The sequence below is a fragment of the Cricetulus griseus genome, chromosome 2, assembly GCF_003668045.3.
Source record: "Cricetulus griseus strain 17A/GY chromosome 2, alternate assembly CriGri-PICRH-1.0, whole genome shotgun sequence".
NCBI classification, from domain to species: domain Eukaryota; kingdom Metazoa; phylum Chordata; class Mammalia; order Rodentia; family Cricetidae; genus Cricetulus; species Cricetulus griseus.
In genome coordinates, this window is record NC_048595.1 from 166,039,889 (window position 1) to 166,176,517 (window position 136,629).

At 40.9% G+C, this 136,629-nt stretch overlaps 3 protein-coding genes and 1 pseudogene across 7 annotated transcripts in view; 2 read left to right on the forward strand and 2 right to left on the reverse strand.

Moving 5' to 3' along the window:
- The window catches only part of Elac1 (elaC ribonuclease Z 1), a 19,463-nt gene extending 11,640 nt beyond the window's left edge, over positions 1 to 7,823 (forward strand). For both annotated transcript variants that reach the window (XM_027397873.2, XM_027397874.2), the window contains exons 3-4: positions 73 to 537; positions 3,288 to 7,823. In XM_027397873.2, coding sequence (XP_027253674.1) covers positions 73 to 537; positions 3,288 to 3,754 — 932 coding nt within the window. In that variant the 3' untranslated portion in view covers positions 3,755 to 7,823. The remainder of the gene's footprint in view (positions 1 to 72; positions 538 to 3,287) is intronic.
- A 4,097-nt stretch (positions 7,824 to 11,920) lies between these two features.
- Positions 11,921 to 25,999, reverse strand: LOC100773628 (annotated as a pseudogene).
- Positions 26,000 to 43,137: 17,138 nt separating this feature from the next.
- Positions 43,138 to 45,335, reverse strand: LOC113833670 (translation initiation factor IF-2-like). The gene is made up of 2 exons (XM_027397974.1): positions 44,704 to 45,335; positions 43,138 to 43,655 (listed from the first exon to the last, which is right to left on the reverse strand). Exons 1-2 carry the CDS (start codon positions 45,333 to 45,335, stop codon positions 43,466 to 43,468), a joined length of 822 nt encoding a protein of 273 aa, XP_027253775.1. The 3' UTR covers positions 43,138 to 43,465.
- Positions 44,989 to 95,570, forward strand: Smad4 (SMAD family member 4). 4 transcript variants are annotated; one of them, XR_003481780.2, is made up of 13 exons: positions 44,989 to 45,075; positions 59,006 to 59,381; positions 61,082 to 61,256; positions 61,833 to 61,862; positions 72,134 to 72,346; positions 76,183 to 76,302; positions 76,409 to 76,525; positions 77,859 to 77,909; positions 81,371 to 81,554; positions 82,323 to 82,491; positions 92,358 to 92,496; positions 92,949 to 93,061; positions 93,817 to 93,946. XR_003481780.2 is itself a non-coding variant. In XM_027397870.2 (12 exons), exons 2-12 carry the CDS (start codon positions 59,133 to 59,135, stop codon positions 94,026 to 94,028), a joined length of 1,659 nt encoding a protein of 552 aa, XP_027253671.1. In that variant the 5' UTR covers positions 44,989 to 45,075; positions 59,006 to 59,132; the 3' UTR covers positions 94,029 to 95,561. The 4 variants fall into 4 exon arrangements, 3 of the variants coding, with proteins under 3 accessions (XP_027253671.1, XP_027253673.1, XP_035295957.1); XM_027397870.2 differs by lacking the exon at positions 92,949 to 93,061 and having other exon boundaries at positions 93,817 to 95,561; XM_027397872.2 differs by lacking the exons at positions 44,989 to 45,075; positions 92,949 to 93,061 and adding an exon at positions 47,763 to 47,782 and having other exon boundaries at positions 93,817 to 95,570.
- Positions 95,571 to 136,629: the final 41,059 nt, after the last annotated feature.

Consider the following 136,629-nt stretch of genomic DNA (forward strand, 5'->3'; position numbering starts at 1 on the left):
GAGTCAAATAGTTTTGCCTTGGCTTTTATTTCTGAAATTTTCCCTAATATATTTCTCTGTCTCAATCAAAAGGGAGAATCACCAAGATCTTCATCACACATCTTCATGGAGACCACTTCTTCGGCCTTCCGGGCCTCCTCTGTACAATCAGTCTACAGAGTGGCTCTGTGGTCACAAGGCAGCCTATTGAAATCTATGGCCCTGTAGGGCTTCGGGACTTTATCTGGAGAACCATGGAGCTCTCCCATACAGAGCTGGTTTTTCCTTATGTGGTCCATGAGATAGTGCCTACAGCTGATCAGTGTCCTGTGGAAGAACTAAAAGAATGTTCACATGTGAATGACGCAGACAGCTCTTCCAAAGGACAGGGCCGAACTATCTTGTTAGACACGGAAGAAAACTCATACTGTCTGGTTGACGATGAGCAGTTTGTTGTAAAAGCATTTCGCCTCTTTCACAGAATCCCATCCTTTGGCTTTTCAGTTGTGGAAAAGAAACGTGCAGGTAAACTAAATGCACAGAAGCTGAAAGACCTCGGTGAGTATGCCTTTCCTTCTTGGTAGCTGAGCTGTTTTAAGGAAGCCACTGGGAGTGTCAGGGAAGGCTGTTTCCTGTGTGGTCACAGTAAGCACTCACTTCCTTGGCCCAAAATTTGCTTATTAAGGAAAATCTTTGGGGTCCAAAGATGCTATTCAGAACAAAACTCAAATATTTAATATATTTGAATCTTTTCTTGTTAGCTTCCTGGATTCACATTCTTTTTTCCTTCCTTTTTGGCTGCACTGGGAATTGAATCTAAGACACATGCTATACAAGCACTCTCTACCACTGAGCTATTCTCCAACTCTTTTGCTATTTTTTCCCTAAGTTGCTCAAGGTGGCTTTGAGTGTGAGGTCCTTCTGAGAAGCTGGAACACAGCCTGTATGACCAGGCCCAGCTCTGACTTGGTTGGAAAGGTGGCTTGAATTGGGCTAGTGAGTCCATGATTTAACTTTTATTTCCTTGTGCTTCCCTTTTCGTTCTATTTTGGCCATGCTAGGGTTCAAGCCCATGTGTTCTGCTACTAAGCTATACTCCTAATCTTCATGTCTTATTTTTGAAGTTGTTGTATTTTTGTTTTTAAAAACTGTTTCTATTTTTTTTTGTTTGATACAGGGTTTCACTCTGTAGCCCAGGCTGGCCTACAACTTACTATGTAGCTCAAATTCAAACTCATGATCCTCCAGCCTCTGTCTCAAGATTGGTTGGAATTGGAAATGTGTGCAGTCCTGAGGTATGTTTTCAATGACATCTTTGTGTGATTTGTGTGTGTGTGTGTGTGTGTGTCCTCTATCCATGCATGTGCATGCACAGGTTGACATCAGGAGTTCTCAATTACTCTCTACCTTTTTGATATAGGGTCTCTCACTGAACCTAGAGCTCATTATTTTGGCTAGATTGACTGCCCAGCAAGACCCTAGGACCACCTCTTTCTGTTCACCCAATGCTAAGGTTATAGATGCACACCACCACACCTGGCTTTTACATGGGTGCTGGGATCTGAACTCAGGTCCTCATGCTTGTTCAACAAGCACTTTACCCACTGAGGCATCTCTTTGACTCTTCAGTGACATCTTCTGTGTCAGGATTTTTGCCATGGGTCTTGACCTTACAACAGCAGCCAATTACCTCAAGAGTTTCCTTTCTATATCCCTTGCCTACTCATTCAATCTTGGTTGAATTAATTTGGCATTCAGAACACTGCACCTTAACTGGTTCTACATACCATGGTTCATCACAGTCAGAAGGAAACACACAAAGATGGACAAAGGTCCTTGAAGAATTTGTAATTTTTTCATGTGAGGCAATGATGTGTAAGTGAGGAGACCTTAAGAAATGCAGGTCAGGGGCTGGAGAGATGGCTCAGAAGTTAAGAGCACTGGCTGCTCTTCCAGAGGTCCTGAGTTCAATTCCCAGCAACCACATGATGGTTCACAACCATCTGTAATGAGATCTGGTGCTCCCTTCTGGTCTGCAGGGACACATGCAGACAGAACACTGTATACATAATAAATAAATAAATCTTGAAAAAAAAAAAAGAAATGCAGGTCAGGTCCATCCTACTTCCAGCCTCACCACTACACCAGGCCTGCATGGATATTCCTGTTTAAAGAATGGTAGTGATTCATCTGATTTTTAGTTTCCTTCCCCAACTAAAACTATATACTAGATAATGAGGAAAGTGATGTAAGTCAAAGGTATTTTTTGTCATGTAAATACTGTGTAAATAGTTGTATTTGGAAACTCTAAACATGATCTCTGTTGGAAATGCTGACCATACATTTGTTCGTAAGTATTATCCACAGTGTTAGTATATATTAAATAACACTGAAGCTTGAAAATCTGGAACTGCTACAATCTACCAAGAAGATTAATCATGTATGATTGCCTGAAATTCCCCTTGACCTTATTTTTGGTTGTTTTGCTTGGTGTGTGTTCATGTATGTTTGCCGTGATGTGCAGGTAGAGGTCAGAGGACAACTTTAGGGAGTTGATTCTCTCCTTCCACCAAGTGGGTCTCAGGAATTAAACTGAGGTTGTTAGGCATGGCTGCAAGGGTCTTCCCTGCTGTACAATCTCCCTAGCTCAAACTTAGGATCCCAGTAGTCCTCTCTAACAAGTTCTTGTTTAGTGAGTCAGTTCATAGACACTTGTTCTGACTAGGAGTATCGACTATATGATTATTTAGGTATACTCTTTGATGTTGTAGTAAATAAAGGATCCCCAAAACTGTTATTCTCATGCAAAGCAGAAAATCAAAGCTGAAATCTTGAGTATAGTAAGGCCTAAGTGATAATGAGAGTTTAAACGTCAGCTCACACGTGTGCTAGGAAAAGGTATCAAGTATAAAGCTGTTGTTAATAACAGCAGTTGATACTGAACTTCTAAAATGTTTAAATATCCCAGTTGTCTACAAGTAGGAAAGCATCTCTTGCAGTTTTTAAAATAATTGGATGCCTCTAATTTTTGAGTTTTATTTGTACGGGTATTTTGTATGCATTATGTCTGTGCATCATATACATGTCTGTCACCCTCAGAGGCCCTGAAACTGGAGTTACAGACATGTCTGAGCTGCCATGTGGGTGCTGGGAATTGACTCCAGGTCCTCTGCAAGAGTAGCAAATGCATTTAACTCTCTCCAGACCCCTGGTGCTTCTGCTATTTGCTGTTGCTATGCTGTTAAAGTTGTCTCTTTACAAATCATTATTCCGTATTCTTGATGTAGTATTATCTGTTTCCTTGTCAGGTGTGCCACCAGGTCCTGCCTATGGGAAGCTGAAAAATGGAATTTCTGTTGTTTTGGATAATGGAGTCACAATTTCTCCCCAAGATGTCTTAAAAAAGCCTATGGTTGGGAGAAAAATCTGCATATTGGGTGACTGTTCTGGGGTTGTGGGTGACAGCGGAGTGAAGCTGTGCTTTGAAGCAGACCTGTTGATCCACGAGGCGACTCTGGATGATTCCCAGATGGACAAAGCAAAAGAGCATGGCCACAGCACGCCACAGATGGCAGCAGCATTTGCGAAGCTGTGCCGTGCCAAGAGGCTGGTTCTGACTCACTTCAGTCAGAGGTACAAACCGACGGCCTTGGCTAGAGAAGGGGAGACAGATGGCATCGCAGAACTGAAAAAGCAAGCTGAGGCAGTGTTAGGCCTCCAAGAAGTAACTCTAGCAGAGGATTTTATGGTGATCGGCATTCCAATCAAGAAATGAAACCAGTGCTCCTGAATGCATAAACATGGACTTGGCTGTGGATGTGTTACCAGACCTGCACTACAGACTTTTGTTGTTGGTTGTGAGTGACTTTTTTTTTCCTTCAAGTTTTGGAATTTTTTTCCCTTAAAATTATTTTGGCCCTAGTAGTCCTAAAGATGGAGCTGGATTGCTGAGCTGACTCAGTAGTGAGAGAGAACAAGATTTTTAATAATAAATCATTTTTAAATGTTAAAAAATAAATACCCAGCATCCTTCTTAAAGTGCAGATGTGACAAAATAATAGATTTTTTTCAGGGTTACTCCTCTTGTGTCTCTTGCCGCAGATAGAAGCCAATACTTCACACAGTGTTGGACTTAGCTCTGCCCAACTTAATTGCCATTATTGGCAAAGTATCTAGGACTGGGTCCTCTCAGCTAAAAAAATAATGGTATTTGGCAGTTTGTATTGAAGTTGTATCCTAATACAGAGGTAAATGTATGGAGGCAGTGTATGTGCAGTATTGATGATAACATGTTGGTGGTTTCACTGGAATAGTCAGTGCAGGTTTGGACTAAGTTTTATCTTAGCATTTTATTAAACATTCTGGTTCCCTTCAACACATCGTCCTGGCAGTCTACTAGGAATTGAATAACATGGAATTCTTTTTCTTGTTGCAGTAACTGAGAGGAAGTAGTAGCTCCACAGTTGTTCAGTCAGGGATGAGTCAGGGATGCCCTGTACTCTGCACAGTTTGAGTTAGTCCTGCATAATCATTACTTTGAAATTCTAGGCCTGTTCAGAGACACAAAACTTTTATTCCCAATGTGAATACACTTTGCCAAAATTAGTGATGTAATGGATTGAATTAATAGATAAGCTGAATCTTCCAATAGATGGTTAGAATGAAATGCCACATCAAGTATTATTTGGAAAAAATGAGTCATTAAGTGAAGCTTGTAACTGTGGGTAGAAATAGTCACTATTCCACCACATGGGGAGAGTGTCTGCTCCAGGTCTAGCGGCCCAGGAGCTGTGCTGAATTGAGTGTGGAGGTGGACACAGAGCTCCTGGCTCTGCTTCCATAGACTAAGTGAGGAGTCAGAATGGCCCCTGCCTCTGCATGCGAAGCTGCCTGAGTGATTCTGAAGACATGACTGCTGGACTAGCCTAGGAGAAAAAAAGAAGTTTTTTTTTCTATGTACTTAAATTGAGGGTATATATACAGATATTTTATAGATTCTTATACATATGTTTGTGTATGTGCATAGTTTATTCATGCCTATTTTTACATGAAGGTTGGCCTCCCTCCACTATTTTCTTAAAATAAAGATATTTTATTGGACAAACAAAAACTAGGAGTTTATTATAAAAAATCCTCTGTAAGAAATTCTAAGGCATTATTTTTGGCACAATAAAAATAATGAAAACCATAAAGGGGCAAGCAGATGAGTGACGTAGAGAAACACTGACTATAGGGCTTCAAAACAAAACACTTGCTAACAGACAAGTCCTTAACTACTTTCTCCATTAGCACTTTCTATAGCATAAATGGTCTCTGAAAGAATGAATTTCATGATTTTATTTTATTTTAGAACTGTCTCTTGGAGCACTGAAGTTGTTTTCCATTAGTAGAAGTAACACTGACATGGGGTTCTTATGTACAAATCTCTGTATCTCCAAGTTGTTCCTTCACTGTAGTTGATCTTTCTGAATGTTGATATCTTGGTCAGGCACGGTGGCGCAGACCTGTTTCCTTTGCATTTGTGAGGCTAAGGCAGGGGAATTTGAGATCCAGGAGAGCCTGGGCTACATAGTAAGACTTTATCTCAAACAAAAACAAAAACCAAGGACAGAAAGAAAGGCACCTGACTTACATATTTCATGTTCATTCACATTCCTAACCACCACACAGCAGTGACCTGTTTTATTACTCTATTGAAGATATGACTTCATCAATTTCTCTCTCTGTGTGTGCTTTTTTTTGGGGGGGTGGTTTTTTGGTTTTTCCAGACAGGGTTTCTTTGTGGCTTTTGAGGCTGTCCTGGAACTAGCTCTTGTAGACCAGGCTGGTCTCGAACTCACAGAGATCCACCTGCCTCTGCCTCCCGAGTGCTGAGATTAAAGGCGTGTGCCACCACTACCCAGCCTCTCTCTCTCCTTTTTTTAACAAGTTTCACTGTGTGGCCCAACCTGGCCTCAAGCTTATAGTCCTCCTGCTTGAGAGTTGGGCTCTAAGCATGTACTTTTAATCTGACCATAATGTTTTTAATATTTATTTCCCAAGAAAGGGTTATAATTTTTAGGCTGAGAGTGTAGCTTGATGATTAGAACACTTGTTTAGAATGTCTGAGGCACTGGGTTTGATCTGTAATATAAAAAGGAAAAATGACTTTTGCCTCCTAGTGCAAATATCTTTATTATGCCTTTAATACATAGAATTCAACTCTTATTTCTTTGAATATTCTGATGCCAGCTTGAAATTTTTCTTTCTCCTGTACTAATGAAATAAAATTCCTTCTTCAATGTGTCCATCAAAAATGGACAGTGATGACACTTTATCTCACAGAGGTGTATGTATGTGGTGAGGTGTACTAGACCTGTCCTTACTGGCAGATTTGAGGGCCAATGAACTAATAAAGGCAGTCAATGGGGATATTGCCCCCACCCTGTCCTTCTCTTTTCTCTTTTTTCCCTTTGAGATGGGTCTCATATAGCCCAGACTAACCTTCAACTTGCTATGTAGCCAAGGATGACCTTGAATGTCTGATGCTTCTGACTCCGCCTCCAGAATGCTGGGGTAACAGTCATATGTCACCATACCAGGTTTATGTGTCGCTGGGGACCAAACCCAGGACTTTGTGCCTGCTAAGCAAATACTACCAACTGAGCTACATCCCAAAGCTCAAATATGTGGAGTTTTTGTTTATTTTTTATAGGGGAATATTAAAAAGGAAGCACTGGTTGTGAGTTTGAATATTCTCTCTTGACACAGAAGTGCCAAGGAGATACTCTGTAAGGAGATACTCTGGGATAGTGGTGTGTAATTTTTCTTCTCTTTGGTGTACAAAATGAAAAACAACCATTTAAGCATATCATGTTTTAAAAAGCAAGGAACGTGTCTGGGAACATAGCTTGGGTAGAAAAGTGCTTAGGTTTTGGGTTTGATCCCCAGTGTCCCCACTTGAACCTCCCCATGAAATACAAGGAACTATAAATGGTTAAAGGTGGATTCAGATTGTAAGAATGTATGAAAATGTGATAATGAAATTCACTGTTTTGTACACTTAATATGTACTAATAACTTTTCTAAGTGGAGAAAGCAATTTTGGCAGAGGGGGGCAGGAAGTTTGGAGAGGAAAGACTACCACTTTTGTTGGTGGCTTTTGAATCACTAGTATGAAGGGTGTTCTGACTATTTGTATGTATATATCCATTTAGTATAGCAGTTGCATCATAGCACACCCATAGAGATAAGCCACTTCTCTGAATAGTAGATCGTCTCCATATTGGCACTCCAGGAAGCTGACAGTTCAGCTCAAGTCCTTGTAATATTCCTGTTTATCATCTGTACTGTAGCCAGAGTGGTGTTTACCCCCCAAAATGTAAATTTTTGCCATCTCTCCCTGACTTGAAATGTTGTAGTGGTCTGTCTTCACTCATCTCTCTAACTTAATCTTACTACCCAGTGTTACTCAAGTTTGCAGCCCCAGCCGTATGGGCCTTCTTTCTGTCCTTCACCAAGGTTTTCTGATGTTCCAGAGCCTTCCAGTGGCCTGCTTCCTTCACCTGAAATGCTATTTGCCATTCCCCAAATCAACCTAGTGAACCTCCGGGCCACAGCTCTGCCCTCGTGGACTTTGCCTGCCCAGCTCCTGCTAGGTGGTGTGTTTTTCTCAGCACCCACAACCCATCTTCCTGGCGCTTGTCACTCGAAGCTTCGCTCTGCCTCTGTCTGTGATGTTTCTCTTTCACACCAGCTCTATACTGTACACCACACAAGGGCAGAGCTGTGTCTGCTTTTGTTCCCCTTTATGACTACTCAGTGCCTAGAACATCAAAGGCATTCAATAAATAGTGTTGACTGGATCAAATGTTCTTGTCCTGTTATTCATACTTAGTTCTTTGTTGTCCAATGGATTTTTCCCTCTGGTTTATGTTAAAAACACAAAATGCACAGACCAAATCAATGACACTGAGAAGGTGAGGAATGCTTGCCTATGATGTTAATGGACAAATCCTTACAAATAACATTTTGAAACTTTGGTTTGGTGTTCTAAGACAAAACCTGAGAGTTAGGGGAAAGACAAGAGAAAGATTTGCTCTACCTAAGAGTTGGATGCCAGCTTAGGCTATGGAAGGGTATTAGAGCAAAGAGAGAAAGAGGGATTGAGGGCTGAGGCTTGGGAAATAGTCTGGAGACTTACACAGGGTAGAGGAATGGTATAAGAGACTCATTCAACTTTTTGTTTGTTTTGTGGGTTTGTTTTGTTTTGTTTTGTTTTGTTCTGTTTTTTGTTTTGGGAGACAGTGTTTCTCTATAGCTTTGGAGACTGTCCAGGAACTCACTTTGTAGACCAGGCTGGCCTCAAACTCACAAGATCCATCTGTCTCTGCCTCCCAAGTGCTGGGATTAAAGGTGTGCCACCAGTGCCCAGCTTCATTTAACTTTTTTTAAGGAAATAAGAAAATAATTCATTCTGACCCAATTAAGAGTAACTGTGATCTGGCAATACGGTACAAGTTAACTTGAATGGTGTGTTTTATTACTAGCCTTGTTGCTCAGAAATGAATTCCTGCCTAACTCTAAACTTTGAGGTCTGCTAGGTCCATGTTTAGAGGATTCCTTGCCAGCTCTGCATGGCACTAATTGAGAACAATTTCTGAATTCTATGACAGTCTTATGTGGGGAAGGTGGACAGCGGCAGGAGATGCGGACAATCCCTAATGGAGAACAGTTTCAGAAGTTGTAGTCAGGTAATCACGGAACTCTCCAAGAAATAACCAGAAGGTTAGAAGGAGGCACAGACCTTTACATAACCCACATGACGAGCCAGCTTCAGTCACATCTAAAGGACAAGATGACTCTAATTGACACCTAGACTCAGATATTTCTGTGTTCTTGATGAAGTCTGAGGGTTGGATAAGGCTGTCCTTATTTTTCTGGTTAATAAGGAAGTTGGGGTGCCTAAGTATACCCAAAGCAAAAAAAAATCCACCCCTAAATAAAGCTAGCTGAGAAGTCCTGCTACTCAGATGTCAGCCTGCTAATTATATACTCAGCAGACATGGCAGGTACAAAGATTAAATTCACCCCCAAGAAAAAAAAAGTGCAAGGGAAAAGCAAGGGATCAGGTTTTTCAGCAATATAAATCTCCTTAGCCGCTAGGCTGTTCAGACAGCACCAGCAGAACTAAGCAGCACTTAGTTCAGTGTCACCCAGTGAAACAAGGTCATCTTGTCCAGGTTTTCTACATTGTTGTGACTTCCAGAGGTGATGGGTTAGTCTGACTGTGTCTCTTTCATACATCTGGACTGGAACTGACCTTCTTGAAGTATCCAGGTCTGGGTCAGCAACCCAAGGACCTTGCCACCACAGGACACATTGACATACAGCTAGCAGAGTCTAGAACACAGTCCCTTTCTCCTGCACAGGCCTAGGTTCGAGGCAGTGTCATCTAGGACAATAAATAGTCTTGGAACTGACTGCCTTTCCTGAATGCAGGCCATACTTTTAAATGAAACACTTCCAGTGTTTAATCTTCCTGAAAATGAGGTGCGCCAGTGTCATGCTAGTCCTGTAGTGTGATGTCAGGATGAAGAGCCTTCAAGTTACCAAAGACAAGAAAAATGGACATATTGGTACCAAGGCTCAAACGTTAAATGATTAGGTAACAAATTCTTTTACAAGTCAAGTTTCCAATTTGTTGTTTAGGAAAAAATGAGGGAGGATGTAGTTTGTCCAACAGTGTTAGGTTTGGGTTTTTTTGTTTTGGTTGGTTAGTTGGTTTTGTTTTTGCTGGGTATTAAACTCCCAGTGATATTTTAAAAACAAACAACTTTCTTGAGCTCGAATTCACATAGCTTACAATTCAATGTGTAACTATCATTACTACCAGTTTTAGAATGTTTTTATTATCCCCCAGAGAAACCCCATAATTTTGGCAATTAGTCATTCCCACTTCTTACCTTTCCTCTCTTCCTAATCCCCTAGCTAAGCAAAATCTCGAGTCTGTTTTCTGGCTTTATAGATTTTCCAATTCTGAATATTTTGTATGAATAAACTTGTATAACATGAGCTCCTTAGTAAAGGGCTTCTTCCACTCAGCATATTTTAAATATATATCCCATCAGTAATTTGTCCTTTTATGGCATAGATTGTTCTAAAATATTTTCTATAAAATACCTATATTAAGAGTGTGAGGGGCTGGAGAGATGGCTCAGTGGTTATGAGCACTCACTACTCTTCCAAAGGTCCTGAGTTCAATTCCCAGCACCCACATGACAACTCACAACTGCCTGATGCCCTCTTTTGGTGTGCGGATACACATACTGACAAAGTACCAATATATATAAAATACATAAATAAATCTTTTTTAAAAAAGAATGTGAGAGGAGATATTGGTACAGATGATATTAACATTAATATGATAAAAAATAACCCCATAAATAGTGTTAATATTAGGTGATGTTACTAAAGCAAAGTTTTAAAAAAGCAAAAGTTGGGAGCCAAGCATGGTGGTGCATCTCTGCATTCCTGGCATTTAAGATGTTGAAGCAGGCCAGCTTGGGCTGCCCAGTCAAACTCCGACTCAAAACAAAAACAACAATAACAAAAAACCAAAAAGATGAACCAAAACAAACTCTCCTCCCCTTCCCTCTCTCTCCCTTCTCTCCCCTCCCTTCCTGTCTCCTCCCCTCCCCAACAGTTAGACAGATTGGTTTTATTTGCCTGTAGTCCCAGCTACTTGGGGAAGGTCTAGAATGTAGGAGTTTGAGGCTAGCTATGCTGACATAGTGAGACCCTGTCTCAAAAGTTAAAAAAGAAAAGAAAGGAAGGAAGAGAATAACCCAAAGCACAGTTTGCCAGAACTTACACATCACTTTTTCTTTAAAAAGTTGAAAATACATGTATGAACTTTTCAAAGAATTCTTGAGAATATTTTTAAAAAGTCTAATTTATGGCTAAAAATCTTGCAGTTTTTGCTGGTCTCCATTAGTGAATTATTCTAAAGAAAAACACCTTTCGTCCACAGACACTTCTAGAAGGAAAAAAGAGAGAGAGAACTTGTCCCAGCTCATTTTATGAGGTCAGTGTAATCTAGATGGAAGGACATTAAAAGAAATGACAATTACATGTTAATTTCCCCATAAAACCCTGAAGAAAACAATTAGCTAATTGAATCCAGTGACATATATTAAAAAGCCATCTTTATAAGGGAAGTTCATTCCGGGAATGCGAAGTTTGTTAGCATTGGAAAATCACCGGTATTCACGTCAATAAAAGTGGGAGAGTGGTAAGATGATCTCTCAGACAGAGAAATTTTTGTATAAAACTTAACATTCATTTACAATAGTAATAATTCTGATCAATTTAAGACTAGGGAATGCCTTTATTCTAATCAGTAATATCTGAAAAATACAGTAAATGTTGTATCTAGTAATAAAAGTTTTGTCTCTAAGCATTTAAGGTTATCTACTTGGTACCATATCCATAGTATAGATTTTGGGCTTTTGTTTATTTTTGTCCCAGCTTTGTTATGACAAACATGGTGACAATCCCCTCCTCAATTCTGGGCAGGGAGCTCTCCTACCTTTCCTTGAAAGTTCCACTTCGAGAGTCACACACAACCCTACTTCCTCGTGCCCAAGCCCTAGGAAACTCCTGAGAAAGAGGGACAGACAAGCAGGGTCTTCTGCTCACAGATACTGCCAGAAAGCGCCAGAACTCCTGCTGGAAGAGGTGTAGGGCAACAGCTTAGTCCAAAATGGTGGGTGAGATGCTCTCACAGATCATTTTTGCAAGAGCAGGACCCCGGCTGCTCCTCCAATGAGACCAGCTCACTCGTTGAACCAGCAGCTGGAAGGAGTTGTTTGGGTCTGTTTTTGTTGCTGGTTTTCTTTGCTGTGCAGTTTCTGCTCCAGCACATCAACCTGGGACTGCAGCCTGTGCACCAACTCCCATGCTATCCACTACTATTGTGAGGTTTGGGGCCACCAGGGAGCCGGCCCCCTTTGGGCAGGTGGAGCATCCCATCTGCACATGGGCTTTGCCCCCGCCCAACACTGGTACCAGTAACTGTCCACAGTATTGACACAGCCCTGGAAACAGCTGGCCTCTTCAGTATTGCATTAATCCACATCTGGTTGGCAAGTGTCTCCCTGCCATCACACAGGCAGCAGCAGTGTCCTGAGAAGATGTAAATCCCTCCATTCCCACATGGAGGCTGGCATATTGCTGCTCTACAAGAGGATCCTGAGGTGCCCTCTGGTCCTCTTCTAACCAGAGCAGCAAGCATAATAAGGCCTGGAGGGAGTCGCCCAGGGCTGTGAAGATAGATAGTCTGGTAGATGGTTCTGTAGGTGCTGCAGGCACACTGTCCATTCCAAGTGAGGAGGAAAGGCTGGTATACACGCTGCACAAAAAACTCTGAGACAGGGTCTCTGGAAATCCCCATGGCACACACTCTGCAGCTGGGCCTGCAGACATGCTTAGTACCACCTACTGCCAATACTAGAAACCATGCCACAAGCAGCTCTTAGGGAGTCCCACCTGGTTCACGTCTCTAAGTAGGGCAGCTTTCTTCTTTTGGTGGCTGCCGAGTCCTGGATGTGCACCATAGCATAGTTGCTAAAATGTCATAGCTAGTACAATAAAGCATGACATATAAATAATTAAATATGTAAGAACTAAAAAGAAAGGGATAAAATGGTCATTGTTGGCAGGTGACATAATCACATGGGTAGGAAGTCCAAAAGAGCTAAACAGATAACCCAATAAATGAGCTTATCCGGGTTGTGGAACATAGTTAACATGTAGGAAATAGCGTTTATTTATAACGTACAGGGAAAAGCCCCATTTGCAAGAGCTATGACTTAGAGTGAAAAGTGAAGCCTACATTTTCAAAAGCTTTCAGAGGGCATATGAACAAAAGAATTTTAAGGGTCACTGGTGTAACAGATGAAATCATAGGCACTGACACAAGTCTGTGGTGTGGCTTTGGAGAAATTACTTCATCTCTCCTGCAGCTAAGTTCCTCCTTCCATCAATGTGGGGTAGCAGCAGGATTCTAATGAGTATGTTGTCATGGTGACTGAATGACAAGTGCTTAGGACAGAAAGTTCTGTATACAGATCCACCATTGTCAACTTGGAGCCTGAGGTATTACCTGATCATTCTCAGGGAGTGCTGGAAGCTGCCTCCCGGAGTTCTACCAGCCTGGAGTATGGGGGAGATAGCACCTACAACCCCCTATCTGGGGAGTCAGGTGTACTGTGTCCCCAGCCACACATATGGCTACTCAGTACTTGAGCTATTGCTGGTCCCCATCAAGATATTCTGGAAGTAGGAAATAGTCGCTGGATTTCCAAGACATTATGAAAAGTAGCATAATTCAATTTTTATATTGACTGTATGTTAAAATGGTCTCTCAGCCATATTAGGTTATGTTAAGTATTAATTAACATATGTTAAGTATTAATATTGACCTCGGGTTTAGGAATATGGCCCAGTGGGGAAGGATGATGGCTGTTCTCCAGCATCCATGTAAAAGCCAGGCATGCCTCCCTATTGTTGGGAGCAAGTAGATCCTGGAAGCTCTCTGATCAGTGGAATGGTGAGCTTCCCTGTCTCAAGGGACTAAGGTGTAAAGTGAGAGAGGAAGGAAGACACCTCCTTGAATGCATATGGGTGCATGCATTCAAACACACACACACACACAACACACACACACACACACACACACACACACACACACACACAACTATTGAGTTCACCTGTCTTTGTAAAGTTTTGTTGTATTTGAGACAGGGACTTACTATGGAAACCAGGCTTGTCTTAACTTGTGATTATACTGCCTCAGCCTCCCAACTGTTTAGATTATTGTATAATTCACCCAGCTTTTTTAGTACTAGTGCATCTACAAAAAAATTCCCAATTACCATGTGAATCTCAAAAGGACAGTATTGCTTTACACAATAAAGATGAGATGGAGTCCTTGAAAGATATGGTTCAGGTCATGTCACTACTCTGTCCAAATCTTCTGCTGACACATGCTGAACTCACCAGAAAGAAACAATCCTGACTAGATGGTATGCATGTGACCAAACTCATCTACAACCAACACAGAGTCTGATGAATTTGAGCATTAATGAAAGGAGAAAACAAGTCACGATCATTTTCTGGACTCTTCAAAATTTAGGTTCTAGCCTTCTGATATGTCTTGAGGCAATCAACCAGATGTGATGATATATTATTTATGATCTAATAAAGCCACTGAAGATCATAATGCAAAGCTAGCCACAGATATAAAAGCTGGGCAGTGGTGGCACATACCTTGAATCCCATGGCTCAGGAGACAGAGGCAGATGCATCTCTGTGAGTTCAAGGCCACCCATGTTCCATCCAATAAATAATTTCCCATCAATGCTCATGCAAACAGCCCTAATTAAACTTGGTTAGTCATGCACACACAAAATACATTAAAGTGAGAGAATTTCTGAGGAAGAAAAGTTCTGGTATCAGGGAGGCAGGGGATGAGAGAGGATAATGGGGACAGTTGTGCTTCACAACTGCCTATAATTCCAGCTTAGGAGATCCAATGACCTCTTCTGGCCTTCATAGACACATCTGCACTAACATGTACACACACATACACATAATTAAGAATAAAATTAATCTTTTAATATCCACAACACATAGTAAGTATGACTGAAGTCAAAAGGTATTCTATTCTTTCCTGTGTCTTTCTAGAAGACTGATTTAGCATCATGTTTAGGCACATGGACATCGAAATCTCCATTCAGCTACTTAGCCATGTGCCCTTGGACCAAGTCACTGAACCTCTCTGAAAATGGATAATTTCTATTTCCCATGGCCATTAAAAAGATTAGATGAGTTGATAAGACTAAAACATTCACAATAGTGCCAAGCACACAGTACCTAGGAAGTGTTACTAAATGGCGTCATGTCTAAATTATATAAATGATGAATTCCTCAAAAGCAGGAACACTTGCATGCATCATTCACAGCTCTGCTAACATGTTGAAGCTTTCTCCTTGCTGAATTCAGCAGTATTAATTTATTAGCAGATGCAGGCATTGTCTTATTTGCTGCTTTCTCCATCTGCTCTAAGTTTAGTACTAAGTAAAGACAGTTGTGGGGGTGGAGGAAGTTAGAGATCTCTGATAGAAATCCATTGGGCTTTTTGTCTTGTTCAAAAGCTGTAATTCGGAAGCATCTGCTGAAGACCATTTTAGGCATGCTTGGCAGAGACTTGTAGCATGTTTAGATTATTGTGTGCATTCATTCGTTGAATCTTTAACCATTTGCACACAGTAGCATCCTCACTTATGTTCCAGGTTTGATACTACTCTATATGTGGGCTTGAATAACTCTCAGTTCATGACATATATAAAATAAATTGGTTTATCCAGTGCAATTATCTTTCTGGATCATGGTAAGTAGAATAGCTGTGATCCCACAGTCTCAGGTTTGAATAAAGACCTCCAGTCCTAACCTCACCTGACGATCTGTACAGTGCATAATAAATAAAACCTTTCAGGTATTCCATTTTGCTGAATTCTTCCAAGCACTCAGCCAACAAGACAAGAAGGTGTGCATCATGGGTTCCATTGTACAGATGAAGACATTAAAATGAAGAGGTGTTAACTGAATCACCTGAGTTTATCAAATGGTAATAAATGGTACAGTTAACACCAAACTAGGTCTCCTGCTGCTCATCAACAGCTTACTCTGCTTTATAGAGGTTAATGGTAAGAATTCCCCCTTTTTCCTATCATTTTTTGCATTTTAATATTAATTAATTTAAAAGTATATCTTTAATTATATGTGTATGTATGAATGTATGTATGCATGGATGTGTGTACCTGTGTGTGTGTGTGTGTGTGTGTGTGTGTGTGTGTGTGTGTGTGTGCATGTGTGTGTCTGTGTGTCTATGTGTCTGTGGAACTCTGAGAACAACTTTTATGAGTCAGCTCTCACCTTCCATTAAGTGGGTCCTGGGGATTGAGCTCAGGTCATTAGATTGAGCACTGTCACCTACAGAGCCACCTTGACTTTTTAATTTGGCAAGAGCTGGAAATTGAACCCAAGGCAACATGTATGTCAGACAAGCTCTATACTGCTAAGCAACACCCACAGCCTTCTCACCTTGTTTAACAGCCCAGTTCTAGGAAAGAGTGGGAAATATTTGTCAATGGTAGTCTGTTGGCATCCTTTAGCAAAGTGTGTGGTTGGTCTCACCTTGTAAATACGATAGCCCCATCCCCCACAGCAATAAGGATTTACAGTGCGTGCATGGTTTTAGGCAGTAGCTTTTACCTGCATGTTCTGTAACTAAGAAACTTTAGAATGAAAGGCAAGTAGGAATCATAGCTGGGGGTGGATGAGATGGCTTATCCGGTAAACTACCTATTGTGGAGCCTGAGTTTGATTCCCAGACCTGAATGGTGGAAAGAGAGGACAAGTTCTCACAAATCGTCCTCTGATTGCCACACGAAAACTGACATACATACACATATACCCCTAACAAAGAAAATACATAAAATGTAAAAAATAAAAATGGAGAATCATTGCTGAAGTAACTAGGATAGTGGCACACAACCTTCTTGTTAATACTCAACCACTTTGTGCCTTACTTCAAGTTAAAGGTGACTATAAAACCAGACGTGGTATACATACCTTGGATCCCAGCACTCTGAAGGCAGAGGCAGGTAGATCTCTGTGAATTACAGACCAGCTGGGGCTACATAGTGAGGCCCTGTCTCAGAAAAAAAAAATCTCACATGAGGTAGAGCAGAAGTAATTCTTTGAGTGGAACTTTGAAGAAAAGCAGTCTTACAGGTTTTTTTTTTTTTTTTTTTTTTTTTTTGCATTGGTTGCAATTTTCATCAGAATTCTTTGTCGTTAAATAGAGGGGAGGGACAGGGGCCAGAAAAGGGAGAGTCTCATAGGTTCATACTCATGCAAGAAGCACTAACTGGAGTCCATGGGTTATTTTTAAAAAATGAGCAGGTCATTAAAGTGTCAGGGGACGGGGACATGTCTGAGGGAGCAAAGGAATGGGTAGGGGGATCAGAGGGTGGATATGTCAGTATACAATGTATACATGTATGAACTTGTCAAAGTAAGAATAAATTTTTGAAATAAATAAATAAATAAACAAATAGAAGATTTAGCTAGAACAGAGTTTTGGGAACTGACTCCATATGTTTGACGTAGGAACTGGTTGTTTTTTTAAAGGAGTTAGTGTAAGGTAAAGACACAGAATGACTAAAATATCTCCATAATTTGTATATGTTATCATATGACTTAGATAAACTCATGTAGACAAGGCAGAAACAGTCAAGGGTTGGACATAGAAATGAAGAGAAAGCCAGATGAACAAAAGGACCCATTCCCCAATCATTGCAGGTGACAGCTCAAAAAGATAATTATAAAAGTCTCTGTCTATATTACAATGGGATCCAGAGGCTCAAAGGAGCATGATTCCCTCTCTCCTGGTAGTCAACTTTTTCTGTTCTATTTTCTTTCTCCATCTACTGAGAGATATCTGCTAGCCATGCAGGCTGATGCTTATCCCTCTTAGTTTTCAACTTTGAATCTTCAACCAAACCCCAGCATAAAGGACCAACGCTCTTCTGGCTTCCTTGTATAAATTCCCAGAGAAGAGCCAGGCATTGGTGGTGCATGCCTTTAATCCCAGCACTCAGGAGGCAGAGGCAGGTGGATCTCTGTGAGTTCGAGGCCAGCCTGGTCTACAGAGTGAGTACCAGGACAACCTCCAAAGCAATACAGAGAAACCCTGTCTCAAAAAAACAAAAACCAAAACAAACAAACAAAACAAAAAAGTTCCCAGAGAAGGATTTGTGACTGGCCAGCACCAGCCTAAGTGGAAGCACTGGGGCAATGGATTGCTAGATTTGGCCAACTTTCTGTTAAGTCTCTACTCTTGAAGTAGATGGGGGAATAGTAGTGTCTTATCAGAAAATTAGTGGTGAAGAATTTGGATGGAGTTAAAAATAAAGGCTCCCAGCTCAGGCCTGTGGAAGCAATAACAGCTATCCCATAGCCACTGCCACTAATTACCACAAATTCAAGGACTGAAAACAATAGGGATTTATTTAATTCATGATCTTATTGTTCTAGAGACCAAAGCCCAAAGAAGTTTCACCGGGCTAAAGTCAGGGTGTTGCTAAAGCTGACTTCCTCCCTAGGAGAACCCATTTCTTTGAAAGGCTGACTCTATTCCTCCTCTCTGGGCTCCTCCCTGAGCTGGTGCTCAGCTCACTTCCTTCCTTAAATTCAGTGTGGGACCTTAATGTTCAGCCTAAAATGATGCTGCCAACACTCACAGTGGGTCTTTTGTCTTCAGTTAAAACTTTCTAAAACTGAACTCAAACAAGCCCAAAGGTGTGTCTCCTAAGTGATGCCAAAACCAGTCAAGTTGACAATCAAGATTGACAGGGGGAGATGGCTTAGTAGGTAAAATGCCTGCCACACAAGCATGAGGACCTAAGTTTGGCTCTGTGCTGCCCCCCTTAAAAAAAACAAACAAACAAAAAAAAAACAAACAAAAAAAACTGTGTGTGGTATCTTCCTGGGGAGGCAGAGACAGGTAAATTCCTGGAACTCATTGGCCAGCCAACCTATCAAATGTATAAGAGACCCAACAATAAGGTAGGGAGCAATTGAGAAAGACATCTGATATTAAACTTGGGCCTCACATGCAAACGTGCACACATGTGGACATGCACACACAAACACACACATTTAGCACATGAACACACTTACACTGTGGCAAGAAATAGCTCACTTCAAGAAGCAAACCACTTGATCCCCACTGAATGGTTTTCTCTCTGGACTTAAGGTTTGTGGTATGCACAACAGCAAAGCTCTCTGTTCATGTGTCAATACTGGCAGGATGGCACCTGGGTGAACACCTGGGGCATTGATGATTTAAGGCAAGGGCTGTAGTCCCAGGCACTCCTAAGAGGCAGTCTGTCTTTGTGTTTAAATTCATTGGTGTTTCTCTAAGGTCTGCAACCCAGCCAGGCAAGGTGGGTTGCCTCTTAAGATCTGATTCTGTTCCTTTAATAAATGATTGTTTCTCTCTCCCAACCCTGCTGCCTGAGGTTGTGATGTGCTGTGTATTTGGTCTCAATCCTGTGATATGGGTGACCTAGTCACTGTTAAGGACACTTAACCTCTCAAAACTTCTGATGCAGACTTGCTTGCTAGGAAAGACATTTATAAGGCCAGAGACAGGTCAACAGAGGTCAGAATGCATGTATGAGTTTTATTGCTTAGGAAAAGAGACAATATAATCAATCTGTCAACCTGGGCAGAGCTGTCATTGGGTTGCAGCTGCCACCAAGTCACTATATTTGAAAGACAGTCTCACCCCCTTAGCAATGCTCTGCCCTTTAGAACTTTCATATAGAGTTTTACTAACCCACAGGGTCAGATGTGATGCCTGGAGTTAGGGACCACATTTCAGAATAACTGCTTCCCTATTGCCAAGGGTGGAGGTATTTTTTCAATTAATTTATTTATGTGTATGTGTTTCTGTTTAAGTGCTCTCTCTCTCTCTCTCTCTCTCTCTCTCTCTCTCTCTCTCTCTCTGTGTGTGTGTGTTGCAATTCATTTGAGTCATTTGAGTTGTTCTTGAGTATGTCCTAGGGATGTAGAATAAAATTACTAATTTTAATTCTAGTTTTCAGCATTACAGATCAAACTCAGGTCCTCTCCTGTGACAAATTTACACTCTAACACTCCATCTCTCTCTCTCTCTCTCTCTCTCTCTCTCTCTCTCTCTCTCTCTGTCTCTCTCTGTCTCTCTCTGTCTCTCTCTCTCTCTCTCTCTCTCTCTCTCACACACACACACACACACACACACACACACACACACACATCATTCAAACTTTTATTTAAAGTTCTTTGGAATACTCCCTTCTGGGTCCAACAACTTGATGCAGTTAGGTTACATTTATCTTGTTCTGTTTTCCCTCTAGAGGGCTTGCTGTTTGGTTTAAGTGTAATTCTGATCTGTAATTATGTAACACATGTATATAGTTCTATGGTAAGCTCTATTGAACAAGAGCACATAACTTATCCCTTCCTCTTCACAGTAATCTATTAAACATTTTAATGATTCAATCTCCTGTTGTTATCATTACCTTGTTTTGAAACAGCATCTCACTTGGCACCCTAGTAAGTTATGTCCTGAAGTATTATTTAAATGGACTTGGGGCATAAACCATGGCTGTCTGACTTGGCCTGGCCTAAAACTCACTCTGTAGTCCATGCTGGCTTCAAACTCGAAATCCTCCTGCCTTTGCCTTCTGAGTAAACGCTGACACCAGTGGTTTGCTCTGCTACACCTGGCTCCTTCCACTATTATTTGTGTGTCATGTCTGTGGTATGCCTATTTGTGCATATGCATGTGCATACATGTTCACATGAGTGCATTTGTGTGGGCAGGTGCATGTGGGGGAGGGGTAAAAGGACACCTTGGGTGTTATTCCTCAGGTGCTATTCATCTTATTTTTCTAAGACAATATCTCCCATTGGTTAGTAACTCACCAATTTGGCTAGTAACTCACCAATTAGGCTAGTAACTCTCCCATTGGCTAGTAACTCCAGGGATCTGCCTGGCTCTGCCTCCCCAGTGATGAGATTGCAAGTGTGTCAGCTATTATATAGCCAGCTTTTTTTTCCCATTTGTGGGTTCTGGGGATAGATCTCATCCATATTGTGCCATATTTGCTTATTTATTTGTGACATATTTATTGATTTATTGTGTGTGTGTGTGTGTGCGTGCGTGCGTGTGTGTGTGTGTGTGTGTGTGTGTGTGTGTGTGTGTGTGTGTGTGTGTGTGCATTGCAACATGACACACATGTAGAGAACAGAGTTCAACGTGTGGGAGTTGGTTCTCTTCTTACACCAAGTGGATTCTGGGAATCAAACACAGGTTGTCAGGTTTGGCAGCAAACTGCCTTTACAGCTGAGCCCTTTTGATGACTTCTATATCATATTTTAAAATTTTCTAGCTGTGTAGTTCTTTCCTTTGTATTCTATAAAATTGTTTTATAAGTGTATATGTATTTTGCCTGCATGTAAGTTTGTATACCTCCTGTGTGCCCAGTGTGGAGGTTCATTAGATGGTTTTGGATCCCTTGGAAATTAAGTTACAGACCATTGTGAGCTACCATGTGAATGCTGGGAATTGAACCTGGATCCTCTGGAAGAACAGCCAGTGCTCTTAATTACTAGGCCATCTCTCCAGCCCCCTCTTCAAATAATAAGAATCCAGCTTCTAATATATTAAAAATGGAAATTTTGTCTATAGATTTTTTTCTTTCTTTTACTTTGTGCTCTGTTTGTACAGCTTCCTACCTCTCGTTATCTTCTGGACACTACAAATATTTTAATAGTTTGTTCATTAAATCTTTGATTCTGTTCTGATTTGTTGATTTTTCTCTACTCTCATCTTTATTATTTACTTTCTAATTTTTTTCTTCCTGGTTTTTGTACTGAATACTTTCTTATTTGATTTTTCTTGTTACGTACAAAAAGAATATGACATGATAAATCTTACAGTACTACTTCAAACAATGGAGTTTTCATAGTAAGATTTTTTTAATTGTAATTTATTGATTACAATCACCACCCTTCCTGGTCATGTTAAGTTCAGACAGACTTAAACCTTTTGATGTTCCTGTCTCAGATTTTTCTAAGAGTTGGGATTACAGTTGTGTACCACCATGCCCAAGCACACTTTATTTATTTCCTTCCCTCCCTCCCTCCCTTCCTTTCTCTTTGCCCCAGTGCTGGGGATTGGATCTATGGTCTCACACACATGCTAAGCAAGTACTATACTACTGAGCTATGTCCTCAGCTCAACTTATTTCAAAGCTAAGTAGTAGGACTCAGGACAGTTAGGGAATTTACTCCTTTTGTGGGGATCTTGGTTCCCAGCTTCCAGTGGGGCTACTCACAGCCACCTGTAACTCCAGGTCTAGGGGATCTGATAGTCTCTTCTAGCCTCCACTAGCACCCACAGTCATACATACACACACACACACACACACACACACACACACACACACACAGAGAGAGAGAGAGAGAGAGAGAGAGAGAGAGAGAGAGAGAACCTAAAAGAATAGTATTCCTTACATTCTTAAACTTCAAGGAAATTTAAACTATTCGTTTTTAATTGGTTTTTAAATTTATTGCATTGTGGCCAGTGAATATAGGCTATATGATATAAATACTTTGACATTTATTTCAATAAATAACCAGATGTGACTGACTGAACATTGTGGTTGGTCCTTTTTTCCCCCTGATTTTTCCTGAGAGGGTTTCTCTGTGTAGCCTTAGCTATCCTGGAACTCACTCTTGGCTGGTCTCAAACTCACAGAGATCTGCCTGCCTCTGCCTCACGAGTGCTGGGATTAAAGGTGTGTGTGCCACCACTGCTTGGAGGTCCATGTGTTCTTTCTTGTGTGCTTGCTTGCTTGTTTTTGAGCCTCTTGTATTCCAGGCTCACCTCCCTCGAATTCCTCATCTTCCTACCTCCACCTCCCAAGTTCTAGGCTTATAACATACCTAGTTTCTGTGGTGCTGGAGATCCAACCCAGGGTCTCCTGCCTGACAAAACCAGTACTCTACCAAGTGAGTCACATTCTGAAGTCCCAATCCATGTGATCTCGAAAAGAGGGAATATATTCATTGGGGGGGGCATAAAGCTCACTATTAGACTGAAATTAGTTATTACTATCTACATTTTAAAAGACTATTGGGTAACACATATCTGTAATCCTAGCACTTGGGGGACTGAGGCAGAATGGTTGAGTCTAAAGCCAGCCTCTGCTGTTTAATGAGACTATATCTTGAAAAAATGTACACACAGACCCACACCAAAGTGTTTGCCCATCAGATTCTGTGTAACTGTCACACTCAGCTGTGCCAAGAGAGCTACTGATCTACCATTTTCCCAAGAGACTTCATTAAACTAATGACAATCCACTCTTCTACCCACTGTTGGTTTATATTTTAGAGCTATAGTATTAAGTGATAGCTTGTATTCCCTAAGCCTTTTGGATCAATGTTGTATAATAAAGTTTTCTCTATCAGGCGTTTTCTGTGTTAAGGTCCATGCTAAATCATGTTGGGCTTCCTTAGGTCTGCATCTACCCGGTGTATCACTTACTTTTCTCAGTGCTGTGACAAAGTATCTGACAAAAGCCATTGAAGGAAGGTTTATCTGGCTCATACTTTGAGGGTACTGTTCCTAACAACCAGGGAGAAGTGGCAGTGAGAGTGGCTCCCTGTGGCAGGAGGTATGCCAGTGGACTGCTTGCATTGTGTCTGCAATCAGGAAGCACAGAGACAAACACAGGTGTTCCGACACTTCCCCTTACTCCTTCCGTTTTATTCAGATTTCGGACCCAGCCCATAGGATTGTGCCACCCATATTCAGGGTGGGTTTTCCTCCGACTCAGTTAACCTCTCTGGAGACACCCTCACAAACAAGTTCTGAGGTGTGTCTCTTAGCAGATTCCAAATCCAGTCACCTTAATGCCCTGCTTGTCAATTTTCCATCTCCTGATGTTCAAGCAATGACTCATGGGGCACTTTTGGAGGTAGTGTTATGCTATAGAATGGCAAGGGGGCCACAAGATCCAGCTTATATAGATGCAACAGATGGCCTTAGCCGTTTCCTATCATGTCACCTCACCCTGTTCACACCCATATTAGTCACCACTACATATTTATCTTGTAGCACAGTGCCCAGCACCTGGTGGCACTCGGTACATATTTGTTCAATAAATGAATGTACTCAGAGACCATTCGGTCAGTCTCAGTGGCATGTATCTGTAATCCCAGATACTTGGGAGGGTGTGGCAGGAGGGTCACTTGAGTCCAGAAGTTCACAGCCTGTGTAGGCAAAAAGGGAGACATTTTCTCAAAACAAACAAATAAACAAACAAACAAATCAAAGCAAGAGCATGAAGCTTCAGTAGGAAAACGGAAACCCTTTCAGAGTTGTCATTTCTGGTACGTTTACACTTTCCAAGTCTCTTCAGACACCATCTCTCTCTAGTTTCATTTGGAGATTCGGTTTTCTTGCCTTGCCTTGGGTTGACCTTTGGACTGTTCTATGCATACACTGAACTTCCTTCCGCTTCGGGGTCTTCATATCTACTCTTCTCATATTTGTGCACCGCTCACTTCTTGCTTTAGTATTACTATTATTTGCTGGGTTTTTGTCTTGCCTTGTTTTGAGACAGGGTTTCACTATGTAGCTTTGCCTAGCCTGGAGCTTGGTGTACGGGCCAGAGTAGCCTTGAACTCCCACAGATCTGCCTCCCTACATCCACCAAGTGCCGGGAATAAAGGCACGCGCCACCATGCCCAGTTCATAGCTTACTTCTTTACATCATTCAGGTTCCTGCCCAAATACCAGCACTTCAGAGAACCTCCTGATTGTCCAGTGTAAAACTGTACCTGACTTCTCCCAACCTCATTATACGCTGTGATCTTTTGAAGAAAAATAGGAGCAGCTTAATTAAACACCCCATGTTGATCACGTGTATCAACCACTAGAATGTAAGCTCCTTAAGGGCAAGGAATTTGTCTTGTATATCAGTATATTGCCATCCAGGGCAGTGCCTGACAAATGGTGGACTCTGGGTAGATTGTTATTGGATGTAAGCTTATGTAGATGATTTAACTGAGGTTCGGGATATGTCTAGTAACTTGCCCAGGAGCAAAGAGCTACACAGAGCCAGGATTGTTAATTCCTCGTCCATTTGAAAGATTGTTTATATTCCAAAGATGTTGTGCTACTGTTTCCTAATTAAATGGAATGTAAACACACACGACAGTAAATGTCACAGGCTCGTGGCTGCTTGGATGAGATCAGTGAGATGGAGTCACTGGGAGGAGGCAGACCCTGTTCTGTGAACAAATGATATTTGGAAAGATGGGGAGGGGAGGGAGGCACACTGCCTCATCCCAGACCCTAGTAGGCTAGTGACTGCCCACTGGTTCTTAGCCTTGGCTGAAGAATCCTGTTTGAAGTTTCCCTTCCCAGGACAGCAATGAGGAGAGAATATCTTCCAAAGAGCTTTAGTGGACTGTGGTTAACTGTAGTCTTGACCACATTCTAACTAACTGGTATAGCTTTGGGCAAGTTCAAGCAAGTTCCAATGAACTTCACAATTCTCAGGCAATGCTACTTGCCTGACTGCTGAGCAAGGAGGGCCAGGCCTCAGAGAAGAATTTGCCTACAGCATCTTTCTTTCTAAAACAAAAAAGGGGGGGTAATAATGTGTTTTCATGTATATGAGTCAGGACACACGTGTCATGGTGATTGCAGAGACAGTACAACCACAGGTGCCTCACCTACCCTATTTGAGACAGGGTCTCTTGTTTATCACTTTATAGTTAGGCTAAATGGCCCATGAAAGGGTGGGGATTCTTCCACCCCCCTTCCATCTCACTGGAGGGGTGCTGGGATTACGGAGGTGTATCGTTGTATCGGGTATTACATGGGCCTCATGCTCAAGTGCTTTGCCCACTGAACCATCTCCCCAGACCCCAAGGGCATCTTTTTAAAAGAGGACCAGTGATACTGTTGAATCAGGTAGGAGATGACTTGGGAACCAGCTTTTAGGCTGCTGTAGGAGGGTGCCTAGAGTTGTTCTTTTACTTCATTATTGAAGATGTGTACCCTGCCCAGGAAGTTTCCTGGATGGTGAAGGCAGTAGCAACCAGAGGCAAGGAAGAAAAGGGGAGTTCCCAGGCAGCCTCTAGATGCAACTGGTTCGAAGTACCCGGGAAACCAAAATCAATCATTTAAAAGGAGAAGAGGTAAAGGTCGACAGGTGACAGTCAGCACTTACAAAGATAAAGGGACAGGAAAATCTCGGGGTGGTGGTGGTTGTGTCCGGGAAGCCTCAGGGACGTGAGGGTTCTGCAGGTCACCACTTTGAAGGAGACTGAGTCGTAGACCCATTCCTCATCCCTCCAAATCTTTCACGAGGAGATGAAGGCACCATCTACTCAAATGCCTGTACATCCTCCTCATCAGCACCCATCTGGTGAGCCCAACTCCCAGCTCTGAAAGTGACATTACATTATCCTGGGGCTTCTAAATACTGATTTGGATCCTATGTAAAACTGATTATTTTCCTCAAGTATCTATTCAAGAATAATGTTTGAAAAATATGAAGCAGATAGGGCTGATAACATGGTTGAGCAGATAAGAAGGTGGACTGACTGCTTTTGGAGAGGACCCAAGTGTAAACCTCAGCACCCGTGTCAGGGTTCACAACCACCTGCAACTCCAACTCCAGAGGTATTCAGTGCCATACACCCATACAGTTAATTAAAACTGAAAATGTTAAATATGAAAAGAATTTGGCATTGTTCAGTTATACTCACAAGACTGAAAGCTAAAAATGTACAAGGCAAATAATAATTAGAAGAAACTTTTATCATTCAAATGATGCCACAGTACGACTGCCAACTCTTGTTTTATTTTTTTTCCTGCTTTTGATGAACTTGTCATTTCTGGCACTCCTTTCCTGTAATATCCTCTCACGTGCCTGTGGCATCGAGAGTTAGATGGCAAGTTCACCTGTTAGGAAACTCTTCCTCCAGCTTGCCCACACAGTCAACTGAATCAAATCCTTCCTCAAAATTCTCAAATTGTGTGTGTGTAGTTTAAAGATGCAGAAATGTTTCTTAAGACCCCTTCCAGGTTCTCTAAGATCTGGCTTCAGGCTACAGCTATTTGTAGTGAAGGGCAGCACCTAATACACACACACACACACACACACACACACACACACACACACACACTATGTAGAAGGAAGGCTGGGACTATAGAGGGTTCAGATTCTAGGTCTGGGGCTGAGGGTATATGTAGAACAGCGGTACTGCATGTGTTCAATGTATATTGAAGTCCTGAGCCCAATCCTCAGCAACACACACACATACGCAAAACCAAAAAATCCACAAAATAAATTCTGTTCGATATCACTATTTAATCTCTATTCCATAATATCCTTTGTAGAAAAGAAAAGGGGTGGGGCATGTCTGTTAGCCTCCTTGATCTGGACATTCAGGACCCTTTTCTTTGGTCTTTGTATCTTTTGAAAAAAAAAGTCAGAATGTCCCTCAATAAGTAGTCAAGTTATTTTAACTTTTTTGCAGTTCAGAAGATTGAACCAAGGAGGTCCAAGTTAGGTTTGTCTTTGAGGTGGGACTACGTAGCCCTGGCTGGCCTAGAACTCACTAGATAGACCAAGTTGAGTTCAAACTCAATACGTAGACCAGGCTAGCCTCAAATTCATACTAATCCTCCTGTCTCGGTCTCCTAAAAGCTGTGATTACAACTGAGCACCACTGTACCAGGCCCTAGCCTTTACTTTTCATTTTGATACGTCTTGATATGTTGCTCAATATATCTATGATAGTCTTTCATTAGACTTATTCTGTAGCCAATGTTGGCCTCAAATGGTCTTCCTGCCTCAGCTTCTCAAGTAACTGGGATTATAAGTCTATACATCTAGGCTTGGTATACTTCTTAACTTTTGTTGAGTTTCATCACTTACTGATGGACTACAGTGTTTGCTTTCTGTTGGACCAAGTAACAGCATAGCATATGGCAGGTGTGGGTAGTTGAACAAGTAGCCAACACTGATTAGACCTTTGTTAGTCAATCCTCAAGTGAAGTGGCTTACCCCAGTTCTATCTCTCAGGTTTTACTGCACAGCTCTGTGAGATGGATTTCAGAAGGAATTGCGACAGACTCCCTTATCCGAGTTCTGGAGGCTGAAATTCCAGCTTGAATCCAGGCCAGCTGGCCTCCAAAGATGATTTGTTTAGTAAGTACTCTTACAGTGCTTTGCTTAAAATGTAATTTTCAGATAAAATTTATATAACACAGAATTCACCATTTTAACCCTTTGAGTATTTAGTCTGGTGTCTTATTATATCTGCAATGTTGTATAATCATCAGCATTATCTAATTCTAGAACATTTCTACCATCCCCACAAGAGACCCAACGCATCTTGGCTCCCTCTCTCCCCTGACTACTCTACCCTATTAACTGACTTCAGCATCTCTGGATTTTACAGCCATACAATGGAGTATATTGAACAGTGTAAAGGACAGGATTCTTCATTCACACACATAGTAATTCTTGGATCTCAAAACATGTTGAGTGAAAGAATCCATGTATAAAAGGCTGCATGCCTGAGATTCTACTTATGGGAACTTCTAGAAAAACCCATACCATCAAGAGGGCCTGAGGATACGCATGGCATGATGGACCTTTTAGAGGGATTTGGTGTTTTAAGACTTGGTTGTGGTGGTATCAGCTCCACGACACATACATCTACAGAAATGCATTAATTGTCTACTGGAAAAAAATATTTCAATATCTAAATTCTATCTCAATAAAAACTATAAAAAGTCAAACATATGTGGTCCCAAGTTCATGAACATGTCTTTTTTTATGTTCTGCTTCAAATTTATTTTCCTAGGTGCATCTCTTGTCCCCTCCTTGTGCTCGAACAAACACTGTGGAGCACTTGCTGTATTCAAGCTGGTACAATGACATGAGAAAGGGGAGCCTCATGGAATTTGCATTATGTTCTGTCTGTAGCAGGGGGAATATCAGTGTGGTCCTAGAGAACTCCCCAAAGGATAGGATTGAGGCAATGAGTCCCAAAGAGTCTAGGTTCCAGGCATGTTGAATTTCAAGTCTGAATCAAGTTTAAATCTAAGTTTTCAAACAGGTAACACATTTACATGGTTTCAAAAGAAATTCAACAGTGAAAAAATGTCCTCCCACCCAACTTACATCAGCTCTGTTCTTACCCCATGTGGTAGCACCACACTGTGGTAAACAGATTACTCCTCTTTTAAAGCATAAACGACAGCATAATTTTCTCATTATCATCCCTGCTTCAGTGGGCATCACATCTCTGGGATATATAGTCTGACATCTTCTGTTGTATGGATGTACCATAATTTATTCAAATCGTTTCTTTTTGATAAACATTAGTTTTATCTATTTACCATAACATGTAATCCATTGTGTAATCTTTTATAAATAGTTTGCTGGCTGTTTACATGGGCAAGTATATCTGTCGCTGCATATTGATTTTTAAAAACCATTTTACACAGACATACCAGCAAATTTCTAAGTCTGTTCCCTTTGCTTTGAAAATCCCCACCGTTTCCTGTCAGCCAGTAACTATTTCATAAAACTCAGCTGAAGAATTGCTTTTTCTAAAGCCTTCTAGATTTCTCTCCCCCCCTCCTCTCGGCATTACACTCCTACACCTTTAGAATCATCCCAACATTCCACAGTAACCCACAAGACCAGGAGCTGTTCCAGAATGCTGGTTGGTAGATTCATCTCTGACTCTCTCAATATTTGGCACATAGTAGGCACCAAGTATGACATTCAATGCACTAGTGAAGGGACTGGGACCCCTAACTAGATATTGTGCTGCCATCTCTCCCTGTCAGCACTGTCAGTGGCCTCTTGGGAATTCTGAGGGTTGCTGCCAGACAAAGATGGACTGTGGGGTTTTCCCCTCCCCTCCTAATTCCTTCCTTCCTGCTCCACCTCTTTCCCCCCATGGGATTCTGTCCGCAGCTGCCTATGAAGGTCCTGCTGGATCCAGTTTGGACAGCTGCTATTACAGACTTTTAAAAAGAAATAGTAAAGATGGAACCTTCGCTCCACCCATTTCTCAGTTTCTTTTCTCCTCTCAAACAGAAAACGAATGAATGGCTTGGTGGTCAAATGCAGATCCAAGTCACCCTCGGAAATCACTTCCTGGACATGAAAAAAAGATTACTAATACACTTGTCATTAGGCTAATCACTGTTAAGTAACTGAAGGGCACACTGGGGTTATTTTTTAAAAAGACAACAGGTTAAAGGGCTAGGTGTGGTAGTGCAGGCTCACCATCCCAGCATGTGTGATGGTGAGACAGGAAGATCTTAAGTTCAATGGCAGCCTGGGCTATATACATAACTCTGTCTCAAAAAAAAAAAAAAAACCCAATTGGGATAACATTAAAATATGTGCTTGAAGTTAGTTAGGTTGTCTTCCATGGCATAGTTCACTTTTGCTCCTTCCCGGGCTGGGTGGCACTACGTGGGCTCTGTCTCTATCCTCATGAAGGGCCTAGAGGTCCATAGTCATCTCTCCTGGGAAAGCTGCTGCTCCTAGGAGAGGGAAGACCCCATTAAGTGACAGCAGTGTAACACGAATTCTAATTGTTCTTAATAATAAAAACCCAGAGACAGATAAAGCTGAAGATCAGAGAAGCAAAGTGGCCAGCCACTAGAGAGTTCTCACGTCTACCAATGCTCAGTCGGAAGGGGTGATCCTGTTCTCAGACTGCATCTTCAGACTGCACTGCTCTCCACCAAACCGCAGACTACACTGAGCTCCTGTCTCCTCCCGCCTTATATTACTCTCTAGTGCTAGGATTAAAGGTGTGGGATCCCAAGTGCTGAGATCACCTTTATGCGAGCTCTGTTTCTCTTTTAGAATGGATCAGTTTCATGTAGCTTAGTGTGGCTTTGAATTAACAGAGATCTGTCTGCCTCTGTCTCCTGAGTGCTGGGACTAAAGGTGTGCAGCACCATTGCCTGACCTCTATTGCTAACTAGTGTGGCTGCTGGGATTAAAGGTATGTGCCATCACTGCCTGCCTCTATGGTTAACTAGTGTGGCTAGCTTTGCACTCTGATCATCAGGCATGCTTTATTCATTAGCTCATAAACAAAATATCACCGAACAGCAGGAACACAACACTTTGAAGCCTCTGTCTTTACAGGTCAGAGATGGGGGCAGGAATAGAGATGGATCATGAAGGAGAGTCCTGCAAAGTGGTGGCTTGGCTCCCTGTGAGTGTTTGGGGGCATTGGTCTTCAAAATGACTTCCTTGCTTGACTCATAAACGAAATTTGAGAAACTGTGTTTCTTGTACTTTTAAAGGTCATATCTAAAGTGTTTCATCATAACTTTAAATGATGGTAAGCTTTATTATTTCTGTCATATTATAAGTATTGGCATTTTAAAATAAGAATGTTACATCATTTCTTAAGTATATCCAGGAGAATCTACATATCATAATGTATCTCCCATCCATCAAAAAAATACACGAACAAGCTTTTCTTTAAAAGAAATTTTATCACTGTTTGGTCTCTGATCTTTTATTTCCATTACACTTGTTTCTGAGAATTTTACTGCAATATTTTAGGCTGGAAAGTCTTTTATTGATCCACCTATAATATTTCTCTATGATTTAAGAAAATCTTTATAAAATGGAGTCTCAGAGTCTCTTAAGGTTAAGAAAACCCATCGTTCTGTTGTTGTTTCTTTCTTGAGACAGGGTCTCTCTAGGTAGCCCCAAGCTGGCCTGGAGCTTATGTAGGTTAGCTTGGCCTTGAACTCACAAAGACCCACCTGTCTCTGCCTTCCAAGTGCTGGGATCAAAGGCATGTGCCACCATGCCCAGGAAGAAAACCTATCCTGTTGTATAATGAGTACACTGTGTATTACTTACTTTTCTGTCGCTGCGATAAAACACCATGAAAAACAACTTATGGAAGAAAGTTCTTTAGGGGTGGGTTCATTTCCAGAGGGAGTGTTCATAATGGTGGGGTAGGTATGGCAGCAAGCACCAGAGCAGGATGCAGAGATATCACATCTTTAACCACACAGGAAGCAGAGTGAACTGGAACTGGGAGGAGGCTACAAACTCTCCAAGCTTGCCCACTGTGATGTACTTCCTCCAGCAAGGGTGTACCAGATAAGCACCACTGCTAAACAGCATCACCAATCATAGACCAAGTGTTCAAATACATAAGTCTGTGGGGGACATTTATCATTCAAATCACTGCTAATACTTAATTGATACAAACAAAGTAAGATACTACTTAAAAACAAAACTACAGGGTCTCTTTGTATAATCAGGAGCTAGCTATGTAGCTCAAAATGGCCTTGAATTTACAATACTCCTGAGTCAGCCTCCCAAATTCTAGGATTACAGGCATTTGTTTTCTTTTCTTCTTCTTCTTCTTTTTTTTTTTTTTTTTTTTTTTTTTTTTTTTTGGTTTTTCGAGACAGGGTTTCTCTGTGGCTTTGGAGGCTGTCCTGGAACTAGTTCTTGTAGACCAGGCTGGTCTCGAACTCACAGAGATCCACCTGACTCTGCCTCCCGAGTGCTGGAATTAAAGGCGTGCACCACCACCACCTGGCGATTACAGGCATTTGTTACCAGGCATAGTGAACAAAATTTGACATATACCCTTAAAATTAAAGTATAGAGTTGTTGGAGATATTGCTCAGTGAGTCAGGACACTTGCCACCAAGCCCAATAGTTTGAGCTGTCTTTGACCTCTATACTCATGCAATGGTATGAGCATGCATGACCCTGAAACAAACATAACACTTGAAAACATTAGCAAGTACTACAGCTAAGTCTCCAACCTTATGGAGCTCATACACTAGTGTGGAGGGATGACAGACAACCAAATAAACAAGGTAAATGCTATGGTAAAAGAGAGAGCAGGGTGACAGTGGAGTTAAAATTGGGGATATAGGCCAGTGCTAAATTGCTCACCTAGCATTTGCAAAGCGCAGGGTCTGACCCCCAGCTTGCCAGAAAAAAAAAAAGAAAAAAAAGAAGGAAAAGAATGGGTTGTGATTTTAGAAAAGTTATGATGGACTCCATTTAAAAGGTGATTTTTGACCAACCAAAAGAGGCAAGGAGTTAGAAATGTAGGTCTCTGGGGGAAATGTGTACCAGGCAGAGGATACAGCCTGTTCAGAGGGATTAAGTGTGGTGTCTTCTACCAGGAAGGTTGGGTTAGACTGATAGATGGTGAGAGTAGAGAGACTTTGATCACCAGTGGCCATCCCAATCTTACGGATCACTTAGAAGGATGCAGATTTTTACTCTGAACAAATTGAAGAATATTAATGAAGAAATGAATGGAGGTTTTGCTATTCATTTTGGTGCTGAGGATCAAACTTGTGGCCTTGTGTATGGTAGACAGGTGCTTTACCACAGAGCTGCACACATAGAAGCAGCCTCTACTATCTCACTATTTAGCTCAGGTTGGACTTCAGCTCTCCAGCCTTCTAATTGTCGGGGCTGGGGGGGGGGTGCCACTATGTTTGGCTGGCAGTGTTGTTTCTAGCTATTTTGTTGAGAAGGGGAAAGAACAGAATAGAGACTGAAACAGGTATGAGGTTATGGTGTGAGAGAGAATAATGTCCAGTTTGTGACATGTGAAGTTTGAGATGTGGCAGATAACAACAATCTGGAATCACATAACAGGGTGAGCTGGTGATATAAAATTGACAGATGTCATCATGTGATGACACCATATAGCTGCAAAGGTACTGAAAGTCAAGAGACTGGATGAGATCACTGAGAAAATACATAAAGATTTTTAAAAAGATGAAATTTAAGGAATGAGCCTGGGGCCACTCAATGCAAGGTCAAATGGTTTGAGAAAAGAGGTGGAGCAAGTAAAATGACAGGAAAAGACACACCATGGAAACCAATAGGTTGGAAAAACAAAAACAAACAAACAAACCCAAAACAGGTCTTCCAACCCGGTGATTAGCTGTGTCATCTGTCATAAAAAATATGTCAAGATGAGATTTAACCATTGGATTTAAGCAAAATGAAACTCATTATTAACCTTGCCAAAAGTTGCTTTGTTAAAGTAGTAAAGAGTGAAGCATGATGGGACTAACTGAAGGGGGAGGGTGGAAGACCTATCACTCCAGCTGACAAACAAAAATAAGGTTCATCAATGACTTCATGTCTGCGGTCTTGTGTATGTGCTTGTGTTTGCAGATGCTCATGTATAGAGCTATATGTGCACATCTGTGAACATGCATGTGGAAGCCAGAGGTCAATCTTGGTGACTTTCCTCAGGAACTGCCCACCTCATTTTTGGAGAAAGAATCTCTCATTGGGACTGTAGCTCACCAATTAGGCTAATTTGGCAGGTCAGTGAGCCCTGGGGATACTTTTTGTTTCCGCCTTCCCAGTGAAGGATTACAAGAGGATACAACCATAGCTGGCTTTTTATGTAGGTGCTAGCTTCTCAGGTGTCTCCCTAGCTCATTTATATTACTAGTTTTGGGACTTTATAGGAACATTATTATATTCTGTGTATGTCACTGAAGAATGGAAGAACTAGGACCAAAGTATTATTATGTGAAACACTCTTGTAGGAGTTTTGTTGCAAATGAGGCAGAGAAATGGTAACTGACAGTACAAATGGGGCAAAGAGAAACCCTTGTAGGAGTGGAAAAATAATGGCTGTTTGTAGACTTTTGGAGTAACCAGCAGAGAAGGAAACACTAATAATACAGAAAAGAGGAAATGGTCTAAGTGAAGGTGGTGGAGGACTTGGATTAGGTAAGAAGGGATTGGGACCCACCATCTTTAGTGGAGAGCTAGCTTCAGCCAGTAAGTGTAGCAGCTTCCTCTGAATTCAAACATTGCCTTCAAGAGGAGGGAGGAGGCTCATGTGACTCAGATGGTAAAATAAAGTTCACATGTCTAGGAAAGTATAAACTTGGAAGGTTCTTTTTACTTACTTTTTTAAAAAATTAAAATTACATCATTTCCCCCTTCTCTTTTCTAACTGTTCTCACATGCCCTTTCTTGCTCCCTCTTGAATTCATGGCATCTTTTTCTTTGATATATGTATGTATGTACTTATATACATATATATGCGTAAATAAATACAACTTAGTCAGTTCATTTAGTCTTTCTTGAATGTTATGATTTCAGGACTGACCACTTAGTATTGGATAACCAATTAAGAGATTCATCCCTAAAGAAGATTATTTCCCTGCTCTCAACATTCATTGTCTATAGTTCTTTTTTAGGGGTGGGGCCATTGATGTTCCCCTTCTATGTGAGCATGACTATTGGTGTTATACATGTTAGGATCTTGTTTAGGCAGCTATATTGTTGAACTATCATTGGTGAAGCTTCCCTGCCATTTGTAGGAGACATAATCTCACAGCAGCCTTCCTGGTCCTCTGGCTCTTGCAATCTTTCTACCCCCTCTTCCTCAACGGTCCCAGAGCTGTAGGTGCAGAACTTGTGTCATAAATATGTCAAATGGGGGTAGTATTCTATGATCACTCATTTTCTGCATTTTGACTGGTTGTGGTTTTCTGTAATGGTCTTTGTCTATTACAGAGAGATGGTTTTTGTTTGTGATGAGGGGTGGGAGCTACACTTATCATTGGATATAAGAATAAATATTTAGATTCAGTGGTGGGATCCGAAACACTGAGGCCTTGGTGACAGTTCTGTCTCCATCCACCGGCCCAGCAAGACCCAACACACCCGAACACTGCTGAGGCCCCAGTAACAGTGCCACCTCCATCCACGAGAAGAGGACAGACATCAGAGTATTGGATCTGTTTGCATCTACCAGAAGAGAAACTTGGCCCCATACCCACCAGGAGAGCAAGAAACTCCTGCTACACCCACCAGAAGAAAGGATGAGACGAGGACAAGGTAAAAACACATTCAACAACAGAAAACCCAATATGACACCACCGGAGACTGGGAACAATACACCAGCAAGACCTGAACATCACAATGCAGATGAACCAGAAGAGAATGACCTTAAAAACATTTTCAGGAAAATGAGAGAGGACCTCAAAGAGGACATGAGGAAATCCGTTAAAGAAATGGAAGAAGAAACAAACCAAAAAATGCAAGATATCAAGAAATCTCTCAAGGAAACAGTTCAAGACCTAAAAACTGAAATACAGAAAATACAGAAAGCACAATCTGAGGGAATGCTGGAAATAGAAAAGCTGGGTAAACGATCAGGAACTACAGATGTAAGCATAACCAACAGAATACAAAAGATGGAAGAGAGAATCTCAGGAGCTGAAGACACACTAGCAGAAATAGATTCATCAACCAAAGAAAATCTTAAGTCCAACAAATCCCTAACACAAAATATCCAGGAAATATGGGATAGCATGAAAAGACCAAACCTAAGAATAATAGGTATAGAAGAAGGTGAAGAAATCCAAGTCAAAGGCACAGAAAACATATTCAACAAAATCATAGAAGAAAACTTTCCCAACCTAAAGAAACACATGCCAATGAAAATACAAGAAGCCTACAGAACACCAAATAGACTGAACCAAAAAAAAGGGTCTCATCGCCACATAATAATCAAAACATCAAACATATAGAACAGAGAGAAAATATTAAGAGCAGCAAAGGAAAAAGGTCAAGTAACCTATAGAGGCAAACCTATCAGAATCACACCTGACTTTTCCATGGAAACTCTGAAAGTCAGAAGGTCCTGGATACATATATATTCTACCTACACTAAGAGACCATGGATGCCAGACTAGACTACTATACCCAGCAAAGCTTCCAATCAACATAGACGGAGAAAACAAGATATTCCATGACAAAACCAGATTCAAACAATACATATCCACCAATCCAGCCCTACAGAAAGTTCTAGAAGGAAAACTGCAACCCAAGGAAGTTAACTACAACCAGAAAAATATAGGCAATAGATAACCCCACTTTACCAACAACCAAAAGGAAAAAGGGATAGAATCCCACACATATTTTTGCCACCATCACCAAATCAAAAACAAACAAGAATGAACAATCAATGGTCATTAATATCCACCAACATTAATGGTCTTAACTCCTCTATAAAAAGACACAGATTAGCAGAACGGATAAGAAGACAGAAGAATCCTTCCTTCTGCTGCATACCAGAAACACACCTCAACTTCAAAGACAGATGGTACCTAAGAATTAAAGGTTGGGGAAAGATTTTCCAATCAAATGGACCCAAGAAACAAGCTGGGGTAACAATCCTAATATGCAACAAATTGGACTTTAAACTAAAATCAATCAAAAGAGATAAAGAAGGTCATTTCCTACTCATCACAGGAGAAATCCACCAGGATGAAGTCTCAATTCTGAACATTTATGCCCCAAATACAAAGGCATCCACGTTTGTAAAAGAAACATTACTAAAACTCAAATCACACATAAAACTGCACACACTTATAGTGAAGACTTCAACACCCCACTCTCAGCACTGGACAGGAACACCAGACAGAAACTTAACAAAGAAACAAAAGAACTAATGAAGCTATGGCGCAATTGGACTTAACAAATATCTACAGAACATTCCATCCAAATACAAAACAATTTACCTTCTTCTCAGCGCCACATGGAACCTTCTTTAAAATCGACCACATACTTGGCAACATAGCAAACCTCAACAGGTACAAAAAAAATTGAAATAACCCCCTGTATCTTATCAGATCACCATGCTTTAAAGTTAGAATTCAACAACAACATGAATTACAGAAAACCTACAAACTCATGGAAATTAAGTAACACCCAATTGCACAATTCATGTGTCCAGGAAGAAATAAAAGAAATTAAAGATTTCCTAGAATTCAGTGAGAATGCGGACACAACATAACCAAACCTATGGGATACTTTGAAAGCAGTGCTAAGAGGAAAGTTCATAGCGCCAAATGCCCACATAAAGAAAGAGGAGAATAATCACAGTAGAGAATTAACAGCACAACTGAAAGCTTTAGAAAACAAAGAAGCCAATACAACCCTGAGGAGCAGATGCCAGGAAATAATCAAATTGAGGGCTGAAATCAATAAAATGGAAACTAGGAGAACAATACAAAGAATCAATATAACAAAGAGTTGGTTCTTCGAGAAAATCAACAAGATAGACAAACCTTTATCCAAACTTACCAAACAACAAAGAGTGAACATGCAAATTAATAAAATCAGGAATGAAAAGGGGGACATAACAACAGACACAGAGGAAATCCAGAGAATCATCAGGTCATACTTCAAAAACCTATATTCCTCAAAATTTGAAAATCTAAAGGAAATGGACAATTTTCTGGACAGATTTCACTTACCAAAATTAAATCAAGAACAGATAAGCAACTTAAATAGACCTATAACCCCTAATGAAATTGAAGCAGTCACCAGAAGTCTCCCAACCAAAAAAAGCCCAGGGCCAGATGGCTTCAGTGCAGAATTCTTCCAGAAATTCAAGTACAGCTAATACCAATTCTCCTCAAAGTATTCCACACAATATAAGCAGAAGGGTCATTACCAAACTCTTTTTATGAGGCTTCAATAACCTTGATACCCAAGCCACACAAAGACACAACTAAGAAAGAGAACTACAGACCAATATCCCTCATGAACATTGATGCAAAAATTCTCAATAAAATACTGGCAAATCAAATCCAAGAACACATCAGAGAAATCATCCACCATGATCAAATAGGCTTCATCTCAGGGATACAAGGATGGCTCAACGTACAACAATCCATCAATGTAATCCACCATATAAATAGATTGAGGAAAAAAAGAAAACACACATAATCATCTCACTAGATGCCGAAAAACCTTTGACAAAATCCAACACCCCTTCATGATAAAGGTTTTGGAGAAATCAGGGATAACAGGAACATAACTCAACATAATAAAAGCAATATACAGCAAGCCAACAGCCAACATCAAATTAAATGGAGAGAAACTCAATGCAATTCCTTTAAAATCAGGGACAAGACAAGGCTGTCCACTCTGTCCATACCTCTTCAGTATTGTCCTTGAAGTTCTAGCTAGAGCAATAAGACAACAAAAGGAGATCAAGGGAATACAAATCGGAAAGGAAGAAGTCAAACTCTCACTATTTGCAGATGATATGATAGTTTACATAAGTGACCCGAAAAACTCTACCAGGGAACTCCTACAGCTGATAAACACCTTCAGCAAAGTGGCAGGATAGAAGATGAACTCAAAAAAAATCACTAGCCCTACTATATACCGATGACACATTGGTGGAGAAAGAAATCAGAGAAACATCACCCTTTACAATTGCCACAAACAACATATAATACCTTGAGGTAACACTAACTAAAAAAGTGAAAGACCTGTACGGTAAGAATTTTGAGTCTCTAAAGAAAGAAGTTAAAGAAGATACCCAAAAATGGAAAGATCTCCCATGCTCTTGGATAGGCAGGATCAACATAGTAAAAATGGCAATCTTGCCAAAAGCAATCTACAGATTCAATTCAATCCCCATCAAAATCCCAATACAATTCTTCACTGACCTTGAAAGAACAATTCTCAACTTTATATGGAGAAACAAAAGACCTAGGATAGCCAAAACAACCCTGTACAACAGAAGAACTTCTGGAGGCATCACCATCCCTGACTTCAAGCTTTATTACAGAGCTATAGTCCTGAAAACAGCTTGGTATTGGCACAAAAATAGTCAGGCAGACCAATGGAATAGAGTTGAAAACCCTGATATTACCCCACATACCCACAAACACTTGATTTTTGACAAACAATCCAAATATATATGCTGGAACAAAGAGAACATCTTCAACAAATGGTGCTGGCATAACTGGATGCAAACATGTAGAAGACTACAGATAGACCCAAGCCTTTCACCCTGCACAAAACTTAAGTCAAAATGGATCAAAGACCTCAACATAAACCCAGCCACACTGAACCTATTAGAAGATAAAGTGGGAAATACCCTTGAATTAATTGGTACAGGAGACAGCTTCCTGAACATAACACCAGTAGCACAGACACTGAGATCAACAATTAATAAATGGGACCTCCTGAAACTGAGAAGCTTCTGTAAGGCAAAGGACACAGTCAGCAAGACAAAACGGCAGTCCACAGACTGGGAAAAGATATTCACCGACCCCACATCTGACAGAGGGCTGATCTCCAAAATATACAAAGAACTCAAGAAGGTAGTCTCCAAAACACCAAACAATCCAATTAAAAAGTGGGGTACAGAACTAAATAGACAATTCTCAATAGAGGAATCTAAAATGGCTGAAAGACACATAAGAAAGTGTTCAACATCCTTAGCCATCAGGGAAATGCAAATCAAAACAACTCTGAGATACCATCTTACTCCTGTCAGAATGGCTAAAATCAAAAACACCAATGACAGTTTATGCTGGAGAGGATGTGGAGAAAGGGGAACACTCCTCCACTGCTGGTGGGAGTGCCAACTTGTACAGCCACTTTGGAAATCAGTATGGCGACTCCTCAGGAAAATGGGAATCAGTTTACCACAAGATCCAGCAATTCCACTCCTAGGCATATGCCCAAAAGAAGCACATTCATACAACAAGGACATCTGTTCAACCATGTTCATAGCAGTACTATTTGTAATAGCCAGAAACTGGAAGCAACCTAGATGCTCCTCAACTGAAGAATGGATAGGGAAAGTATGGTACATTTACACAATGGAGTACTACTCAGCAGAAAAAAACAATGGAGTCTTGAAATTTGCAGGAAAATGGATGGAACTCGAAGAAACCATTTTGAGCGAGGTAACCCAATCACAAAAAGACAAACATGATATGTACTCACTCATATGTGGATTTTAGACATAGAGTAAGGGATTACCAGCCTACAATCCTCACTGCCAGAGAAACTAGTAAACAAGGAGGACCCTAAAAGAGACAAACTTTGCCCCCTGGAGAAGGGAAAAGGGTCACCATCCCCTGAGCAAATTGGGAGCATGGGAAGATGGTGGAGGGAGCTAGGAGAATGAGAAGGGAAGAAGAGGAAGGATGCAGAGGTCATGAGGGAGCAGAAAGGTTGAGTCATGTGTAGATTAGAAGAAAGGATATGTGTGGTTTTAGTTGGGGGTGGTGGTAGGGGAGGAAGGGAGGGAGGAGGGAACTGGGATTGTCATGTAATTCAATCTTGTTTGTAATTCGAATAAAAATAATTAAAAAATAATAAATATTTAGATGTAGGTATGGATTGTGCTGTTTTGGTAAAGTATTGGTATGAGGTTCTCCTCTAAGTTCCATGAGCTCACTGCCCTGGGTAATTGGCTGAGTTTCCAGTACTAGGCATAATTTCCCTCTTGTTGATCAGACACAATTAGACAGTTGTTACTCAACTCCAAGACATGAGTGCCACTATTGCACTCTTATAGTTACCGTGCTATGCTGGTTGATGTTGTGGCTCATAGAAGTCACAGCTGGGTAGAACCCCTGGCTGCTTCCCACCTTTGGAAGCTTGCACGGCACCTTCTGGGACAATGAAAGCTAGACCTCGGGGAAGAGGCTTTCAGATCAGATCCAGCTCAGAGCCTCTGGGTTTGTGCCTGAAGTGTGTGATGTCTTCTGCAATAGCAACTAACCTTTAACCTCTGGGAGACAACCAAGGGCAACAGCAACAGCCTGTATTGTTTTGGGAGTCTCTTGGACCAACAACTTCAAAGAAGGTTTCACATGCCTGGCATTAAGAGTTTTTGTTAGTTTAAGGTTGTTGTGGTGTGTGAGCACTGTCAACTCAAATGGGAAAACTTCATTAAATTATATATACAGATACATTAACTTATATGGGTATTTATGCTTAGATAAATAAATAGTGATTCCTTGTGGCTTTTGCAGACACCCTTAGTGCTATTTTACCCTCTTCCCTCCCTCTCTTTCTGTATTGGCCTTCTTTCCTCCTCAATTAATGCCCTGCCCTCTTCAAATCACATGTATCCTGCTAGTCCCTCTCCTAGTGCTTCCCACAATCCCAATTAACTCTCCTGCTTGGAATATTCTTGAAGGCTCCTTTCCAGCTTTACAGAAGAAAATACAAGTACTGGAGGAGGATGCTCTGACCAGCTGAGCTGCAGAGAGGAAATTTGGGGGAGTTGTTGAGCCGCTTGCAAGCTGTGCAGACAGTTCTGGGGTTGCAGCTTTTGTGAGTCATCACCAGTGTTGGGGGGTGGACTTTTCCAGAAGCAGCTGCTTTTTGAGTCATCCCTGCTCCTGAGAGTAACCTCTCATCCATATTCCAGTTAGTAACCCCAACACAAACTCATTGGTTCACCATGTTTGGTTGTGTGCAATAGTTACTTTCATCATTCCTGGGATCCCTTTCTGGAGTGAGTAGATATGTATGTCATTCTCTCCAGGAAAAGTCTCTCACACAATAGCGGGGCACATGGAAATCTAATTGTGTAATGAGGGGCAAGACAGAGAGACAGGGCTGGTATGTAGATGAGGGTAGATATAATTTGTGTCTCACTGCTTCAGTGTCCTCAATGAAATAGAAAGCAAGGTTATTCTTTGAAGAGGAAGACGTTTAGGTTGGAAGACAGAGAGAGTATGAAATCTAGAAAAATGGAGGGGGAGGTAGGAACCTGAGATTCATAGTGGTAAAATGAAAATAGAGATAAGAATTGTGTTTTTCTACAGCTATACTCAGATGCTTCGGTCCTGATGGACAGCCAGCTTCAATTACCGTTGTGTTTTCGCTGAATTCAACAAAAGAGGAAGAAAAACAAGGGGCTGAGGCTACATGCAAGAGTGACTACAATGGCTGGCCAGAAGTTAGAACCAGGCAAGGATTTGAGAAAGCAGAGGCAAGAGTTGAGAATTCTTGAGAGCTTGAAGTAGTCCAGAGAGTGATCTGAAACACTAGTGATCTGAGTATCAGCTGTTTGGAACTATGTTTATGAAAGTGGAGAGTTTGATAAGACTCCCATAAATAACACCACAGGAGTGCATGGCTGAGTTAGGGCAAAGGCCAAGGAACCAAGAGGCTGGGGAGTAGGGAGCCTTGCTTTGCAGAGGCCCTAGCTGAGCTGTGGCTAGACTTCGGAGCAGACAGTAAGTGTGCACTGATTTAATCCTCTAAACTCGTGGTAACATATTATGGAGACATAGATACCTGACACAAAAGTTTGAAGGTAGCCATGATATTCCATTTTAACATTCTTTCAGAAATGCTTTCCCAAGGATTCATGGATTAATCTACAACCGATCATTGTTCACAATCTGCCAACTGACAGATCTTCCTTCTGGCTTTCAACTGTACTCGTGGGGCATTTCACTGTATATAGATCTTATCCATCCAGCCTTCCCTACAGTAGCCCCGGGACTCCCCCAGCCCTCGTATCCCTCTCCCAACTTCATCTCCTCCTCTTCTTTTTTTAACCTACGGAGTCCAATTTGTGCTGCACCCCTTCCATTTTGATGACAACAAAGTATTGGATTTGCAAAGGAATTTACTATCGATTCATTTAAGTAATACATTTTCTCATTGCACACCAATTTTTGAATCCCTTTGGATTCAAATCTCCAGTCCCTTTGGCTCTCCCAGGGGTTTTACAAATTGGGCCACCTTAAGAGTGGGAGAGAAGTTTTGACTTTTGTAAGGTGTGAGGACAGTCTTGAAAGGAAATGCTGCCCTCAACTGCTTTGTCAAGACCAGGAACTTTAGAAAACAGTACACATGGTCATGTAGGATCTGGAAATTAATCCTCTGAATAGTCTTGAAAAGTTTTCATACACCTCAGGGGTAAGAGAAGACCAGTTTCAGATGACAGCCTCAGGGGCTTTCTGGTTGAAGAGGTTTAAACCAGGCTGGGATGATACAGACCGTGGAAGGAAGGGACAGAGTGTGAACCGCAGGGTGTGTGTGTGGTTTCTCCCACAGGACTTGAGAAATGACTTAGAATGGTCCAATAGCTTGTCTTGAAGGAATTCTGATGGAAGCATCACCAGGCTGGTGAAAAGTGAAACAAAAAGACAACATATAATTTGTTTATAATTTAGACGTCTAAATTATTTATTTTTGAGAGAGGGTCTTACTTTTTAGTTCCTGGCCTGAAATTTGCTTTGTAGAACTACCAGGCTGGCGATACCTCTGCCTCTGCTTCCTAAGTACTAGGATTGCATGCATGTGCTATGAACCAAAGTCAGGGAGCATATGGTAGGCCTGTGTTCTAATCAGCACAAAATTCATAAAATTAGAAAATAATTAGAAAGTCAAAATCAAGAGAACAGCCTTTTGCCCCTGAATGACCAACCTTTGTTTTGACTTTTTGTGGTGTGGTGCTGGGATGGAAACAAGGCTTTGTACGTAGACACCAAATTTTGAATTGTCCCTTTAGGTTGCCCTGGAGGTTTTAGATATCCGGCCACCTAACTAACGGGAGAGGATTTTGACTTTTGTTTTGTAATGTTGATAAGTTCTGAAACTGAGCCATGCTTGCACAACCTACTCGGCAGGCGTAAGTAGGAGGTCTTGAAGGTCGCCTCTAACTAGAAATTCCGTCTCTTTTCTAACTGCTCACATTTGGTGACATCGGCCAAGGCCCCTGAATGTGTGACTCCTTGGCGGTCCTGCGCGCCTCCAAGTTCAACCTTCGAAGCTCGATTCCGGGTGGGTGGGATGAAAGGGACAGACACACCTCCCCTACCCTCCCCGCCCCCCAAAAGTGAACTGCTACAAACACCTGCAGTTAGTGCGGCTGAGTCCACCAAGGTCTTCAAAATCTCAACCCAACCTGGCAGCCCTGCCCATCGCTTCTCCCAAGCTGTCCCACGCTGCTTAGGTTATCTTTAAACTGTACCCGCGAAACTGCAACTCTCCACCGCCGCCGCTCCGCGAACACAGCCTGGGCCGGCCCTGCTGGGACTCGGGCAGCGCGCAGACCGCTGCTGCCTGCGGGCGCCTGCGCACTGGGACCCTCCCTGATCTGGGCGGGAGGCGGGGGCAGCCGGGAGAAAGGAGCGCTGCGGGGGGGAAAAGGGCCAAACCCTGAAATTACCCGGATGTGGTCTCCGCGCGCGCATGCTCAGTGTCCTTCCGACAAGTTGGCAGCAACAACACGGCCCTGGTCGTCGTCGCCGCTGCGGTAACGGAGCGGCTCGGGTGGCGGAGCCCGTGTTTGCGCCCGCCCGCCGTCCTCTGGAGGCCCTTCCCGCGTCGCGCTTGGCTCCGCGGTCGTCCCCGGGGCGGGAGCGCGTGACGGGAGCCGGCCGCCCGCGAGTGAGGCCCCCCGCGGCGGGGCGGCTCCGGAGCTCCAGCGGCCCGCCCGCGCGGTCCTCGCGCGGGCGCGGCGGCGGGAGAGGGGCCGCCTGGGGCCGGACGCCGCGGGCCGGACCCGGAAAGCGACGGCACGGAGCGGCGCGGAGCCCAGGTAACGCGCGGTCCTCCCCTACCCGGGCCTCGGCGCCGGCGCTTCCCCGCCCCGGGGCGGGCTCCCGCGGCAGCCGGCGCGAGCGCGGGCCCGGCGAGGCTCGGGTGGGTCGCCCCCGCGCGCCCCAGCTCCGCGTGCTCGCCCGTGGGTCCCGGGCCCCAACTCCACTCGCAGTTAGGCGAGCCGTCCCGGGAACTCGAGCGCCGTCCGTGCCGCCGCTCTTTGTTGTTCGGGAGGAGTTTGGCCGCGGCCCGGGCCATCGCGTCGGGCCGCCGGGAGTGCGGTTGTGTCCGGGATGCCCCGGGTCGGGCCGTCCGTCCTTGTGCCTTTTCCCCAGCAGCAAGTGTTTGTTTTCTCTTTGTCCCCACTTTCTCTTCCTGGCTGTGCCCCTTCAGTTTAGGTTTGTAGCTTTTATTTGTTTACTTTTTGGGTATTGTGGGTGATGGCGGCTTGCGGGAAACATTCTTAGCGCCTAACTGAACCACCTCCCTCCTCTAATAAAACGTGTCTCCTAATAAAAGGCGTAGTTTATTTTATTGTTAGGGCTACATGCACAGAGCGTGAAATTGGTGTAGGGTGGAGGGCGTTGGCTTCAGCACCCCAAACTGCTCTTATGATTTCTCAAGCCAGATTTTCAAAGACATGGGCGTGTTTAGTTAACTTGAAAGGTCCCTTGGCGAGTTACGGAGGCTTTAAAAAGTCCCGTTGATTGATAGCGCCTCCCCACTGCCCCCACGAAAGCCAGAGTAAACTTTTAAAATTTTTAAAATTGATTTTTTCATGTAATTCATTTTAAAATTACTTTTTTTTCCAGTGCCATCAAATTTTGATAATTTAAGGTGGGATTGTCACTTACTTAGAAATAAAAGTAACAGGATGAGAGAGGGAGTTATTTAAAGTACCCTGAGTTCATGTTCTGCAGGCTTGTAATCTCGGTTAATTTTTTAACAATCTTTGGCTTTTGCCATAATTAGCATCCTTCTCCTCAAAGTAGCAACTTTTTTGATCGTTTTAGGAATTAGGTTCAGGACTTTGTGCTGAAAGGCAAAAACTGTGTGGAATCTTAATCGAAAGTACAGAAATGTATACATTCCACAAAGTAATTAGATTTTAAGCACCGCATTTGGATAATTTTTATTATAGATGTCATGAATTTAACAGTATTTAGGACCAGAAGTACTTGCAGTTGAAATGTAACATAGGATATTCTAAAGTAACTTTTCCCTATTGTTGTAGACTCTTGTTTCCATTGGGAAGATCTGATAGGATTAATGCATGCTATTTCGAAGTGTAAATGATTAATACAACATTTTAAAAAATACAATTTCTCCCTAATGCTTCATCCATAATACTGTCAATATACTGAGTGTATATGGCTTCCTACTCCTTCCTATCTCAGCCTCTTAAGTGCTGGAATACAAGATTGGGACAAGTTGCCCACATGCTCACGATTTTGTTTTCTTCAGTGAACTTGTTACAGATATGCACAGAGGTAGACTAATACCCATGACTTGACGTAGCTTCACATCTTGATGTGATGAATTATGTAGGCTTAAATTGCTGGAATTAAAACCTTTCTGAAGAGAATTGACATAATGTTGACTGTAGTAATACAAATTACTTTTTTTTTTTGCTTTCTAGACTTTTAAGAGTTTGCCTTAAAAAGGTATTGTGTGTGTGTGTGTGTGTGTGTGTGTGTCTGTGTGTATTGAAGTAGTTCATAGTTTTGATTAAATGCTTCCATTGTAAATCTTAAGTTTGAGGGAAGAATTAAAATTGTGTCTACAGAATTAATGAAAATTCTGCTAAGCAAGTCAGTGAAAATAATTTGGAGTTATGTTTTATAGGGACCTGAGCTTTCCTGATGGCTTTGCTCTTGAAGCAGTTATACTGGGTTACAGATCTTGTGTTTTCTAAAGTCACTTCAGTTAGTTGAAGTATTTCTGTTTATGAATTTTGTTTTTGGATTCCCCTTCATTTACACACTCTCTCTCTCTCTCTCTCTCTCTCTCTCTCTCTCTCTCTCTCTCTCTCTCTCTCGGAGGGAGGGAGGGAGGGAAAGGAATTAAGTTAAACTAATTTATGCAGACCGGTCACACCCCAGCTCAATTAGAACCTATTTTTTTTCTGATTGAGCCAGATTTATAGTAACATTGGCACACACTTTTCTAATTGAGCTGTTTGTGGCTCAAGCCTCTACTAGGGCAATTAACTATAGAGTCTGCAGAGTTGGTTAAATTTAAAATGTATATTTGGGCTTGCTTAAAATTTTGCCTCTTTTGGTGAGAACATATATTCTTTTTCTGGTGTTTAAATATTACACATTTTAATTCTGTTTTGTCCCCATCTAGTTGATGCCTAGGTTTTTTTCTTTTCATTTTTCATTCATCCAGAGTGGATGTCTCTTTAAACATCTTGTAAATAGCTTTTTCAGTGCTTCATTGTATGGGTGGATACCCCCACCCTCCACTGTATTTTGTTAAAGCCATGAGCAAGAGTGACTGGGTGAACCATAATCTTGTGTGAAACTAACCTGACGAAATGGTTTCATTGTTTTCTGTGCTAAATGAAAGTTAAGGAGTTAGACTAGAATGTCACCTTCAGTATAGCTTTGTCAAATTATTTAGAAGTTTGTTTTATGTTGTTTTGTTTTTGCCTATCAGTTGATGAAGAATCATTTGCTTAAGATGAGACATTCAGATAACTGGTAAGTATGTGTAGATAGCATGCATATGAGCCACTTTTGTTACACTGTGGGCATCTTAGTATCTGTCATCAGCTTATGCTAATGGGTCACAGTTAGAATTGTTGAATTTTTTTCCCTTTTATTTTAAAATGTGTAATTTTGGTAATGGAAATTTTGGCTGAATACCAGTTTCTCAGAAACAAGATATTTTAGATTGTGTCACCTTGACACTGTTATGTGGTGTAATTGGCATCCAGGAAGATTTATTTTGAATATCAAAGTGAATGAGGACTGGGGTGGTTAAAGACTAGGTAGTGCTTACTTATGTAAAAGAAAAATGGTAGGAGATCAGATGCTTGACCCTTATAATTGATAAAGTTCATAGGTCAGAAATTACTAAAGATGATTGTATTGTGTTAATCAATTTGAAGATGATTCTAAATCTCTTTCAATACAAGAACTGTCTTTTATTATTGATTCTTTAAATAGTATTTTTTTTTCCCCCAGTTTGGAAAACTTGTCCCCACCCCACCCACCACCCCTTTTTTTTAATTGCTCTAGGCCTCCACTGTTGCTAGGGATAGAATTTAGGCCTCATAAATGTTAGGCAAGTGTCCTGCCACTTAGCTATGTCCTGCCACCGGCTCTTTTCACTGATTTTTAATTCCAAGGTTTTGATGCAGTGATTTTCAGACTTACTTGAACATTGAGGTTTCTTGGAGGACTTTACGAAACACTGATGCCTGACTAATACCCATACAAATTTTGGTTGGGTTTCCATGGGCCAGCTTAGAAAAGCGCTGTAGCTGAGCCTTAGGGTGTTTTTAATCTGTTTCATTGTTGCTCTTACATTCCTTTCTTTCTCTTTTTTCTTTTGTTTGGGGTGGATGGGGTCTCAAATATGTAGATGAGGCTGGCCTTGAACTTTGGGTGATCCTGCTGCCTCTGCCTACTGAGTAATATTACAGGCCAGTGGTCCTAAACTTTCTTTTGAGTGCAACAGTACATATTTAGTGGGTCTTTTGAAGGTCCTGCCATGTTGCTTTTGCTTTTAAATCTCTGCCTTCCTCTCCTTCCCAACCCTCTTCCTGCTTCTCCCCCTTTCCTTATTTTTTAATTTATTTGTATTGTTTAGTAACAATTCTTAGGAAGCTGCATTCTTATGATTATGAAATTGGTCTCTAAACTAGTATCTAAATTCCTAATGAAATTTAATTTCTTTTTTAAAAGATTTATTTTTATTAAAAATATATTTTATGTTTATGGTTGTTTTGCCTACTTGCAACTGCATCACTTCCATACCTGGTGTCTGTGGAGGCCAAGAAGAGGGCATTGGATCTCTGAAATTGGAGTTACAGATAGTTGTGAGCTGCCATGTGGGTGCTGGGAATTGAATCCAGGTCCTCTGGAAGAACAACTAGTGCTCTTAACTGCTGAGCCATCTCTCCAGCCCCCTATTAATTTTTAACTACACGTATTTGTGTGCTTCTCTGCTGGTGACTAAGGAAGCCACATGCCCAAAGTGGGTGCTGAGAAAGAGCCAAAATCCAGTATCTCTAGAAGAAATAGTGTGTGCTCTTAACTGTTTTTAGCCATTTCTTCAGCCCTGGAATTTAGTCATCCTTAGGGGTTAGTCTGCTTGGAAGTGACACGGTTTTCTAACCATGACTTTACTGGGCCTTAGAGGAAAGTTGCGTTGATTAAACCTGGACAGTTGGGGGTTTAATTTATGCATTGTGCGAAAGTTGCTCAACTAGCCCAGCTAGTTGGCAGTTCTGTAGAGAGATCATTTAGGCACATGTTCTCTTTTTATGTTTTCCTTCCTGCTGCTGGTGATTGAATTTAGGGACTCACACTTGGTTGGACTAGTGCTGTGCCATCGAGCTACATCCTCAGCTCTTCTACTTTACTTAATCTACCTGAAGTCGCTCCAGAGTGCTGGTCTATAAAGGTAGCTGCATCTCTTGTCTTTGGAAGAACTATTTATAAAAATATATCTTTTTTTGCTTCCTAACTCCAACACACACACACACACACACACACACTTATTCAGAATGGAAATAGAATGGAGGAGGCATGGCAATAGCTATTAGGGAAAAAGCCCCCCCCCCATTGTGAAGGTTTTGGTTATTCATATTGCTTATTCTTATTTCTGTATTTATTTATACCTTTTGATCATCAGTTTGGAACCTGTCAAATTCTATTGTTTTGAATGGAGCTCTTATGATTAAACAGAAAGGACTACTGATAAGTAATTGCTGTCTTAGTAATGTATGATTTCTATAAATAAAGATGAATGTATACAGCTTGGGCTTTCTCAGGGTAAATGTGTGTGTATATATGTGTACTTGTTCTTATGTGTTTGTGTGAGTGTGTAGGTTTTCAGACAAGGTCTTGCCACATTGCCTTGGATTTCAGGTCATCCTCTCTCAACCCATTGAGTAAAGGAATTACATATTTGTGCCCCATACCTGGCTTCAAAATATATTCATACATTCAGAACTGAACTAAGGGTATTTATTATTGGTAACTGGCTGACTAGTTAATTCTAGTGAAGTTAATATGGTGGACAGTCATTGTATCAGTTGATAGAACTAGTGCTCAATGAGCCAGCTGAAGCCAGGAATTGTTAGACACTAAATGCATCTACTGTTATAGACTCTGTTAAGATCAGCTGAAGACTGGGATGGTGTTTCAGTCTTTAATCTCAGCATTTGAGAGGCAGAGGCAGGAAGGAGGCTATCTCTGAGTTCCAGGCCAGCCAAAGCTGCATAGTGGAATCCTTTTTCAAAACAAACAAAAACAAAACAAAAAGATAAACTTTGTTGAAAGAATAATTGAATGTGTGTAGGTATTGAAGTGATACCTTTAATCCCAGCACTCGGGAGACAGAGGCAGGCGGATCTCTATGAGTTTGAGGCCAGCCTGGTCTAAAGAGTGAGTTCCAGGACAGGATCCAAAGCTGCACAGAGAAACCTTGTCTCAAAAAACAAAACAAACAAACAAGACCGACTTTGTTATTAGACTTCTCAATTTAGGTGTATTTATTCGTGGTGTAATTTGTTTTGCTATATTTTTGGTAGTCTGCAAATTAGACCAATGCTCTGTAGAATTAACAGCATTTGAGACTTGTGCTTTAGGTAGGCCTTCACCTGCTAGAGCCATTTTGGGCTTCTGTGGAATTTCAATACATTCCTATTCCCAGTTGCCAGGTATTAAAATTCAGCTTCCTTTCCAATCTTTTGAAATAGTGGTTCCCAAAATATGCTCTGTTGATTTCTGGGAAGCCCCACGATCCTTTTATTAAAGAGGTCATGAGCTCAAAATAATTTTCATAATAAGGCAGAAACATTATTTGGTGTTTCTCTATGTTCCAGTTGTACTATAGAAACAGTATAGAAACAGTAGTGGATAGACTGGTGGCTCCTTTGCATGAATTAAGACAGATTCTTTGTGTTTTTCACAGCCAGATATATGTTTAGCATTTGAAAAAAAATTTCACTTTCACTTAAGAATGCCCTTGGTGAAGAAGTAAACAGTTTTAGCTTTTAAGTAGTCTATTTTGCGTGATTAAAAAGGAAGTGTGTATTAAGCATTTTTTTGCATGTCCAAGGAAAACCACTTATGTGACTGAGCTGCAGGCTTGATGCTGCTTTTGAAATGTAGTATCATTTTTATTTTTATTTCACAGAATGCCTGTAGATATGCTGTCATCATTTAGACCTAGCTATTTGGTGAAAATGAATGAAATGAGCCCACCACTTTAAGGATTAGTTGTCAGTGATGAAGTCTAATCTTTCAAATGAAAATTAAAGTTTTGGAAAACCTGGGTCTGTTAGCATGAGTTTGCTAATTTCCTAATACTTTTTTTCTAGTGATATTGTTGGTGATTTTTAAGGAATGAATGTGATTTAAAAAAAAAAAAATACGTGTATTCTACCTGAACATGTTTGTGCCTGTAATTCTAGCATGTAGGAGACCAAGGCAAGATTATGTTGGTTTTGAGGCCAGTCTGGTCTACATAGTGAGTTCTATGACAGCCTGGGCTGTTTGGCCCTGTGTCAAAACAATAAACAAACAAATATATTCTATAAGGAAATGGTTCAGCATTTGGAAAATCTGAATAACTTACTGTACCAGTGTTTTCCTAAATGAACAATTCTTAATGTTCTAAAGTCTTTGCAGAGTTAGATGTAGATAGAATCGTGCAAGCACAGGCGGGCACTACGCAGGCAGGTGCTCCTGTGTATTGTAAGCAGGTTCCTGTGTGTGTGTGTGGGGGGGGGGACTTCTGTGTGTTGTATGTATGCTCATGGGGAAGCAGATGATTGTCTTGGCTGCAGTTTATTGGGAGTGGTCCACTCTGCATTTTTGTTTTTTTTGTTTTCCTGAGTTTGTTTTAATACTCAGTTCCAGAGGTCTGTCTGTTTTTACTTCCCAACATTGGTATTAGAAGAGTGCCCAGCTTTTTTTTTTTTTTTTTTTTTGTATGAGTTGGGGTACAAACACAGGTTCCCATGTTCATGCGCTGAGCCACCTCCCTAGCCCCAACCCAGTAGGTTTTTATCCAACAAACCCAGAATCTCAGAATTCAGATTTTACTCAAGTAATCTTCATTTGTTTCGTTTTGGCATTGAATAAAAGATGAATATCCTTTATTATCTGAGAAGAGTATTAAAATATTCTTTCCAATTATACATATCTCTGTGTCACATTTTCTTCCTGCACTTTAAAATTCACAGCAGATTGAGTGCTAAAGAAGGTAGGAGAATGCAGCTGTCTTTAGTTAATCTAGACAGTAATTTGCACAGATGTAAAATAGTGTCATTCTTAACTTTTGTGTTCTAGAAAAAATATTTTTCATAAAAATTATTTAGGTTAACATTAGTGGGCCTGTTGAAAATGAATTAAAATTTACTTATTTTAATTTGTAATATGATAAATATTGATATAGCCTATATTAAAAATTAATAATGCCAGAAAATGAGTCACTATATAAAGGGAATCAGAAAACAGTTTGACAGGTGCAGTTTTAAAGTAACTAATTCTTCATTTTTACTAGATTGCCAATGGGATATATTATTCATATGTTTTGGCTTGATACTTCTGAGATGGCTGTTAATATAAATTTTGTTAAGTTCTTGTGTATTTAGGAACAAGTAACAGTCAAGTATAGGTAAGGGACCTCATAGATTTGACCTCAGATTGCTGGATTCAGGATCTCAACCACTATTGTCAACATTGCCTTTTAGATTTGACTCCCTGTTCTTTTCTGTTAAACTCTAAGGTTAACTATTCTCAGCATTAGGTCCAGCATATAAGGGACTCCCTCCCCTCCTTCCTTTTTAGACCATCAAAAAACTCTCACCTAACACCAACCAGGCCTGACCCTGTTTGACTTGTGATGTCAGGTGTCAGGCACGTTCTGGGTGTTATGACCAGAGACCAAACATTTCTCTAGACGTTGCCAAACATCCCTTATGGGACTAATTCCCTGCTGGGAATCATTGGTATGTCCATGTGACTTTGGCCAATTAAAAGCAAGAAGTAATAACCTTTAAAAGATAATGTGTGAGCTGTCCTTTCCCTTCTCCTGCTTCTTAGACCTGGAAAGATAGTGCTTCTGTCAGTCTCTAAATAGGGCAGTAGGTAGGGCCACCAGATGATTTGTGATAAATGAAGAGCCTAAGCAAAATAAATCTGTAAACTGTGGGTATTTGGGGAGTCTGTTATAACTTGACTTACACATTATATCAAGATAGGAACTTTCCCTATGTTGTTCCCATTCACTTTCATGCCTCTTTTTAGTTATTACTAGTTTGGTAATATGCTTGGCTTTTCTAGGTTTGTTGTGCACACACATACTGTAGGGATTGAACCCAGTACTTCATACAACATAGGTGTACTTTTCACCAATATCTGAAACCCTAGATCCCAGCACTCAGGAGGCAGAGGCAGTCTCTCAGTTCAAGGTCAGCCTGGTCTACAGTTTGAGTTTCGGAACAACTAAGAGAAATTTGTCTCGAAAAATGGAAAGAAAAAAAAAAAGCCTTTTTTTTTTTTTTTTTTTTTTTTTTTTTTTTTTTTTATAAATTTTCTGAGTTGGAATCTTGCTATGTTGCCCAGGTCAGCCTTTTTAAACTTTTTGTATTCACGACATTTTTATTTGATTTGAATTTATAATCATATAAAATAGGTATATAAGACAAACATTTACTGATAAAACCTTTAAAAGTTCTTTGATATACATAGAATTTGCCATTTATTGAAGATCAAAGTAAATACCTACTATTAGGATGAATGCATTTCTTGATTTTATTACATAAAGAATTAAATCTTTGCTGAATATTTGATGCTGCCAGACATAGAACATCTTCAGTATTTTCCAGAATTGGTCAGTGTTTTGATCCTGTGATCAACAATGCCGAGAGTACTGCTTCTCATGCATACACAGTACAAGTTGCAAGAAGTATGTTTAGGGCCATCTCAAAATTGTTGGAAGTTTAATCCTTACCCCAAACCCAAATTCATTAAGCAAGTAAAAGAAAATGAAACTCAAGTCGGCCACTCAAATGACATTTTTTAAAATCAAACATTCTAATATAACATAATCTGAAGTTACACTAACTTGATACATGCTGAAGAATGCTGGTAGGAAAGTCTTAAGTCTTTGTGCTCTGTAATTAAACCATTTAGTAAAAGCTGGAGACTGCAATAAGAACACTGCAGTTTATAACAGTCATCTGCAATCTGTCTGGCTGCAGTGAAGTCACAAGTGGAGTGTGGGGAAGCACTACCAGAAACACCTTAGGTTTATTGTTTTTTTGGGGGGGGCTAGAAACCTCTTACTACTGTTGTTTTTTTTTCCCCTTTGGTGACCTCCACATTTAATTACAGCCCCCCCCCCCCCCCCCCCCGCCCCCACCCCCCACCCCTGCCTCGATGGATCATAACTTACAGTTTGAGAAACTGTGGCCAGGTGGTTTCCTGTCTTAGCTGGGGCCACTGGTTTGCTCCACTGCATCCAACCAGAGTTAGTAGTTCTTACCAGGTTAGCAATGCTCTTTAAAGGGTGTTGTAGAGATTTTTGTGAGAGGTCCTTGTAGCTGGGGGTCTAAGAGATAGCATTCCACAAGAGGCAGTGAAGAGTTAGTTATCTTTACATCTTATAAGACTTGAAAATGTCCTAATAATTCCCATAGGAAAGCATAATTAGTGTCTAGCTCAATTCTAGCAATTCAACTTTTTTTAATTGAAGCTTTTTCTTTGGAGCTTTATTTTCACCATTTGAGAAAAATCAGTGTTGCCAACTTAATGTTTGTCTTTAAGAGGTCTGGATATGTAACTGTCATATTTATGAGGCTACTTAAAGTTCAAGCATCTTAAACTCCTTTAAAAAAGAATTGGGTTCCAGATTTTAACCCATGTTAAAAATATATTGTGCTGAGCTACATTCTGGCCCTTAGCTTCTTAATTTACAGTTTCTGACTGATGTGCAATACATTGAAATGTAGATTTTACTATGTGAGTCTTTTCTTCCTTTATCTAAAGTTAGGACATAGTTGCATTTCTTAAAATATATAGATTGCATTTTAATTTCAGTCTATCAAAGGAGGTTCCCTAGGTTGTTACAGAAATGGGACTTTGGTCTGAGAGAATACTTTTTGATACATACCTTCTAGTCTCTATTTAGAGCAAGTGTAGATAGGCTGTTTTGGCCAATTATGGCTTCTACTTTGCTTTTATGTACATTGTTGCATTTTATTACTCAGGAGTCTGTTGTGTGGGCAGAACAGATATTGTGCCCATTTTATAAATGGGACCATTGAGAGATTTTAAGTGATCATTTATGTTGCTAGAACTTTAATTGGAACATATAGTTTTATTTTTATCATGTCAGTATTTGTCCATGCCTATCATATTTCCATAATACAAAGACATATAATATAGCAATACAATTATATATCCATGCTGATATTATTTTCTTGTAAGAAACTTCTAAATTATATTTAAGATCCTTATGATCCAAGGAATACAACAAATTCCAAGATATTAAAAGACTTTTTAAGAAAGCTGCTAATTTTGTATTCAAAGAAACTTATAATTAAAACAGCCTTTGCAATACTGTCAGGCCCCAAACAGCTTAAGTTTAACAAAGAATGACCGTTAATATTGACACTGTGGAGAAATAGATACAAATACTTAAATTATACATTGGCACAAATTTACACTAATTGTGGAATATAAATAAGTTTATTTGCAAGCTTAAATTTGTTCCAGGACAGTTCCACAGAGTAAAAATCTTATAGTCAGTCTGAAAACACTTGCTTGGTATGTTTTGGTCCTAATTACTTTTCTGCTGCTGTAACAAAGCACCATGACCAAGGAAGGCAGCTTACAAAAGAAAGCATTTAATTGGGGGCTTGCTTACAGTTTCAGATGGTGAGCCCATGACCATGGTGAGGAGTATGCAGGCAGGCAAACAAAACTCTTAAGTAATAGCTGAGAACTTACATGTTGAGACAACAACCACAAGACGGGGGGGGGGGGGGGGTGTCGGAGCAAGACTGGTTGTGGGAAGAACAAGAGAACACTCATGGCCCATCCCAGTGACACACCTCCTCCAACAAGATCTTACCTCCTGGTCCTTACTGAGCTGGGGACCAAGTATATAAACATAAGAATCTTATCAGGCCATTCTTATTCAGACCACCACAGTCAGGAACTGCAAGGTGTTGGGAATTTCTAAGATGAGACTGGCTTTTTTTCTTGACCTTCTAAATTTATATTGGTTTTTGAACTCATGACTGAGAGAAAATACAGCAAAATTACTGTAATTTGATGTGTAAAGTGTAATAAAGGTGTGCCTTAAATTTGAGGGAGGGGAATCAAGTAACATAATAAGAAACACAAACATTAGGGAAATAATTCTCTGGAATTGAGAAGCAAGGTGACAATATAGTAGGGGGAAACTCCGGGAGCAATTAAAATATTTAAGCTGTAATTTGGAAGGAAGCCTAAGACTTAAACATTGAGTGGTTAAAATAGTGGTGAATTTTTCAGGCCAAAGAAATAGCTATGAGTTAAGCATGTGAAACACAAAATTGCACTTGTTGGGCAGTATGTGGTACTTAACCTGTCTTAGGAATGGGTATATAATGGTGAGGATGACTAGTTCAGTCTCAGTCCACAGGTGTCTCAGTCAGGGTTTCTATTGCTGTGAAGAGACACCATGACCATGGCAGCTCTTATAAAGGAAAACATTTAATTGGGCTGGCTTATTGGTTCAGAAGGTTAGTCCATTATCATCATGGTGGGTGCACGGTGGCACTCATAGAGCTGGAGCAGTAGCTAAGAGCTCCATTCCGTTCTGCAGGTAGAAAGAGACTCTATATATGGTGTGTGCTTTGGAAACCTCAATGCCTACCCCTAGTGACACACTTCCTCCATCAAGGTTTTACCTCCTAATCCACTCCCTGGTGGTGAAGCATTCAAATATTTGAGCCTATGGAGGCATATTTATCAAGCCACAACAGGTGCTTGTAATATAGGAATTAAGCAGTGACAGTGAGAGATACCAAGTCAGTAGGAGCGTTTTCCCTTCCTCCAGTCTGAAGATTGACTCTTGGGACTTGAGCATGCTGAGCAGACACTTTATTACTCAGATATATCCTAGCCGTAAGAAAGAGGGATGTGTGAGCACACACACATGCACACACGTGTGTGCAGGTAGGTAGCTCTTCCTGAATTGTTCAGTCTGGCATTGAATTTATGATCTTCCTGTCTCAGTCTCCCACGTAGCTAGGATTGCAGGTGTTCACTACTTTGCCTAGCCAAGATTTATGCTTACCTTTTTGTTTTCCTTTTCTTTTTTGACCATACAGTGGATTTTTTTCTCCCTTCTTCCTTTTCTCCATGAATAAATTATCATTGCTTAAAAGTAAGGCTTTGCACACTGAGTCCATGACTGTTTTTCATTTTTTTAAGTTCACAATCGAATAGCAAGTACCACTTCTGGAAGAGAATGATAGCTTTCCAGTTTAGATGGGATTAGTTGTTCTTACCTAACCTTCTGTATGCCTTTGGGGGTGTGAGTGCCTTTCCTCTGTCAATGCCCTCTTATGTTTTCTGTAGTATATTTTATTGGGAGAAAATGCAAATAAATATATAATGCGTTTAGGATAATATACCTTAAAAACAAATGTCTTTGAGTTCAGACAGTAAGTACTCCTTACTGAATACTGAGTACTGTATGCAGCATACTTCATACCGTTTTTTTCTCTTTTGAGTTCTTTTACTTCCAGATTCAGAATTTAAATACAACTTCTTAGTATAATTGGAGTCCTACTCGGATCTTTGATTCCATCCACCCATGAGCAGATGCTCTTTATCTGGAAAGTGTCTATTCAGTGACTATTTATTAGCTGGGTATAACCTCAGCACTTGGGAGGCTGCTGTACGGCTATTCCTGTGGGTGGCAGGCCAACCTGGGTTACAGAGTAAGACCTTGTTTCAAAACCAAACCTTCCTCCATCTTTTTATTTGTATTTATACATATGAATAAGTGATGACTATTGACAGACATGAAAATTCGCTGCTTTATATGGAGATATAATAAATTGAGAGAGACATTTAAGAAATAACTCCAGAGGGGTTCTCAACCTGTGGGTGACTATGCACATTGGGTTGAATGACCCTTTCACAGGGGTCATGTAGCAGACATCCTGCGTATCAGATGTTTATATTACAATTCATAATAGTAGCATATGAAGTAGCAACAAAATAATTTTACGATTGGGGGGTCACCACAGCATGAGGAACTAACTGTATTAAAGGATCGCAGCATTAGGAAAGTTAAGAACCACTGCTCTAGAGGAAGTAAATGTTCAATACCAATGATTCACATGAATTTCAAGGCTGCTCAAAATTGCAGCAGTGGCATAGAAAATAGAAAGGGCACAGAAATAACTAAGGAAAGGTTTGGGGTAATGTTATGTTTGGTAAGACTTGATTTAGTATGTCTTTGCAATAATGAGAAGGGTTGATACTTTAAAAAATGATTTTGGGATATTAAAACTAGCTACATTTTATAGTTAAGCTGTTTCAAACTTTAAACATTTTTAAAACTATGAGCGCTGAGTCCTTTGACTTAAGTGGAACAGTTTTTCTTTCCCCAGATATTTGCATCTACCTTGTGAAATGCATTGTCTTCTTTCTCTCTTTCTCTCTCTTCCCCCTTCTCAGATTACTCTGCTCACCAGATGTCTGGCAGCTCTTCTTGCAGCATTGGCCATTGGTTTTCACTGCCTTCACAAGATCAGAATTACTCCAGAAATTGGAGAGTTTGATTTAAAAGAACAAACTTGAACAAATGGACAATATGTCTATAACAAATACACCGACAAGCAATGACGCCTGTCTGAGCATTGTACATAGTTTGATGTGTCATAGACAAGGTGGAGAAAGTGAAACGTTTGCAAAAAGAGCAATTGAAAGTTTGGTAAAGAAGCTGAAAGAGAAAAAAGATGAATTGGATTCTTTAATAACAGCTATAACTACAAATGGAGCTCATCCTAGCAAATGTGTCACCATACAGAGAACACTGGATGGACGGCTTCAGGTTAGTTTTAGAGTTTTGTGTGTCTTCTGTGATGGAAGAGTAATATTTTTAAATTTCCCCTTAAGTTACTGCCAATTTAATGTGAGTTCCATCTCTTTATGTATTTATTTCAAATATTTAAAGATTTCTTTTTATTACTTAATTCTGGAAGAGGCCAGAAGAGCATTCCCAGATGCTGGAATCCAGCTCTGCTCCTCATAGAGCATCAGGTATTCTTAATGCTGGGCCATCGGTTAAGCTCCATAGCTCTGCCTCTTGACATACTGTGCATCTATTGCCAGTGTGTATGATGAGAGTATGTGGAAGAATACTCCAAAGATGGATCTTAAGGGTTTTTTTTTTTATATGTTCTTATTAAAAACAGTTCAATGAAGAAAATCTGAAAAATAAATGAGAAGCCCTATATCTTGAGAACTACCTGTAGCACTTTGGTATTCATCACTTAGGTCACACTCCCCATATCTGCCAACCTTTTTGGGTATTGTAAATGCCCAAACTGATACATTGGACTCCTGTAATTTCAGTATGTTGTATTTTCCATTGGTATGAAACATTCACTGGTCACTTTTTCATGTAAATCAATATCATTTGTGTGAAGAAGTGTAGAAATGTGATGTTATATTTTTAAAAGTTTATCTCTAGATTTTCGGCATAGTTTTTAGATTTTAAAAACCTGAGTGCAGGCCCTGAAATTGAACTCTGGTTCAAATTCTTGCTCTGGTGTGTGATCCTGGATAGTTTATTTATTCTTTTTAGCTCGGCCTGACCTGGAACTTGAGGGTTTTTTCTACCTCAGCCTCCTGAGTGCTGAGATTACGGGTGCGTACTCCTTTGCTCCAGTTATTTTGAGCTTTGGATTTCTCATCTATGAAAGGATGGTTATAATCTGACATTGGCAGTGGAGGTGGGTGGGAAGTGAGACTCTCAAACCAGTTTTTCCTACTGTACACTCGACATATCTTTGGTGACCTTAAAAGGCTTGAAGGTCTCGTTTATCTCGGTAAATAAATAAGCACGTCTGCAGGTAATGCTCCTGAGCATCCTCTACTTCAGTTCATTTCTGACTCAGTCTGCTCAGAGATGCCAATCATAATCATCTGGTTATTTTACCTGTGCTTTCTGTCGCCTATAAAGGGTTCCCACAGTCCCACCCACGGTGCACTTAATTAACTCAAGCATCTCCCATAACTGAGGAAACCTTGTTTGGCATTATGAAGGGTATTGCAAAGGCCACAAATTGAAAGCTGCATAGGCAAGGTAAACCTCCATGCCCTCTCCAGGTAGACCAACTTCAAGGGACCACCTCCACATGCTTAGCCACCCCAAAGTTCCCAAGCCCTGTTCTTTGTTTTTTCCAGTCCAGGTTTCATTACCTAGATACAATTTTAAGTCATTGCTTGAAATGGCCCCTTTCCCTTCCGTAGAGGTTGGGCTAAAGTTCCAGCCTCTTCATTCTGCCTTAGTCTTTTCTGTGATCAGCCCCCATCCCGAAGATGCTTGGGAGCTGTAGCCTTCAGTCAGCTGGAAGCTAAGATTTCAGTTATGTGAAAGGATATATGAGCCAAACCATGTGTGTGTTTTGCAGTATCACAGATGCTGACTTTGTAGAATCTGAAGATTAATTGAGAACATAGATTAAGTCCTTTGTGTAATGTATAATATAAAGTTGATACTTAATCATTGATTGCTTCTTTTCCCAGGTGGCTGGTCGGAAAGGCTTTCCTCATGTCATCTATGCCCGTCTATGGAGGTGGCCTGATCTACACAAGAATGAACTAAAACATGTTAAATATTGTCAGTATGCATTTGATTTAAAATGTGATAGTGTCTGTGTGAATCCATATCACTATGAACGAGTTGTTTCACCTGGAATTGGTAAGTTGACTGTCGTTGCAGAACCTTTGTAGATGTATAAAGGGAAAAGACCCTAGTAATACTTTAATTTTCCTAATTTAAAACTTGTATTTGAAAATTACTCAAGACTTCAAATAAAGTTAAAGAATCAGAATTAAAATTTTGTTTTAGACAAGGTCTCATGTCCCAGGCTGGCCAAGAGCTGGCTATGTAGTCAAGGATGAATCTTGACCCTACTACTTCAGCCTCTTGAGCAGTGGAATTAGAGGTATGCACTACTATGTTTTGCTCAAGATTCAGATAATTTAAATGAAATGTAAATACTTACATCTGAACAAATTTGGGAGCAAATTTTTTTTTTACTACTAGAAATAAATATATAAAATTAATACTGTGCCTACGTTGTACATTGTTGAAAATAAGGTGGGAAGTATTATAAATTTAAACAATATATATAGCTAGGATTTACCCTACTTTTAAATTGAAATGGCTCATGAAGTTTTGCAATTTCTAGCTTAAATTGATGTTCTATATGTAATAGAAGATATGTTCATGATAATGATTTATGTTTCATTTTCTTTCCCTTAAAAAAAAAAGATCTCTCAGGATTAACACTGCAGAGTAATGGTAAGTAGCTTGTTTCTTGTAACTTTTCCTATTTCTTTTTTCATGTCTTATTTATTTTTTGTTCTCAAACAAGTGGTTTGTATAGGAGCTAGTAATACTAACAAGAAAATAATTTGTACTCTAAACATGTGAATTAACATTTAAAATTGAGCTTATTCAATTTATTTGTTTTATGTATTTGAGTGTTTTGCCTGCATGTATTTCTGTCCCCCATGTGTGTGTCTGGTGCCTGTGGATGCCAGAAGAGGCATCAAATCCCCTGAAAGTAAAGTTACAGATAGCTGTGAGCTACTCTCCTGTAGGTGCTGGGAATTGAGTCTGGGTAATCTAAGAGAGCAGCAAATTCTCTTAATTGCTGAACTATTCCTGGAGCTCCCTAATCATAGATTAAATTGACCTGGGCTCTCTGGGTTTGAACTGCCACTCATGAAGACACAAGGACACAAGTCTAATTAATGTTCAGTTTTAACAGGGTTTTTGTTTGTTTTTTGGGACAGGGTTTCTCTGTGTAGTCCTGGCTGTCCCAGAACTCACTCTGTAGACCAGGCTTTCCTCAGACTCACAGAGATCAGTCTGCCTTTGCCTCTCCAGTGCTGGGATTAAAGACCTGCACCACCACCACCACCACCACCACCCATTGACAAAGTAACAACTCTTTGTAAGAAAATCAGCTGGTGTAAATGGGTATCAGTAACCATAGTGTGTGATAATTTGGGATCATGTGTACCATATCTTACAAAAATATCTATTCCAGTTTTCTTCATTTCACCTTGATGTACTTTTATGAATGATAATACTGATGCTTTAAAATTATACATATTAATATTTTAAGAAGCATTTCAGGAAACAAAAGGCTAAAATAAAATGTTTTGAGGTTTGAAAATCCACTTGGTTTTCAATTTTGGGATTTTGGTATATAGGAAAATGGAATTCTTTAAATCTTTAGTTCTGATAACTTAGAACCTATTAACAAACTAAAATCTGAAAAAAACAGTTTGTGGAGATTCTCTGACACAGAGCCACCATCATCTTAAAATAGTGAGCTCTTCTGCAAGCAGGTAGTAGTAGTATGACGTTTCATTCTTTAGAATCTTAGAGGTGGGTCGGAAGATACCACATGACTTTAAAATTTTGGAAAAGGCTGTTTGGCTTTAGTTTCAACTTTTCTTCCATGTGCCTGGTAATAGAATCGTGCTGTTATTCTGGCTTACAGGTTTCTGAGAACTGCGGTTGGTGGTAGTGGAGCTGTGGTGGTCTGGAAATAGTAGCTTTAGGGTTGCTAAAAGCTCTGCCTCTGTCAACACAGGGTATCTTGTAAACATCCTTTGCGTTGTCACCATTCTCCATTAATAGTTTTTGGGAACTAACACATTTACTCAGTGGAAATTAGGGTTTAGGAAACTGTAGTGATGATTTCAGAATTCCCATATAGGTAGTTGTGAGGTTCCCCACAGGGATTGTGTGGGTTAGTATTCTTCCTTCAGGGAACACTAAGGCCATAGTCAGCCTTGTGGATCCCCCTAGTGGTAGTTTTGTAGACAGTTTTGCCTTGCTTATTTGCTTGGAAAACAGATTTTTCACATTTCATTTTTGAATTGGACAAAAAAAAAAAAAAGGTAGACCAGGTAATGAAAAGTTGAGAACAATGAAGCACTTCTCTTTACTTGTCAGTTAGGATCTTGTGGTTGTCATTTCTAGCATAGCTCATCTGTTTCATGAAACTCTGTGGCCACGGTGTTCCATGTATTCATTTTACAAATATTTAGTGCGTTTGTTACTGCCTGGTACTGTGCTAAGGTTTAGGGATGTTAAGAAAAATGTGGCATGTTTCTTCCTTCCATTCAGAGTTTTCAGTCTTTTGGAGGGAAGAAAAAGTTAGCAAGATAGCATGCTATCTATCGGGTGAGTGGCTTGCCTGTGGCAATGACAGAATGCCCAGTGTCTTAAGCTTATTCTTTGTCACCTATGGAGAATTTATTCTTTACCTCTCATACAAAGCTTCATCTTATAACTGGGCATATTCTTTAAAATATCTAGCAATTACTGAATGCTCATTTTGTGTAAGGTACTGAGCTAAGTGATTTGAGTGTCTTAGTGTTCTATTGCTTTGAGGAGAAGCCACAACCATGGTAACTTTTATAATTAGGGATAGCTTATGGTTTCAGAGGTTTAGTCCATTATCCTCATGACAATGACCACTGGCACCATGCAGGCATTCATGATGGCTTAGGATCCAAAAGCAGCAGGAAGAGAGAACGATACTTGGCTTGGCTTGAGCTTTTGAAACACTAGAAAAACCACTCCCAGTGAAACACTTTCTCTAACAAAGCCACACTTACTCCAACAAGACCATACCTGTCCCTCTCAAGTAGTACCACTCTCTCATGACCAATTCCCTAATGACCAAGCATTCAAATATGTGAGCCTATGGGGAGCCATTCCTATTCTGACTACCACAATAAATATTGTGTTAATTGTCCACTTAATGCTTTTCTCTGGTAGGTGAGGTCATCTTTACTTCTCCAGATTAGGAGACATGATCAAGGATCATGCTCAGCTAGGAGTTAAAGTAATGCTGGTATGCTATGAAATATTAAACAACAGAAAAGTGTTATAAAAAACTCAGGCTCCAGGAAGTTAGTCATATTTGTTTTTATCGATCTCATTTGTTAAAACAATATGTAGAACATGGATACTCAGTATGTATTTTTTTTTTCAGTAAATGCATTTGTTGAATATAGTTGAAACCCAGAAAGAGAAATGTTTTACAATTTGGTATCTGTGATGGCTATTTTTCAGACAGATACTGAATATTTGACAATGGGCCACAGTGTTACCATGTGACCTGAACTGCCCATCATAAGCTGGGTGTTATCTGATCCACCAATCCCTAAAGTAGGATATGCACAATAGCAATCCATTATCAAATGGAAGTGAACAGGTCTGAGGATATAAGCAAGTTACAGAAGCAAGTTGTCCAGATGCTTATGGTTTCGACTCTTGTTCAAATGTCTTCAGTTTCCAGGTATCTTCCTCTGGGCTCATGGGGTATTCCTTATGAATGGTTGACTAAGAAAGAGAAGACTAGTGCATGGTTTCCTGATGGTTTGGTATGTTATGCAGACACCACCCAGGACAACCCTGAAAGAGGCCAGAGAAAGAACATCCTCACAGTGGGCAGAACTCCAGACAGTATACACGGTTGTAGTTTTGCTTTGAAGGAGAAATGGTCAGAAACACAATTGTTTACTGATTCATTAGTTGTACCCAATGCTTTGATGGGATAGTCGGGGAGTTGCAAAGAACATGGTTAGAAAATTGGTGAGAAAGACATTTGAGGAAGATGTGAATCAATCTGTTTGAATGGGTAGCAAATATGAAGATACTTGGACACTTGTGTTCCATGTAAATGCTCATCAAAAGGTGACATCAGCAGAGTAGTTCAGGAATCAAGTAGATGGGATGAACTGTTCTGTGGACAGTCAGCCTCTTTCCCCAGCCATCCCTGCCATTGCCCAATGGGCTCATGAGCAAAGTGGCCATGTGGCACAGATGGAGGTTATGTGTAGATGAGATAACATAGACTTCCACTCATCAAGGCTGACCTGGCTATAGCTGCTGTTGGGTGCCAGATCTGCCAGCAGCAGAAACCAACACTGACCTCAGATATGGCACCATTCCCTGGGGTGGCCAGCGAGTAGCATGGTGGCAGGTTGACTACATTGGACCATTCGCTTCATGGAAAGGGCAACACTTTGTCCTTACTGGAATGGATACTTATTCTGATTATGGATTTCTGTTTCCAGCATGTAATGCTTCTGCAAACACTACTATCTGTAGACTTACAGAATGCCTTATCTAATATCATGTTATCTACACAGCTTCCTTCTGTCCAAGGAACTCACTTTGCAGCCAGAGAAGTGTGACAGTGGGCCCATGGTCATGGAATCCACTTGTCTTACTTTGTTACTCACCATCCTGGATCAGCTGGCCTGATAGTAGGATGGATCAGCCTTTGGAAGACAAAGTTTCAGTGCCGAATAGGTGGCAGTAGCCTGGAAGGCTGGGGCAGGGTTCTCCGGAAGTTAGCTTATGCTTTGAATCAGGATCAAATTATGGTATAGTGTTTCCCATAGCCAGGGTTCATGGGTCCAGGACTTTAGGGGTAGGAAAGGGAATAGTTACACTCACTGTCACCCCTAGTGATCTACTGGATTCTAAGGCCATGTAACCAGTTGCAGAAATGGGGTTTATAACTGACAGGAATGTTTCTGTCATACTTTGTTAAGATTGTGTTTGTTCAGATATTTGTGTTTTCTTTACTTTTATCTTGTAGTGTATCCTGTAGTAGAGGATAATTGTATTCTCCTCAATTGAGATAATATCATTGCTTAATTGTTTTTGATACTACAAAAATGTTCTTCAATAAACATTGTCACCTTTTCTAAAGTATGTAATGCATTTGGTTTTAAGTGGGATAGTATATCATGTTAAGTGTAATTATGACCTGGTTATTGCTTTTATTTGGAAATTGAGCATACATAAGGAGCTGTGGTTGTGTGTCAGGTTGACAAGGGATAGAGTTATGTTGGCTATTCTTGATTGTCAACTTTATTATATCTGAAATTAACTAAAAACCCAAGCAGTTGGGCATACCAGTGAGGGACATTTAGTTAATTGGATTATTTGAGGTAGGGAGACCCATGTTTAATTCAGATCATTTGAAGTTGAAAGACCGACCCACCATAAATTTTGGCTACACCTTGTTGCAGCCTGTATAAAAGACATGAAAGAAGGTTTTGCAGGCCTTCCTGTCCTCATTCTCACTGGCAAGTTCATATATCTTGCTGCTGAGGTATTCCTTCACTGGTGTGAGTCTTGTTCTTCAGGATTCTGATGCATACTGAAGACTGGCTGAGACACTCAGCCTTGAGGACTGAACAACTACTGGATTCTTTGACTTTCCTACAGGAGACCGCCATTGTCAGACTAGCTTGACCACAACCTGTAAGCTACTCTAGTAAATCCCCTTTATCAGTTCTGTTCATAAGGAGAACCATGATTAATACAGTATCTTTTTTCATGGACTTTAAAAAGTATACCATATCTTTAAATTAATTTTTTGAATAAGCAATATATATGGTCCATAAATCAAAATAGCATAAAAAGGTATCCAGTGTAAAGAAGTGTTCCCATTGTCACTGTTTCCTGCATTTGTAATCACTTGTATTCGTTTCTGGTCTTCACTTCCAGGGCTTCTTTATTCTTTATGCAAAAAGTACATGCACTATTCCCTTCTTTAATATACTTTTATATACAGATCATAAGGTATAGATACACCTCCTAGGCCTTGGTAGGTTTTGTGTTGTTTGAGAGAGGTGGGGAAGAGGGAGAGAGAGAACTTGAAGTCAGTTCTCTTCTTCCTCCATTATGTGAATTTTTTATGACCAAATGCAGATTTCTAGCCTTCGTGGCAGGCTGTCTTATTAGTCCCCAAATCATGCATGTCATCATAGTGTACAATAGTGTTTTGTGACTTGATTTTTTTATCTTGTCAAAAACTGTGTTCTAGACTTCTATCCTTATGATGTTATCAGTCTTACCTGGGAAATGCATATTTAAAGTTAAATTGAAAAAAAAATCCACAAGCTGGCAGCAGCTCCAAACTTCCTTCTGTTTTGAAATCGATGACAATTTTATTTCTTACGCATAAAAGTTGATGGAAAACCATTACTAGCTCTATTAAAGAAAACTGAGCATTTAAATTAAAAAGCAAAGCAGCTATACTTAATATAACATATTCTAAAATACAACTTGAACACTTCCAACATGCTATTTAATTTCAGTACAGTGGATTCAGGACCAAGTATATATGTGCTTCATGTATCACGACTGGATTACAGTTTATTATGGTCATCATTTCTTTGTTTTGCAAAATCTGATCTTTCTGGTGAAGAAAAGTGAAAAGATTGGTCAGCATGACACTGTATTGCCAATCGCACATATGCATCATTAGTCTTTCTTAGCATGGCTTGAATAAATTTTCACATCTTCTGGAACTCTGGTCACTGGAGAGATGGCTCAGCCATCTCACGACCAAAAGATAAGGCTCACAACCAAAAATATAAGAGCAGCTTTATGCTCTTTTTTTCTTTGTCACGTTAGTTGAAGGATAAAAATCATTATTTATAATGTGGGGTGACAACCCAACACAGCTGATGAAAAATCCAAAGAATAACTAGCTTTCTCTTAGATTTTTAACCCTATCACATGCCCTTTCCCTAATGTGGTGTCACCTTTGGGCATAGCCCTCAGAATTGTATGACAAACTTGGGTTATTTCTCTCTTGAACTTAATATCCTTGCCTGGAGCGGGACTGTTTCAGAAATGATCCATTCTCCTGGTTATGGACAGGATAGCAGCCTTTGCTGAGGACCCTTTGCCAGCCTTTGATTGGATTTATCCACTGCTTCTTCGAGACTTCTGGAGCTCCTGCTCACCTCTGTAATTGCACTCACTAGCTGATGGAAAGCCTCTGATTTCTACCCAAGTGCCTTATAAGGAGCCACTGGAAAAGCCCTGGATTACTGTCATATTGGGGAAAATGGTCTCCTGTCATCCAGTGAGGACACAGAGCTTCCTACTCAGCCTCTCTAGCCTTTTTATAGCTGGCAGTAGAATAAACATGACTTTTGTGGTCCATAGCTCCATGCTGTTCTAATGTATTCAAATGGAGATGGATGTTCATGTCTTTGGAAGTGTCTCTGAAGCATCTAGTGTTGGTGTTGCAGGTTCTGTGATGACCTTTATTGCTCATATTTGGCAAACAGTTGGGCAACATCAGAAACAAACTGATTAATCCTTCCTGTCACAATTTTGGTATTTTGGATGAGACACCCCGTGTCTGGAAGTTGGCTCTTAAGTTCAGCTAACCCAGTGGGTAACGTACAAAGGCAGTGTTTCTACTTGCTGATATCTTACCACAAGGATTGCACCATTACTTCAAGTGAGTCAAGACTATGGGGAGATGGAGGAGAGTCATGGTTGACCATATCAAACTGGGTGATTGAGTGTGTGCTCCTAGACTGACTCGGTATCTTTTGTTTGGTGATCATGAGAGACTCCTGAAGTGTGCGATTTTTTTTTTTTTTTTTACCGTTTTTTTTTTTTTTTTTTTTCCAGTTTTTCAAGACAGGGTTTAATCTATGTAGCCCTGTCTGTCCTGGAACTCATTGTGTAGACTAGGCTGGCCTCAAACTCACAAAGATCCACCTGCCTTTGCTTCCTGAGAGCAGGGATTATGAGGTGTGTGACTTGATTTGCATTGTCTCAGGTTAATCTGACTGCAGTGTCACCTCCAAGGGCATTGAGCATAAGATTAAGCATGGAAACTTGAAGTTTTCCTATGAAGATGTCCTCAGTGATATGCACCCAGGCACTTTGGTTCCTGGGGAGGCAGAATTCTTCCTCAGCCAGTAAAGGGGAGAGAGACATCTGTGTCTGATGGAAGGATTGAACTCAGCACTGGGGACTTTTCCTTAATGTTCTTCCTGGATGAATTGTGATCCTCAGAAGAAATCCCAAGATGAGGTTCCAAAAGGACAGCCTAGGTGTCTTGATTAGGTTCTTTTTCTCTGCCAGTTAAAGGATTAAAAGACAGGAAAAAGTCAAGTGCAACAGATGGTGAAGGAAAAATCTCTTTACACTGCAGACATCAGCAGACAGAAATCGGCAGGTATAGAAAGGTGTTTATTGGGGGTGAGGAAACACACATGCAGCAGACACAGAAAAAAACTGTTCCAAACTTGTGTTTAGGAGAGTTTAATCAACATATGAAGGGAAGAAAACGTGGGAGGCTTAGCTATTTAGAGAGCAGTTGACTGTTCTGGGTGTCACAGTCGCTCATGCAGCTGTCAATTTCACAGTTGTTTCCTTTTGTATTAGTAATGCCAGTAGGTAAAAAAAATCTCAGTCACTTCAACAACAAACCCTAAATGTTCATTAAATTAAATAAAGAATTAAATAGATATGCCAAGATCTTTATGAAGAAAAATCCAGAATTTTTTGAGTAAAATAATTTTAAAAAACTAAAGCTAAAGCTTAGCCATCTACACCCAGCTTGTGCTCTGAACAGGATTTTGTTTTATTATTATAATTTGTCCAACATTAGTGAGTATTTAGGGCCAACTTTTTATTTAAAATTCTTTTTACATGCACTATAATTTTGTTCATATTCTTTCTTCTCCCCTAACTCCTATACCTTAACCCACCTCCCTACCACATGTTTGTGCATGTTCTGTGTCCCCCCCCCATCTCTGTCTCTCTAACACACACACACACACACACACACACACACACACACACACACACACACACACACACACACACACATTCTGTGTTGGCCAGATACTCTTGGACATGGGGGCTGCTCTGGAGTGTGGTTGATATACCCAGTGATACCCATTGTAGAACTGTGTTGTCTGCTCAGTGTTGGGATTTTTGTTTGGTCTGAACTTGTGCAGGTCTTGTGTGTGTTTACAGTCTCTGAGTTCATATGTACATTATCCTGTTATGTCTGGAAGACACTTGTTTCCTTGGGGTCATCTACCACATCTTGCTCTTAAAATCTTTCAGCCTCCACTTCAGTTCCATGAGCCTCCAGGGGAGGGTTTTGATGAAGACATCTCAGTTAGGATGCTCATTTAGACAGCTCATTTTGTGTGCTTCAGAGTTACTCTTTGCACATTGTCCAGTTGTGAGTCTCTGTTAATTCCCCTCTGATAAGGTCTGAGTGATGCACTAGTCTATGAGTATAGATAGCAGTTTGCCATTAGGAATAATTTTGTTTTTCTGTTCTTTTAGCAGAATAAAGTAAGTTTTTCTCTAGGGCCTATGAGCTATGTTTGGTCTCAGGTTTTTGGCTACCTTAACAATGTCAGATATGGGTTCCGTCTCATGGAGTGGGCCTTAAATCCAATTTAAAAAATGACTGGTTACTCCCAAAACATTTGTGCCACTATTATACCAATTATACCTTGCAAGCATACTAATACATGATAATGTTGTATTAAGCATCTTTTTATTATTGTATTGCTTCCCATGGAAGTTACTTCATTTTTTTTTTAATTGTGTATATATTTTTGTGTCTCTGTGCGTTTGTGCACATGTATTGGTGCACTTGAGGCCAAAGGTGTAATGGGTCCCTTGGAACTGGAGTGATAGAAGGTTATGAGCCATTTGACATGGGATGCTGGGAACCAAACTAGGCATAAGCAAGCTGTTCTCTTAACTACTGAGCCATCTCTCCACTCCCTACTAGAACATACGAATTTTACAAATATCAATATTTTCATGCTTCAGGAGTGAAAAAAAGGTTGTATATAGAAGCTTGAGCAAATATGGAATATTTCTACTGTTAGAAGTCACAATTTAGTAAAAAACTGGATAAGGAAAATGACACTAGTTTTTCAATTAAAGGGAATGTCTTTGTGGCCTTCACGTGACAGCTCTAAGAAGATACCTAACACTAGAATTCAGTTGATTGTAAAGCTTTATAGAGTAGTTATGTACAAGTATTAGTTCAGAAAGAGTAAAGAATAGTTTTATTAAAAATAGACAGCAGAACCCAAAACAGTGGATCAAGATCATTTCAGAAGGTTCTGAACAGAGAATTGATAGGAATGCAGTTTAGTTTCAGTTAAAAAAAAATAGAGCAAAGCAAATGACCTCTAGTTTATTAAAGATAATTACTTTACATGACATAGACACTAGAATTGCTCCTTAAACTGAAAGATTTTAATTATTGAGTATTCTTAACAAACATTTTTACATAGATTGGCATTCCAAGTAATACCTTAAATAATTTTGGGTCTTGGCATCGAGTGCCTTTCAGGTCCCACTCACATTGTGGAGTTGAGAAAGGCAGAGCTCAGTATCCAGTCTTGGTGTGCCGTGAGGAGTATGTGATCAACACAGCTGAGTGAACATTTGTTAGGCATTTAGTTTTAACCTATTTAGATGTACTTCTATGCTTGTCAGGAAATTGAAGAATATCTCTTCAAATTTCAGTGAGTCAAATTGATAGAAATCTCTAAAGTAGCTATAGCTGATAAAATATGTGCTTTACTGTAATATGAAAAATTTCTGAATTTGAATTATTTATACCTTAGTCAATTTTAGATGCTGTCATATTATTTGTATATATTTTTTGTGGAAATGGAAGAATATAAAAGTGTAAATTTCTTTTGGTTTTTTTTTTTTTTAATGCATAGCTCCACCAAGTATGTTAGTGAAGGATGAATACGTTCATGACTTTGAGGGACAGCCATCCTTACCCACTGAAGGACATTCAATTCAAACCATCCAACATCCACCAAGTAATCGTGCATCGACGGAGACATACAGCGCCCCAGCTCTGTTAGCCCCATCTGAGTCTAATGCTACTAGTACCACCAACTTCCCCAACATTCCTGTGGCTTCCACAAGTGAGTTATGCAGTCCGATGTAGTCGGAAGTTTTCCTAACCATTGAATATTTATGTGTAGTCACTTGGAGAAACCCCAAGTAAGTAAAAATTTAAGCTGTTGTGGTCTTTTCTGGTTCTGGGTATTGTTTCGAGGCCAGATGCACACTAGGTGGATCCTCACTCCTGAGCCATACCATTCAGGCCATAAACATAGGTAAACATGTTAAATTGGTATGTGAGTTCATTCTGGAGAAAATGGTGTTTGCAGTTTATTTAAAATTTCCAATGTTGATATGCAGTCAAAGACTTTGATTATAAGCTTAAATTGAGATATGTTATTTGCTATTACATGCATAAGAAGCTTCCTATATTCTTCAGATAGATTTTAAATAAATATCTAAGTGCTTGGCAAGTAATTTTTTTAATATTGTATGTTTGAGTGTGTAATTGTGTGTGTGTATGTGTGCACATATGTATGTGTGCATATGTAGGCTACTGGTATATGTGGAGAATAGAGGATAACTTTGTGGAGTCACTTCTCTCCTTCCATCTTCACATGGGTTCTGGGTACCAAACTCAGGTCACTGACCTTGGGTAGCAACAACCTTTCCCTATTGAGCCATCTCACTGGCCCAGCAAACAGCTTTGTACCAAGATGTTTATAAAAGTCTGTGTTGATGCAATTGAAACCTTTCTTTAGCCCATTATTTTATCTGAGAGGATAACTTTACAATAGTCTCCTCAATTTCCTATTGTGGAAATACCCAGCACTTGGAAAAGGGGCTTTTAAGCAGACTTGCTTTTAATATTTATTGCTCCCGGGTAGGTATCAAGTATTTTAATGAGTTTCAGTATAAAGCTAACACCCACATCTTTGAAAAGAATGGTAGTAAAGATTGACCTTTGCCATCATGTCATAGGAGGTTCTCAGTCTGTGTCTGTTTCTTCCTTCTTTTCCTGTGTTTCTTGATCATATTGATTGAAACTAGGACCTCTCCCATGCCAGATAAATCCTTGAGCTATACCCCAGCCCAGGCTCAACTTTTCTCAGAGCCTAATAAAGACAGTTTATATTGTTATTTTTTTTCCAGTACCAAAGGTTGAACAGCCACCTGCTCTATGAAGTAATTTGCTTGTTTAATTTAAAAATTAAAAAAAATTAATGTGTATGATACATACATGTATGTGTGATGGCATGTGTGCTGTGGTATACATGCAGAAGTCAGAGGACAGCTCTGTTGTTGGTCCTTTCTGTCTAGCTTGTTTGAGTCAGAGTTTCATATTGTTTACAGCTACATATGCCAGGCTAGCTTGTCTGGTGGGCTGGGGATTCAACTAGTCTCTTCCATCTCATAGGAGGAGTTACAGATTCATACTATAGTGCTTGCCCAGCTTTATGTGGATTCTGGGGATTAGAGCTGAGGGCTGCATGCTTGCAGTGCAAGTTCTTTACTCACTGAGACATCTTCCTAGCTCCTAATTATTATTTTTAAATTTAAATGTTGCAGAGCATGCAAATAGTATTAATTCATTTGATTACTAAGAGCATTATTTTTAAACCTATATTGTCAAGAGATTGTTGACTGATATAGATTGATATTTTGTTACTATCTAACAGTATGTTAGTATCAATTTAGACTCAACGTTGAAGTTTTAGTCTTTGAGATAAATAGATTTCCTTATTATTTGTTTTGCTCCCACCCTCTGAGCCTTTTCCCTAGTGCTGGGTATCCAAGCCAGTATGTCACCCATGATAGGCAAGCACTTCATTACTGAACTATGTGCCTGGCCCCTGTAATTGTTTTCAGAATTTCTCAGTGGTCTATTTCACCACTTCAGTGGTCACAATATTAGTACAGATAATTTGTGTGCACATATGACATTATATGTGTATGTATGTAGCTTTGCGGAGGGGCGGGGTGGTTGAGACAAGATTTCACTCCATAAGCCATGAGGGCTTTGGACTCCTGGTATCCTTGTCTCAGCCTCTGAAATGCTGGGATTACATGTATGCAGCATTACACCTATTGTGCATCTCTGGCTTTCCTGTCTTTTTATTTGCTCATTTGGAATACAGCTGACAGAAGTGTTGGAGATGGAAAATAAAATAGATGGCATCCACATATATGTGGATGGCTTCTGAGCCCAGGCACATACTTGTGTTTTGTATTATCTGGAGATTGAGCTCTGTTCAGTGATTTCCAAAGTGACTTCATTTTGACTTTTTCTTCCCCACCCTGCAGGAAGACTGTGCATGAAGGCCAGAAAAAGTTGTGAATGAAATATATCCAGTTCTGTCATAATACTTTTTAAAGTAGATTTTTATAATTGAAATATATTGTAGATTTTAGAACTTGCAGTGAAATTTTTCCTTGTTTCTAAAAAGATATGTTGATAGAGTTAAAGGAAAGAAAAACTAGATTAAAATAGGAATGGGAAGGCTATTTTACATGAGCTGATTTTACATTATTTAACATCTACACACCTGAGTATAGTAGTTCTCAGTGTAGATGAGTGCTATGGTTTTGTAGGTCCTTGTTTTAAGGATTTATGCTGTGAAGGGAGGAGAAATTTTTATTTATTTACTTATTTATTTGCTTGTTTGTTTATTTTGAGGCAAGAGTCTTACATTATAGCCCAGCTGAACTGGCCTTGAGTTCCTCTTTCTTAGCTCTCCTCCTGCTGGGATTGAGGCCATACCTACTGTGCCTGGCAAGTTCCTCCTCTTGTTATTTAGATTGTGATGACTTTTAGTTTCTTCATCTGATTGCACTCCATTTATGAGAAAAGTGTCATTGACAAATAATAGTAAGAACATTCCAGTGTTTTCCAAATGGGATAAACATCACCTAATGCTTGTCTTTTTCTATTTATAAAATAAAACCTATACATGGCAGATAATAAAACATACTGGAATATATTTTGAGCAGCCAAATGAAACCATTTTCTTGGCACATTACAGAGGGAACAGCTGATCTAATGCAAATCTGGGCATACAGTGACATTCTGATGTTAAAGGACATGAAGAGGTTCAAAGTAGAGTTTTTTGTTGTTTCACCAAGTGCTGTATTGGTTGACAGTGGAGTTAGTTGTTTTGTTTTATGTTAACTTTGTTACCCTTGCCATCCTATTACATTTAAAACACTTGCCTCCTTTGTTTTTAGTTTTGTTGTTGTTGTTGTTGTTATACGCCATTGTCCTGCCATTACCAGCACCAATGCCATGATAATTAACTTTCTGTTGTCAACATTTTCTTTTCTGGGTTTTGGGGATCCAAATCAGGAGAGTCCAGAGTGGTCTCAGGTGAAGTGCCGAGGTTTGAAGAGATGCTTCTAAAGCTGTTGCTGCTTCTAAAGCTGTTGCGATAGCATAGACAGGTGGTGTATTTCTTAGCATTTGAAGAGGATCTGTGAGGAAACAGGCCACCAACATTAGGAAAACATTCCTTTTTTAAAATATTTCATTTCATGTGCATTGGTGTTTACCTGCATGTATGTATGTATGTATGTATGTATAAGGGCATCATATTCCCTGAAACTAGCTATAGATGGTTGTGGGCCACCATGTGGGTGATGGGAATCAAACCCAGGTCTTCTCCTAGTGCTCTTAACCACTGAGCCACCTCTCCAGCCCCAGGAAAACATTTATTAAGAAAAGGATAATTTGAACAATTCTGAAGGTTTTTTAATAAATGCTTTTAGTTTTTTTTTTTATTTGATAGGCAATGGGTGAGTTCCACTTTTGGCCCACCTTTATAATTGTGGATTACCAGACATAATTAGACCTTCATTTTTGTATAAAAGAATAAACTTGCATCTATCCATGTGCCATGTTAATGTCTTCTTATTTCTCCAGGTCAGCCGGCCAGTATTCTGGCAGGCAGCCATAGTGAAGGACTGTTGCAGATAGCTTCAGGGCCTCAGCCAGGACAGCAGCAGAACGGATTTACTGGTCAGCCAGCTACTTACCATCATAGTATGTACATGCTTTTTAAAATCCTTTAAGTAGTTGAGAAAAAAAAAAAAAAAAAAACAGGCAGCCTTATAAAAGCAAATTAATGCATATGGGCCTTAATTTTTAGACAGCACTACCACCTGGACTGGAAGTAGGACTGCACCATACACACCTAATTTGCCTCACCACCAAAACGGCCATCTTCAGCACCACCCGCCTATGCCGCCCCATCCTGGACATTACTGTAAGCTCTCGTTCTCATTATAAGCAGGGCCTTTTTCTTTTCTAGCTAGGACTTTGATTTCTATTTTCTTAAAAAATGGTTTTGCATCTTTTATTCATCTTACAATTTAATTTCTTTAAATAATTAGTGCTTTTTACTTTTTTAGTATTTTTTTTTGTAAATAGTTCCTTTAAATAGTTATCACACCTTTGTTTTGCACTGAAGTTCACTAAGCACATTCATTTCTCTGTTGCTGATGGTTCATCAACACCACATTGATTTCCATTTGTTTGTTTGCTTTCTGTGTGGTTTTAGGTTTTGTGTGTTATCCACCCACAGTCGACTGAAGCCCTTGAGTACTATGATCTCAAGGTTTCCATCACCATAGAATCCATGCAGTAGATACTGTAGTTATTTAGGTGTTGAACCTATTACTTCTCCATATAGGTGTGATTGGGAAAGGTACCCTACAGACAGTCCAGTTTCAGACAGAATAGGAACATTGTTTATTTGATTTTAAAATCATGACTATAGGGATGAAGAAAAAATATATATACGCACATATGTACATATATAAATATAAAATCCCTTTTCCTCTCATTTTAAGATTAATAGTACCAAAAATATTGGAAAAGTAAAAAAGGCATAAATAATAAACTACTTAAAATCTTATAACCCAGGCATATTCACTTCTAGTATTATTTCCTTCCAGTCATATAAATGGGTGTGTGTGTGTGTTTTTGTGTGTGATATGTATATATGGGGGAGGGTCATGTTATGCGTATTGTTACATATCAATTACATTACTATCTTTCCAAGTGTTCAAAGAATCTGGACCAGCATGTAGGGTATTGGTTTGCACTATGATTGCTGGTCACTTATTTAAACTTATTAAGCCTCGGGGCTGTAATTTTATCTGTTTGAAACAACATTATAAGAAGTGAATTTAGTAACTCTGTGAGGGTTTTAGCACAATGTGCTAACAAATAATAAGCTTTCAATTAGGATAGCTATTGCTTCATTATACAAAAGCATTTATTTTTAGAGTGGATTAGCAATTTAAGTAATTTTGTATTGCATTATAAATTATACTAATATGTTAGATGAATAATTAATTTATAATCTGCATTAAGTATTGCATGTATAACTTTAAATTGTTAAATAGTATTTGTCAGGTAACACCAAAAGTTAGCTATTAGTATCACAAAAAAATTCAGGAAATAAGCTTTTAAATTTTTGGACATGGCATAAACTTGATCTAGGCTTATGATATTTATATTTAAAGTTTATTAAAAGCTTTGGCATTGGAAAACTTTTAATAAGTAAAATGGGATTTTTATTATATTTTCTTTAGGGCCAGTTCACAATGAGCTTGCATTCCAGCCTCCCATTTCCAATCATCCTGGTAAGTATATCTCAATATTGATTCCCTGTATGTAAAGCACACCCAGGGTCGTAAAGCATAGCGCCACCAGCTATCTTCCGATTGGTTCCTTGTCACGAGACAGGCATCTGACTTTCTAGTGACTAAGGTTCCTTGTCACGAGACAGGCATCTGACCTCTAAGTGACCAAGGCAGGTTTATGGCAAGCATGTGTTCGGCTGTTATGGCTGCCAAAAGGGAAGCTGGTTCCTTCAATGTGATACCTTCATTAAAGATTTTTACTTACAGGGGGCTGGAGAGATGGTTCAGTAGTCGAAAGCAGTGGCTGCTCTTGCCAGCACCCATGTAGCAGCTCTCACCCATCTATAAGGCACTCTGTTGTGGCCTCTGTGGGCTCTGCACACATGATAAACATACATACATGCATACAGACATACTTAAAATATGCAAATAAATCTAAAAGACAGATTTTTACTATAGGAAATAGCTTCACAGATGGATGATGGTGGCACACGCCTTTAATTCCAGCACTAAATGGGCAGAGGCAGGCTGATCTCTGAGAAACTCTGTCTTGAACAAAAAGAAAATTCATAAATAATTTCAAAACTGGCTTTGTAAGCAATCATTTAGGTATATTTTTATTTCCTAAACAAATGTATTTCAAGAATTACATTTGCAATGAATGGATTGGATTGCTGTTACAAAGTATTTTTAAGACAGTCTCTCTGTACAGCTTTGGCTGGCCTGTAACTCATTATGTAGTCCCAGCTGGCTCATTCACATTCTTTCTATATTAGCTTCATGAATGTGTGCATCACAGGCATGCTTTTATGTGCCGTATTAACTCCCCATTGGAAAGTGGTCAGTTGCTTGACAGACTTTGCCAAGAAATTAGGTATCTTTATGTGTTAGCTACTTCTCTTATTGCTATGACAAAATACCTGAAAAAGCAACTTGAGGAAGGAAGGGTTATTTTGACTCACAGGTGAGAATATAGCTCACCATTTCGGAGAAGTGGGTGACAGATCTTTTACTGACTACTACTGCTGACGCTGGTCTGCAAGTTCAAGCTCATCTTGTTGTTGCTGGTGTTGCCCAACTGCAGCATGTTTTCATATTTTTCTGCTCCACTTTTTGTTCTTTCTGTAGACCCAGATGATAGCCATGAGCGGTAAGTGTGACACAGATGGAATATTCAGTTTTGAGACTTCATCCACCCAGCACATTAGCCTATTACAAGTTTGGCCTCACTCAAGTTTCCAGAACACAGGCCAGAGTCTAGACAGGCTCTAATAGGAATGGCCTCTACCCAGTTTCAGATAAGAGTACCTGGCCTCCACTGTCCAAATTTCTCTGCATTCTGCTTTTCCAAACTCATACCAGAATAATCCCCTTAGCTCTACTTACAGCATTCTAGGGCTTTTCTAGATGAAAGTTCAAAACTTCCCCATTACTCTTAGTTCCAGAAACTTAAAAACCACACAGTCAAGTGTATCACAGAGTGGTCCTCTTTCTTGATACTGTGTTTCTGGGTTTTTTTGTTGTTGTTGTTGCTGTGAGAAAATGTGTGATGTAAGAAAGGCAGGTTTAATTTCAGTTTGGGTATAGTTCAACATAGTTGGGATGCCATTGTGGCAGGAGGATTAGGAGTGGGTCACGTTTCATCTGTAGTCAGGAAGCAGCAGTACCTGTGCTCTTCTCTCTTCCCCTTTGTTCTGCCGCCTGTATGGATCTGTGGCAGCCATTCATAGAAAGAGTGGGTCTTTCTATCTTGGTTTGCCCAATATAGAGGCTGTCATAGACATTCCCAGAACTTTGTCTCTTGGGCAAGTGTAGGTCCTGTTGACAGTCAGTTGACATCCCAGTCTTGTAAAATGTTTTATTTTTATTTTTCAGTTTTTTGTTTTTAAAATTTTTCTTTTTTCTTTTGGGTTTTTGTTTTGTTTTTTGGTTAAGTTTTTCTACATAGCCCCAGCTGTCCTGGAACTCACTAGGCTGGTCTTGAACTCATAGAAATCTACCTGCCTATGCCTCCTGAGTACTGGGAGTAAAGGTGTGCCTCCACTACTCCTGCTCAATTAAAGTTTTCTCCTGAGAATTTGATTCCTGAGTACTCTATTATAAGTTTTAGGTGTCAGTACTTCATTTTTTTCTGGAGGAACATGAAATGCAGCCTGGTTTGTGTCATTCTAAGAGTCATTTTAGATTGTTGAAAGTTTTGATTTAGATTATACAGAATTTATAACACATTGTGATGGAGATAAGTTTGCAGACAAAACTCTTAACTCCCTTCTTAATCTCTCAGAAGTTCTTCCTCTGGGGACAATACAGGGTTTTCATTCAGGTCTTGAGTTTTCAGACAGAATGTTCTCAGCTGAAGTGTTCTTCAGTCTCTTCCTGTTCCATAACGTTCTTCCTCCTCTGTCCCATCCTCCAGTCCCTGTCTTCCTCATCTATTCTAATTCTCTTCGTAGTGTTGTTCATGACCTGTGTTCCATGTTGATATGTTTGCTCATATGCCTGCTCTGTACCTGCTTGAGGTACCTCTGTGAGGGACTGATGGTTTTGTTATATAGTACCAAACAATTCCTTAGATGTTTGTATGTGTCTGTTAAATTACATGTATATGAACTTTCTTTAATAATGGAAACAGAATCAGAAATAATTCACGTGTTTGCAATATGAACCAAGTATTGTCTCCTCCCCACTCCACCTCTGCTAGCCATCTAAAATGATTGTTATTCAAATGAATAAATACACTGTATTAGTTCACTAAAATGACTCTAAAAATATTCCTTGGTGTATATAGGATGTATGTGCATTGGGTAAATGGCCTTTAATTTTTGAGAGACAATTAATAATCTGTAAAACAACTGTGCATAATTATAAGGGTAAGTGGGAATATGTTGGCTGATTTAGATACTTTCCCTCCTAGCTAGGGGTCTGTACAAACATACCATAGTCTGTTTTAGGGTTAGTGCATTTTTTAGAAAAGAAAGCTCAGACAACAGATGTGCAATCAAATGAACTGTCATGATAGAACAGTTTATTTTAAAGTCTGATTTCTTTATTTTTCTTTTCCTTTTTTGGGGTGTGAGGGGATGGTTTTTTGAAATAGAGTTTCATTTCACTCTGTAGACAAGGCTGGCCTGGAACATGCAGAGATCCCCCTGCCTCTGCCTCCCAAGGGCTGGGATTAAATGTGTGCACTACTATTGCCCATCTAGTCTGATTTCTTGTGTTCTTTAAATTCTCAGTTGATTTGGTCCTTAGAGTGTTAAGGTGTAAGTACTGGCTGCAAATAAGATATGAAGTCACTATTTTTCAAGTGTATTACATTATTTTAATCCAGTTCTTTTATGTGCTTCACTAGCTCCTCATCCGTTCATCTTTTGTTTAGGTTTGTTTCATGGATGAAAGTACCTCCCTCCCTCTATTTTTTTGTTCCATGGATGATGTTCTTTTTCATTTATTTTCTTTAGCTCCTGAGTATTGGTGTTCCATTGCTTACTTTGAAATGGATGTTCAAGTAGGAGAGACATTTAAGGTTCCTTCAAGCTGCCCTATTGTTACTGTGGATGGATACGTGGATCCCTCTGGAGGAGATCGCTTTTGCTTGGGTCAACTCTCCAATGTCCACAGGACAGAAGCTATTGAGAGAGCAAGGTATGTTTAAAGAGTAAAAAGATGGAATAGTACAGTGTCTTTTTTCTTCTATATCTATGAGCTTAAATATGAAGGATTAAAGTCATCATAAATACTCAGAACTTGGCATTTCATTTCAATTGTAGGCGTTTACTTATAAAGTTATAAGAGATAGCAAATTTTCTGTGTTTTTATGATTTCTGTCTCTGCTAGCCATTAGCCACACCTGGTTTTTGAACACTTAACATGGCTCATGTGATTGAATAGCTGAATTTTAAGTGTATTTTAAATAGCTAAGTATTGTTAGTGGCTGTTGATTTGTGCACTATAGAAATTATATGCAGCTGGAGAGATGGCTCAGTCAGTGAAAGCATTTGTTACTCTTTCAGTGGACTGGAATTCAGTTCCTATCACCCACAACTGCCTGTGACTAGCTCAAGGGTTAGGGTTAGGGTGCCTGATGCTAACTTCTGAGCTGCATGGGCCCCTCCCCTAACATACAGGCGTGCATGTGCACACACACATGCACAAATAAAAATAAAATCTTATCATAGTAAAAAATTTGCCCTCATTGAGTTTTGAGGTTTAAATGAAATTTGTGTACTTCTGATATAGTAAGTACTGTATGTGTTTATATAGAGATTAACATACATAATATGCAAAAAGAAATTAGAAAAGATGTCAACAATGGCTATATTTTAGGGATTATAATTTTTTCTTATTCTTACTGTGTACTTGAGTAAAACTTACTATAACTAAGATGAAATGTAATTGTCTTTCCTTCCTAAGGTTGCACATAGGCAAAGGTGTGCAGCTGGAATGCAAAGGTGAAGGTGATGTTTGGGTCAGATGCCTTAGTGACCATGCAGTCTTTGTGCAGAGTTACTACCTGGACAGAGAAGCTGGACGAGCACCTGGAGACGCTGTTCATAAGATCTACCCAAGTGCATATATAAAGGTCGGTTGCATTTATATTTGAATATTTATACTTAAAAACCTCTTTGTTGCTTGCCTGAAAATGGAGGTGAGAGGAGTGGAAACCTGTCTTATGTTGGTATGTTTTGGTCAGAGGTGCTGAGACACTCGTGATGGGAACATTCAGTAGGAGGAGGTAGGAGAATTGAGTTCAAAGCCATTCTGGGCTGTATTCATGGTAAATGTTAGACCATTGTTGGCTGCCTAATGATACCTTACTATTTCAACAAACAAAAGCACCACTACAACAAAATATGCATGTGTTTTAAATATAAAACACATTTTCTGGAGATCTGTTTATTGCAAGCAGCTGTTTACTTTTTTGTCCTAGTGTTTTCAAGTCTGTGAAGTCATTTAGAGTGATACACAGATTCTTGAAAACATTGACTGAAACCTCCCAACTCTATTATTTAACACTAAATTGGTAAAAATCAAACTCTAGAATTTCACTTTAGCAGGTGTTAGGGGTTTATGGAAGACAGTTCTAAACTCTAAAGTTAATAGTTTTTGGAGGGATAGAATCTTTTCTTCCAGTGCTTGGCACGTGCCCTAAATTTTTTTTTTCAGCCTCTGAGCACCTTCTTCATCAGCTGTTATACCTGGTAGGACTGAGTCTCACTGCTTCCTTCTTGAAGGGCTTCATAGTGGCAAACTCTATCATTTCAGTTACAGTTCAGTCAAAGACTGCCTAGGGTGAAGTGGGGTTTCGAGACAGTGTTTCACTCCTGCTTGGCCTTGAAATCCTGATTATACATGCAAACCACCACCTGGCCCCTTTTGTGATGCTTAGAAACCTGCCAAGTATAGAGAAGAAGACAACTCCCACCTACTTATGGACCTTGACAACTGTGATTTTACCAGTCTTTGTTTCTCCCCATACTTTATTTATTAAGTTTCAGCATAGGATGATTTCACATTGGCATCGTTGTGTAGTTTTCTTGTAGAATACTCCATTAGAAAATTATTTGTATTTTATAACTTTTTTATAAGGAATTTTTATGTCTTGTCATAAAAGGATTTCATGTAGCCCAAGCTGGGCTTACACTTGTTAAGTAGCCGAGATTGGTCTTGAACTGCTGTCCTCTTCCCTCTGCCCTGCCCTGCCCTTGCCTAAGTCCCAGAAACTGGATACTACATCCAGTTTAATGAGATGCTAGAATCAGACCAGGGCTTTGTCTAATCTGTCAGTGGCGTTGGATTTATATGATTTGTGCTTCATTTTGTTTGGTTGGCAAATTTGTTTTGAAAGAACTACTTTAGTTTGGGTTGCTGTTGATGTGAAGAGACACTATAACCATGGCAACTCTTATAAAGAAAACATTTAATTGGGCTGGCTTACAGTTCAGAGGTTCAGTTCATTATCTTCTTGGTGAGTGGCATGCTGTCAGTCATGATGCTGGAGGAGGAGTTGAGAGTTCTGCATCTTGATCCTCAGGCAACAAGAAGGAGTCTGTCTACATTAAGTGTTGCTTGAGCATAGGAGACCTTAAAACCCACCCATACAGTGACACAATTCCTCCAACAAAGCCACACCTCCTAATAGTGCTGCTCCCTATGAACTTATTGAGGCCAGTTACATTCAACCAAACACATTTCCTCTCATTACGTTTCCCTATAGGGCAATTTTGCCTGCCACTGGAATCTACATTTTAGAACCAAATCTATTCATAATTAGGAGGTAGGGAGACTTTGTCTTTTGGGAAAATGGAATTCCTATCTCTGGATATGCACAGGATTAAATTCCCTTGGCTTCATTTCATTGATTCCTCTGCTGTGGACAATATTTGCTTCCTAGGGGCATATCTGAACTGTCAATCTATTTTGTTAGTACTTGATTCATTGGCAGATGCCTAGTTGTATCCCTGAGAGTTTGACTGTTGTCCCTTTTCATACTGCAAACAAGTGGATTCTGTCTTTTACCCTCTTACAGTCTTGGCAGTGGTAGTATTGTCTTCAGTCTTGGCCTGTCTGTGTGAGGTTTTCTTTTCCTTTCTTTCTTTCTTTCTTTCTTTCTTTCTTTCTTTCTTTCTTTCTTTCTTTCTTTCTTTCTTTCCTTTTCTCCTTCTTTCTTTCTTTCTTTCTTTCTTTCTTTCTTTCTTTCTTTCTCTTTTTATTAATTGGTAGTTTGATTCTTTTAGCTAGCCTGTATCATTCATTGAACAGTTGTGTTCAAATTTTGGTAAATCATTTTAGTATTTCATTGTAGTGAACAGATTTTTATGCTAATCAAATATTTTTGCAATGAACTATACATATTAACTTGTGGGACAGAAAATTTGGCATTACAGCAACATTCTTCTTTGTCTTATTAGCTGTCTAAGATTTCAGAAGTCATTTATTTGTTTGTTTATTTATTTATTGGCACAGGGTCTCACTATGTATCTCTGGTTGTCCTGGAACTCCCTATGTAGACCAGTTTGGCCTCAAACTACAGAGATCCACCTGCCTCTGCTTCCTGAGTGCTGGCATTAAAGGTGTATACCATCATGCCTGGCAAGAATTCTTTCTTCTTAACAACTATTTTATGTTCTTGAGAATAATTTACTAGACAGGTATAAGTAAATCTTAAATTGAACTACTGTTATTTTCTTATTTGCTAATTTGTTTGGGAGCAGTAGGAAAAAAAGGATATATTCAAGTTACTGTTGTCCAGATAGATTCTCACCAGGGATGATGTTTCTAGAGTGAATTGTATGCAAATAATGTGAAACCCTGGAAGAAGTGCCTACACACTGAGAAATACAGACACACACAGTGACATACTTCCCTGTTGAATTAAAACAAGGTAAACAAATTTATCAGTGTTTTGGTTTTTGAGGTAGGGTTTCATGTATCCCACTTTGGCCTTGAATTTGCTATGTAGCAATAGAAGGATGGTCTTGAATTCCTGACCTTCTAAATCGTGAACACTGGAATACACGTGTGTCCTAATACAGGCTTTTAAAATGTAAATGAAATAAGTTTTCTTCCTTTTTTCTTTATGTGGTCTTGTTCTGTTACTTTAAAAGGGGCAGCCCATTATGGGTGGTGCCATCCCTGGGCTGGTGGTCCTGGGTTCTCTAAGAAAGCAGGCTATGGACACATGGGGAAGGGCCTAGGCCTGGCCTAGGATGTGGGGAGTCCCCATTGAGGGCCCTACCCTGCCTGGGGAGTGGAGGGTGGATGGGGTGGGGAGTAGGTCGGGGGTGGGGGAGGAGAGGTAGGGTGAGGGGAGGGAGAAGGGATTGATACAAGCTTGTTCCTAATTTGAACTAATAAAAAAAATTAAAAAAAAAAAAAGAAAAATGGAAAAAAAGCAGGCTAAGCAAGCCAGGAGGAGCAAGCCAGCAAGCAGCATCCCTCCATGGTCTCTGCATCAGCTCCTGCCTCCAGGTTCCTCCCTTCATGAGTTCTGCCTCATTGTTTTTGATAATCAACTGTTACATAGAACTGAGAGCAATAAATCCTTTCCTCCCAAGTTGCTTTGGTCATGGTCTTTTATCACAGCAGTAGTAACGCTAACTCGGACAATCTGCTAGACCATTTTACAAGAAACATTATTTTTGTTTGATTTCTTTTTTTTCTTTTGTATGTATGTGTGGCGCAGCATGTGTATGTGCGCCACATGTTCCTAGTATTTGCGGAGATCAGAAGAATGTGTCGAGTCTCCCTGGAAATGGAATTACAGAGGGTTGTAAGCTACCATGTGGGTACTGGGAATCATACATTGGTCCTTTGTAAGAATAACAAGTGTTCTGAAGGATTGCACCATTCCAACCCCATATTATGATTTCTATCGTTAGGTCAGATAACTTAGTAAGTCCTTTATGTAGTCTTAATACTCAGGTGTTGTACATACTACACCGTTGTGTGTTTCTCCTTCCAGGATAATGTTAATTCAAGCTGACGCAGAGTATAATTGTGCCTTATGGAAAAAAATTCAAATTTTGTTTCTTGAATGAAAGATAATATTCTGATGATATTATACTCACATGTGTTATGTAATGACTTTGTAATAAATTTACATAAGAGTAATCATGGAAAACATGATCATAAATAAATGAAAAAATAATTAAGTTGTTGATTAACTTAGGAGTGATGGGCCAAAAATGCTTTTTTTGGATCTATCTATGCTAAAAAGAATACTTACAATCTTTGGTTCCTTTGAATTACTTCTGTCAACAACTTAGGTATTGTGAATGGAAGATGGTGCCATTTCAATGGTTGCACTTAATTTACCATTCACTACCTAGAGAGATCTGCTGTGTATATAGCCAGCCATTGAGTGTGTGAAGCCAGTAAACAACACAGTTCTTATAAATGTTTTATAGCTTGGATGAAATTTTGTCTTGGTAGTATAGTTACATGAATGTTCTATGGGAACAGGTTTGCTGAGGTGTCTGGTGCAGCATATTTATTTATCTTCAGATTCATGTCATCAGTTTTCATTTGTGTGGTTTCTTGAAATATTCATTCCACTGGTGTACTATACATTCAGTTGTATGTGAGTATTTTACAACATAATTGTACTGTGCCCATAAGTGAAGATTATTTGGTTGATTTTAATGATTCATGGTTGGCAGAGAGGAGTGCTGAGCCTTTTTTAAGCCTGTGTTTATACACCTTTAGTCTAGCACTTGGGAGGCTGAGGCAGGAAGATCTCTGAATTCCAGTCCAGTTTGATGTACATAGGGAGTTCCAGGATAGCCAGGACTACATAGTGAGCCCTCCCTCGGCTATCCTCCCCGCAAATTACATATATTATCCTTGATTAGTGATTGTGTATGAGTAATATAAATCACACAAACTATGAAATTCATATAAGGTATGAGGATTAAACCTACATAACTTTAGATAGCCATCAAAGGCTTGATTTGTAAAAACAGTAATTTGGATTTAACTATTTTATAGGGTAGGCATTAGAGAAATAGCTCAGTTGGCAAAGTACTTTTCTCACAGGCTTTAGGATCTCAGCTCAGATCCCTAGCACCTGTGTAAAAGCCACGTGTGGCAGTATGGGTCTGTAGTCCTAACTGTTAGGCACAGATAGGTGGATAGCTTGGCTCAATGAGAGACACTGTTTCAGAAAATAAGCTAGAGAGCTTGGCATGGTGGTCCACTCGTCTAATCCCAGCCAGCACTAAAAAGGTGGAGGCAGGCAGATCTCTTTGAGTTGGAAGTCAACCTGGTCTACAAAGTGAGTTCCAGGACAGCCAAGGCTGTTACACAGAGAAACACTGTCTCTGTAAACTTTAAAAAAAAAAAAAAAAAAAAGAATCTGGGGCCGGAGAGATGGCTCAGCAGTTAAGAGCACTGACTGTTCTTCCAGAGGTCCTGAGTTCAATTCCCCTGCAACCACATGGTAGCTCAAAACTACCTTGAATGAGATCTGGTGTCCTCTGCTGGTGTGCAGGCAGAAGACTGTATACATAATAAAACAAAATAAAAACTAAAAAAAAAGAACAATACTGTTCTAAAAAATAAAAAGAGAATCTGAGGAAGATACCCAATGTTGAGCTCTTTACGTGTTACACACTCACCCACATACGTGCATACACACAAACACAATAATGAGCATGTATGTACACATGCAGCACATACAAGTACAAAATAGCCTCCATTTTATGAAAAGCAGTGTAAAGGGAGTAAGAAGACAAACCACAGATGGGGAAAAAGACATTTCAGTGATATTATTAATAGAACTTTTAACAAAATATACAAAGACTTAAAAATCCAACAGTTAGAAAACAAACGACCCTGGCAGCCTGAATGCAGTTCCCAGACCTTCTGGTAGAGGAGAGAACCAAGTCCTGCATGTTGTCTTTTGATCTTCACACACTGTTGTGACCCACACTCACACACCATGCACATGGTAATCAGGCATCATAAACATGTCACTGCTGCCACAAAATTGTTAGAGTGGTCAGAATCCTAAATATTGATAGTATCAAATCTGGGGAATATGAAACTCATTCATTGCTGGTGAGACTAGGAAATGGAATAGCTTATTTATTAATAGACAGTTTTTATAAATTTCTTATAAAACAAAACATTTTTCCCATATAATTATGTTCCGCAATCATACCCTTAGACATTTACCAGAGTGAATTGAAAATTTAAGTCTACACATACACACATACAAATACCAGAACACACAAATGCTTATAATAGCTTTATACACAGTTGTCAAAACTTGGCAGTAGCTAGCATGTGAATGCTTGCACACTGCTATATTGGAAAGTGGAGTACTCAGTGTTAAAAAATAAATGAACTGTCAAACCATGAAAAAACACAGAAAAATTAACTATTATTATGAGGTTAATGCTGCCCAACTATGCAATCTGAAAGAAACAAAACCAGTTAGGTGATGTGTGGTTATTAGAGGTTATGGGAGGGATGAGTAAAAGCAAAGCACAGAAGGTTTGTGACATTGGAAGTACTCTGTATGATGTGTAATGTGGAGAATGTACATCACCACGAGCCTTAAACACCAAGTATTGTCTTGTTCATAATGGTTAAATGAGGGTAGAATTGATGGATCATAACAAGTGAGTGAAGACAGGAATTGTGAACTTTTTGTTCAGTTTTTCTGTGAACCTAGAACTGCTCTAAGAAGTGAAGTATATCAGTTCCTTCCTTCAAAATCCAATTTGTGTAGATCTGTTCAGATAGGAAAGGGTTTCAACATGCTTCTTACTGTGCCAGCTAATGCCTTCTAAAGGTAAAACCCAGTGGAAAAGTTGAAAGTCCAAGAAACTGTTGGGAACTGCAGAAAGTAGCATTTCTGTTATAGGCATTGTTGGGTTTCTGATCCTAGGACTTGACTTTGTCAAATTTGTCTGGAAGGGTGCTCTCAGATGTGCCAGGTGTTTTCAGATGTGCCAGTTAAGAAAAATTTTGCGGCTGGGCGTTAATGTTGCACGCCTTTAATTCCATCAGTCAGGAGGCAGAGGCAGGCAGATCTCTGTGAGTTCTAGACCAGCCTAGTCTACAAGAGCTAGTTCCAGGACAGCCTCCAAAGCCACAGAGAAACCCTGTGTCAAGAAACAAACAAAGGTTTTGCTTCTTTTTTAGGAAATGGACACTATGTTAAGGAATAAATAAATGGGATTACAGTTTGGATTATGGTTTGTTCTTTGGAGATATTGTATTATTGTTGTATGTCTTTATGATTCACATTTAAATACCATGGTTAAGACAGTTTAAGCATCAGAAAATTTATGGATTTGGTTCCAAACCTATTATTGCTGAGTAGAAAGTTATGTACACTTTGGTGTCTCTTGTTTTCAGTGATAGGATAGTACATACTTGGGTTATCTGCATTCCACATTTAAAGAATTAACATGTTTTAAAGAGGAGTCAGGTTACACAGTTCAGAAGCTAAAGCGATCTCCTGCCCTGGTCCTCTCTCTCACAGCCTGGCACTCTTTCTGTGGACGATTCCACAGCTTGTTAAAATGGCAAGAGTATTATTGTGGGAAGTAAATTTAAAATGCAAATGCTTTTTCTCAGGTAAGGTGATTTGTTACCCATAAGTTGTTGATTATTGAAATAACATTCCAGTACTTACACAAAAAAGGAGGTAAAATGCCATGAGCCCTTCTTTAATTTTTTCCAGGTACAAGCGAGTGTTTCCTTTTTACTTAACACTTAAGCAGATCATTTTTGCCATCCATATAATGCATAGTCCTGGGGAGTTGGGGGGGGGTGCAGAACATGACAGACATGCAGTTATAGAGCCCTTCTTTATTATGTTAATCTTTCTCTTCTTGATGAGAAATGACTTACTGAGTCATCCTTAATTCTTCTTGAGAGAAAAATGACTACTAGGAAGTCCTAAAGCAAAACAATAATATCTATTAACAGCAAGCTGTGTACTTCCCCTATGAAAGTATGTATACTTGATATGCCTATTTCATGCATAGGCTATGAGGACGTTAAGAAACAGAACATTTAACTTGTTGGTGATCAAAATTATAAACATATAAAACTTGAAAATAGAAACCATTTTCATGACATTCCATATAACCACCACTTAAATAAAATAGTTATGTTTTTATAATTGTTTGGTTTACCCTTTAAAAAAATTCCTTCTCTGGAGCATTTGAAAGGGAGCCTTAATTTTGATACTGTGCTGTAGGTGCTAAAGAATGCTTCCTATGAAGATGTGGGCTGGGGCCTGGAGAGATGGCTCTGTGGTTCGGTGCTTGTTGCTTCCAGAGGGCCAAGTTGGGTTCTGAGCATCCATATGAGGTATCTCACAACCCTGTGTAAATCTAGCAAAGGGGATCGGACACACACAGAAACATGCACACACAAACAAAATCTTTCTAATGTAGTAACTAAAATCTAAATGTTTTCCTATGTAGTGACAATGCAGTTTACTATTCTTTTCCAAATTGCAAGCATTGTCCAAGATGTTGGCCAGATATACAAAGCTATCCACTCTAGCCTAAAGAAAACTTAATAGTTTAGCTCTGAAAGAATGGGCAGTTTCTTTTCTTTTTTTCTTTTTGGAAATAGATTTTTTTATTATTATTATTATTAATATAAACAAGCTTCTTTTACATGTCAGTCCCAGTTTCCTTTCCCGCCCCTTCTCCCCTGCTCCCACACCCCTCCATCTCAACCCCTTTATGCTCCCCAAGGAGGGTGAGGCCAGCCTTCCATAGGGGATCTTCAAAGTCTGTCATATCATTTGGAACAGGGCCTAGATTCAGCCCCATGTGTCTAGGCTGAGAGAGTATCCCTCTATGTGGAGTGGGCTCCCAAAGTCCATTCATGTACCAGGGATAAATATTGATCCACTACCAGAGGCCCCACAGATTGTCTAGACCTCCAAACTGACACCCTTGCTCAGGGGGTCTGAAACAGTCCTATGCTGGTTTCCCAGCTATCAGTCTTGGACCCACGAGCTCCCCCTTGTTCAGGTCAGCTGTTCCTCTAGGTTTCTCCAGCCTGATCCTGACCCATTTGCTCATGACTCCTCCCTCTCTGCAACTGGATTCCAGAGTTCATCTCAGTGTTTAGCTGTGGGTATCTGCTTAGGCTTCCATTAGCTACTGGATGAAGGCTCTTGGACGGCATATAATGTAGTCATCAATCTCATTATCGGAGAAGGGCATGTAAGGGAGCCTCTCAACTACTGCTTAGATTGTTAGTTGGAGTCAACCTTGTAGATATTTGGACATTTCCCTAGTGCCACATTTCTCTTTACACCTATAATGGCTCCCTCCATTGCTGTATCTCTTTTCTTGCTCTCCTCAATTCTTCCCCTGACTCAGTCTTCCTGCTCTCTTATGTCCTCCTTTTCTTCTAGCTCCCTCTCCCCTCCCCCCATGCTCCCAATTTGCTCAGGAGATCTTGTCCCTTTCCCCTTCTCTGGGGGACCATGTATGTTGGATGGGCAGTTTCTTATGTGTTCATTTGACACAGATAGGTGGCTCTCATAAAGCTAGGGACAGCTGGCCCACATGGGTCCTTCCAGGCAGTGAGATGTGCCTCTTGCTGATATCTAAACTGTACAGTCTGCATAAAGATTTTAAAACTTCTTTTGAAAAATTATGTGTCCAGGTGCTTTGTCTTCATGTATGTCTATGTACCACATGAGTATCTGGAGCCCTGTCAGCTAGAAAAGGGTATCAGATCCCTTGGGACTCGAGATACATAGTTTTGAGTTGTCCTGTAGGTGCTGAGGATCAAACCTGGGTACTTTGGAAAAGCCCTGAAATTTACAAACATCATTATTAGTGCATTGTTGTAAGAGGCAAATGGGATTCTGAGTTGTTGGTGTATTACACTTTGGCTTTTGATGAATGCAATCTTTGGTGCTAGACTCATATATTAAGCTTACACTTTTGCTTTTAAAAGGTCTTTGATTTGCGGCAGTGTCATCGGCAGATGCAGCAGCAGGCAGCCACTGCACAAGCTGCAGCTGCTGCACAGGCAGCAGCTGTAGCAGGAAACATCCCTGGTCCTGGATCCGTAGGTGGAATAGCTCCAGCAATCAGTACGTATATTTTTTATATTTCTGTTCAAAGTGTAATAGTGGTTTTAATCTTGATTCACTCAGTTGATCAATTGTTTTAAGCAATAATAGAAATTAAAATTTTTTACTGGGTTATAACGTTTGGATTTGTAAGAACCTTTCTCTTTGCCTGGGATAGGATCCTGTTTGCATTAGTTGCTAAAGGGGGTTGTCATACTTTGGTATCCCCTCCTTAGTCAATGCTTATTATAGTTGCTGCCTCACCAGCCAGGTGGTTAAATCACTGAGTGTTAGGCTTTGTGCTAATGGGAACAGCTACCACAGCTTCAGAACTGGACACCTTCACTTAGAAATAGTATGCTGATCACAGAGAACTAAGTGAGGCTGGCATTTTATAACTGGTAGAGTTTTTAATTTTAGGGTAAAATCAAACTGTGCCAGGTTTCACACTGATGGGGAATTTTTTACTGCAGAGTTAAACTCCTGACTATAGACTTTTATGATGGAAACACGTGGCACCCATCTTCCAAGTCTGAAGGCATAACTAGTGATTCATTCAACCCCTGTTCTTTACTTCTTCAGTGTGGTAAGCAAATCACACTGGCTAAGGAAACTGCAGTGGCCCTGCAGGTTTCGCCATAGCACATTGCAAATTTCTCCCATTAGTTTCATGGTAATACTTACAAATGTGGACTGACTATGACTGTATGTTCTGATTGGAAAAATAGATATAGAGTCTGTTGTGATGTATGTTCAGGAGTTTACCATTTAGGTGTATATAAGACATAATCACTAATTCAATTTAAAAAGTTGGGGATCTAAACCATTTGCTAGTTTTAATGTTATGTTCCATTTTCTTAAGAATTCAGACTAGCATTGCATTTCTTATTTTTATCCCCCCTTCCCTGTGTACAAAATTGAGAGACAGACACAAGTCATCTGAGAAGTCTCAATGGAGCCAAGTAGATGAATGCCTGATTATCAGTCATGGCTGATTCTGCTGTGGCAGTTCAGACACTCAGGCTCTTAGAACCATGATGTGCCCTGGCTTTTACAAAAGTTGGTTCTTCCTCCTATATCTCTACTTCTAAAAAGGAAATGGGTAAAATATTGGTGGATTGTGGGAATTTATTTGGTCTCTGGTAGTTAAAATACATATGTGGAGTATGAACTGTCTTAACCAAGTTTTCAGTCCCATTGATAAAGTTTAGGCCTGCAGTTACTTTTGATACTTTGACAGAGAAGTTGTATGCTGAGGAAAACACTTAAGGAAGTCAGAGTGTGGGGAGGATGGGATGAGATGACCCCGCTCCCTGACACTTTCCATGCTTCTTCTGTTAGGTCTGTCTGCTGCTGCCGGCATCGGTGTCGATGACCTCCGTCGCTTGTGCATACTCAGGATGAGCTTTGTGAAAGGCTGGGGCCCCGATTACCCAAGACAGAGCATCAAGGAAACACCATGCTGGATCGAAATTCACCTCCACCGTGCTCTCCAGCTCCTTGATGAAGTGCTTCACACCATGCCCATTGCAGACCCGCAACCTTTAGACTGAGAACTCTCACCATGGACGCCCTAGCCATTTTCAGGATGGTGGACTATGAAATATAATCCTGTTTATAATCTGAAGATCTATTGCATTTTTGTTCTGCTCTGTCTTTTCATAAAGGGTTGAAAGATGTGTTTGCTGCCTTGCTCTTAGCAGACAGAAACTGAATTGAAACTTTTTTTCTATTTTGGAACTTTTAAGTCATGGCTCAGAGCGTAAAGATCAGGAAGAACCAATTCTTACTAAATCTTCACTGGTTGTGATGTATGAAGGGGTCATTCCAGTGTCGGGAACTCAGCCCCTTAACTCGAAGAACGCTGGTGTGTTCCTCTTCAGAGCACGCACAGTGTTGCTGATTTTAAGGCTGAAAAGTTCTCAAAGTTAGCTCACCTGTTACTTAGTGAGCAAGTTATTGTTGAACACACTGTGTTCAAGTGCCACATGGGTGAGTCAGTTTTACTGAAAGCAACTTCACTATGTTTTAAAAATCTTTTATCAACCTTTTGTCCAGAATGTTTTTTGCAAGTTAAACAGTGAAGGTGAATTAAATTCATACTGCCTTGCAGACTTCAGGGTTTTTTTTTTTTCCCAAGACAAAACACTAATCTGTGTGCATAGTGACAATTCCTTACAATTATCAGTCAAAGAAATACCATTTAAAATTACATTTTTTAGCCCTAATGGATAACCATTATCAAGATATGTACTTTTGCCCTGTTAAACAGTAGATGAATTCTTCTATATTTCTAGGCATATGGTTGGTTATAAAAAAGCCTAGGGGGAATTTCTTTCCCTTGATTCACAGGGAGAAGGTTTTGTATTTATAAAAACACTAAAAGCAGTGTTGCTCTGCCTAATGCTTCACTGTTCTGCAAGATGGCAGTGCTTCAACTAAAATAATGAATATTTTGGAAACTGCTAAATTCTATGTTAAATACTGTGCAGAATAATGGAAACATTGCAGTTCGTAATAGGGAGTTTGGATATTTTTGTACTTGATTTGATGTGTGACTTTTTTTCATATACTGTTTAAATCATGTATGTTTTGACATTGTTTAAAATTCAGTTTTTGTATCTTGGGGCAAGACTGCAAACTTTTTTATACCTTTTGGTTATTCTAAGCCCTTTGTTTGACATCATCGATCAGTCAGCAGTGACTTTGTGTAGAGACTGAAGTAGAAAAGTTGCAGATACGTTGACTGTACCACAGACACAACATGTATACTTTTTACCTAGTTAGTAGCATAAATAAAACTTGAGTCTCAATATGCAAAGTTGAATTCTAGGTTTGTTTTTAAAATGCTTTCCTTTTGCACTTTTGAGTCCAATCTCAGTGGCAAGACAACTTCTACTAAATAACAGGCAACAGCCAGTTGGATTGTACAGCTCTGGTTTTCCCCTCACACTCTACCAGGACTTTCCCATGTACATTATGTATCATGTGTAGAGTTGGATATTTTTTGAACTTTTATTTTACTGTAGCAAAAAATAGACCTGGGATGAATAGTGTGAATAAAATCAAGATCATCGAGACCCTTTTATTCTTTACTCTGAGAGTTTTCTGTGAATTTTACAGTGCAGTAGGCATTTGGGCCCTGGAAACCCTTGCCTAGCATTTGTCTTTGTGCCGAAGTAATCAACAAGTCCCCGCAGCCTGCTTCAGAGGGCTCCAGAAACCACTGAATGCTGCTGTGATGGAAGTGGAAATCTCACTCCAACTTACAACATGTCTTTTTAAAAAGCCTCTTTACCAGTTCATTTCTACTCTTAAATACTTATAAGTACTTTTATTGTCTGTGTAAGTTTAAGGTATTTTTTTAAAAGTGTTGTATTGGCAGAATTGTAAAAAGATACCTTCTCTAGAAATGTTTGTCTTTAGATCCCTTTTACAATGGATGGGGAATAGTGAGAGGGAAAAGTTTTAGTGTAACAGACTTTTTGAAATCCAGGTTATTTGACTAGAACATTGTCCGTGCAGTGATACAATTTGATGCTTCCTTTTCTACTTACAGAAAGTTTTCCATGTTTAATCATCTTCATAACGTATGTGGGAAATATTTGCTAAGAGGTATCTCTTCAGAGCCAAGCCACCTGTCTTGGTTTTCTTACTAAGAGCCATAGAATTTACTTCTAGTTATTGATGATACTTGTAATTTGACTGTCCTATGCCTTTATAAACTATGTTTCCTTTTGTTCCTTAGAAGTTGCCATCTTTGATGAGCAAAACTTTAAAAAAAAAAAACTTGCCTAAGCTTAAATTTTGTGTCCATTTGAGGATAAAGTAGTTTCTGTATTTCTGATTGCAATGTGGGTGTGGTTCTGGGTGGTGTTCTCTGATTCGTTGCTCAAGTCTCCTAAGACTAAATCTGACTGGAAGCTGAGTGACAGATGAAGTAGGCCCACCCAGTTTAAAACCCATTCTACTTTTGTCTTGTGCCTTTCTGTGCATGATTAAAGGGAATCCTTAATGGTATTGCCTTTATTTGCTTGGAAGTAGATTCTTTTGTGGGATAGAGTCTACCTTAATTGTTCTATTTTACTGCCCCTGCTGTACAAAGATGATGATAAACCACTGCCATGTACTTGCTTTTCCACAGACACCATCTTTTTGTATTGTCCTAACCCATTGTTCCTATAAACAGTGCAGGTTCACAGATAGGATGAGCTGGCTTAGGGGACATACCTGGAAAATCCAGCAACACATGATTGGCTATGCTGTATTTCAAATTTAAAAATCCGGTTTTGTAGGGAACGGTGGGGTTTATATTAGCAACTTTGAAGGCAAAGTAAACTCAGAGGTTTTACAGTATGGAATCTTTCTGAAATGATTGTGAAGTATCTGTAGAGGTGAAATGTATTTGCTCCTGGTATGCTGGTAACTGACTGTCACTCATTAGTTGTTTTTAATTTTAATTTGTTTTCCCACTAGTTGAGACCTCTTGGAAGGAGCAGTTTTATTTGGAGCTGGCCAGAGTTCTTTTTTGGTAGTTTCTGTAGGTTGCTGTCTTCGTCACTGTCATTTTATTTAATGATAGAGTAGTAAAGACTTGGGTTAGATGACTACAGTGAAATTGAACATGAACCCTGTCAAGGAACAGCTCTCATAGGTGGGGCCTGGTGGAGACTATCGGGTTGTACCTCAGTGTGGAAAAATGTGCCCCACCTCCCCCAGACGAACTCATCTTGCTATACATAGAGATGTGTAAATAGCCCCCGAAACCCTCCTTCGCATGGTCATAAAGGCTGGCAGACTCTTGCTCAAGCCTTTCCAGTTTTCCCTTCTAGTAACAAGCAGTTTCTTCTCTTGTGATACGTTAAGAAGTGTGTAAAAAGCCAGTGGCCTTATTCGTAGCACATCCTTGGCAGAGCCTCTGCCCTAGCACTTTCCATGCAGCGAGGTCATTTATCTGGTGTTACTCAAGAATGAAAGTTTTCATCATCTTGCCTTATTAAGCAGTAAAACTTTTTAAAAAATAGCCATTTATTGGTGGGAGCTATTTAGCAAATCAGAATATACTGCGTATACCATTTCTTTTTTTCTCTCTTCTGTCTCTGTGGACGCTGGGCCTCTGAGATAGACAGCACTATGTAGCCTTTCCTAAATGCCCAAGATTGCTGTAGTTTGGGTTTTTTCCTTTTGAATTCTTCTAATCTTCCTTTCTGACAGCTACCAATTCTTGAGTGGTTTGTTAGTATGCCTTTCCTTAGTGTTTCCCAGATCCATTGTTCCTAACTGCTTTGCTGAGGGAACCACATTATTAGTGTTCACCCAGGACACAGTCCTGTTAGGGTTGAAAAGGACTTTGGTGCATTGCTATTTGGCATTGATTTGATTGTTTCTTGATGAGTTTTATATGGTTGTTGTGGAAAGAATTGAGTCATACTCATAACCCCATAGCCTCCCCCCTCCCCTAATGTTTTGAAAAAATTATTTTCCACTTAATTCACTCATAAAAAGCTGTATTGTTTGCTAGAAGCACCAACAAACCACACGCCCCCTCTTCAGACACCATCCTTGCTTGTTTTTTGTTCTGGTAACCCGCGCTCTGGCTGCCTTCCTCTATAGATACTTCTGACCTATAGGTGCCTTTATGAGAATGGAGGGTCTAATATCATGCCCCAAGGAGTAGCTAATGTAATGACTGATGTTTTCAGGGATTTTAGCATCGGACTGAAATGAATGAATGAAGCTTTTTATTGCTTTTGTAAAGTGGGAAGGACCAAGGAGAATTTTGGTGAAGACAATCATTTCTCTGTGTTCACAGTTTGTTTAAGATGTTTTTTCAGTAGGTCCAGAGTTCACAATCCCATTCAACCGAAAATGTGTGGCTCTGGACTCAGACGGTGGCACTTTTTGCCATGATTTAGTGTGTCCTTGGCAAGTTGTTTCTCTTCCCAGGCCTCAGCTGCCTCACCTATGAAATGGGTTGGACTGTCCTACCAGCTCTGGCTTCTAAGTGACCTTGCCCACCTTGCAGCAGTTTGGCATTTGCTCTTTATCTGTGTTCTGCTGTTTGAGGGGGGTTCTTGCTTATTTCTTTGTTACTCAGTGAGACTAGGCTTGATCTTTCATTATCTGTTCTTTGTGGACAAGTAGTTACATATGTCCTTATGACTTACTTTTAACCAAAGGCCTAGCACCACCTTAGGGGCTGCAGTAACTACAGTGCGAAACATAAACACCTGGGGTGGGGGAGTCTTCATTTCATTTTGCCATCATCTCTGTTCAAAGCCTGTCTAAAGGCTCTTCTAAGTCATGACATTCTGACTGTCGAGTTGGTGTGCGTGTGTGACACTGTCCTAATGGATTGAAATCCTGTTGTTAATGCCTAGTGATATTAAAGGTCCTTTCTTTGGGTCTTCAGTTACTTAACTCTTCTACGCTCAAAACAGGAAGGTCTTCAGAATTCTATCAATATTTTAATTGATGCTATGGAAAACAGTATCGGTGAGTGATTATTCACTTTATTTTTGCCTCTTTTATATCCATTTTGATTAGACAACTTTTGGCTGGATCATTCCTTTCAGAGAGTTCTCTTCCCAGCCTGCTTGGATGAGTATAATAACTGAGTTTGTTATTTTTAAGGACCTGGGAACCTTTCTAGGGGGTGGGCTAGGGGTGGGGGGGGTTGGGGAGTCCTGGTAGAGGCCAGCTCTGTGGTAGCTGGTGAAGGGATGAAACCAGCTGCTCTTGGTAAGGCTGCTTGTCATTGGTAGAAGGACTCACAGACTTGGAGTGGTTAAAAGACTAAATATGGAGTTGGCAAACTTCCTCCAAATGGAGGGTTTTTGTTCAATGCATTGAACATGTGACTTAAGAGAAAAGCATGACTGCCTATAGGTGATGAAAACTGGTGTGCTGCAGAACCCTGTGTGGCAGAAGTGACTGCCGTGTTGGGGACAGATTTGGTGGTGGTACTTCCAGCTCTCTCCTCCTCTGGGGTCACTCGGCTTGTGCTTTTAGGAAAACCTGGTCAGCTGAAGCACCAGTTACTTCCTTTCTATATACTTTTGCCTGGTTGAAGTCTGTGGCTTAAAAAAAAAATAGTTGAAACTTTCTTGAGAACTCTGTAACAAAGTATGTTTTTGATTAAAAGAGAAAGCCAACTAAATCATATGTGCTCATTCTTTTCTTAAGTTCATGGATGTCTTGGATCTGGAAAGCGTTCCTGATTGCTTTAAGAATTTTCACACTTGAGATCAACATTTTCTTTCTTTGTGACTTTGAGATGGGAAATAATGGCATTCCAGAGATAGCCCTGGAATAGTCCTCAGTCTTGTCTCTCTCTAGATGGGTAGGATGATAGTGACTGGAGAGCAGTGGGTGCTGGGAGGCGGTGTGGGGCATGGAGTGGAGGCAGAAGGGCTGAGAAAAGCTGTTGCCCTCTGGGTTTCCAGCTCCAGAAGAGGACAAGGCTGTGTAGCAGGTAAGTGTTTCAACAGTAATGGCTGGAATGACCATGTCAGCTGTTTCATCTTGATGATGGAGTTTTAGAGATGCTCACCAGGTCAAGAGACTTGTTCGTTCTTATTTGCTAACCTGAAGTTTGCAGTGCTTTAGGCAAGAACTTGATGGAAGTAGATTGGTAGTCAGTCTTACTGAGAAAAATTCCTTTGTGGAACACATTTCAGGAGAAAGGGAGCTGTATATTTTTATCTTTCTGCTCTTTGCTCTTTTTATTTCTGAAGAGATGAGATCTCACTGCATAATTTTGGCTGACTTTTGAACTCACCATTCTCCTGTGTCAGCCTCTTGTATGCCAGAATTCCAGGCACAAGCAATGTCTCACAAGGGGGTTGGAGGCAAACCATTGAGGAGACAGGAATTCTAGACAGCGGGCACCAAACAGTTGACCTGCAAAACACATGAAGCAAATGGTGCTGAGAAACTTGAGCAGCCCTTTAATTAAAGACCCCAGAGAACAGCACTACCTGCAGCTGACAGAGTCTGATTGACACTTGTAGGAAAGTCAACACTTGTCTTAGCTTTCTGCTGCTATGAAAAAGACAATGACCAAAACAACTTGAGGAAAGGGAAGTCAGGGCAGGAACTCAGAGGCAGGAACAGAAGCAGAGGCCATGAAGGAACACTCTTACTGGCTTGCTCCCCATGGCTTTGACTCAGAATTATCTGTCCAGGGATGACACCATCCTCAGTGGGCTGGACCTTCCCACATCAATCATAAATCAAGAAAATGCTCTGTGTATTTGCCTACAGGCCAGCCTGGTAGGGTCATTTTTTCCCAACTATGGTTACCTCTTCTCTGGTGACTAGCTTTGTGTCACATTGAAAAAAAAAAAAAAAAATCATAACATGCAACGGCAAAACGTACACTTCTGGGAATGGAGAAAATGTAGGTCATGGATGTAGTTGGGTAATAGGGCTAACTTCTGGTGATGTAGGAAAACTACTTAGAAAAATAGGTGACTATGTAAAAGTAACTCTTAGAATTTTGAATTCATAGCAGGAACAAAGTAAAGTCTGGTGTAATAATAGTGTTGCCAATGACCCTGTCTGATTCTGGCATACTATATGCATGACAAGTCACACTGTATCTCCTCTCTCTCTCTCTCTCTCTCTCTCTCTCTCTCTCTCTCTCTCTCTCTCTCTCTCTCTCTCTCTCTCCTGCTTTTGAGAGGAGATTTCACTATGTGGCCCAAAGTGTCCTCTGTCCCACTATATAGACCTGGCTAACCTTAAACTTGGAGCAGTCCTCTTGCATCTGTCTGAAGTGCCAGGATTTCAGGCATGTGCTGCCATGCTCAGCTTAAGAAAAATACATTTTAAAACTCTTCAAGGCTAACATCAACTTGATACCAGAACCAGATAAGGATAACAAAATGATAATTTGTTGTTGTTGTTGTTTGTTTGTTTTGTGGTGAACATTGATGCAAGAGTTCTCAATAACATTCTTATCATTTGAATTGGGGAGCACATTGAAGGCTGGGGGATAGCTCAGTCAGTACAGTGCTTGGTGTGCAAGCATGAAGACCTGACCTCAGTTTCCAGAAGCCACATGAAAAAGCTTGGCAAGGTGGTACTTGTTTATAACCCAGGGCTGGGAGTTAGACACAGGTAGGTTCCTGGGGCATGCTGGCCAGCCAGCCTACCTACTTGGCAAGCTCCAGGCCAGTAAGAGACTCTGTCTCAAACAAGTGTTTTTGTGGTAGACCTTTGTCCTTACCCCACGTGTGCATCCACACGTGTATGTATGCCTGGGTGTGCGCGCGTACAAATGCACACACACCAAAACTCCAAAAGGATTCATGGTTGGCTCGAAACCAATTTAAGGGCGGAAACCAAATGACCATCTCAGTCAATAAAGAAAAGTCCATTGGCAAAATTCAACATTCCTTGATGACAAAAGTCAGGATGGGTTGGAGAAATGAGCACTTCAGAGCACTTGTTGATTTTGGAGATGACAGGTTCAGTTCCTAGCTCCCACGTGATGGTTCACAGTCATCTCTAACTCCAGTTCTAGAGCATGTGCCCTCTTCTGAACTTCACAGATACCAGGCATGCACACAGTACACATACTTGAAGGCAAACCACTCACACACACACGAATTTTTAAGTTCCAAAGAAACTAGAGTTTGTTCCTAGAAGAAACCTCTCAGCATAATACATCATAAGATAGTGCTGTGGCCAACCTTGTACCAAGTAGGAAACAGCAGCATTTCCCTAAAATCTGGAACAAGATAACTCTATTGTTTGTTTGATAGATGGATTTGACACAGGGTTCTCTGCATGTAGCTGTGGCTGTCCTGGAACTCCATATGTAGCCCAGACTGGCCTCAAACCCACAGAAGTCCCCTTACCTCTGCTTTCTAACTGCTAGAATTAAAGGTGTGTGTCACTACGCCCAGCAAGATACTATCATACAATATAGTGCTTGAGGTTGTAGAGCATCAAAACCTGAAAGGGCAAATAGGGAAGGAAGAAATCAAATTATACTGATTTGCAAATAATATGATCCTGTTCGTAAAAGAGCTAGACTTCATAAACCCCTGTAAAGTAGGATCCAAAATTGAGAGATAGAGAGAAAAAAGTAGCTTTTCTAAATAATGGTAGTGAATTCACTGAGAGAATCTTGGGGTAGGCTGTTGGTAATATTCATAAGAGCTTCAAAAATCCCAAATAACTGAGGAATAAACAAACCTAACCAGGAAGGAGAAACACCTCTACAACAAAAACTTCTGACACCAAAGGAAAAAATTGAAGATACTAAAAGATGGAAGGTCTCCTATGCTTATGGATTTAAGATTAAATATGAAAATGGCAAGTACTGCCTCAGGTACAAGACTGGCACTTAAATCTTGGCAATAACCAAACCAACAGCTCTCTGATTGGATTTAAGATTTCAAGGGAAGGAAATTATGCCTGGTACTGTGAATGCAGCCAACTACCTGTGGCTCCTGAGATCAAAAATAAACCAATATAGTCCCTAACTTTATTCTGCATAGTTACACCTACAGTTAAGTGTAGCTCTCACTTGTATCAAAAAAAGCCTCTTTTGCAGAAGACCTTTACAGAAAGCCTCAACTGGTCAAATTTCAGAGTACAACTGACTGGGCAATGCATCTACAAACCAACCCTTACACCTGAGACTAGTGAACATGAGGAGGGCAACAAAAAGACTTTTAAGAGCCAGAGAGGAAGTCTGATGCAACAATTGTTTTCTAGATATGACAGGGAAGCCTCGCCCACAAAATCTCAACAATATGGTTGCCTAAACAAGATATGAACAATGGGAACACCAGTTGATACGCCAGTGTGATGGGGCCAGTCTCATGGGGCCCCAACCCTACATGAAGAGCTGTAGGCAATTAACAACTGCTGAGGGGAATTAATCTTTCCTGGGATGAGCCCCCTAATTGGTTATCCAGTACCAAGTGGTCACCCTTGAAAATATACACACAAATAATACCAAACAGACTTAGTAGATTGTATGTATATGTGTATTACATATGTATATGTTAGACAAATATGAGTATGTTACATCTTTATATATGTTACACATATTCATATATACGTAACTATTAAACACTAGATGACTGAATTTAAGGGGGGCACATGGGAGAGGTTGGAGGGAGAATAGAGATAATGACTGTGTTTTAACTAAAAATGGAAGAAAGTGTATCTATTACCCAAAGCAAATTTACAGATTCATTTCAGTCTCCTTCAAAATTATATTCTTCACAGAGTTTTAAAAAATCATAAAATTTATATACAAATTATATACAAAATGCCCCAAATTGTGAAACAATCTTCAGCAGAAAAACAATGCCAAGCTATCATAATATCCAATCTCAAATTATATCACTGAGCCATAGTGACAAAACAACACGTATTAGCACAGAACAGACATGTTGATCAGTAGAGTGGGAAATACATAGTTTTGGTCACATAGTTTTTGGCAAAGCTGTCAAAACTACCTTGTTGAAAAGAGCCTTTTAATCAAACTGTGCTAGGAAAACTGCATTTCCATATTTAGGAGAATGGAACAACATACCTCTCACCTTGAGAATGAATTAAAAATGGATCACAGACCTTAATATAAGATTTAAAACTTTGAGCCAGCGTTAGTGGCCTGTGCCTTTAATCCCAGCACTCAGGAGGCAGAGGCAGGCAGATCTCTGTGAGTTAGAGGCCAGCCTGGTCTACAGAGTGAGTTCCAGAAAAGGCTCCAAAACAAAACAGAGAAACCCTGTCTTGAAAAACCAAAGTTAAAAAGAAAAAAAAAAAAAGCTTTGAAATGGCTAGAGGAAATCCTCTAAAACCCTTCACGAGGCAGGCATAGCAAGGATTTTCTGAGCAGGGCTTCACAAGCACATGGAAGAGTTGACAATATGAAATTAAGTTTTTGACAAAATCACCAGAATGAAGAGGTAGCCTACAGAATGAGAAAAAAATATTTGCTAACATTAGACAGAATTGATAGTCAAGATATAAATTAAATGTTCCCCCCCAAAAAAATTATTGGATCAGAAAATAAGCTAGTTAATAGACAGTTTTCAAAACAAGAAACACAAATGACTAACAATTACACAGGAAGGCATTTAATATCCTTAACCATCAGGGAAAAGTAAAAATTGCCTTCAGTTTCCAGAATGGGTACTATATTTAAAAAAAAAAAAAAGCCAATGGTAACAAATGCTGGCAAAGTTGTGGGGAATTAGAGGAAACCTAATTCACTGCTGGTGGGAGTGCAAGCTCGTGTAGCTTCTACACAAATCAGTCCCCCCCCCCAAAAAAAAAAAAAAAAAACAAAACAAAAACAAAAACCTGAAAGTAGAACTGCCATCTGACTCAGTCACAGTACCCGGGTGTGTACCTGTATGCCTGCAGTTCAACATTCCAGATACACCTGCAGATCATGCTCATATTGTTCACAGTAGCCAGGACATGGAACCAGTGCTAATGGCCATCAGCAGGCGAATTAATAAAGAAAATGTGCCTCGTATACACAGTGGAGTTGTGTGCAGCCATAAAAAAAAAAAAAAAAAAAAAAAAAAAAAAAAAAAACAAAACAAAAAACCAAAAAAAACTAAATCACAAGGTTTGCAAGGAAATGGGTGCAACTGGAAATTACTATGCTAAGTGACTTAGACAAAGATACTAGGCTTTCTCTTATGCAGAAACTACATTTAAAATTATGTAAATGTACTTTTATATGTGTACATTTGTAGGTCATGAAACTAGGAAGGGAGAGGGGAAGGAAAGATGTTAAAGGAGGGAGAAATAGATAAGGGGTTGTAATATGATTTTTTTTTATTCATTTGACTTTTTGCTCTTTTTGAGAGGCCTGCCATCCAGCTCCCAAGTAAATCACACACAAAGGCTTATTCTTAGTTACGAGTGCCCGGCCTTAGCTTGGCTTATTTCTAGCCAGCTTTTCTTAAATTATCCTGTCTACCCTCTGGGTTTTTAATCTCTCTTAATTCTGTGTATCTTACTTTCCTTCTTACTCTGTGTCTGACTGGGTGGCTGGGTGGCTGGGTGGCTGGGTGGCTGGGTGGCTGGGTGGCTGGCCGGTCTTTCTCCTCTTGTTTTCTCATTCCTCATAATTCTCCTGTCTATTCTCTGCCTGCCAACCACACCTATCCTTGCTCCTGCCTGGCTATTGGCTGTTTAGCTCTGTATTAGACCCCTGCAATGACACACTTCCTCCAACAAGACCACACCTACTCCAACAAGACCACACCTCCTAATAGTGCCACTCCCTTTGGGGGCCATTTTCTTTTAAACCACCACAGCATACAAATTAGTAATTCCAACGCGGCAACTTCATGCATATTCATTATCTTTGTTCTCACTCGGTCCCCTCTGCCCTCCTGGCTCCTTCTTTTTCCTCAGCTAATCCCTTCTTCTACCCTCCTATTACATGTAGCCCATTACTCTATTGTTGGGGAATATTATTTTAAGATGTGTGACTTTTGTTTATGTTTAACTCTGTGAAGCTGTGTTCCTTTGCCTGTCTAAAACACCTGATGGTCTAATAAAGACCACTTCCTGCTGCCTGCAAGTCAAGATGTAGATTTTTGTTTGTTTTGTTTTTGTTTTTGTTTTTTGTGTTTTTTTGTTTTTTGCTTTTTTGTTTTTCGAGACAGGGTTTCTCTGTATTGTTTTGGAGCCTGTTCTGGAACTCGCTCTGTAGACCAGGCTGGCCTCACCACCAACGCCTGGCAAATCAAGATGTAGGCCCTTAGGCTACTTCTCCAGTATCATGTCTGCCTAGATGTCACGGTGTCACACCATGGTGATAATGGACTAAACCTCTAAAGTGTAAGTGAGGCCACTTACACTTAACAATTAAATGTTTTTCATTATAAGAATTGCTGCCAGGAGGTGGTGGAGCACGCCTTTAATCCCAGCACTTGGGAGGCAGAGGCAAGCAGATCTCTGTGATCAGCCTGGTTGGTCTAAAAGAGCTAGTTCCAGGACAGCCTCCAAAGCCACAGAGAAACCCTGTCTGGAAACCCCCGCTCCCCACCCCCCCAAAAAAGAATTGTTGTGGTAGTGGTGTCCCTGCAGAGCAACAGAACCCTAACTGAGTTATACGCTGACATAAAAATGTCAACAACAAGAAAAAGTAGCAGGATCTAAGTTGGGCACGGTGATGTACGCTTGCAATTCAAGCATTTAGGTGACTGAGGCAGGAGGATCATGAATTTGAAGCTAGGTTGTGCTACATAGTTTGATCCCATTTAGACATTTAAAAATGAACTTTTTTAAAGAACAAATTTGTCAGTATTCAAAGCTGCACACATATTTGATTGCTTTTGAAAAGACTATAAAATATTCTCGAAATGGTAAAAAAATGCATTTAAGATGCATATGCTTTTCCAGTGGCAACACAGTATGTACCACATAGATGGTGAGGCTTATAAAATGGATATATTTTAAAGAATTGAGACCATGTAAGATGTTTTCTGAACACACTGTAACCAAGGCAGCAGTAACAGACATAGGAGGCTGTCCAGACATTTGAAGCAACTTGGGATAAAGAACAAAACCTTAGCTAAATTAGAATGAAAATGAAAACACGCTGTGGGGTCTGGCTAAACTATTGTCTTAGTTAGGGTTTCTACTGCTGTGATGAAACACCATGACCAAAGCAACTTGGGGAGGAAAGGGTTTATTTGGCTTATACTTCCATCACTGTTCATCATCAAAGGAAGCCAGGACAGGAACCTGGAGGCAAGAGCTGATACAGGGGCTATGGAGGGGGGCTGCTTACTGACTTGCTTTCCCTGGCTTGCTCACCCTGTTTTCTTATAGAACCCAGGACCACCAGCCCAGGGATGGTCCCACCCACCATGGACTGAGACCTCTCCCATTGGTTATAAGATAATGCTCTACAAGCTGTCCCACAGCCCTGTCTTACAGAGGCAATTTTCTCATTCGAGGTTTCCTCCTCTCACATGACTCTGGCTTGTGTCAAGTTGATGTAAATCTAGCCAGGGCAGCAGTACTGGCAAACTTTAAGGAGAAGACTTCTGGCTCATAGTTTTGGAGTTTATTCATTGTCAGTCATCTCTACCCTTCTAAGGCTGATGTGAATTAGAAAATCCCAGCAGTAAATGCAGGACAAGGCAGCTGTTTAGCTCACGATGGACAGGAAGTGGAGTATGACGAGGTGTCAGGGACCTATAATTAAGGACCTGTCTGCCTTCAGTGACCTATTGTCACTAGCTAGATCCCACCTCCTAAAGTTCCCACAACTTCCCAAACAGCAGCACAGGCTGGAGACTAAGCATTCAATATGAGCTCCCATGGCTCTGTTCATATTCTAACCATCCAGGTGCAGAAAGGGAAATTCATAGAACTGAGTTAAAAACTGCAAGTTGCAAGGCAACGCACTATGCTTCCACTTCCAGCACTTAGAATAGCAAAATAAACCAAAAGCCATCAGAAGGTAGTAAATAAGCAGGAGCTAGTGAAGTTGAAAGAAAACAGTGCAAGCACCACATGGTCCTTAGCGAGCCACAATCCAGTATTTGAAGAGATGGATAATGGGGAAAATAGATAAACCACTAATTTGGGGGATGAAATGGAATGTCTTTACAGACTTATACCACACAGATGGTAGGGGCACACTGTAAACACCTGTGTGAATTTGAGAAGTAAAAGGAAACTGATTTCTTGGGGTGAGGGGACAGCACTACAGTTCATTCAATATGAAAGAAATTTAAACAGGCATATAGCTATTAAGAAAATCAGGCTGGTAGTAGAGGCATGCGCTTTTAATCCTTGGCACTCAAGAGGCTGAGTTAGGTGGATCTCTGAATTCAAGGCCATCTTGGTGTACAGAGAATTCCAGGATTTCGAGGGCTACACAGAAAAACCCTGACTTAAAAATCAAATCAAATCAAAACAAAACAAAACAAAAAAACAGGTTTGCAGTTCTTGAAACGTCCCCTAAATCCACATTCTGGGTGGTTTTGCTGGAGAATTCTTTTAAGTTCTCAAAGACTTTTAATTTTGGCTAGGTGCTGGTGGCGCACACCTTTAATCCCAGCACTTGGGAGACAGAGGCAGGCGGATCTCTGTGAGTTCAAGGCCAGCCTGGTCTCCAGAGCGAGTGCCAGGATAGGCTCCAAAGCTACACAGAGAAACCCTGTCTCGAAAAACCAAAAAAAAAAAAAAAAAAAAAAAAAAAAAAAAAAAAATCTGTTCTCTCCTACAATGTGTTCTCAGGATCAAATTGAGGGCGTCAGACTTGTCTGCAAGGGCCTATAATGGCTGAGCCATCTCACCAGCCCAAGGGATATGTTTTCTAAAACTCCTAGAATGAATGAGTCTAGCAAAAGTCACTGCATACAAACTCCCTGTCTACTAAAAGTGTTTTGGTATTGGGAATGAACATAAGCACATGAACTAAAAATGCAGTTCCACTGATAATAACTTCAGGTGTCTGTGTATCAAAGCAACAAGACAGTCATGCTGAAAAGTGTGAAAGCTACACAGTTCTGAGAAATGGAAGACCTCATAAATGGACAAGCACCATGGTAACCATTGGAGCACTAATAGCAAAGATGTTACTTCTCTAAGTTTCACAAGTTAATACAATTTCTACCAAAATCCCAGCAATTTTGGCTCTGTAGATAAGGTTATACTAATAAAATGTATTTATAAAAGACAAACCAAAACAGCTAATGCAATTTTGAAAGAGGAAAGAAGTGACAGACATCAGTCTATATGATTTCAAGATTCTAGAGAGCTACAGTAACCAACATATGGCATTGGTGGTGGACAGACCCACAGCTCAATGTCCTCTCTCTCTTGGGTATTGATGAGACCAACTTAATGTTAAAATAAGTCATGCTGACCTTGCCTCATGCTGACCTTGCCTCAGCTCCCCTAACATGCTTATGTTCAGCCTTAGGTCCACAGCTGGGGATGCCGGACACCTCTAATGGTCTCCGGGCAATATGTATCTTTCAAGTCTCAACTGAAATACATCTTCTTAAGAGGGGCATTTTGACACCTCAGACACAGACCCACTCAGATATACACAACTTTGACAAGGGTGCAGAAGTTACTCAGCGGAAGAAAGCTAACCCTTCATCAAATGATGAGGAAAGTGAAGACAGAGAAGAAAAATGAAGGTTCATCCAAATTAAAAACAATGTATTGAGCATAGGTGTGAGTGAGTGTGCCACAGCTCAGGCCATCTTGACATCAAACATCTCTGCTTGCTGGGCTTCCTCAATGTCCTTTAATCTGCATCTCATACAAAAATTAATGCTGGAGCACAGAAACTCATCCAACATCCTGGCCTTGCCATTCCCTGACCCCTCCTAATCTTCAGTTTCCTTCCCCACTGCCATGTAATACAGCCCATTCCTACGAGGATGTCCTGATCCTGTCACTGGTACCCAAATTTCTGTGTGTGACCCTTCAACTTTATTGTCCGTGTCTCTCTCTCAGCCCCAGACCAGATGTGTTTTGGTTTCATGAAGTACTCCATACATTCCCTGTTCACTATTCACCAACCCTTTCATTGTTTCTCGTTTAACCGATACTGCATTTTATACATTAAAAAAATTACCTTTTCTCTTACTGAACTCCCCACTCCCAAACAAAGCCTATTGGCTAACTCTAACCGATTGTCTCCTCTTCCACATAGGCAACTGAACAAACCTTGAGGAAAAAGAAGAGTTTCAGGCTGATCTCATGTCATACTTATGACCACATTGTGGTGGTCATAAGTCTGCATCCCCACCCTGCATTCCATCCCTTTTGCTAAGCTTCCTTTTGGAGAAAACTTAAAAAACAAAACAAAACAAAAACAAAACTCTTCACTGTGTTTCTTTTCTCGCTCCCCCTCCATTTCTGTCTTTCCCCACACCACTCCAGCTGGCTGTTGCCTTCCTACCCTTCTGCGGCTGTGCACTGCCAGTCAGCAATAGCCCATTTTCTGTCAGATTTAGTGCTCAAGTCACTGTCCTTATCAGGCTTCCCTTAGGCACAAGACATAGTTAATTACTCCTCTTTGTACAAACATTTTTACTAGTGATTTTTCTCCTTTTTTACCAGTCATTTCTCTTTTCCTGATCATTTTCATCTGCTCAGGCTCTGGCTGCTCCTGGAAACCATGCTTGTTTTGGTTTGGAGCCACAGCTGGCAATGCCCTATTTCAAGTCTAAACTGAAATCACCCTCTATGATGCATTCATTTCCTGATACCTCGTGTTCCCAGAAACACTTTGAGATCACTTTATTCTACCATCATTATAGTTCCAAATATCTTTATATTGATTTAGAATATAAATATGGCAAAAGGGAAGTTATTTCTCTAGGTTGTGGGCAATTTCAAATTCTCTCCCTTTTTTACAATTCCGTACCTATAATGTGTGTGCTTTGATTATATTCACCCATCCATTATCCTCTCTCATCCCCTAATTTCAGGTATTTCTGTGAATGAGAAGATTAACGTTTCCACAGCAACAAGTATCACTCACTAACACCCATGTCTTCCTTGTGTTTTTATGCTTATCAAAAGATCGGATGATATAAAAATGGAGCACTATTTGTAATAGCCAGAAACTGGAAGCAGCCTAGATGCCCCTCAACTGAAGAATGGATAGAGAAAATGTGGTACATTTACACAATGGAGTACTACTCAGCAGAAAAAAAACAATGGAATCTTGAAATTTGCAGGAAAATGGATGGAACTAGAAGAAACCATTCTGAGCGAGGTAACCCAATCACAAAAAGACAAACATGATATGTACTCACTCATATGCAGATTTTAGACATAAAGTAAGGATTACCAGCCTACAATCCACACTGCCAAAGAAGCTAATAAACAAGGAGGACCCTAAGAAAAACATACATGGTCCCCTGGAGAAGGGGAGAGGTTCAAGATCTGCTGAGCAAATTGGGAGCACGGGAAGAGGGAGGACGGAGCTAGGAGAATGAGAAGGGGAGAGGAAGAGGGATGCAGAGGACATGAGGGAGCAGGAAGTTTGAGTCAGGGGAAGAATAGATGATAACAAGAATGGAGATACCATAATAGAGGGAGACATTTTTGGTTTACAGAGAAATCAGGCACTAGGGAAATGTCAGGAGATCTACAAAGATGACACCAGCTAACTATCTCAGCAACAGAGGAGAGGCTACCTCAAATGCCCTCCCCTGATAATGAGATCGATGACTGACCTATATGCCATCCTATAGCTTTCATCCAGCAGCTGGTGGAAGTAGAAGCAGACACCCATAACTAATCACCGAACTGAACTGGAACCCAGATGCAGAGAAGGATGAGTGAAAAGCACAGAGGTCCAGACCATGCTGGTGAAACCCACAGAAACAGCTGACCTGAACATCCAGGAACTCTTGCTCCCCAGACTGATAGCTGGAATACCAGCATGTGACTGATCCAGAACCCAGAAACATGGGTTTCTGTGAGGAAATCTCAGAAATCTACGGGACCTCCTGTAGAAGTCCAGTACTTATCCCCATGATAGGTGTGGACTTTGGGAGCCCATTCCATATAGAGGAATACTCCCTGAGCCAAGACACACAGGGGTGGGCCTAGGCCCTATCCCAAAGGATACAATAGACACTGATGACACCCTATGGAAGGCCTCACCATCCAGGGAGAGCAGAAAGGATATGTGACAGATAGGGTTTTAGTTGGGGGGGGCGGTAGGGAAGGACGAGTGGGAGAAGGGAACTGGGATTGTCATGTAAAACAATCCTGTTTCTAATTCAAATAAAAAAAGTTGGAAAAAAAAATCGGATGAAATGGGCAAGATTTCCCCATGCATCCACAAGGTAAGATTAAATTTTCTTTTCAATTTTAAGGAGTATCTAAAATGTTAATACAACCTTAGAAACCACTAAGTAAAGACAAAAGATATGGGCATCAAGCTTGATTAACGGTTCAGGGATTCATGAGGTACCAAGAGTTTGAGAATGTAGGAGCAGCCAGAACCAGGAGCTGGGGCCTGACTGATGAGCCTTAAAGAGCGAACAGGCAGAGGAGGGTGAGCTTCCGAAAAAGGCAAGGTCAGCTTGACTTTTTCTGACATTAATAGCCCCACCACTGCCCAAGAGGGAGAGGCCATATTCCAAGTTAATATTCCATTTTACACCTAATATGAGAGGGAGAAACACAGGCACTTAAGCCCGGAGTAAACACCGTCATTACTGTGACCACAGAGCATCACCGATGGACTAATAAAAGGGAGGAATCATGGAGAAGAAAGCCCAGCTCTGTGGTGAGTAAAGTATCAATACTCGTAAACCTGATGCCCTTTCCTGTGACCATCTGAGCCCTGCTCACAAACAAATTGCCCTTTGTTGTTTTGTCTCCACAAAGGACATAGTGGTGTCCTGGCACCTGTGAATGTGACACTGTTCAAGAATAGAGTCTTTGCAGATGAATATGCAGGAAGATGGGGTCAGTATGATTAGTGTCTTTACAGGAATAGGAGAAAGACAGACCGACTGTCTCTTACACTTCAAGAAGACAGTGTAAGAGATAAAGGTAGAGATGGGGGGGGGGCAGTTACATGTTCAGGATCGCCAGGGACTGACCCCAAAACCAGAGGCAAGAAAGGCACCCCCTCCCGGGGGCCACAGCTTGATTCACGACTTCTCACCTCTACAGTGAGAGCGTAGATTCCATTATTTAGGCTGTCCAGGTTGTGGCATTTTGTTATGGCACCACAGGTAATTAGTTTAATCAATGTTCATTTGTTCATTCGTTTCTCACACCAGTCTGTAGTCAGTCTGAACCAGGCCCTGTGCTGGGGACTTCAGCTGACTTTGCTGAGGGAGTTGCTGGCTGCACAGGAGGACCTGAAGATGGCCAGGTTGAGAAACACTATGGCGGGATGTAGGGCCTTGGTCTGAGACGGGTGAGGCTGGAGAACTTGTGACATGGGTTAGGGGCGTTTTTGTTTTGTTTTGTTTTTAACACCTAGGGCAAAGTTAGGGCAGGACTTTCCTCATTACAACTGAGGACCAGTCAGAAGGACTGATGAGAACGGGAGTAGAGATTGTAAGTATGAGGCAAACCTTGCACCAAGAGACCGGAAAGAGGTTGCCACGATTGTCTGCTTCTGCACACACAGCAGCCCAGAGGGCCAGCAGAAGCTATGCTCGTGCAGAGAATCAGGTTATCAGAGGACAGGAATCACAGAGCCTCGAAGGTGGACGAACTGGGGTATCGCACTCCAGGATCCTTGAAATCAGTACATGGCTGCTTATCAGTTCCTCCAGGTCTTGGTATTCTGGGCCACCTAAGAAGCCCTGGACAGTGGGGTCCCAGGAAGGAGCCACTTCCTTGGAAAGGGTTTGCCCAGAAGGAAGGCGCGGCCACCACTGGGTGTCGCCATTGTCCCGCGAAGGGAGCAGGAGCGTCAGTCTATGGCGTCTCCTTCACCCCTTGCTGCACGGACAGGGTCCTGGCCCAGGGCACCCCGAGGAAGCACAGCTGGTCCCGCCACTGATCACTGCAGCCCGCGTCCAGGGCGGAGGCCGAGGCCTGAGGCAGCGCGTCTGTCTGATCCTGCAGAAAGCACGGCTGCAGTGGGGCTTCTGGGATGATAGCTCTCGGAAATGTCGTTTTAGGTCTGCTAGCAATCCAGGCCCTCGGGTCAGACTTTCTAGAGACACCAGGCCCGATGCACTTTGAGGTCGCAGGTCCCTGGGTACCCAGTGTCAGCACACCTTTACAAATCACTAATGGAAAGTGGTTTCTCACCCTTGCCAGGACTGGTGTGCTATGTTGGAGAGGCTTTTCAGAGGCCAGTGGAGGCGCTTAGGTTTTGTGGAGACCACATAGAGAGGAGAGACGGAAGTTGGGGTGACAGTGAAACGGTCAACTAGTGGGGAAGTAGCAGAAGTCCCAGGCAGACATTTCTCCAGAGACCACTGCTCTTTGGGCTGTTTCCTCCTTTTGGTTTAACTTAAACGGTGTCCTTTCCCTTTCTCTGTTAAACAAAACTCAGGGAGACTCACGGAGGGGGGCGTGAGTGTCTGTGCTGGCTTTGTCTCTGAGAGGTGTGTTAATTGTCCTTGTCACAGAAGCCCAGAGGGCTCTGTCTAGACGAATACTGAAGCTCATCCCTGGCATGTGAGAAGCCCATAGAATTACCATAGCTCAGGAGCCCTGGGGTAGCACGCTCCAAGAAGCTCCTTGTAATCAGTGCATGGCTGCTTATCACTGCCTCAGTTTCCCTCTGGGAAATTAGGACACCTTCTTTTGGGTAATGAGATGCAACAGGAATCACTGAGATCAGGTGCTTTTCATCGAGCCAACAGTGAAACAGCAGGACTGAAAAAACCTTTCTTATTTTACTCCTAGAAAGTGAAGCTTTGGGGTGTGTGTGTGTGTGTGTGTGTGTGTGTGTGTGTGTGCTTGCGTTCGCATGAGAGAGAGAGGAAGAGGGAGGGAGAGAGAGAGAGAGAGAGAGAGAGAGAGAGAGAGAGAGAGAGAGAGATCAGAGAACAGCCTTCACTGCTTTCATCAAGTACCATGCACTTTTTTTTTTTTAATAATAATAAGCTAGAGTAGATGACCATTGAGTCCCAGGGATCTACCATGTCTGCCTCCCTAGCACTGGAATTACAAGCATGTGCCCCCTCCCTCCCTCCCTCCCTCCCTCCCTCCCTCCCTCCCTCCCTTCCTCCCTCCCTCTCTCTTTCCCTCCCTATTTTCCTCCTTGGTCCTCTGGCTTGAGAGGCAGCTGTTTAAGGACTGAGCACTCTCCAGGGGGTATCAAAGCCTTTTGTTTTGAGACAGTATCTTGTGTGTATCAGGCTGGCCTCCAACTTGGTATATAGCTGGGGGATGACACTGAAGTTTTGCTCCTCCTGCTTCCAAGTCTTGAGTGCTGGGGTTGAAGATGTACTGCATCACATATATCCAGTATATGCAGTGCTGGGGATCAAATTCAGGGCTGCTTGCTTGCTAAGCAAACACTTTGCTACCTGAGCTATACCCCTAGACCATGAAAATCCTATAGATTCAGTTTTGTAGCTTTTTGGTAGAGACTGACAGATATTTAAAAGTAGATTTCTTTTCAGCTGTGTTGTAAGAGGGCTGGTTGGTTACAGTTATCTACTGCTCCAGGGTGCCCGGTGAGGAGGGGACCGGCAGATGGCCCCTGGGGAAGAGAGGTGATGTTCTGTCAGAAGACGGCAGATGAGAGCAGACAGCAGCCAAGGAGTCCAGTGGGTCACTGCCAGGAAGGAAAACAAATCTTGTGTCACCAGATCTATGATTTCAAGGCAAACCGGAAATCTGTATTTTTATTGCCGTTTCCCAATATTTAAATGTTGGCAAATGATTCAAATAGTTTGTCTAACACTGAAAGTCAATCCAAACAGGTCTAAGGGCCAGATTAGGGGATCAGGCTGCCAGTTAGTTGACCCGAGATCCAGACCTCTGCAGGACCTTGACCTGCTCGCTGGCTCATGACCAGGCATCTCTTCAGTCACTGGGGAAGTATCCCAGCACTTGCCCTTGGTCTTCCTAGCTACTATGTAGCTATTTAGGCTTGGATAGATAAGGATTTTCTGGAGATTTGGCATCCATCTTTTCAGTATTTCCCCGAACAGTTTGATATTGGCTTAAGTGCGCTGTAAAAATACAGGTGACTATCACCTCTTGGTCACTTGTTTCTGGGTCTCAGTCTTGTGCTTAATATGAAAAGGTCTAACTAGACATCACTCAAGCCTTCATTGGCTCTAGAGTCAAATATTTTGTTTTGCTTTGGTAGCTGTAGTAATTTCGTAACATGTTGAATTCAAGGTCAGTCTTGGCCACAAAGTGAGATATTGACTAAAAGGTTAATACTTGTAGATAATGAATGTTTAGAATTAGGATCCATAGTACCTCCCTGAGATACACTCTTGGGTGGGGCAGAGCTGTTCTGCAGAGCAAGGCTCCATGGGCACATTATAGAGGAAATTCTAAAAGAATCTTATTGTTTTCCAAGCACTTCCCATGAGAGGTGCTGGTTCAGCCTGCTCGTTATTTCTCTGGGTGACTGAATTTATGTGTTCCTATTTCAGGGTCATGCCTTCTGGCTGGGTTATTCACCCCAAAGGGCCTGGGCAGGTCAGTTAATTGCTCCCCAACTCTTTTGGGTGATTTGATGACAAAGCAGACCCTTGCCACAGACACCATTATAGATGTTCCTGGAGTGTAGCCTTCTAGAGGCTTGGAAGGACAACCTCTGTGAAGACACTGAGAACAGCAGAGGGTCATAGCTGCTGGGGATCACTGGGCATTTTGAAATGACCAGACTCTCATGACTATGCTGGAACACTGAATCATGTTGATGGTAAGTGGTTACAGCTGGAGCTTAGGGATCCCACAAATCACAGAGTGTTAGGGAGTGCTTAGGCTAACATCTCAGTGCACGGACAATGAACTGCTGACCTGTGAATGGTAGTACCCTGGACAACGTGCAGCCCTGTGTTGTAACGACAGGTCCCAAAAGCTAGAGCTCTATGAGAGGTTTCAATTGTTAGGGACTTTGGGGACAAGCCTTGCTGTGTCCTCTATATGAATTTACTACTGTGCATGAGCCAAAGTCTGTGTCTTCTTGACCCCCTGAAGAATGGGCACCCCAGATATCTTCTTTGTTGACAGAGGCCTTCATTTGTTCATTCTGAGTCCATCTGAACACATTTCATAAGGAGGCCTCCATGCGCTGCCTTCCTGTGGGAACTCTGGCCTTTTGTTGTTGTTGTTGTTCCTAGTGTAATAGCTAATACTTCATGAAGACCTCTTCTGTGCTAGGTAATATGAGAGGTTTTGTGTGAATTAGTAAATCTACACAGCCCTCTTAGTTTATGATTTTCATGTTCCTGTCATTCAGATGGGAAAGGAGAGACCTGTTAAAACAGTAGCAAGGTGACAGGGCCAAGGACACAAAGCAAGTTGTGACCCAGATCCAACCCAGCCACAAAGGCCTGGTGGTCACCCACTGTTTGGTTTCTGTCTTCCAGGCAACTTAAAAAAACAAGTTCTGTGACAGACCCCAATCAGGGTGAACATGTGTGGCCTGCTCTAGGCTGGGCTTTCCACCCTAGCCCTGAAAAACTCATAGCATCATGTTTTAGAGTCCTGCCACCTCTGTGTGACATTCTAATCCTGGTGGTGAAAGGTGATCTTTGTCTAGCAAGGGTCCTAGAGGTGAGGAAGAAATTAAGAGTAATTTCTGATGAGAACAAATGTTTCTTTTGAAAAGTCAAGGAATTCCCCCCCGCCCAGGCTACACCTTACCTGAATTTTTCATTTGTTTGACAAAATTTTCCAGGGGCTCTGAAGAGGCCACTGAAGAATGTGAACAGAGAATACCTGGGACTTTGGGTTTACAAAGTGCATCCAGTACCCACCTTGGCTTAGTTCTCTGCATGACTTAAGGGCTTTAGTCCCTACTCAGACTCCCCACAGGGACCATAAAGCAGAAGCTCAAGGGGAGCAGAGCTTTTACATAGCCGCCCAGATGAGACTCAGGCCTCATGTTGTAAGCTGGAATTTCATTAAGAAAAAAAAAATGGGGGCTGGAGCGATGGTTCAGAGGTTAAGAGCACCAACTGCTCTTCCAGAGGTCCTGAGTTCAATTCCCAGCAACCACATGGTGGCTCACAACCATCCGTTATGAGATCTGGTGCCCTCTTCTGGTGTGCAGATATATATAGAAGCAGAATGTTGTATGCATAATAAATAAATAAAATCTTAAAAAAAAAAAAAAAGAAAAGGAAAAAAATGGAATGGCAGAAGGCACACCTGTGTCCTGAGGATGCCATGAGCTGTTCCCAGGAAACCCCTTTGGGGCCTGCTACCGCAGTGCTTTCTGATCATCTATGTGGCCCTGTTGTTCCATCTTCCCAGGCACACACTGTGTACATAAGGATGTCATCACAGCTGGACAAGTGAGGGCTAGATGAGTGGCTGCTGGCCTCATTTCAATAGTTAAGACTCTGCCAGGCTGTTGGGGATTGGGGTTAATCAAGCCTGACTTTCCTTGCAGTGGGAAATCCCTCACAGAGACAGAATCCATGTTATCTTACTCAATAGCCACAAGCTGTCTTAATTAGGGTTTCTATTGCTGTGAAGAGATGTCATGACCATGGCAACTCTTACTAAGGAAAACATTTAATTGGGTGACTTACAGTTTAGAGGTTCAGTGCATTACCACACCATGGCACATGTCAGTGTGTAGGCAGAGATGGTGCTGGAGAAGGAACTAAGAATTCTATATCTTGATCCACAGGAAACAGGAAGTGAACTGAGACAGAGTGAGGCTTGAGCATATATGAGACCTCAAAGCTCATCCCCATAGTGACACACTTTCTCCATCAAGGCCAGACCTACTCCAACAAAGTCACACCTCCTAATAGCACCGCTCCCTATGAGCTTATGGAGGACAATTACATTCAAACCATCTCACTGGCCACTGAGTATAGTTATTTCCCTGGAATTCTTAGGTTCCTGCTTACAAATATGCATCTTGATGACCCTTAAACTAACACATTCTATTTTGAAACAACAGGATTTGTATACTCAAACAAAAAGAAAAGAAATTACATCTTGGGTAGACTGTCTTCTTACTCTCCTGACCCTCCAATTCTTCACCACGCCTACACAGCCTTAGGTAGAGTTTCTGTTGCCAAACACTCCACAAATGCATACTGATTTGCTTAGCACTAACACCTGAGGCCTCACTTCCTTATATGAAAAAAATCATATTTTGTTTTTTGTTTGTTTGTTTTGCAACAGGGTTTCTCTGTGTAGCTTTGGAGCCTATCCTGGCACTCGATCTGGAGACCAGGCTGGCCTCAAACTCACAGAGATCTGCCTGCCTCTGCCTCCTGAGTGCTGGGATTAAAGGTGTGCTCCACCAATGCCCGGCTAAAAAATCATATTTTACTTTTAAAATTTTCAGTTATTAGGCTAAATGTGCTTTTCAAATTAAAAATTTAATTTGCCTGTGTCTGTGTGTGTATGCATGGGGGGGCACATGTGTGCCATGGAGCTCATGTGGAGGTTTGAGGAAAACTGTTGGGAATTCTGTCTTTTCACCATGTGGGTCCTGGGGATTGAACTCAGGTCATCAGACTTAAGAGCAGGTACCCTTAACCGCAGACCAGTCTTCTGGCCCTACTTTGTAGTAGTTTTTTGTTTTGTTTTAATGAGCTGAAAATAAAATATTGAGTATGAATAAAAGAGTGTAAATGTAAGTAACGTATGAAGGTTACAAGGATCCTGTATGCATCCTTCCCCTTACACCTTACACGGAAAATGAACATGGTGAGTGTACTGGCTGGTTTTATGTGTCAACACATCAGAGATGAAGGAGCCTCAGCTGAGGAAATGCCTCCATGAGATCCAGCTGCTGTAGGATCATGAGGGCCATGGCTGCATCTTGCCCAGAAGATAACAGGTCACAGTCCTTTTCCCTATCTTTCCTATTGTGAGTCCCCCTTCCCTCCTTCCCTCCTTTCTTCCCTCCTTTCTTCCCTCCCTCATTCCCTCCCTCCCTCCCTTTCTTCTTCTCTCACTCCCTCCTTCCCCTTTAGAATTTTTTTAGTTTTTGACAGTTTCATACATGTATACTCTATATTCTTTCATGTTTTATCTCTTCCCCTTTCAAAACACTGAGTTTAATTAATGCTTCATAATGGAATGTTCCCTGACCTTGTGTAGTTAACCACAGCTGTAGCCTGTTTATAGTGCAATAGTTACCTCATACCCAGAAGACCATATTCCAGGTACTCCTCACTATCCTCTGGGTCTTTTTTTTTTTTTTTAAGATTTATTTATTTGTTTATTATGTACACAGTTCTGCCTCCATGCCTGCACACCAGAAGAGGGCACCAGATCTCATTGTAAATGGTTGTGAGCAACCACATGGGAATTGAACTTAGGATCTCTTGAAGAGCAGTCAATGCTCTTAACCTCTGAGCCATCTCTCCAGCCCTATCCTCTGGCTCTTTTGTTTGTTCTATCTCCTCCTATTTCATAAGCATTGGTATAAGTTCTTTGAGGGTCTGATAAAGTTTACAAGTGTTTCAATCTGGGCCTGGACTTTAGTTGTGAAATATCAAATTACTGTTTTAAATTCACTGCTTGTTATAGATTTATTTACATTATTGATCTCTTCTTGGCTTAATTTTAATAGGTCATATATTGGTAATCCCACCAGTCAAGAATAAAACTACTGCTACAATTTTGAATCAAATTGGAAGCAAGCTTACGTTACTACTGGCCAGGAAGGATGGGCTCTCTCTGGCTTCCCAGAAAAATGGCCCCAGTCACGTTTTGCAGAGGCTTAAAAAGGCAAAACCCACAATTCACCCAGTTTTCCATCAGATCCAATCAGGTGCAAGTATACATTCTGACATAGTTCCTGCCTATGCACCTTCAGCCCACACCCAATCAGGAGCAGTATTTCTAGCCCATGTACTTCCTCCCCATGTAATCAAGCACTTCAGTTCAATTGGGTCAAACAAACATTAAGACAAATGGGAACTTATTCTTAACTATCTTAACTACAAATAGAACCCTTAACCTGCAAGGTACAATTTTCCTCTATTTGTCTCCCATTAGCTTGCAGGGTGTATTATTCTTGTTCCTGTTTTGGTCTCATAATACATCTAGAAAAAGAATTCATCTATTTCTTTTTCCAACTCAGTAGAATACATGTCTCTAAGGTAAGAGCTAATGATTTTTCTAAGTTTTATTGGTATCTGTTGTAACTGCTCCCTTTTCATCTCCACATTTTGTTAATTTGAATCTTCTTGCTCTTTTGGTTGTTTTAGCTAAGAATTTGTCAATCTTGTGTGTCTTTTCAAAGAACCAGCTGCGTTTCATTGATTCTTTGTATTTTTGTTGTTGTTTCCATTTTCTTAATTTCTGCCTCTATCTTAATGATTGATTTCTTTCCAGCTTTTTATTTGGGTTTAGCCTGCTCTCTTTTCCTGCTTAACCCATTCAGCTTTTGGTTAAAGAGTTGAGGTCATTTTTTTTAATGTGTGCAGTTTTTCTCTTTGTTTTTTGTTTGTTTTGTTTTCTGAGACAGGGTTTCTCTCTTGGCACTCACTCTGGAGATAAGGCTGGCCTCGAACTCACAGAGATCCACTTTCTCTGCCTCCCCGGTGCTGGAATTAAAGGCATGCATCACCAAAGCCCAGCTTGTTTTTTTTTTTTATTTTAAAGATTTTATTTATTTATTATGTATACAGCATTCTGTTTCCATGTATATCTGCACACCAGAAGAGGGCACCAGATGTCATAACGGATGGTTGTGAGCCACCATGTGGTTGCTGGGAATTGAACTCAGGACCTCTGGAAGAGCAGTTGGTGCTCTTAACCTCTGAGCCATCTCTCCAGTCCTAGGTCATTAATCTTTAAGGTTACTGTTAATAGGTGTATGTCAATTGCTGTCATTTCACTGCTTTTGCTATGTGAGTCTTTGGAGACCTACTTCATGGACTACATGTCCTAGCTTCCTTTCTGTTGTTGTCATAAAACACTCTGACCAAAAGCACCTTAGGGGAGAATAGGTTTTTTTCTGGATTTTTATTCCCAGGTCACAGTTCATCACTGAGGGAGGTCAAGGCAGGAACTCACGCTGAAACCATAGAGGAGCACTGCTTAATAGCTCATTCAGTGGCTGGTAGATAGGCCTCATATACAGCTAAGAGCCACCTGTGTAGAGAATGGGCAACCCACAATAGGCGGGGCCCTTTTCGTCAATTAAGATAAGACAATTCCTTACAGACACGTCAGTAGATAAACCTGATAAAGGTAGTTACTCAGTTGAGACAATTCCTCCTTGCCAAATGCTCAAGGTTGTATCAAGTTGACACTTGATGCTAACTAGGCCGATGTTATTTTCATAGTGTTAGTTTGCTCTCATCCTTTAGCCTCTTGGTTATGCTTACTATTCTCTTCATTTCCAAGTACTCTAGTATTTTCTGCAGACCTGGATTGGTGGACACAAACATGAGTCGCTTTCACTTGTTATATCATGGAAAGGTTTTCTTTCTCATTCAATGATGGCAAAAGTTTTGCTGGGTAGCTTAGTATTGGTTGGCATCTGTGTTTTTTGTAGGGTGTGGTACACATTATTCTTAAACTCTTCTGCATTTTAATGTTTCCATTAAGAAGTCAGCTGTAATTCAGACTGGCTTGCTTCATATGTGACTAATAGCTTCTCTCTCAAGTCTATTTTTTTTTTGTTGAGATGATTTCCCAGTGTAGCTTTGGAGCCTGTCCTGGAACTAGCTCTTGTAGACCAGGCTGGTCTTGAACTCCCGGAGATCTGCCTGCCTTTGCCTCCCAAGTGCTGGGATTAAAGACATGTGCCACCACTACCCCACCTCTAGCAAGTCTTACAGTGCCATTTCTTTGTTCTGTATATTTAGTGTTTTGACTAGAATATGATGTGGGGATTTCTTTTCAGATCCTATTTGGTATCTGTACACCTCTTGTATTCGAACAGGCATCTCTTTACTTTGTTTGAGAAAAATTTCTTCTCTGATTCTGAAGGGGCCAGCTCCCCATTTCGGCAGCCATAACAGCCAAACACGTGCTTGCCATAACCTTGCCTTGGTCACTTAGAGGTCAGATGCCTGCCTCGTGGCAAGGAACCAATCAGAAGTTAGCTGTGACCCGTCCTGCGGGTCTGTCATTCAGGATTCCGAAGGGGGGCTGCCTGAAAGAGTCATGGACGAGAGAAGGGAAGGAGACCAAGCGTGCAAAAGAGGGGACCAGAGTCCATCTGTGCAATTGTCAAGGTCTCCATTTATTGGGGCTCAGAGTGGGCTTATATAGCCCTGCACCAAGGAAATTGGGTAAGCAGGAAGGAACGTCTGGTATTTGCTGGGGCTGGGACATTCTTGCGGTATCTTCGAAACAGCAGGCAGAAAGGCCCATGCCTTTTCTCGGAACACAGTCGTTAGCAGTCCTGCTTGGCCAAACTTATCTAATTATGGTTCACATGAGGTTCACAGAGTCGGCTTTAAGCCACAAACTTAAAGGTCATAAAAGGACTTACAAAGATGGGCTTTTAAACCCCATAGTTTAGGGCCCATGGCCCTTAACATAGCTGGTGGTTTTATGCTTTATGGCTCTGGGTGTGCTTTACGAACAAGCACACAGCAATGACGCAGAGAGCATAGCAACTACCCTGGGAGGGCCTATGGGCCATTACAACCAGTTGACCAATCAACACAGGGCAAACCCTCCAAGCCTGGAGGCACACCAATCCTGAGCCTGTGCGTAACCTAGACACTCCCCTTACACTGCCCTATAAAAATCTGTATGCAGCAGCTTCAAACTGTCTTTGCTAGCCATCCGACACGACGGGTGGATCAAAGACCCTAGCTAACATGGGGTTAGCTCGTTAAACTACAATAAAGCCTCATGCAATTTGCATCAAGCTTTCGCCTCCATTCTGTAATTGGGGTGGCCATGGTCCTGGGCTAAGATCCTGGAAGCCTCAGCTTTTCGAGGGTCTTACAATTCTATTGAAGATCTAGTCTGTGCCTTTGACCTGGAATCCTTTGTCTTCTATGTCCATAATTGATAGATATGATCTTTTCATGATGTTTCAAAATTTCTGCATATTTCACTTATGAGTTAAAAAAAAAACACATTGCTCTTTCTCTCTCTACTCTGCTCTCTGCTCTGCTCTGCTCTTCTCTTCTTCCACCTACGCGCTCTCTCTGCCTCTCTATGGCGACCAGACATGGCGGTCAGCCACTAACCCTGTTTCTCTTCTCTCTTACTAAGTCTCTCCACTCTGCTGGGCCTATAACAAACTGGTTAATGTGTCTAATAGTCTCATGTCTCATCTTGCACCTCTCTTACATCTTGCACCTCTCTTATTTCTAATTTAAACAAAAATCTAACATTTGGCACCCAACTTGATTTAGGCTCTCTCCATAAGCTCTCTCACAGCTCATTGGTGGGATAGGCTTTCTCTGTAATCTCCCCTGCCAGGGGCATGGGAAATTTCGGGAATCCTAAAATCTGAACTCATAACCCATTTCCATCTCGGTTTTTCCTGGCACTTCCTCCTGCCTGCAGCGGCCTGAGATGCCAGAATTCGCTGCTTTTCCAACTTTGGGACCCACTCATCTGCCTGTTCGCTACAATCTGGTAAGATAGCCCTTGAATTTCCCGAGGGTTAAGCTTGGAATCCCGCTCTAGGAGCGGTGCTTCTTTGCTCTTTCAGTTCGGACCTTGGGTCCTTTTTGGTTTTGGAACAGCTATGTCCTTTTCGAGGCCAGGCCCCTGGCAACTCACGGGCCGACAGGCATCCGGAGAGAAGCTTTTGCCGGTTTTTCCACTTGCCTCATCCGTGGGAAATGCATAAGGAACCTTTCTGGTTGCAACCAACAGGCAGGTAAACAGACAAACAAGTGGCTTATGGTCGCCGCCATCTTGGCTATGTGGATTGACCTGGGGGCCGCCATCTTGGCCATGTGACCCACCTGTAGGCACACCAACTCCAGTGGCCTGTGCCAGCAAACCTAGCTGCCGGAATTTTTTATTTTTATTTATTTATTTATTTATTTATTTATTTATTTTGTCTGTGATTTCTTCTTTCACTGGCTCTGTTGCTCATGGCTTGTTTACAGAATACTGTGTCTTTCCACGGCCCTCTGTTTAAGTCTACTCTGCCCCTTTAAATCTCCTGTCTGTTTGCTACAATGTACAAATCATAGATTACATTCTGGTTCCCCCTTTACTGCTATCCAGTCCTGCTTGTCTTGAAAGGCCAGGATAAAGAAGACCCCCTCAGCAGACAAAATAAAGCCTAGCATATAGGGTGGCTAGCTGGTTCAGCAACTCTGTTCCAGGAAAAGGCTAGCCATAAAAAGTTAGATTAGAATCTTACAATCTTAAGGAATAGGGAGTTTCCCCTTGTGATTTCCCTCGGGACCCTTCACTGGTATTCTTGGTATTTTGGGTTGGGGTTTCTTCCCTCACTGGTATTCTTGATATTTTGGGTTGTGATTTCTTCCTTTAAAAACCCCTATTCCCAGCCATTTGGGGTCGAAACTCTTCTACCCCTGCGTGGGATATGAGTCTTGGCCCCAGCGCGCTGGCTCCTGTCAATAAACCTATGCGATTGCAGCAAGGACAGTCTCTCGTGAGTTCTTGGGGGGTTGTGTCATCCTGAGACTTGAGTGAGGATCTTCCCTTTCGGGGGTAGTCCTTACAGTCTCTGTACATGTAATTTAAATTTAACTTTGTAATTATCTAAATCTATATGCAACTTAAACTGTTCTATGTCTCATATTTCTAAATTGCTATGTATCTTTAAATGATGGTAAACATTTAAAGTCATAAAGGTCTAATTTAACTATACTTAAAATATAAGCTAATTCTATACAACTTAAATTTAACTCATGTATCTTTAAATGATGATGAAAGTTTAAAATCAAAGGTCTATTTCAAATTAACAAAATATTTATACCACTCAGTTCATACTGTAAGCTGTTTATAAAGGTACAACTTTTTATTACAAAAAGGGACTTTTCTCTAACTAAAGGCAAATTTTTAACTGCTGAGATACTAAACAGACAGACAGCCCTCAAATGCTCAGAGATCTAGAGAACATGGCATTTAAAATGTTTTGTTAAAAAGCTTTCTATAACAGAGAGATAGGCCAGCTGCTGGCCCCACCCCATTTCCTCCAAGAAGACTGATGGACACTAAAGAAACTTCATCTCGAGTCAGTGACAACGCTAGTCACTGAGCAACCCTGCCCTTCACCTCAACTGCTAAAAAGTACTCCAGACCGTGGACAAGAAGACAGTGGAATTGACTTTCCCTGCGTTGCTTGGCAGTAGGTAGGCGAAGCCTTCCTGTAGTCTGTAATCCACAGGTCACATGCTATCAGCAAGAAGGCAGGTGTCCTGCAGCCTGCTACTATGGATGGAGGACCTTGGGACTGGCTGTCCATGAAGCCTGCTGGCAAGTCTCTGTTATTCTTTAATCATTAATTCAGGTAAAATCTTATCCTTCTCAAGAACTCTGATGCTTTTGACGACTGGTAGTCTTGCCAGCTTAAAGCAAAACATTTCAGGAACAGGTATTTTAAGATAGGAAAGTGTAAGGCATATGAAGGTCTGGGAATGTAGTTACGAAGGTTTGAGAATGGAAAGTCTAACTCGGTGGATAAATGCAAGTTATGTAGGTCTGAGAATGGAAAGTATAAAGGTCTGAAAATGGAAGGTCTAAGATGGTAATGTAAGGTGTATGAATTAAAGTTATGAAGGTCTGAGGATAAAAAGGCTGAAGTGATGATAAAGTGAGTTGAGACATTAGAAAGAATGAAATATGTTCCTGATTTCTCTATTTCTCATAGTAAAGTTCTACAATACCACTATAGGATCATAACTACAAGGTCAAAATTAGGATGCTTTTCATTGTCCTAAAAAAATAGCTGTCAATTTTAAAATGTTAATGCTTTCAGCCAAGTTGCTTCTAACATGAATATGCTGCTAATATGTCTAATACTTATGTTTCCACGGACTCAAAGGATTATTGTAAGTTCCAGGGAGCTGAACTGGATCCAAACAAACAGGTCAGATTCATTCCAGGACTCACTTCCCTCATGTTGGGACACCTCGGGAACCCCTCCCTCATCTTACAATCTTCCCCTCAAGTGACAGGACCTAAGAAAAAAAATTTTTCCTAAACTTAAGCTTGTCCACTGCTCTGCCAGCATCTTGCCAGGTCTAAGAGGCGCCAGGGAGTTCCATACAGCATGGTCAGCAATGAAACAACCAGCTACCCCAGGACGTGGCAGCACCCCAACCTTCTCAGGTCCCCCAAAGATGGTCAACACCGCCCACTTCAGGAGGAAGCAGTCTTGAGAATTTGACGCCCTCATTCCTTAATCTGCCATGTCTAGCACCCTACCTTTTTAAAATAATAAGTAAAGGAAAGGTTCAGGCATTATGCTAGCCTGCCCCTGTAACCTGATGGAACAGGCAGTACCCTGGTCAGCCCAGGGTTCCATGGGAACTAAGTCTGCATGCAGGTGCAGAGGACCCCTTTAAAAGACAGTCGCCTGACCATTTACACTCTCTCTCTCTCTCTCTCTCTCTCTCTCTCTCTCTCTCTCTCTCTCTCTCTCTCTCCTCTCCCTCTCTCTCTCCTCTCCCTCTCCCCTCCCCCTCCCCCTCCCCCTCCCCCTCCTTTAGCTAAAGTAGAAAGTATGTGTGTAGCTCAGTCATTTTCTCAGTGCTGGGGTCACTGGTTGTGTGAGTACTTGGGTGAGGTCTCTGGGTAGGCATCAGAGTGGAGCCAAGTCGCTTAACTACCGATGACTATATGAGTAGTTATTTGGGGAAGGTTTGGGGCAGGTGGCATGGGAGGTGGGGCTGAGGGACATACCACCAGCACCTGTAGGTGTGGCAGGCTGCTGGGGTTGTGACCCAGCTCAGAGGAGGAGGTAGGGCTGAGGGGACCAACCAGAAAAGTCCTTGAATGCTTAGGTAATTTTTTTTCAGTTTAGTGCTATTAACCCTTTCAGACCTTTTATTTTGCCAAGAATTGTAGGAGAAATGTATTATTGTCTCCTCACTGTAACTACGGGTTTGTCTAGTATTTGCTCTTAGTTTTATCAAATTTTGCTTTTTTTGAGGCTATGTTTTTATGTATAGATTTATATTTTCTAGGTCTTTCAGGTGAATAGACCTTTCATTATTTTGTTTTGTTTTTCGAGACAGGGTTTCTCTGTGTAGCTTTGTAGACCAGGCTGGCTTTGAACTCACCAAGATCTGCCTGCCTCTGCCTCCTGAATGCTGGGATTAAAGGTGTGTGTCACCCACCAATTGGCCAACCTTTCACTATTTTATAATACTCTTTACCTATAGTGATGTCTCTTGACCTTAAGGTATTTTTTTTTTCTAATACTAGAATTCTTTCAAATTCCTTTAGGTATTACATTGCTAAATCTTTTTATTTATTTATTTATTTTTTATAATTTAAGTTTTGCTGGTCTGCATGTTTTATTAAGTTTGTTCTTTGAAAATTTCATATGTATATAATATATTCTGATTATTCTCCCACCCATTCCCACTCTTGTCTCCCTCTTATACCTACCAGTCCTTTTTCCAGTTTCATGATTCTTGGTTTTATTTTATGACCTATCTAGTTTAACCACACAGCTCTATGCTTATTGGATTAGAACTATCCACTGGAGCCCAGTGGGGTCACCATCGGTCACACAACTGAAGGCAATGACTACCCTTACTCCTGAATCTATCAGTAGTCAATAGTTTAGTAGTGAAGAGTTGGGTCCCCTGGGCCTCTCCACCACCACTGCCTGACTATTGATGGGCCTATTCTTGTGCAAAACTAGAACAGTTGTCTACAGATGCTGTTAATCCATAATCTCAATAGTTATGTCTTCCCCAAAGGATGGTGTCCCCTAGCCCTTCGGTCTAATCTCCAGCTCTTACATTTGTTTTCACTATCTTCTGAAATGTTCTCTAAACCTTAGAGTAGATACTATATCTTTCTTGATCAAGTTTACAGTACCAGGTATGGGTTTCTGTACTCAGGTCTAATCATGGGTGGCTCATCCCTTAACAATAATCCAACTATTGCACTAGGGCACATCCTGCCTGGAAGATTGGTCTTGTAAGTTTGTAGGAATCTCAGCTGAGTAAGACCACTGATGCCTTTCCCCCTACACCTTCTGTAACTATGAAGGCTAATCAGGAGGGAGGGGGCCTCAAACTCAGTTCAGGTTGGTTTCTCTTTATTATGCAACCAAGATGTGTGGTATCTTCAGCCACAGGGTCTTGTCTGTCATCAGGATCTCGTGGGGAACCAAGAAGAATGGAGAGATCCTGTATTGTTTTGAGGGCCTCTGGGATCTCACTGACTCTTAAGGAGGTACCTACTCTGGTGGTGGAACTTTTGTTAAATAACTCAAAGCTTCTTGGAGCAGCTTTTTTCAGACGTGCAAAGTGTCTACTTTTAAACTTTAAAAATTATAAAATTGTTTTTTTTTCTTAGACTAGTCAAGTACAGTAGTGATTAGAGGGGAAGTATGGAACAAGAATTTTCAATCGGTGCCGGGCATTGGTGGTGCATGCCTTTAATCCCAGCACTTGGGAGACAGAGGCAGGCAGATCTCTGTGAGTTCGAGACCAGCCTGGTCTATGAGGGCTAGTTCCAGGACAGCCTCCAAAGCCACAGAGAAACCCTGTCTCAAAAAAACAAAAAACGAAACAAAAAAATTTTCAATCTGTAACTGATTGTAAATAATCAATCAATTGCCGTAACTCAATACCTTCAGACAAGCTGATGAATTGATTTCTTAACTTGGTCACAAGATAGGCTTCCATGTGGCTCTTCATATTCTGTTCATTTTTGTACTCTACCCCTACCCTCTTGTCTCCCCTATTACTCAAATAGCGCCTCCACAGCCTCAACATTTCCATCCTCAGTATTTACCCCTTCTACTTATGTTACCTACTTTCTGCTACTCCCCTCCCTTAAGGTCTCCCATTCCCAATGGCCTCTTTAATTCCTGGCTTCCACAGGTGCTTCAGGTTGGAATGTAAAATTAGAGATTCAATGCTGGGATACACGCATGAGTGCGAACATGTGGCATTTGTTTTTCTGTGTTTAGGTTATCTTCCTCAATAGAACACTTTCCCATTCCATTTGCCTGCAGTTATTACAATTCTGTTTTTTGTTACAGGAGAGTAAAATTCCATTGTGTACATGTACCACATTTTCACTTTCCATTTCCTAGTCATTGTGATTGGAACAGCAACGAACATGGATGAGCAAGTATCTCTATAACTGGAAACAAAATTCTTTTGGTATATGCCATCTGTGTGAACAGCAATGTCCTTGGGCTCTTGGTGCTTATCTACCAGTGTCTGCCCTCCAGAGAGCTTGATTTGGTAATTTTTCACTCTTTTGTTGACTCTCTGATACCTCCAATGATTGTTATTGTTAGTCTAGCTTTCCTATTGTCACTAATAGAAGTAGAAATTTAGTACGAATTGTACTCTATCTGAGGAAGAACAGGTATAGAGTATTGCTAACAGAGTAGTCTAACCCATGTAGCTCAGGAGGACCTGGCAGCACAGGCCTGTAACTCAGCTATTGGGAACACTGAGACAGGAAGATTACAAGTTCAAGACACTACTGGTCAACTTAGTGAGATCCTATCTTAAAAGAAAATAAAAGAATAAAAGGAGAGAAGGATATAGCTTAGTGATCAGGTGCTTGCTTAGATGTGTGAGGCCATAAGTAGGTTCAATACTGTCTTAGTTAGGGTTTCTATTGCTGTGAAGAGACACTATGACCACAGCAACTGTTAAAAAGGAAAACATTTGAGGTAGCTTATAGGTTCAGAGGTTCAGTCCATTATCATCATGGCAGACACAGTATTGGAGGAGCTGAGACTTTTACATCTTGACCCACAGGCAGTAGGAAGTATGAACTGAGACACTGGTTGTGGCTTGAGTATATATGAGACCTCAAAGCCCACCTCCACAGTGACACACTTCTCTAAAAAGACCATACCCACTCCAACAAAGCTACACCTCCTAATAGTGCCACTCCTTATGAGCTAATGGGAGCCAGTTACATTCAAACTACCACAAATCTCCACTACTGGGGAATCCCATCCATAATGTCTGCGAAAGGTGACTCAGGGATCCAGCACATGATCCTGCATCAGAGGTTGAGGGTTGTTGTTAACTAGGCTTGGGAGCTGCATATATTGCTCATCTGTGTAACGAGTCTTTTTCTGTCCTGCTAGCCAGCTCCCAAATAACTACATCAAGACTTTTAATTATGAAAGCTTGGCTTTATCTTAGACTTGTCCCACTAGCTCTTATAACTTAAATTAACCCATTTATATTAATCTACGTTTTGCCTCGTGGCTTTTTACCTTTCTTTCATTTTGTATGTCCTACTCCCTCCATGTCTCATTGGTGTCTGACATGTGCCTAGATTCACCTCCTACTTCCTTTCCCTCCTCCAAGAAGTCCCATCTATACCTCCTGTCTAGCTATTGACCATTCAGCTCTTTATTAAACCAATCATAGTAATATGTCTTCACACAGTGTACAAACATCCCACGACATATCTGAGTAAACATAATCTAAAAAAAAAAAAAAGTAAATGTAACTCAAAAGAGTATCTGAGGTGGCCTGTGCCATCCTGAGCAGAATTTGGGTCATGCCCAGGGTCACTGACACTAAGCCAGTATGATGAGTGCCTAGGACTGGTTCAACAGCCTGAGCTGCAGAGATAGGAGTCTAGACCAAAGATCAACAGCCAACCTGTCTTTGTTTAGGGCTGGGGACTAGTGAGTGATTTCTCAACCCTGAAGTGCCAATCCCTTATTGTTGACTTCCAGCCTCCAGAATGGTGAGGAAATGAATTCCTGTCATTTAAGCACAAAGGCACAATAAGGGGATGGGGTCAAATACTCATGGCTAACAAGGATGGTGAAATTTCCGTTCCCCCTGGCAACAGCACTCAAGTGCTCCTGAAGCCTCCATCGCCTGAGAGACCCCCTCTCCTCACCTTTATCTTTGCTGCATTTGTTTCTAAGTGCATCTGCTTCATTTACTGTGCTTTCCTTTACCAACTGCATCCTAGTAAGTTTAGTAACTTTTTGCCTCAGGAGATGGAAAGCCCAGATCAATGAGATTGCTGTCCTTGGGGACCTGTCATCTGACATCTCTGCTCCATTGCTGGAGGCCCAGGAGACTGTTGGCTGGACTTGAGTGTGGCAGGGCTGGCCTTGTACTATGGGTTGTACAGTTACTCGTGAACATCACTGTTGTGGAATAATGTTTTTATACACTGTGAAGATGTGTCACTCAGATTGGTTTAATAAAAAAATGAAGGGCCAGCTGGGTGTTTGTGGTATAGGCCTTTAATCCCAGCACTTGGGAGGCAGAGGCAAGTGGATATCTGAGTTAGAGGCCAGCCTGGTCTACAGAGTAAGGTCTAGGACAGGGTCCAAAGCAATACAGAGAACCCTGTCTTGAAAAACCAAAAAAAAAAAAAAAAAAAAGAAAGAAAGAAAAGAAAGAAAGAAAGAAAGAAAGAAAGAAAGAAAGAAAAGATGAAAGGCCAATAGCTAGGCAGGATTTTGGGGGCAGAGAGAACACTGGGAAGAAGGTGGAGTTGCCAGCCAAAGGCAGAGGAAGCCTGACATGTAGGAGATGAGACAATAAGCCATGTGGCAGCATGTAAATTAATGGGTTATTTATGCTATAAGAGTAGAAACAAGACTAAGGTATTGGCCGAGCTTTCATAATTAGTAAGTCTCCATGTCATTATTGGGGAGCCGGTGGTCCTGATGAAAAAGTCTGATTATACATCACAGTTTCTGCTTCTGAGCCTCTTTGGCTGCCATTCTTCTGGCTCTGCGCCCAAAGAGAATTGGTTCCTGGGAAAACTGAGCAGCAACCCCAACAAGGCTGTGGCCTTGCCCTCCCAGCTGAGCCATCCCAGACCTAATCTCAGGGATTGATGGGGGATTTTTTTTTTTACCATTGATTCCACTTGATTCAACTTGATGTCTTTGAATTAATATACACCACTCAAGGATCGGTTTTGGACTAAAACTGCTCTAGACAATTCCTGATTAGCTAGCTGAGATGGTACATCTTCTTATAACACTCTGGCCAGAGCTTCAGATAACTTCAGACAAGTATCACCGGCTACAGAAAAACCAGCTACAAGGGATCTTCTAGTCAGTCCCTGGATTGAGAGGGCAGGAATCAGGGGACTTCATGCCTGTCCTCCAAACTTGTGAAACAGGTAAGTATCTTAGTGTTCTATTGCTGTGAGGAGACTCCATGACCATACCAATGCTTATAAAAGAAAGCATTTGACTGGGGCCTTGCTTACAGTTTCATAGGTTTAGTTCATTATCATGGTGGAGAACATGGCAGCAGATATGGTGCTGGAGAAGCAGCTGAAAGTTCTACATCCAGATCCACAGGCAGCAGGGAGAGAGAGGAGAGAGAGAGAGAGAGAGAGAGAGAGAGAGAGAGAGAGAGAGAGAGAGAGAGAGAGAGACTGAGAGACTGAGAGAGAGACTGAGAGAGAGACTGAGAGAGAGACTGGGACTGGGACTGGGACTGGGACTGGCTTTGGCTTTTGAAACCTCAAAGTCCACCCCAGTGACACACTTTTCCAGCAAGGCCACACCTATTTCAACAATGCCATACCTCCTGATTCTTTCAAATAGTGCTACTTCCTGGTAACCAAGTAACCAAATTTATGAGCATGTGGTCACTCACATTCAAATCACCACTGTAAAAAGGAAGCAGTTCCTTGTTGCCATGGCAATGACCTCACCTGCTTAGGGTACCTTTAGGTATCTGCAGTTGCTGTGTAGGAAAAGGTGTGTGTGTGTGTGTGTGTGTGTGTGTGTGTGTGTGTGTGTGTGTGAGAGAGAGAGAGAGAGAGAGAGAGAGAGAGAGAGAGAGAGATACATGCATGTGTATGTATGTGTGAGTGCATGTGTGTTCACATATAAATCATATATTAGGTAGTCATTAGTTAGTACACATATATGAAATTTACTTTGTCTTTATTGACCACAGCGGTAACATCAGTGCTAGACAAACCCCCATTGAAGCCCCACCGGCTGCTGCTTCCCTAACTGCCACCTTGGCCTCTTTCCACCCTCTGCTTCTGTTTCTAGGCAGCTCCTGGCAAATGCGGTGGCAACACACCTCCCTAGCACCCTTCCCCTTGCTAGTTCTCAGCCCCCAAATACTTCATCATCCTTCCAGCTGTCACCTTTGTTGTCAATAACTGTAGATGTGTGATTCAAGTACAAAAGTAGTGACTTTTAAAACCGAGTCATGCACAAAACTCTGAACAAAGGAAACCGGAAACTCTGGAGTTGATGTAAATTATTCTGCTTATCACATTAAACACAAACATTATTTAATATAAACACATGTAACATCAATGCCACATAAAATTATGTAAGCTGCATACTTCAACATCTCTTCTATAACTCTGAAACCCCAATAAGTATAGAAATGAACAATCAAGTTCCCCACAAAACAGCCCAAACTTGTCAGCACCTTCCTAAGAGTGGCTACAGTGCTTTATGAGTCTCTGCTCTGCCAAGAAGCCACCCTGAACAGATGATGCCTGTTTCTCTACTGTGACTTCCCTAGAGAATGACACCAGCCTGGTGTTTGTAAGTGAAGTAGTCTGCTCTACACTTCAGAATTAACTGAGTTAAAGTGGGGTCTGTATATGGTGTTCAGGCTGATCTTGAACTAGGATCACACAATCTTCCTGCCTCAGATTCCCAAGTATTTGTGAGTGCCTGAACCACTCACTGCCTGTTCTTTTTCAAAGATCAGTATTGTTACCATTTCTAGCATGTCTGGTGTCCCATGGCCAGACATGTGGTTGTCAGTCTTCAGGTAAAATGCTTAGTTACCCCAAGTGTTAGCATTTCTGGGGTCAGCTGCACATGTGCCATCAGTATTCAGGCAAAATGCCTAGTCATCCCAGGGCCTTATATAATCTATATGCATGCATGGGGTGGCAAAACCCCCATGTGTGTGCTGAGCAACCTTTAAAAGTGGACACACCAATGCAGCTCCTTCTCTCTGCCATGCTTCTTCCAGACAGGCTTCCACACCCCTCTTCTAAATCCTTTCCCCCCACTCTCTGTACTAATAAAACTCTTAAAGTGGGTTTTGTTGTATATCTTGTTGGTTTGTTCTTGCACACAGTGAATAACAAGTACTATGTGGTCCTGAAATAATGGTCCAGAAGTGGTTTGTGAGATGGTTTTACATGTGATGTGAACATGTTCACATTGGTTTTTAAGATTTTCATTGGAATGAAACAGAAATTGTCACAGAGACTGTGTATGGCATTCTCAGGGTGTTTGTAGACCCCATCTGTAAACACGTGTATTTTTCTGGCTTTCCCTGTGGTGCTTTCTACTGGGCCTGTCCCTAGGGAGCTGAGATTCCCTAAGGAGCACAGGCCTGTTTTTGTTTTGCATTTCCTGGGTGGAGCTGGGCCCACATGCCATGCCCAAGTGACCCCAAACACAAAGGGACTGCTCAAGGGTGGCTCCTGATAAGCAGGCAGCTTGTCTGTGGCTACCCCCAGAGTAGCTTGGGAGTGCTGAGGGAGGGGCCTCAGCTCCCCAGCTGCTCCTGACTGGCATGCTGGTTGCTCACAGTGACTCCACCTGAGGAAGAAGAAAAATAGCAGTTCAGTCCTTGAAAGAAACTAGCAATTCAAAGGACTGACATAGCAACTGAAGATGTACTTAAAAACAAAAGCATCTGCTTTGGGATTCTGACAGGAAATAGGATTTCAGAAATGCTGCAAGAATCTGGTGAAGTAACAGTCCCTATACTTTCTCCGAGTCTCAGTCCCCAACTGACTGTTGGGCCACTGGAGGGAACCAAAACTGATGACTCTGGGCAAGGGTCCATAGCTGCTTATGCCATGCCTGCCTCAGGTGAGACACCATACTCCTGGGTTCAGTTCTCACTGGTGAAGACCCAGTTATGGAGGACAAAGGGACATAAGACCTCCCCCAACTCTGAACCCAGCAACCTTCTTTGTAACTATGCAGCCACGGGCAGATTGTCTTGATAAAACACATCTCTTTAGGGGCCCCTATGTGGTTTTCAGGGGAAAGGAGAGGGGTGCAGTGTGCAGTAGGCAGCAGAGGTATGCAAGATGCCATTGACGTTATAGGAAGGAAAGACTAATCCATTTGTGAAGACTGGTGTTTCACTGCAAGCTGAGAAAGTCCTGCACCCTGGAGCCCCACATTGTCAATGAGAAAGTCCTGCACCCGGTGCCCCACATTGTCAATGAGAAAGTCCTGCACTCTGGAGCCCCACATTGTCTATGAGAAATTCCTGCACTCTGGAGCCCCACATTATCTATGAGAAAGTCCTGCACCCTGGGGTCCTATATTTAAGTTGTAACTTAAATGTCCCCACTGAAGGAGATTTCAAGATTTAGTTATCTACTTTTAAATAAACCAACTCTTAGCTGGGCAGTGGTGGCACATGCTTTTAATCCCAGCACTCAGGAGGCAGAGGCAGG

Coding starts and splice junctions, on each gene's coding strand:
- LOC113833670 (XM_027397974.1), bottom strand. CDS start 45,335: ATGGCCCGGGCCGCGGCCAAACTCCTCCCGAACAACAAAGAGCGGCGG. Junction 43,656..44,703: donor CGCGCGGAGACCACATCCGG/GTAATTTCAGGG, acceptor ACTTTTCACCAG/CCTGGTGATGCTTCCATCAG.
- Smad4 (XM_027397870.2), top strand. CDS start 59,133: ATGGACAATATGTCTATAACAAATACACCGACAAGCAATGACGCCTGT. Junction 59,382..61,081: donor CACTGGATGGACGGCTTCAG/GTTAGTTTTAGA, acceptor TTCTTTTCCCAG/GTGGCTGGTCGGAAAGGCTT. Junction 61,257..61,832: donor AGTTGTTTCACCTGGAATTG/GTAAGTTGACTG, acceptor TAAAAAAAAAAG/ATCTCTCAGGATTAACACTG.